At 43.6% G+C, this 140,384-nt stretch overlaps 12 protein-coding genes across 20 annotated transcripts; 8 read left to right on the forward strand and 4 right to left on the reverse strand.

The window, feature by feature from the left end:
- The first annotated feature begins 9,702 nt into the window (after positions 1-9,702).
- Positions 9,703-12,060, forward strand: amigo1 (adhesion molecule with Ig-like domain 1). Its single transcript, XM_062459932.1, has one exon. It carries the CDS (start codon positions 9,802-9,804, stop codon positions 11,326-11,328), a length of 1,527 nt encoding a protein of 508 aa, XP_062315916.1. The 5' UTR covers positions 9,703-9,801; the 3' UTR covers positions 11,329-12,060.
- Positions 12,061-16,598: 4,538 nt separating this feature from the next.
- Positions 16,599-21,864, reverse strand: atxn7l2b (ataxin 7-like 2b). 2 transcript variants are annotated; one of them, XM_062459934.1, is made up of 10 exons: positions 21,623-21,864; positions 21,017-21,085; positions 20,496-20,802; positions 20,023-20,255; positions 19,748-19,830; positions 19,045-19,253; positions 18,340-18,517; positions 18,082-18,203; positions 17,090-17,939; positions 16,599-16,886 (listed from the first exon to the last, which is right to left on the reverse strand). In XM_062459934.1, exons 1-10 carry the CDS (start codon positions 21,717-21,719, stop codon positions 16,845-16,847), a joined length of 2,190 nt encoding a protein of 729 aa, XP_062315918.1. In that variant the 5' UTR covers positions 21,720-21,864; the 3' UTR covers positions 16,599-16,844. The 2 variants fall into 2 exon arrangements, with proteins under 2 accessions (XP_062315918.1, XP_062315917.1); XM_062459933.1 differs by lacking the exon at positions 21,623-21,864 and adding an exon at positions 21,319-21,443.
- Positions 21,865-21,970: 106 nt separating this feature from the next.
- On the reverse strand, positions 21,971-25,162 carry sypl2b (synaptophysin-like 2b). The gene is made up of 6 exons (XM_062459935.1): positions 24,952-25,162; positions 24,732-24,806; positions 23,731-23,852; positions 23,417-23,618; positions 23,003-23,194; positions 21,971-22,866 (listed from the first exon to the last, which is right to left on the reverse strand). Exons 1-6 carry the CDS (start codon positions 24,967-24,969, stop codon positions 22,744-22,746), a joined length of 732 nt encoding a protein of 243 aa, XP_062315919.1. The 5' UTR covers positions 24,970-25,162; the 3' UTR covers positions 21,971-22,743.
- A 2,658-nt stretch (positions 25,163-27,820) lies between these two features.
- On the forward strand, positions 27,821-41,903 carry sort1b (sortilin 1b). Its single transcript, XM_062459960.1, has 20 exons — positions 27,821-28,455; positions 30,779-30,838; positions 31,159-31,232; positions 31,324-31,426; positions 31,726-31,887; positions 32,179-32,252; positions 33,887-33,936; positions 34,066-34,193; positions 34,476-34,620; positions 34,800-34,955; positions 35,926-36,032; positions 36,495-36,597; positions 36,832-37,003; positions 37,234-37,424; positions 37,885-38,074; positions 38,285-38,401; positions 38,736-38,844; positions 39,071-39,183; positions 39,418-39,547; positions 39,665-41,903. Exons 1-20 carry the CDS (start codon positions 28,189-28,191, stop codon positions 39,677-39,679), a joined length of 2,466 nt encoding a protein of 821 aa, XP_062315944.1. The 5' UTR covers positions 27,821-28,188; the 3' UTR covers positions 39,680-41,903.
- An 83-nt stretch (positions 41,904-41,986) lies between these two features.
- ngrn (neugrin, neurite outgrowth associated) lies at positions 41,987-44,468 on the reverse strand. The gene is made up of 3 exons (XM_062459981.1): positions 43,147-44,468; positions 42,940-43,050; positions 41,987-42,721 (listed from the first exon to the last, which is right to left on the reverse strand). Exons 1-3 carry the CDS (start codon positions 43,368-43,370, stop codon positions 42,121-42,123), a joined length of 936 nt encoding a protein of 311 aa, XP_062315965.1. The 5' UTR covers positions 43,371-44,468; the 3' UTR covers positions 41,987-42,120.
- nfyal (nuclear transcription factor Y, alpha, like) lies at positions 43,769-49,173 on the forward strand. 5 transcript variants are annotated; one of them, XM_062459975.1, is made up of 10 exons: positions 43,769-44,014; positions 44,721-44,833; positions 45,089-45,175; positions 45,681-45,827; positions 45,916-46,047; positions 46,327-46,429; positions 46,508-46,671; positions 47,130-47,303; positions 47,565-47,672; positions 47,914-49,173. In XM_062459975.1, the coding sequence occupies exons 2-10, from the start codon at positions 44,753-44,755 to the stop codon at positions 47,968-47,970; spliced, it is 1,053 nt and encodes a 350-aa protein (XP_062315959.1). In that variant the 5' UTR covers positions 43,769-44,014; positions 44,721-44,752; the 3' UTR covers positions 47,971-49,173. The 5 variants fall into 5 exon arrangements, with proteins under 5 accessions (XP_062315959.1, XP_062315961.1, XP_062315962.1 ...); XM_062459977.1 differs by having other exon boundaries at positions 45,089-45,172; XM_062459978.1 differs by having other exon boundaries at positions 43,776-44,014; positions 46,508-46,653.
- A 320-nt stretch (positions 49,174-49,493) lies between these two features.
- On the forward strand, positions 49,494-62,504 carry ahcyl1 (adenosylhomocysteinase-like 1). Of its 3 annotated transcripts, none has more exons than XM_062459966.1 (17): positions 49,494-49,941; positions 55,747-55,861; positions 56,312-56,455; positions 57,495-57,595; positions 57,756-57,858; positions 57,985-58,079; positions 58,212-58,318; positions 58,533-58,649; positions 58,769-58,832; positions 58,906-58,994; positions 59,108-59,178; positions 59,314-59,408; positions 59,551-59,649; positions 60,278-60,346; positions 60,574-60,652; positions 61,268-61,388; positions 61,570-62,504. In XM_062459966.1, the coding sequence occupies exons 1-17, from the start codon at positions 49,753-49,755 to the stop codon at positions 61,574-61,576; spliced, it is 1,665 nt and encodes a 554-aa protein (XP_062315950.1). In that variant the 5' UTR covers positions 49,494-49,752; the 3' UTR covers positions 61,577-62,504. The 3 variants fall into 3 exon arrangements, with proteins under 3 accessions (XP_062315950.1, XP_062315951.1, XP_062315952.1); XM_062459968.1 differs by lacking the exon at positions 49,494-49,941 and adding an exon at positions 52,805-52,939 and having other exon boundaries at positions 55,753-55,861; XM_062459967.1 differs by lacking the exon at positions 61,570-62,504 and having other exon boundaries at positions 61,268-61,392.
- Positions 62,505-62,785: 281 nt separating this feature from the next.
- Positions 62,786-65,293, forward strand: LOC134019266 (heat shock 70 kDa protein). The gene is made up of 2 exons (XM_062459964.1): positions 62,786-62,928; positions 63,124-65,293. Exon 2 carries the CDS (start codon positions 63,136-63,138, stop codon positions 65,071-65,073), a length of 1,938 nt encoding a protein of 645 aa, XP_062315948.1. The 5' UTR covers positions 62,786-62,928; positions 63,124-63,135; the 3' UTR covers positions 65,074-65,293.
- A 2,243-nt stretch (positions 65,294-67,536) lies between these two features.
- LOC134019265 (heat shock 70 kDa protein-like) lies at positions 67,537-70,181 on the forward strand. Its single transcript, XM_062459962.1, has 2 exons — positions 67,537-67,692; positions 67,836-70,181. The coding sequence occupies exon 2, from the start codon at positions 67,848-67,850 to the stop codon at positions 69,843-69,845; it is 1,998 nt and encodes a 665-aa protein (XP_062315946.1). The 5' UTR covers positions 67,537-67,692; positions 67,836-67,847; the 3' UTR covers positions 69,846-70,181.
- A 758-nt stretch (positions 70,182-70,939) lies between these two features.
- On the forward strand, positions 70,940-85,823 carry kcnc4 (potassium voltage-gated channel, Shaw-related subfamily, member 4). 2 transcript variants are annotated; one of them, XM_062459937.1, is made up of 5 exons: positions 70,940-72,209; positions 79,795-80,731; positions 81,391-81,588; positions 81,848-81,903; positions 84,091-85,823. In XM_062459937.1, the coding sequence occupies exons 1-4, from the start codon at positions 71,610-71,612 to the stop codon at positions 81,883-81,885; spliced, it is 1,773 nt and encodes a 590-aa protein (XP_062315921.1). In that variant the 5' UTR covers positions 70,940-71,609; the 3' UTR covers positions 81,886-81,903; positions 84,091-85,823. The 2 variants fall into 2 exon arrangements, with proteins under 2 accessions (XP_062315921.1, XP_062315920.1); XM_062459936.1 differs by lacking the exon at positions 81,848-81,903.
- An 11,927-nt stretch (positions 85,824-97,750) lies between these two features.
- slc6a17 (solute carrier family 6 member 17) lies at positions 97,751-111,759 on the reverse strand. Its single transcript, XM_062459938.1, has 12 exons — positions 111,439-111,759; positions 107,659-108,068; positions 105,244-105,401; positions 104,267-104,393; positions 103,279-103,460; positions 102,371-102,481; positions 100,017-100,258; positions 99,583-99,775; positions 99,184-99,376; positions 98,742-98,901; positions 98,385-98,547; positions 97,751-98,205 (listed from the first exon to the last, which is right to left on the reverse strand). Exons 2-12 carry the CDS (start codon positions 107,957-107,959, stop codon positions 97,837-97,839), a joined length of 2,199 nt encoding a protein of 732 aa, XP_062315922.1. The 5' UTR covers positions 107,960-108,068; positions 111,439-111,759; the 3' UTR covers positions 97,751-97,836.
- A 21,114-nt stretch (positions 111,760-132,873) lies between these two features.
- alx3 (ALX homeobox 3) lies at positions 132,874-138,311 on the forward strand. The gene is made up of 4 exons (XM_062459941.1): positions 132,874-133,237; positions 136,609-136,883; positions 137,212-137,337; positions 137,611-138,311. The coding sequence occupies exons 1-4, from the start codon at positions 132,883-132,885 to the stop codon at positions 137,977-137,979; spliced, it is 1,125 nt and encodes a 374-aa protein (XP_062315925.1). The 5' UTR covers positions 132,874-132,882; the 3' UTR covers positions 137,980-138,311.
- The last annotated feature ends 2,073 nt before the right edge of the window (positions 138,312-140,384 follow it).

The following is a 140,384-nucleotide window of genomic DNA, read 5'->3' on the forward strand; positions in this document are numbered from 1 at the left end:
GGCACTCCAGAGATGTCTGACGAGAAACCGCATGTGGCACAAGAGGGGGGGATGCGCCGTGGGAGTGTGGGAGGCAGACAGTGACACATCGGTAAAGGAGACAGACTCGGGGTCAAGGGTCAGGGGAGTGATATTTCCATCATTAGCTCTGTGACATTTCCATGGGCCTCAGGGAACCCAGAGGACAGACACCCAAAAGACAGAGAATACAGCTGCTCCTTGGCCCAACAATGAAATCTCTGATTTTTAAAGGTCACCGTACTATCAGCATACATTTTCAACATGCACTGACTGGAGGAAGCTCTGTTTGGTGTTCCCGTTTTGTTGTTTTTAATAACATCTCACTACGTTCAGTCGCGAGCTAACATTGCAACAATGTAAATAGAGGAAAAGGCCCGGCGCCTTCATCCTTTGCATGGGATCCTTCTGCTAGTCTGCTATCCTCCCTTTCATTAGCTCATGCTGGAACTGGGTCCTCGAACTGGGTCCTGGAGCAGGGTGATGATGTTAACCCTGAGCAGATGCTGCCTGGTTAATAATAAACACTGGTAGCAGAACAGAGAGTATCGAGCCATATGTCAACCCTCACAGAGGTGGGAGCCGGCCAGCCAAACACACAGACGCTTCTGTGTAATGAAAGAGAGTAGGCCTTGTAGGGAACGGAAGGGCTCTTTGGCAGGAGCCTAACTATGATCTGTTTCTGTGAAAAGTAGCTGCTCGTGGTTCAAGTATGCACCCCTGGACAAGGCCTGGGTCCCACTCGAACTCTCTGTCCCCGTCTCACTTCCTGGACACATCAAGCATGAGGACACACCTTGCATGAATATACACTTCTCTGACATTCACAGAACCTCAGGAAAAAAGCTATCTGACATGCAGCAACACCTCACAACAGTTTCAAACACTATTATCAGCATCTGCAGGGAGACCAGCTGAAGGATGAAAGTCCAATGACCAATAAGATGTTTGACTCACAATCCCATTATCCCCTGGCAAACTCACCCTGTTTGAGAGATCTACAGGCTCCAAACCACTTGCCCAAAAACCAATTACCATTTGAAAAATGAAATCAATGATATTGGAGAGCACTATCATATTAGTGGAAAGTCGAGGACAGGCCTAATCCTGTTCTGTGGGTTCTTTATCTCCAACAATCAAACCTCTCTGGCTCATTAGTAACAGAGGTTATTCCAGGGCATGCAAACACGCAAACACTACACTCAAAACCACACAGAGACAAAGAGAGAACAAAACATTCTCAAGCTTGTTTTGGTTTAGTCAAAGTGACGTTCTCTGAAAAAGTAATTATAAAAAGTCAATGTTTCCTAAAAACATTATCTGCTGGTCCTGACTGCGGTGGATATTATACTGTATATCTCATCCTTTACTCTTCCTGCAGTACACGCCGCACATGGGAAAAGCACAAACTAACAGAAATCTAAATCCTCGCAAAAGAGGTTAAACAAAGGACAAAACTAATGTAGAAAATCACAGGTTGTTTGTTGTGTGTGGGCGTGTGTTTGTATTTAATACAGTTTGTGCAAAGTATGTAGTATGTGCTAAGTATGACAATTGTAATGCGTGTGTGAGAGAGAGAGTGAGTGAGTGACAGTGTGTTTGTATGTGTTATGTGACACAAAGTGACAGAAGCGGGATGGAATCACAATGATGAAGGGGTTTTAGGTTTAAAGAAATCATAAGCCTCAACTTCTTAGAAATATCCGGACGCTACAGGGGGCAAGATTAATCGAGGCACCAGTCGGAATCGTGGAGCCCCTTAAATCCCCTTAAACCTCGCCACAAGGCTGGCCCTACACCAACAGATTATTACAGATTGACAGGCTTTGTTTAAAAAAAAAAATCTGTTTAATTTACAGCAGCAGCTTTCCCTCAATGACCCAGAAGGGCTGTCGGTTGCAGTCCACCACCACTGCTATGTCCTGGCTCACCTTAACAAGGACATACATTATACATCTGCCATATCTGATGACAGAGTGGTAATAATGATCGGCTTGTTGGAACGAGTCACTTGATCTGTAGAACACCTGGTGGGAGTCTTTACATGTTTCTTCAGTGAGAACCAGGATTTAGTGCACTAGGGATGCATAGAGGCATGTACCGGATGTCCCGCTCTGCGGTTCACTGTATCATTCATTATCGTGTCTGGTGTCTTGTACAATGGAATTGTTACATGAGGTAAAAATACTACCACTGTAGATAGAATAACAATACTGTGTTTGTGTGTGTGTGTGTGTGTCTCACTGGCTTATGCAACATCTTGTTTCTGGTCATATGGGCAGCGTAGATGTGGATGTCCCTTCTTCTCTCTCCCGACAGGTCTCAGTCTTTTTAAGAGGACCTCTGTGGCCCGCTGTAGTACACAGCATGTTAAAACACACACATTGCCAATTTAGCTAAACAATATATATAGAGAGAGAGTAAGAGAAAGTTTTACAATATTAGAACAACATTGATTGAAGATCAGAATTTTATATACTAGAAGAACAGAATTGTTTTGAACATTTGAATTTGTGAAACGACTATTCCTGTCTGCTTATTGTTAATGAAACAAGTCTTCCATCGCTGAACCACGTTCAATATACAAGACTATTTCCAGTTGTCCGTTGAGACCGAAGCCTGGCAGATATCAAGCCTCTTTTGAAGACACACAACACCCACTGTCTGACATGCTTGCTCCCATCTCACAGGGGAGCAAGGTGTTGCTAAAAGAGATACAACACCTCCCTTAACTTCCTGGCATCGTCAGCATCAAGGCTGAGTCGGGTGGCATTGCCCCTGTGAGAGTGCCCACTTGGCAAGCATTGGGTGGCATTGTGCCAATGACAGGGTGCACCAAAAGAACTGAATAATATATACTCGTTGGCCTGGCCTGGTCGATCTGCTTCCTCCCCCAGCACAGCCATGGCCATCAGTAGCAAAGCAAAACATGCAAAGCGGGCTTGGGGCTCTGGGTTCTGGGCTGCGGCTCTGTATCTGTCGCCCAGTATCAGCTTCCTCTGGCTGGGTATTGTAGCATGGCCTTCCCCTGAGTGCTACACTCCCAGACATCCACCCTAGGATGTACCATGGGGGTAAGGGAGAAGCAATGGGGGGGGCACTGTGAGGTAGGGGAGGATTGTAGTGATGGGGAGGGGTAGATTACAGAAAGAATGGGATTGCTAACTCCTGATAAATCCTCTCAAAGTCTGATTCATGTCTTAGTCACTCCAGCGGCCTGTGCGCCCAGTGAATGTGAGTTACGCAACAGGGAGATCTCAGATTAGGTTTTGGCTGCCACTGTGATAGCAGTTCATGTGAGAGGGAAGCTTTGGAGGGATGACTTCATCTTCTCGCATCTGACAACAGCCGTGTCTTAATCACCTTCAGATGGGAATTGAGAGTGTCAGTACTCAGAAGATGAGAAAGAACAGTACAGTCTACCGGTGTAGCTGAAAGTCAAATAACTCTCCAGTGAATGCCAAAGTAAACACACACACACAAACATGAACGTGTACACACACACACACCAAATTGATTTCCCTTTAGATGGCTGTCCTCAGCTCTGCGGAGCAGTAGCCTCCTCGCCGTAATAGGGTTAGGGTTGCTGGACACAGACAGTGTCCTCCCCTCTCCTCCCCTGTATAGTAGGAAGAAAGCCAATCCTTAAAAACAGATGTTGTGTGGCTTCACCTGGTTGAAAGTGATAAGTGGTACTGAGCACAGACCAAGAGACACACGTCATCACATTATCCTGTACTCCCTATGCGTTCATTAAAACACTCCACTCACATATAACACGGATGCAATAGCCAAACATGCCCTAGAGTGAAAGCCGTGGCATTTAGCTGAAGAGTCCATCTCATCCAGGACTACAGCAGGAGAGAGAGAGAGAGAGAGAGAGAGAGAGAGAGAGAGAGAGAGAGAGAGAGAGAGAGAGAGAGAGAGAGAGAGAGAGAGAGAGAGAGAGAGAGAGAGAGAGAGAGAGAGAGAGATAGATAGATAGATAGATAGAGAATGTGAATGGCCTCTTATCAGCAATAACAAGCATGACTCGGGCAGCTGAACCCATGCTCTCCTCGGCTCCTTCGCTCAAAACAGTGGAAACAATCTCAGTAGCCTGGAGGCCCTGTGCCAGCTTATGGCGGCTGTGTTTACAGTTAGAGTCTCCAAACTGGCACCAGCTTATACTTCCACAGTGCATGTCTGTGAAATACAATAATATACAGAGATGAATATACTTTTAAAAAGTGTACACACAGAATGTTAAGATTATTAGTACAAAATACTAGGCATTGGCCTTAAAATCAGGCCAATAATTTTATTTAGATTTGTAAAATCATTGCTATAGAAGTTTTGTTTCTGTAATTAAAGACCCCTTTCGAATAGCTTTTCAAAAGCATGCGTACAGTACTGTTCAGTATCAATTGGATTCATATTGGATTCATGCACACCCCTAATAAAATTGTCATGCTGAAGTTTAGATAGCATTTTCTGTTCTAAGGGCATCTGCTAGAATGGAAGTAGCAAGCCAGATAAAGTAATACCAGAGGGCGTTGTGTGAGTCACTGGTGATTTGGAGCTTGAGTTTTTCCCCGAGCATTCTCCACTGGAACTCATCCCACTGGCAGAGAGTCCGGTTTTATTTCCAGAGGCTAGGGATTACCATTGTTTCCCACATAGATAATTAGCATTACAGAATCCTCTGTGTCTCTTGGGAATAGTGAAGAGCTGCATGAATCAACTCCTCTCTTCCCGGCCCTGAGGCAGGGATTAACAGGTATTAGTGAGGTAGACTGGGAAATGCCCACACTGGTGTCCTTGGTGTATTATTACTTTCCTCTGCCACCCCCCCCCCCCCCCCCCCCCCCTTCTCTCTCTCAGGCTGACAAGTATTTTGTCGACGATGAAATGATTCACAGAGAAAGCTTTGAACAGAACCCTGGCAGATTCTGGTTTGAAGTTTAAACTGGCAAAGCACTGGCTCAGAGATAGGTTGGGTGTCATGTTACCACTAAAACACTGAATTGCCACCAAGACCGGTTGGATCATCATGTGTAAACAAGTCGTTCTCTGAGGGCACCTTTATGCAGATGGCTATCTTTTCCAGTTGATCAACAGTGGAGGTGGATACCTGTTGTGGCCCATAACCTTGGCTTTGACTAATGCTCCTGCCTGTTAGAACACACATGTATGAAGCCCTAAAAAGCCTGTTGCTAAGCAATGAAGGAAAGGACATGCTGGGATTCCGAACAACTGTTTGTCTAGCATTATCATCATCATCATCGTCACCATCTTTTTCCATCACAGTCCTATGTGTATAATCACCTATGCAGATATGACATAGACTCTAAAGAGATACCAAATATGAGTGTGAGAGTGGAGACTGTCTCCATGGCAACCAGGAGCATCTCAGGTAGGGGTATTCAACATTGAGCTTCGTCAAGTCTCTGGTCCGTTCTAATCAATGTCACATTGGTTTAGAATTCTTCTGATGTCCTGGAGAGAGAGGAAACAGAATAAATAAATGGGCAACTTGAGCCAGTGACTAAAATACTCACTTTTTGTTACTTCCCCTGGCCCAATTGCTCCATAAATAAACACTGCTAGTCTTATTTATTCAGCAGCAGTACACTATCCACGTTTTCATGTCATTCAGTCTGAAGTGCTTTATATCTTCTGTGATGGCCTGGATATGCTCAGCTCAACAACACACATAAAAGACATTAAGACATTAGGCAGACTGAAGTACTGGAACATATCTCAACTCCTGAACCCGGGCCAACTGTCCCAAAGTAGTCCTGTATCACTACTGCTCACGTGTATCTTCGTAACAGCAAGTGATCCAGGCCTTGTTTTATTACGCAGAACGAGGACGTCAGATGTGTTATGACAAGCAGAGAGTGAGTGTTGTGGCGCCGACGTCAGTGCGACAACATAGCTGGTCGGTGTCTTCCCTGTCCCCAGCTGTGTGTGTCGTAAAACAAACCGCTCCCGGGTGACCGGATAATGTGTTTATCATGCGTGTGAGGAGGCCAGGTGGCGAACAGAGAGTGTAAACATGGGATCATCTAGAGAGTGACCACGGAGCTCTGAGGTTTACGACCAGTGATGCAGAAACCCTCCTGTCATTTCCTACACTGTTATCTCGTGGTGAAACAGAATCAACTCGATATGTCCTGAGACTAGAGAAAGGACTTCCTGATTGCAATGTGTTGGCGGCAGGCTAAGAAGCTTGGTCATGGTCAAGGTCATGCAGGGTAAGATGAGACCGCACTCACACCCCGCAAACAACACCCTGCCATCACTAGCAAGCAGTATGATTCACTGGTGTGTATTTCTTTGGAACACATTCAGCTGTTTGTCTTGGATGAAACTATCTTGCTGCAAAATAAAAGACATTCTGTCACATTCATGAATATTTCAAACCCATGACGATGCATTATGGAACAGGAAAGTCCGTCGCCGAGCGTCCGTCGGTTTGTCACCGTCTGCCTTCACCATGGAGACCGCGGGTGTCTCGCCGTGGTAGGTGTTGTGCAGGGTCAGTGTTCTTCACGGCTGGGAGGCTGTCGGAGCAGGTACAAACAGAACGCTGAAAGGGAGGGCAAGCCACAGTGAACCCAGGGCCCCGCGGGCGGTTGCCAAGCAACACTATCTCCCTATCACAGCAGGAGGCAGGAGTGGAAGGGAACATTAATCACTTTGAGCTCGATCTCACTACAATGTCTACTTGGTCTCTGGTCAGACACAGTCACATTGGCTTACACTCACGGTCATCCCTATCACATACATTACATTTACATTTAGTCATTTAGCAGACGCTCTTATCCAGAGCGACTTACAATAAGTACAGGGACATTCTCCCTGAGGCAAGTAGGGTGAAGTGTCTTGCCCAAGGACACGTCATTTGGCACAGCCGGGAATCGAACCAACAACCTTCCGATTAATAGCCCGACTCCCTCACCGCTCAGCCACCTGACCCCGATCACGACGCCCCCATGTGTGCCCTTTTATTTCCTCTCTGGTGAGCCACCGTACGGCAGGCATAGTTGGTCCTGTTGGAAATGTACGCGTTCAACGTACTTTAGCGTAATAGATTACATTTACCAGTAATTCGACAATGCGTACAAAATGTAAGACCAATTCTGACCAATAACAGAATTTCTGAAATTCTGTACAGTCTCCTGTCAATGTCTAGCCGGGGTAAAAAGCTTGCCTTCCTGCAGCAGTGAATATCTCCTGCTTCAGAGCCCTGACAGGGTCAAGATTGATAGTGCAACTAATGGGTAAAATCTACTTGAGATTCAAAGAGCTAGAAGTCACTAAGTATCACCCACGCACATCTGCCCTGGCCTGCCTCAGCACTCTGCTCTTGTTCACCTGGGTTTGACCTGGCATGGGAGATCTATGGGGCACTTCTGGGGCCCCCTTGAAACTGCAGAACACACACACACACTCTGGTAGGCTGGGAGAACGTATGAACATCACTTCCTTTTGCAACACAAGATCCTCCCAGGTCATCAAATGGATTTAGACACTGTCCCCTCAAGGGCAAAGTCTCCATTACACAGACGCCAGTCTGTATTTATATTTTCATTAATTGAGCACGGTAAATGATTAGTCCTAAGGAGGTCGCTATGGTGGTTTATGGCCTGTCCAGTAGATACATGGGACTTAACCTTCAAAGGCTTGCCAAAAATGCCACACTATTTCCGTAGCACAGGGAATTTAGACATGTCCAAAAAGGCTCTTCAAATCTGCCCGTGGGCGGACACGCTTGAATACAATTACAAGGTTTCCCCTGCTCAGCGTGGCCATCCATAAACACACCCAATCAAACGTGTAAACAGAGTGGCATAGTAAGCAGGTTTGGCATGGACGGGAGCATGTGCAGTGCTGAGAGGAAATCATCGGTGGGTAAATTGTTCTGATTGGCCGAGCTTATGTGGAAGTAGCTGGTTGATGCTCCTGCTGCCTGCAGCCTAGCGGCAGAGGTGGGACCTGCCTCAACATAACAGACCCTGTCATCAGCGACAAGGTGCACTACTGTGAACACCCAAGCTACAAATCCCCTCAAAGAAAAAGAAGGCCAATTAACGGGGGGAGTTCCAAAACACACACACGGGAATACGGGAGTGATTCGAGAGTGCTCAGTGCTGTGTTGCCAGGCTCCAGTGCAACTGCTGACTATCTAAACAGGATCTATCCTGGTTGTAATTAATTGATCAACATTAATTAGAAAACACAGGAAGAAAGTGAACATCCAAGCTCCATAGCCAAACTATCTTAAATACTGTGTCAACAAATACTTTATTAATACAACTTGGGCCCTTTGTTATAGCCTGCCTTGTTTAAGGCTTTAATACAGGTAGGTCATAGAGCAGTATTAATCCCTTAATGAGGTCCCACATCATTAACTAGTAACGCCTCCTGAGTTTAGGTGAGATTCAAATGGTCATTGTGTGTCTTGATAAATGAGGTAGGCCTATAATTATGGATTTTCACGTTTTGAAATGTGTTCAAATATCAGATATCCTTATAGTGTATCTTATTATATTGATGCACACTATTATTATTAGAAACAGTCAGCGCAAATATGTCAAAGAAATCAAAGTGTTTCAAGACGAAACACGCACACCATTCAGAATGCAAAAATCTTTTTAGATGCATGCTCGTGTTTTTACGCGCACGGAGCATCTGTTCTATGGGAGGGGTAAATAGACAAGTATCATTACTATAGCCTCTTCCGCGCGGTTTAGAGCATTTGAACCGGTCGATGCTTGATCAGGATACGGCAGTGTCCTTTCAGTGAAAACAAGGTAACTTAAATCGTCCCATTGCAGCAATGTGGCACGAGCACTGTATCTTACCCGATAACCGACAACCGGGCTATTTCTCCTGTCTTGCTGCTGAGACTGCTCATGCGCTCCAGTAATTTACATAGCAGGGATGCTGATGTGACTCGTGCGGACTGAGGAGCCAGACCTGCTCACAATCGCACTGATTTGCTGCAGAAGACCTAATGTCAAGGCCGCGTGGACCTCTTTACAAAAACAAGCCCATCCTATCATTGATTCAGATTCCACATTCTAGAATTGTGCGTGACAACAATCCGATGGACTTGTGTTCTCTGATGTTTACGTAATCTTGTACTTGCGTAATTTAACTTGTTTTTGGTAACTGTTGTGTATCTGGATTATTTAGCGAGGATTTCTCTTGCGCTGTTTATCGACTCCATCCCTGCACCCGATGTCCTTGCATTAGACCGAGGATACTGGAAGTGACAGTTCAGTGTAAACATGTGTATGAAGCGACCACTGAAAAGGACCACATAGTCTCGTAAGGTATGTTATATAAAAGCAACATTCACGTGCATTTTGGAAAGAAAACACAACATATGATGGTTAAGCTCAAAACAACAGTGGTAAATATCCAATCTTATAGAATGGATAGGCTAATTGGAAAGATCTGTAAATAAATGGCATGTATTTTGTGTTTCACCAGTGTGTGTATGTATGTATGTATGTATGTATGTATGTATGTATGTATGTATGTATGTATGTATGTGTGAGTGTGTGTACAGTATATGTGTTTTGGAGAATGGATTCACAAGGCATGTAACCATGACGACATTCACTTCCATCCAATAGCCATGTTTATTTCCAACAATAGTCACCCACGTTTGCTTTTCTTTACAGCCTTCAATTAGCAATGCCTGGGATTCCTCCAGCTGCTGTTCCATGCTGTTTTGTGAGGACGGAACAATAGAGGACTAATCCTTGACTGCGACTCACTGCTATCATGTTGCCGCCTCCAAGCAGAGCAGGAGACTTCCTGCTGGACCACTCATACTGCATGAGCAACCAGGTGAAGTGGCCCCTCTACCTCTCCCTGGCTCTCCTCTGGTTGCCCGTGGCCACAGGGTCCACCCTCAACTGTCACAAGACCTGCATCTGCGCCAGCAACATTGTGAGCTGCTCTAAAATGAACCTGACCACCGTTCCTCGAGGGCTTCCTCTCTACATGGCCGTGCTGGACCTGAGCTATAACGACATTGCTCGCCTGCGGGCAGACTGGACCACAATCAAGCTGGTGAAGCTCCACAACCTCCTGCTCAGTCACAACGGCCTCCACTTCCTGTCCTCTGAGGCGTTCCTGTACGTCAAGCAGCTGCGCTACTTGGACCTCTCCTCCAACAACCTCCACCAGTTGGACGAGTTCATCTTTGAGCCTCTGGTGAAGTTGGAGGTGCTTCTCCTTTACAACAACCACATAGTCCAGATAGATCGTACAGCCCTCACAGGCCTGCTGAGCCTGCAGAAGCTCTACCTGAGCCAGAACCAGATCTCACGCTTCCCCCTGGAGCTAGTCAAGGACAAAAGCCGTCTGGAGAAACTCAGCCTTCTGGACGTGTCATCCAACAGGATCAAGGTCCTCCCCATTGAGGAGTTGCAAGTACTGCCTGCCTGGATCAAGAACGGACTCTACTTCCATAATAACCCCTTGTTGTGTAGCTGTGACCTATACAGCCTGCTGGCCCACTGGCACATCCGCAGGCTCAACTCAGTCCTGGACTTTAAGGACGACTACACCTGCATCCTGCCGGACTCTCAGAAAACCAGCGTGCGAGCGTTTGACCTCAATGGAGACTGGATGAACTGCAGCACCTTCAGCGAGACAGAGCAGGAGACCTATCTGGAACAGACCCTGCTTCTCAGCTGCGACACCAAGACCAGGTACATGTCCAAGACCTGGATGTTGCCCGGCAACGTGGTGGTGTCGCCCGGGGCCAATCTAAGCGCCAAGGTCCTCCCGGATGGCAGTCTCAAGATCAGCCCGATACGGCCCGATGACGGGGGGACGTACACATGCTTTGCGGTGAGCGAGGTCCTCAACGAGACCATCTACGTGCAGGTGAAGGTGTACAACTTCACGCTGAACGGGGGCGGCGAGAATCTAAACACGGCCTACACCACCTTGGTGGGTTGCCTGGCAAGTGTGGTGCTGGTTATCATCTACCTGTACCTGACGCCCTGCCGATGTTTCTGCTGCCCTGGCAAGGGCAAGAACCACCGGGAGGACAGCATCCACTCATCGATGCTCAGTGCCACACCTACCCACGACGACCCCGCCCACAAGGCTGACCTGAACAGGCACGTTGCTTTCATAGACCCAAAGGACCTGCAGGGCCAGAACGGCAACGTCAACCCCAACGGGGAGGATGAGGAAATGGATGAGGAGGCCGGTATGTTGGGGAAGGGTAGGAGAAAGAAGTCAGTGGCAGAGTCTATCAGCTCGGTGTTCTCAGACACCCCCATGGTGGTCTGAGATGGTACAGGCCTAATGAAGTGTGGGACACGTGAACACGCAACTTACCTGGTGCAATTTCAACCATATGCCGACAAAGCTAAACTGTGATTTTCTGGAAGTGGAGATGATGGACAGAAAGCCGTTTCCTTCTACAGACCATTACCCTGAGAAGTCAGAGGCTTAAAGGGGAATATTAACCCAGTTGCCTTGGTAATTAACAAGGACAATATACATACCTTTCCAGCATTTTAATCTGTAGCACATACGTATACATACTGTGAATGCCTGTCAGTAAGTGGGCTGTATTCCCATGATAAGTGTGATAAGTGATAAGCTTTACCTTTGGTATTACACTTACTCTACTCACCAAGAGACGTGTTGATTGGTGGAAAAACAGGAAGCACTTGATAATGAGTTTAGCAAAGAAAGTAGAAAATATAATCCAGTCATTAGCATGAGCCTTGTAGACTCATATTTAGATGTAAAACTACAGTGAATCTTTTGTAGTTCTCAGCACATACTATCGGTGTAGACCACTTCACTCCTGTCCAGACACATAGAGACATGATGACATCGCCAGGTTAGGAGTAGTTATAATCGGTGAGTCATGTAGAGCAGAAAGGCATGCCATGAACACACATCATTTTCAGACGCATACAGAGTGGGAAAGATGAAAATGTAGCACATATAGATATACGTGTGTGGCTTAACCCTCTTGTGCTGTCTTCGGGTCACATGACCCAAAGGTTCATAACGAACCATCGTTGTGTTTACCCAATTTTACCCAATACAAAAACAAATAAAAATAATTTTCTTTTAACCTTTGCAATGTGGGGGGTCTGAGACAGCCCAACGGTTAAAAGAAAATGCTTCACTTTGTTTTTGAATGCGGTAAAGTTGTCGCAATACGACGGTGGGTCACAATGACTGATGGGTCAGAATGACCCGAAGATAACACAAGGGTTAACCTCCTCTAGGATAGCTGGCGAGGTCAGATAGTTATTCATAAATGAGATAGCAATAGCACAATAAAAAGTGACCGATCATGTTTGTGATCATCCTGACTAATTCTCAGTTGTTTATTTAAAGCTGTCCTCACTTAAGGAGAGTTCACTTCTAAGTTCACCTCTTGTGTACCATTCATATTGCCTCTCACATAGATTTGCCTCACACATAGAGCTGTCTTTTGAATTAGAGAGAAACTGTCTTTTTCCCTATTGATATATTTTTGAGTTCAGTCGTTAAACGCTGGGGTTAGTGAGTAATAATAGCAAACCAATGTAATGCACAAAACAACCATATTGTTAATTGTGTGTATGCTCTTAGTTATCTAATGTAAACTGTAGGGTTATAGATGTTTAAACCTTAGACACAGGTACACTGTAGGTACAGTGAAAATAGAGACTGTTGGGAAATTGTAATGAAATTGTCCTCACCAGTCAAGCAAAGGTATAATAGACTGTTCATTGTGCTGTCTGTCTAAGTCTAAGGTGCCATGATCTGCAGGTTCAGACTACTCCTTTGTCATCTTATAGCCATAGCTTTTTTTTTATACATGTTTTGTAAAAATGTCAAGCCTTGTCAGTAGTGGAAAGGGTTCTTGAATAATTTTGTTAAAAATGTCTGTACACCTTAGTGATATGTTGTCGTTGCTATAATTCACAAAGTTGGAGGATCATAAGTATGTGTAGATGGATAGGGGTGTTGGTGGTTTGTAAGCATCCTACTTTGGGTGTGTATTCGGCATAGCTTCCATACCAGTGGTTATGTGTTTTTTCTTAATTTTATGGTCTACGTTGCCATTTTATATAGACTGGTAGTCCTCTTTACATACAATAGAGGTCTAGGAAATGTCATAATAACACCAGTCTCCTGTAGCCAGTACTTATAAATATACAGTAGGTAAGAGTTTGTGTGTGCCTGACTGAAGAAGCCCCATTATTTGAAGTTCCCTGATGTCAGCAGAAATGACCTGTGCACCGAAAAAGTGATAGGCCCCTGTCAGTGTTACACCCAATCAAAAGACAGCTAGCTCCTTCAATTTCCTCCATTGGTTATTGGGTCCATTATAAATTAAATTAATTATGCAAATGTATGGAGAGTCTCATGCTGTGGAGCCTAATTTAACCAGGTTTTGAGCAGACGTCCATATCTTGGCAAAAAATAAAAGGAGTGATTGCATTACAGTGAGGGGCTTTGTCATGACAACGACGAGGCTATGAATTTCTAAATGCTGGTGACATCTTTTGATGGGATAAGGCTTCCTTATGCCTGCCTATCTGCTTACACAGACAGGGATATTTACAGAAGGTTCTCCTGAGCCACACTGATACAAAGGCATTCCTCTTTTACCCATGTCCATTGGCATCCTTGATTCACTCTGATTTTGTAATGATCCATTTTTTTAATGTGTATTTTAGCCATCTGAAAGCCACCCTTTGTTGGATTGTAAAGCAGTCATTCAGTCAAGCCATGAACACGAGGCCCTCGTGTTTGTGCTCTTTAATTTTTGCATGAGGGAAAAGCCTTGAGCTTACAAACAACATTTGTTTTCATACTGAGTCATCTGATTTCAGTCTGTGCCCAGTCTGTGCCAAAAGATGGTTACAGTCAACCTGGGACCAAATAGTATTTCAAATACACTTTTTTCCGATAGGCCTACTTGAACTCGCTTATAAAATGGACCCTGAAGTGTAAGCTACACCACCAGTGCTCCAACACTAAGTACAAGACTGAAAAGAACTCCAAGGATTTATAATGTTATTTGACCCAAGTTGGGCTAATATAGTTCGTCATCAGATGCAATCATGCCATACAACTCTTAACTGTGGATTATCTGGTTTGGTTGTGAACAGGATGTCTGTTTTAGGGTGATGCTTGGAGGCTAAAGCACCATACAGTGACTATATATGCCTGTACATGTAGACATACAGCTTGTTCTGTGTGGGTGAGAGAGGGAAGTCACACTCACCAGAGAGGTGCTGTGTGTGAATCACTCCTTTTCCTCTCACAGAGGAAGGTCAGGTAGAGCTCCAGAAATACCAGGGACTGACATCTCAGCCATTTAATCTCTAAAGGAGAATGCAATAGTTTAATGGACATACAAAATACACATTCATAAGCTTAACATTTTTTGTCAAGAGTATTATCAGAATAGCCATCATCGTTTAATATATCCCCCAGTGGGTGAAAAGAAGAGGGCGTTCTAAACTGCACTCTCCCAAGGCAATATACTGTATGTCCCCCTGATAGCACAAAGCTGCTGCTAATAGCTAGTAAACCTTGACTGAGATTTTATAGGAGTAGGTTTCATGCTGCATGTTTATAGTTGGTTGATTCTAACGAGAGTGTCTGTTTATAGCCAACTCTGTTACAGCCCACAGTCCACCGAGTTATAGATGCTTCTGATAATAGGTGGTGTTTCTCACTAACCTGTCAAAGTACAATCTCAATTATTCTGAATGACTAAGTGCTGTGCAGCGTCCTAGCTTCCTATAGTTGGTAAGAAACCAAAATAGAGTATTCTGCCTTCCTATTCAGCTATAGCTCTCCAACCACCCGAGGTCTCTGAAGACGTAACTATTCGTTTAATATTGTTGAGTTGTGTGTATTGCTAGGTTTATACCAGTATACTTACAGTGCTCTTGTCTTTTCCAATGCTGTTGACCATTTAACATTTTGTCTTGAACCTTGCTTATGTCACTTGTTTCAATGTTGGTCCTCATTCTGTAATATAAGTGTGTATATTTTAAGTTTAGTGTGGAGTATTGGAAAATGATATACTTCATGCTCTGCTGCAGACTATCGAAGCATCTAGAAATGTGAGGGCAACAGTTCATGAAACAGTCACTCATATCCGGTTAAAAAATGTTGCTAATTGTGAAAGAAGAGTTGTTATTTTTGATAGAACGTTTTTTTTTTGCTCATGACTGTCATCAATATAATCAAAAGGCATCAGAACCGAAAGAGCACAGACTGGTATGGGAGATGATTGACAGATGACTCACATCTTTTCAGGTGTTGAATACACTGGCACCTCAGGAGGGGTTTGTGTGACGCGCTTCCTCACAGCGTTCAAAGCCGTAAAAAGAATCATTATGAGAGCTGTCAAATTGCTCAGAGACTTTCCTTAGGTCTATTCAGTGTGTCGAACTGGAAAAACGAAACAATACCAAATCAGTAGATTTGACATCTTTCATATTTTTCTGCAAAATGGTATTTGCACCCGTTTATTTTCAACCTCACTATGTTTAATCCATGTACACCGTACAAATATGGTATATTGAACTGAAACGGCACTACAGTGGCAACTGTAGATTACAGTTTTATACAGCTTCTGCTCAAAGCCTGCCCTATATGATAGTGCATCAACGATAAGTCTGCCATAGAATTAGAGGTCTTGCTATTAAAGTTGAATGGCTTTGCATGGAACGCTAAGGAAGTTCATCTTATCTGACTGCAGGATAGTGTAACACAAACAAGTATAGGTGACACTGTAGAGAGAACATATTATCATGAATACTTTCAATTAAATAAAATATAAGAAGTGTTTTACTTATAACTTGTGGGCTTACTTACTCTGCTGTGTCAACGTCACTTCAAACCTTTGTATCATTTAGAGCTGATTCAGTCCATAAAAGAGGTTTAAAGATCGAAGAATCCATCAGAATATATTTCTTATCTCAAAGGGACACATTGGACAGTAGCGTATTTCTAATCAACTAAATGTTTAGCAGACCTGTCTTCCTACTATCCAACTTAATGTATGATAGAATAGTACTAACCACAGACTGTAAGACAGCTATAGAATGATTATTCTTGCATCACTGTTGAGAGGGAGATTATGGTGTTAGATTACATTAGAAAAGCTTCTATGACAGATGTTCATCAAAGATAGCCTACCGAAAAACATAAATTCTCTCTCTGCCGTCATCTGTGACTGGTAATGACAGTTAGAAAAGTCAAATACATCAACGGAGATCATCAACAAAACTGGAAGTACTTTAATCCAATTACACAGATCAAGCTGATGTAGCAGTCTTTCAGCAGAGCTAATAGTTTGGTGCCATCTAGTGGTGTTATCATGTCATTGTGAAAGAGTATTGTGCAGAGGACACATGGATTTGAATTTGCGTTGGATTAGTTTATAATTGCAGAGATTAAATATAGATTTAGACACTCAGGTAATTTGTCTTTTGCTTCAGTCATGCTTATTTAATAAGATAATATAGAAAATATTTTTCTGGTGGTATTTAGTGTAAAAGGGATGACAAAAAGAACACTTTAAGCAGTCAATTTGTCTTTAATCAAATTTCCCACATTTCATTTTAGCAGCATTACAATTACGTTTTGAGGTATCTCTATGTTCAAAACAGGAAATCAACTGATCCATTCAGTGACATACAAAGCAACTCAACGCCTGTAACAAACATACTAGCTCCTAATGACTTGTAATCACAGAAACAAACACAAACACACAAATATCTGTGCTGGCAGTAACAGTACACTGCTGTGGGATGGCTCTGCAAGTGTTTTCATAAGGCAGTGTTCCTTAGTGTTGGTAGGGTTCCTTTTGGCTGTAGAGACACAGAAAGAACAGCTTTTGGAACAACATACGAGGCAGACAAAATTCAACGTGGTGTTTGGATTAAGGCTTTATGTAAAGAGTAACATCTTTTTACAGAGAATATTAACACACCCTTTTAGAACGACATACAAGTGTGTGTTTCAATTCTGCAACTTAGCATGTGGTCCATGCAGTCAAATAACTAACACTTACTCTTTGGGGATCAATCCTCTTCTCCATGCCCCTGGCGAGCACCCCTCCCATGCTCTCCCCCCGCCAGGAGAGCATGCTGGGTTGGGAGTGTGGGGTCAGACAGAGGGACTTCGGGGCCAGGGAGGATGGGGTGCTGAGACTAGGGGAACCACCTCCGCCGCCACTGCTGCTGCTTTTACGTTTCTTGGCTAGGCCCTTGTGGTCATAGCCCCCCACCCTCCTGTGCAGCCCTGGGGGTCGCCCCCTACCCCGGGGGGAGGGGAGCGGAGGACGGAGGGGAGGTGGCGGAGGTCGCTTCCCCGAGCCCGGTGAGGGCGAGTACCACTCTGAGGGTTGTGGCGAAGTGCATGGCTTCTTTCCTACTGTGAGAGCGCCATTGACTGGTCCCTGGAAGGAAGGAGAGGGGTAGAGTCTGGCGGGGTCTGGTTGTCTACCGCGCTCCTGGAGTGGGTGTTCCCTGATGTGCTTGGGGGTTTGGTCCTCGTCACATGGAGGCTTTGTCTTCTCCGCGTTGGCGGCGCGCATGAGTTCCCGCTCTCGGAGGCGGGCCTTGCTGGGTCTCCCCACCGGGTTGCGGGGTCGCCCCGGGCCGGGGGCGTGTCTAGGAGTGGAGGAGGAGGGGTTGTGCTGACCACTCTTGGTCTGGGACTGTCCTGGGGAGGTGGAGCCGGGGCTGGAGGAGCAGTTCTCCCTGCCTGAAGCTCTGTGTGGGTGAGAGGTGGGTGGAGACCTGAGTGAGGGGCGAGAGAGAGGGGCAGCTCTGCTCCCAGCTCTGACCGACAACCCTGTGGAGATGGGGGGGGTGATGGAAGCTTGATGCGACCGTAAACCAGTCATCTGAGGTATTTTCCTATACAGAAAAAATACATAATTGTTACCTTTAGTTTGTTTTGTTTACATTTGAGTCATATGAATTGAACTCCTATAGGCCATCTTAATTTCGCTTGTGCACCAATTACTTAGATGTGGACAATAAAATGGAGGAGACTCACTTCCACAAGTGGGCACTGAGGTGATGTTCCATCATGGCACTGAGTGCAAACCGTAGGTGGTGCAACCGCCGGTCAAAAGTGAAGACACTACAGCCCATTGTGTGGCTTCCAAAAGTGCATAGCTAAAGAAACAATTTTACGTTATATACACCACTTTATCGGCAAACACAAAAACAAACACACACACACTTAACTCCAATTGAGAAGCCACTATGAGAGCTCCAACCGTATTCTAACAAGGTGTGTAGTGGCACTCACCCCCATAGGTCTGGGGTGCCAGGGGGTGGCGGGCAGATCCTCCCCAGCATCCTCCTGGTCCTCTGAGTCGCTCCCCTCACTGGACGGCAGGCTCTGGTTGAAGGGGTAGGGGGGCTGTACCTCCACCCCTACTCCATTCTCCTCGTCCTCTTCACCACTCTCTGACGGGTCCCTGGATCTTGTGGTTCAGAAGAACAAACTGGTTATGGACATGTGACCTTGGCATGCCACACCAAGCTCGCTCTTGCTCTTCAAAGGGGTCACTTTTCTTTTCCTCTACCCAGAACCAATGCACCGAAGAAAACAGTAATGTACAGAGCTATTGCATACTGGAATGTGCTCCCCTCATATTTGACTCTTAACAAGAAATAAATGTGATTTCAAAAGGAAACTTAAGGCAGCAATAATCATAAAGGAAATTAGAGTAGATTAAGTTACTATTTTAGGTATTTTCGGACAGACAAATGTTTTTTTTTTTAATTCTTTTTTGTAATATTTTTTTTTTTAAACTTTTACTGTAAATGTTGTTTTCTAAGTCTGTGTTTTTGTTCACCAACATTGATCATGTTGTCATGTTTTATGATTTATATTGTAATGTTTTTTGCCTGGACCCCAGAAACAATAGTCTCCACTACGGTGTAGACTAATGGGGATCCTTAATAAACATAAACTTCACTCAAAGTTTCTAGAGTCGAAGATTCCCACCTGAGAATTGTGCAGTTGCTGAGGACGCGCCTGCTGTGTTGAGGCCCCACCGGGTCCTCTGTGTGTGGCAAGGGCTCTTTAGGAGAGTCCCTGCAGGCCACGGTTTGCTCCAGGTCTCGGCCCTTGGAGCCCGTCCTCTGCTCTGCCACCAGCTGGTCGAACGTCTTACTCCTGCCCAGAACCTTCCGTCGCTGGTGGATGGAGTGGATCTGAGAACGGAGATGGAAGAGGAGAGATGGATGGACAGTGTTTACACCCAACCCATATCCTCCTTTTGACTTCTTTACTTAGTTTTATTTACTATGGTCAAGGTATTCTAATTCACAGTGCAGGGCTCGAAATTAACGGACAGTTCAACACAGACTTAAAAGCAATATATATTAAAAAATTACCTTTCGAAGCTTTTTGTAGAAACTTTTTTCAAACCGTTCAAAGCATTTGAAGCATTTTTTTTTAATTATCTTAATTTGGAGATATTTAGAGATACTATTTTTTGAAAACTAGAAACTATAAAACTTTTTTTCACACAGTCAAAGGAGTGGAGAGTAGAGGAGAGGAAAAGCGAAGCCTAAAACAGAGTTGAGTAAAGCAAGGACAGTGAGGAAAAAAGTTAGTTGCGAGCCCTGACAGTGTCTTTTTTGGTAACTTGCCATTACTGGTCTACTGCACCACAGGCTAAAAGTTGTTGTTTGTAAGAACTTACATTGCACATGAGCTGCCTGGTACATAGCTTCTTCCTCTCTGGGTCCAGCACTCCACAGTGCTTATCCAGGTCACATTCTTTCTCTGGGTAACACAGTAGCCAGTCAGAAGCTTGACACAGACAAAGTGATCGACAAAATTCATAAAATACATGATGGAAGTCGTAACTGTGTGTAGCACACATTACATTCACTTCATTCTACAATTTAATTTTTCCAAACAATTTTCCAATGCAACCACAGTTCCAAAGAGAGGTTGAAAAAGAAGAACACTTACTGTAGACCTTCTTAAAGGTTCTGCTGTCCGTTCTGCGGCCCCCAAGGGTAAGGTGAGTGTCCTCCAGCTGCCCAGCCACGGCTCTCTGCAGCGGGAGCTTCTGTGGTGTGGAATAGGGCGTCTTGTCTGGGGTCTGGGGTCCTGACTCCAAGGGGGAAGCCCTGGGCCGAGGGGAGGGGGAGTCAGACGGCAAGGGAGGGCTGTCCTGAGACAGTTCCTCCACTGGAGGTAAACTAGGAGAGAAAGATAGAGATTAGACTGTGCAACTCTATATCTATGTTGCTTTCGTCCTCATTTCCCACCTCTCAGCCCCCAGATCCGGACATGCTTTACCACTTCTTTGGCAGCTACGCCACTGAAAAGCTACCCATTCTATGGCTTCAGCGGTTGGCATTTAAACTGTGTGAGTGAGCATGACCAGTTGACCATAATTGCACAAGCCAGGTGCAGAACAAAAACACTTTTCTCCTTACCTCACTTCCTCCTTCTGAGATCTGACGGGTCTGTGCTGGGTGACGGAGGGTGTTGAGGGGGGCTCAGCTCCCTGGTGCCTGCTGGCCAGCCTCTCACGGGGGGGCGGGGCGAGTGAAGGGGGGCGGCCAGGTCTAGGACGTTGCTGGTGAGCTGAGGGAAAGGGAGGGCTGCAAAGCTTGCTCATGGACCCGTGGCGTCTCTCGCAGTGCTTCTCAAAAGCTTGTGGCTTGATCACCTGACCACAGTGGCTGCACACCACCAAGTAGAAGTCATCACGTTCTGGGCAATGGCCATATATGGACATGTCTGCATGGGGGTAGAAGTCAAGAGTTGGTACACATCAGGTTAGCCATATTTCCGAATTTTTGTCTGTTCAGTTTACTGTATCCATCTGAAAATCATAAAGGGAATTTTGTAAAATGTACAACACTGAAGAAACAAGAGGTTCTAACGCAAGTAGGGTAGCCTACAGCTCCCCATCTGTGTGGCCACTGTAGGTGGAGCATCATGGGAAACTCACCCTCCTTCATGAGAGTCATGGTCTCTGCTCTTTTCTTCTCATACTTGTTGCATTCTTCTGGAATAGGCCCTGTAACATACGTTCAGTTATGAGTTCAACCATTTATATCAAGGCCTATTGTGGAGCTGAACTGTAAGACCGGAACTCATATTTTTGGGGGAAAATGATGTATAGTCTGTGTTGTTTTGCGGGGCTAACATATGCCAACACGCTAACAAAAAAGCCGGAACACCGCTTTTGCAAGTCGTAGTCCGAAGTAGCTACAACACCGTGATATAGCAACAGCTAGCCAACTAGCTAACCGTGTTTGTGAAGTACAGATTGCTTGCTAGCTGCTGCCACACGCCTGCACTTGTTACTTCCTCTTATCAATCGGCATTTGGGGATTGGAGAGTTTATGGACATGGAGTTGCTTTTCTTGTGTGCTAATACTAACGAGCTCGTTAATTATGAATAAGGACGTAACATTTCCAGCACTAGGACCATGGGGGTCTTTTGTTTGGGTTGGGATTTATGGAGACCGTGGTTTACTGCAAAAATGTTTTCACTGTATAATGCCACTGTAATTTGACCGAATCTGCTTGTGGCGGGGAGGACATGACTCACCTTCTGAAGGGATAATATTAGCTCTATCTATCCAAGAGCTCCAATTAAATCCAACAAAATCGTCGAGATTAGGATTTCGCCGATCCACAGCGGCCATTGCTGCCCTTTGCGCGTTCTCCAAACCGACACCATCAACGCGCGCGCATGGGGATCACGTCATTAAACTCGTACCCACATTGGATTAACTTGGACTGCTCGTGCACAAAATTAAAGGGCCCAACCAGAGCCAGACAGAAACATACCAATTGATTAACATTCATATCTCAAATAATACACACATTTTCCACTCACTGGGAAAAATACACTTTCTTTTGCAATGTTTGTACAGTGATGCAGAGCAAAAGGACGTAAACCAGCGATTCCCTTTAATGATTTACAGACTGGAATGTGACACCACATTACATATTTTCCTTTCAGACTTTTTGTACTATCGCAAAATGCGATTATTTTACCGGGACCTACAAAGTTTTCGACATATTGGCCAAAATCATGGTATATGAAGGCTGTCATTGGACACAAATATAATATGGCACAGTACTGCATAACAAGACGTTAATTACGATGAAACATGCCTTCCCCTCTTATAAAAAATATGGTAGGTGAGATGGACACACAATAAATATAACGTTAATTTAAGAATGTGCATTTCAAAAACTATGTAACAAGAGTAATATTGTACTAATTGCATACCATACTATGAATAAGAGAACTAGAGTTCGCTGGCTTATTACTAATGAAATGTGTCTTAATTTACATTTATAACACAGGAGTAAGGCATTCACTTCCAGGAACTGCCCATCAATTACTCAACAATTTTAAATTGAAATATAAACCACATTTTTTTATATAACAAACATTGAGTTTGAAAGAGTTAAACTGAATGCGTTTAGGAAAATCTGTCTTATTCTAATGAAAAATTAAGAGAAACATCCAAAGTTCAAGCAATAAATGAATTAAAGACTACTAGTTTTGACCTACGGATGGTGCCTACACCTCAATATCTGCACTTGTTCAGCACCCACAATTGACTCAACATACCATTTTGGACACTTTCTGTAAAATGTTACCTTCAAATTTAGCAAGTGTTATGTTTAAACACATTTGAAATACGTGTTATTTAGTTAGGACGGACGCATTCCTTCCTCCACTTCTGCAGGAGGAGTGGCTGATTTGTGGAAGGGAGTTTCTTTAAATATGAACCAGCAGTTACCTCCCCACAGTATGAGGTTGAGAAATCCAAAGGTCTGTAATGACAGAATATGTATATTAAAAAAACATTATGTAGGTTACATTAAAAGGAAGCGGTTCAACTTTTGCAAGTATTTTCATTAAACATTCCCAAACAGGACTGGGTGGTCTGCTAACTCTGCTGATGCCTACCACAGAGGAGTTGAGGCGGCCCATGTGAGGCACTGCGCCTGGTGTGCACTTGTTACTTATGTCCTTGCAGACAGGGATGAGGCTCACGAGAACCGAGGGGCTGGTGGCCCACTTGACGTCCGTCAGGCCTTTTCCCCAGGCGGATGAGGACACCAGCCACAGAAATGCAAAAGCTGCCGTCACCAGCAGATCCTGTTGGCAGCAGAGGATCAGCAACAGGCAAATGAAGTCAAGGACTTCAATGTCAGATTCATGAAAGTTGACTTAAGAAGTTAAGAAGGAATCTAATATTTACACTCTCTTGTCCCGTTTTTTTTTTTTTTTTTTTGAATATTTGTTTATTCATCTCCTAGTATGACACACACAAACCACGTCAGCAGTACAAACACCCCATATTCCTGAAAGAAAACTCACCACAATGGGGCCACGACTGCTCTCTCTGTACATATTTTGGTACCCCAGGAGAAGGACCAGGCTAGCAGTGGTGTAGAGGAAGGCCAAGACTCCAACACACACATAAAACTCAGCTGAGGACGAATGGTCCCCGGTCAAGAACAGCTCAGAGGGACCTGTGGCGTTCTTACAGCTGGGTACTTGGTATGAATGTGCCATCAGCCTGTGCACACAGAAGGAACACGTCAATAAGTTCACCTATAAAACATGATTGAAGTCAGGTGTGCTTTACCATTGCAAATTAAATCCATGTGTATTTACTTGTGTCTACATACCTGAAGGGGTAGCTAAAGATGGCTGACACTTCTTGGCTGATGGTGGTCCCTAGGCATTGAACATTAATGCTGGTGGAGCCAGAATACCCCCCAGTTGTAGCAAAGGAAAATATAGAGAATACCTGCAGCCAGAGCCAAAATAAGGACACGTGCAAATGTTACAATACAGCCAGGACAGACATTTGAATGCCTTGCATACAAGAGATCGTGTCTGCCTAATGCCATTTGTTCGTCAGCATGTTCCATGTAGGTGCTAATTTGTATTTCTGGGCAGCATGGTTATGTGACATTTCCTCCCTCCCCAACACGCACTAACAGAAAGAACACTGAAGCCAATGGATGCATGTGGCCATACATGCACACACAAACTTCCTTTCCCCCCCCCCCTATGCTGCACTGGGAAGTCATACCATGCACTCTACTTGAATTCATATTAAGAACACAGAATGATTGATAACTCCAAGACTGTAGTTCGAAAACAGTCTGTCAGACTGTACAGGTATAGGCCTTGTTAATTACCTAAATTAGCTTGTCTTATTTCACTCCAAAGCACTATTACATGACACATGAGTTTTTCCTCTAACACATCCATAGGCTATTCAGTTTCCTGACAAGACTTGTATGAACGAAGAATTCGGTTCCCTAACCTAACTCTACCGAATGATTAGAGTGAAGGGTAACTTATGTTTCCACTTAATTTAAGAGAAAAAAATAAGGATTTACAGTGAAGAAGGTTGATTGAGGGACAGAGCTCAAGTTTAAACGTCCCTTGTAATGTTGCATGTCAGAAAGTGATGATTTATCTACGCCTTTTCACTAAGCACGAAAAAGATGTAGCGTTAAAGATTCAGGCTGACTGTGTGATTGACCGCATGGGTGAGGTGATAACGCTAACTAACTCAACTGGTATCTCGCTTACATTTTCTACGAAGATGTGCATGACAGCTATATCGTAATTCTACCGCACGTTAAACCCATTCATAGAAAGATTACAGACTTACCCATTCTAGGACTCGAATAAACGCCAAAGGCTCTTTCAGTGGTGCCAAGTCAAGACTGAATCCTGACATCATTTTCTAGTTGCAAAAAGAAAGATGTGTACAGACTGGTTATTTTTGGTCAACTTTGTCACGAATTTCAGCAATTCCTGTTGTTTCTGGCATCTGAATGATCCTCTCAAATGTAATTTAGCCGACCCAACATCACTTTATTGCAGGCTACCTGAGCAATCCCGTCCATTGCGTTTCTATAAAGTTGGTAAGATGTCTTTGCAATTGTTTGCAACGGTAAATTGGAACAAGTCAGAGCCTTGTCAAAACTTTCTCCCCACTAGTAGCGTTTCATAGTACACGTGATCACTCGCGTTCTTAAAGTGAGAGCGAATGCCTAAAGGAAAGACCTAGCCACTAAACCCCACAGTGAATCATTAAAACAAACTGTTGTGCCAGTAAACGTATCGCCTTTCTTTTCATGCATTGGTACCCAATATGCTCAAATATTAGCTTATGTTATTTGCCCGCTATAAATTTGATTTAGATGAAAGTTAATTTATTCTACTATTTCAAAGTGCGTGTAAAGTACACTTATTTCAAGTGTAGGCTAGTAGGTTAAAATATATTTGTTTGGAAATGTTACTTTTTAGAGGCGACATATGGAGGCTGCACATCCGGTATTACAAACAGCATGTCTTGAGAGTATCAGGAGGTAGGCTTATTTTAATCAATAATTCCCGACGAAGATCTTTAGATAACCTACTCACATGGAGTCAATTAATTGACTTTAATCATTTCCCATGCCTTGCTAATAATGCAAATATTATAAACATTATTCACTGAAACCATATACTATCATTAGATCAGTTCGATCGTGTTTCAGAAAAAACATTTTACATTGTAGGCCTAATTAGGCTATAGGACAATGTTGAGTCAATTGTTGTTAGTGAAATACATTAATTTTTCTTGTAATGGAATTATAGGCCAATGTGTCCTTCACAAGAGGTCGCTATTCCTTCATATTGCAGTGAGTTTGATTAAATTGGCTCTCAAAAGGCTCTTTGCCATGCCTAGTAATTTGATCCCTTCAATATAACCTGTTCTTACAGTGTCCATGGTATATCTATCAATCTTATAAACTCATAGTTGTCAGATGTATTATGAATCTTTAAGGCCATGGACAAATTGATCCCTCCTGCTCTCTATCCTCTATCCTTCACTGGATGAAACCCACCAAGTGGTCAGACCCGGGAACAGGCAGGCATCTGTGGGAAGACAGCACAGTCTTCCCCATATCACAGAGCACATCTCGAAGGAATAACAGTGCCTTTGTTCACCACCTTTTGATAGTTGACTGGCCTGCTATGGGGGAGGGGCTGTCCCTGTGTTGTACAGTCCCTGTGGAGGAATGCTGCACTGCAGAGATCATTTCTCAACATACCAGTTGGCTCTCTAGTAGAGGAAATAGGCTTCTAGTTGGTAACTAGATTTAATGCTGCCGGGCATGGAGACAGGGGGAAAATTAATGAATACACAGACACATGCTGCTGAACTTTAAAGGGCACAGTTAGACAAATGTAGCAACGCTAATTTCCAAGTTGAAGGAATGCTGTATTCCAACACTGTTGTAGTTTATATCCACGTGCATTGTACCAATTACTTGGCGATTAAACTCAATTCTGAATGGTTGTTTAAAAGTTTATTAAAATAACGTACACACTTATATAAACTAAACGTAACATGGATATGGTGGGAATGTTCAGCGGTCAGCCATTTTTATTTATTCTAGTGTGAATGGTGTGGTGTTCTCCCATCATAGTTTTGACTGTGATGTGACAGAATGTGGCCGTTGTGGAAATGTTGGAGTATAAATCCAGCTGTAGATAAGACAGTAGCTTAAATGTTCTTGGGATGTAGGTGGTTGGCTGGCTGGTGGTAACCAATCAGTTTATCCCGTAAATAAACAGCACAGTATACATGAGATTCCAAGGCTGCCATTTTCCCCCTCCTCTACACCACACATGACCACCGATCATGGGTTAGCTCAAGTCCAATCACATGCACAAAAAAATCTAATCAGGAAGAGAATCTGACTCACCAAACCCACAAAGTAAAGACATCACATTTGAGACTGTGGTGAACAAATTATACTCTCATTCAACTCAATTTACAAACATGAGGATTGCTTGATTTAAAAAATCCTGCCCCGCAACCCAAGTAAACTGAAAAAAGGTTGGTTTGTTAGGTGATAAGGTAGTTTCCTTCATTGTGAAATCTTCATCAGTGGTATGCAGTTTGGAAAGTTAAATGTGAAGATTACGTTTGAAGAAAGAATGAATATATATATAACTTTATTTGCAGACTCAAGGTCCAGATAGAAAATTACACATAACATATTACAAAATTATTGAATGAATAAAAATAAAAAAGGCAAATAGGCCGACCCAGTTTACATCCGATTAGACTGTAATGTAAAGTGCACATGTAAACTAAAATGATTGATGCTAGACATGTAGCTTGTTCTAGAAGGGTTGCTTTTAGATTAACATGGATCTGATAATCCCTCAGCCCTGCCTACCAGAAAACACTGAAGTCCAGATGTTCAATCCTTTTATAAACCTCAGTACACTAAATGTATAATTGAAAATGATTAATATGCACTTTTGATTCCTTTCTGGAAAGTGTTAAACATGTGTTTGTTTATTCTTGTTAATTCCTCTGGTATTTTTTTACCTTCAAGGTTAGTAACTGAATTTACAGTCAGTTCAACTGTGCATATTTTAGACATTACATTTAGGGAAATGTGTGTTGGGTAAAATCATACAGTTTTGAGTAATGACTAATAGTTTTGTAAATGTAATACAGACCACAAGTATTCTTGACAATAATAATTATGTAGTGAACACATGAGTTTTAGTTGACCATAATCTTATAATTAGGTCATACTGTTATTTTGTGCCACCAACCAAGCTTGACAATGGTTTGACAGCTGAAAAGCAATAGTACTAGTATGCCCGCATGGATTTCAACCAATCAGATGATTTAATTCTAGCGTCAAACGCAGGAATAGCCAATCTCAGTAGTGAATGTGCAAAGGTGTAGCAGGCTATGTCCCACAAAGAATTTGACGCTTCTTTATCTATGCTATATTGAATCGTTATGCACTGGGAGTTGTACAGTGAGCAGTAGAAGCAAAAGTGTAATAACCAGTTGTTTGCACCTATGACTTTTTTTCATTGAGATATATACATTTTTTCGCATTGCAGCAGGAAAAGGACTGCCCGCTGATCTTCGGAGCGCACCGCCTCGAAACGTCTATGACCGCCGTGAATACAAAGCCCGCAACACTCGCTGTCAGGACTACTGTTTTGTTGATGTCATCCGTGGTCGCGCAGGAGCGAACGTCAATTCCTCTCCAACAGTAGAACGAACAAAAATTACAACAATCTGGATTTAGTGCACGGCGATGATGGGAATCTTTGTGCACTGTGTTTTACTTCTTCTGTTTAATGTGTCGTTTGGTTTAGACATTTCACGGAGAACCGCATACAATGGGCAAACAGTTTTTACAAAGAGTCCTAGTCTAGATAAAGGGTCATATATTGAAAAGAGATCGGTTCCTGCCTGGCTTGCCCCAGCAAAGCACATGAGAAGTAGAAGAAGCACAGACCAAGGAAACACCTGTAAAGCTCTTCAAGGATACGACACCAAGTTGTCTGAAAATACCCACAGCGTAAGTTTACCTCTCAGGTCCGGTTATTATGTGTAAATGTGCAACTGTTTTGACACAACATTATGTGAATGAAGATGAGAAAATGTACATTCAGTAAATATCTTATTCTACATTGTGACTACAGGACTATGTAGGCCATGGGATAGATGTGATTTTAGGACAGTCTTCCTTAAGCAGGAAACTTGACGGAAGACGACCGCAGCACGCGTTGATTGAGCCTTTTCTCCAACTTTCTGTTGACAGATAAACTGTACTCAAAGAGCGAGAGTACAAGAAGTAACGATACTCTTAATTTATCAAAACTGTCATAGTTCATCATAGGGATAATCTATTGATTGAAGGTACTTTCCTGAACAAATAGTATTTTGATCAGGCCTTCTAACACAGCCTTACAACATGTCATCTAATTCCCTATTCAAGGCCAGAGGAGCTGACTGTAAACACATACGTGTGTGTCTCAGTTACACCTCTCAAATTTTCCACTAATGGCTCTGACCTATGGGCATGATAAAGCTAGTTATGAAAAAACACAGCGTGATGTATGTGCTTGGCAGATGAAAACGAAAGATATTTAAACCACTTGGCTGTCTTGAGGGTTGTTTTCTGCAAATACCTTGTCAAATTTGAAAGTGCCTAAATTTGGCATGACCTCATGAATAGTTTAAAAAATGTTCAGCACATGATAAACCATGCCAGTTTTCCAAAAATATATCCCTGTTTCAAGTAAAATCTTGTCAGACAATAAATCCTCTCTTTCAATTCAACTTTATTTCGCCATGTATACAGATACTAGTAATTTGATTTGGTATTCTCCATGCAGGCTATAGCATCACAAATAGAACAACAAGACAAAACAGAAAAACAATACAAGGACAGATAGTACCAGTATGAGCAAACATAAGAATGGAGGTAGTGCAACAATAGTAATGTTAAATAAAGTGCCATAAAGTTAATGTGTAAGAGCTATTTAGGAGGGCTTTATGACCAGTTGTATTTACTTTTGGCTAGGCAATCTAGGTACATTTTCTGTCTGAAATACAAGGAAGAAAGCTATTTTGTAACATCTGCCAGGTAGCAGCCATCTTCATAGTAAGACTTAAATAGCACAAATGAAGCAAGAACCAACCACGACCACAAGAGTCAGTACAGAAATACATTGTTTGGGAAGCCAGCTTTTAATGATCAGAATTAAACCAAATACAGCACGTATCCTGTTCCAGAAATACAAAGACTTTACAAGACACCTTACAAAGCTTGTCTTCCAAAGCTATTCTCACATGATACACTTGCACAGCAGCCTTGCCCAGACCTTGAATCCTAGCAGGCAGGGTCGAGGTAATCTAAGGCTGAAAGCAGAATTCCAAGAGGCTCATGCTGGTGTGTTCTGTTTTAGTACTGTACTACTGTTTTGGTTCAGCCTTACCACTGGCAACTGGATGTTACACAATCTCTGAGGGTAGCTTGATGAGATTAGGGATTTAAGTGTTTTATTCAGTGGAACAGCAGCAGCCAGGCCAGTGAAATGAAAGCATTTTGATCGACATCTTGTCACATGTAGTTTTACTAGATGTCAGGGGTCTAGTGGATGTGGTGCTTCACTTCCATTCAGGGAGCACGAGAGGGATATTACATGGTGGAAGGAGACAGTAAATTAGTTTAATTTTGTACAATGCTAACTAACCCATTGAACTTTCCTCTCTCCAGCTTGGTCTTATGTTTGATACATGTTTGGCTCATTTGACCCCATTCAGATGTTTTGACTGTGAATGGCTACATACCACTATTTACATGAATTAATCAACAATTGGGTCTCTATTCAAAAAGAGCTACTTGATTAAAATGACATTTTTAGAAGCTTGTCTAGCCTAATCTAAGTTTCAGTATGAATCATTGACCCATGCAGGATATGAGTTATGTACTGCAAAAAGGAGGAAGAAGGAATACATGGTTTCACAAAAATGCAACCGCATTGAGGAACTACTCCCTCAAATACTCATCCAACTAGTTCCTTAACCCTCGTGCTGCCTTCGGGTCACATGACCCAAAGGTTCATAACGAACCATCGTTGTGTTTACCCAATTTTACCCAATACAAAAACAAATTAAAATAATTTTCTTTTAACCTTTGCAATGTGGGGGGTCTGAGACAGCCTAGCTGTTAAAAGAAAATGCTTCACTTTGTCTTTGTATGCGGTAAATTTGTCGCAATACGACGGTGGGTCACAATGACTGATGGGTCAGAATGACCCGAAGATAACACAAGGGTTAACCTGCCCCTGATACACCTGTACTACCTGTTAACCTCACATGCTATGTCTTTTCAGTACACCTTCAATGACCTGAGTGGCTCTGTGTCGCTGGCCTGGGTGGGAGATGGTACAGGGGTGAGTGCAAGCTCTTGTTACTGATTCTGGGTCTGCTGTCAACATCAGCAGGAATCGGTTTCCTGTCAGACAAGTGTCATACCACCCCTCCAATAATATTAATCAGCTGTGATATGATGACTGGACAAACCTGTCAAGATTACTCAGCAGCTGGTATTTGATGGTGATTCTTGTGAATCTCACATTCCACCTCCCTGTGAAGGGGCCTGTGTTTATCACCGTGGTTGAGACCAGAGAAAGCTTGCTGAAAGCTGGGTCTCACACACGTTGGTCAAAGATAAGAGCTCTATATCTTAAAAGGAATGTTTTGTTCCCCACAGGTCATCTTGGTTTTGACAACATTTCAGGTGCCATTCTTCTTGTTAAGATTTGGCCAGTCTAAACTTTATCGAAGGTAGGAGAAGAGGTATACTTTCAGTGTCAATACCCGCACTTAGAGATTAGAGGATGTTACTGACAGGCTGAACTCTTCTTCTGTCTATCAGTGGGAACTATGGGAAGTCGTTCCAGGATGTCACCAGCCTCATCAACAACACCTTCATCCGCACTGAGTTAGGAATTGCCATTGGTCCGGAGAACTCTGGGAAGGTAAGTCTTTTTGTATTTTTTTAAGTTGAGAAGGGATTGTTTCGTTACTTGGTCAGTTTGTATAGTATGTTTGGTTTAAATGTGAAATCTATTGGAACCCAAGCAGACCTACCATGCAGGATATCTAATAGGGGTGTAACTGTACACAGAAGTCACTGTTCGGTACGTACCATGGTGTTGGGGTCATGGTTCGATACCAAACCGTGACGTCCGTACCGTGAATTTGTGGTACAAATACATGTACCACTACACCCCTAATATCTAATCAGTATTTGGTCTGCACGTTCTCTGTCCCTCAGGTTATCCTAACAGGCCAGGTGTCTGGAGGCAAGGGCTCACGTATCTTTGTCTCCAAGGACTTTGGGAAGAGTTTCAGCCACCTTGACCTTCCCTTCACCCCCCTGATGCAGATCACCTACAACCCCCACGATTCCAATGTCCTTATGGCCATCAGCAGTGTTGTAAGTGTGTGTGTGTGTGTGTTTGTAGGGGTTACATAGTGGAAACCATTGAAGTGCAAGTAGAAATGTATTATATTACAACTATTGGCAAATCTAACTTAACAAATATATATATATATTCTCTTCCTGTCTTTATAAAGATTGTACATGACTCAAGTAATAGACTGTACTACAAATATTTTAGTCAAAGACTAGATAACGTTAAACGGAGGTGGATAGCTACACTATTCAGTATATGCAGAGTACCTGTGTAGTGTTGTTGGAATCCATTTTGTGCTTTTTGTGCTTCAGAATGAGCTGTGGCTATCAGAGGACTTTGGGGAGAACTGGAAAAAGCTCCATGGCATGGTGTGTCTGGTGAAATGGTAAGAAACTTCAATTCCCAAAGTGCACCTGCCAACACTATCTCTTAAACTCCATTCAGAAAGTTGGGAGTGTTTGGAGCCAAAGATCAAGCTCCATTTTTCCAGCCTTACATTCTAGTCTGGACTACAAAACACCTGAAATAGAGAGTAGAGGCCTGAGCCAAGGTGCAATACAATCCAGGAGCTGGCCCTTTATGTATTCGGGACACAGGCTTAATGTGTTATGTTTATTGTTACCTCCTCATAATGGGTTAGAGACACACGGATTCACCAAATCTCCATAACCAAGAGAGTGCCTATGCAGAGGAACAATGCACAGGAACACAGCCACACCTTCCTCATTTCCCTGAAACACACACACACACACACAGATAATACACACACACACACACACACACACAGATAATACACATAAAGCTTTGTCCTGAGAGTCCCAAACTTTAGATAAGGTGTGTATCAGGAAGAAGTAGCTAGCCAATAATGGTACACGTCCTACCCTAGTCTGTCTCATTAGTGGACCATGTTAGCTTATGGTCGTACCCGGTCTCAGGCTCCATAATGAGCATAGTTATTCTTGAGAGCTATGTGGAGGAAGGACTTCATCCCACTAAGTCCCTGACTAAAGGTGGATAGTTACCTGGGGTGGATTCAATGGAATGATGTTTGCCTGGCTCAACCTCCTGCAGGCAGGGAGGACCATTAGTTTCAGAATTTGAATGAGCTTCCATTAGTCTGAGCTCAATGTGGAAGGAATACCTCCCATCCCCCCTCTGTTGTGAGGTAGTGTACATCCTACAGTACTAAACGTGAGCTATAAAACTGCCTTGCAGCAGGCTGTGTTTTAACTAGCCAAGCAGTGGGGCCTTATCTGGAAGTTGTCTTGTTTTTTTTAGCTATGTTACTTGTAAATGTTTGTTCAACAAGGGCTACCAACTCTCCAGCACCAAGAGGGTGTTTAACAGGAGAGCTGTTCACAGTATCACGCTCTCTTTTTTTCCTCAACACACACAGACCTTCATCCCACGAGGCTTAACCTTGATATAAACAGTCCATGACAGAAAATAGGTCAAGCCTAACTAGAGCAGGAGAGTCTGTCAAGTCAAACACAACACTCGAAGCAAAATACATATTTAGGAAGGGCAGGGCCTTAGCGGCCAAATGCAGAGGGTGCGTTATAACCATTGACATGTGATTCCACACTATTTGCATGAGGGTGCCAATGCTAGTCACCAGGCTGCTTCTACTGTAGGTATACAGGAAGACATTGCAGTGTTTGTCCTGCTGCAGTTTCCATGCAACTGAGCAATGAAGCATCAATACATTCCTCCTTTATGGTGTCTTGGGCAAGTTAAGCTCGTACCAGAACAGTTGTCATGATGATGTTGATCTACCCTGGCATGTGGCCAGGGTAGATCAAGTGCTTTGTGTGGTCATAGCTGACAGCTCTGTTTATTACTAATATCATCCACACAAGCTCATATTGTCCAAGTTCTGTATATTCATTTCTGACTGTCAACTGATGAACAATGTCTAGTTGTAGAGTACTGTAACAATATTTACAATGTTTTATCTGTGTGCTGATATGCTGGGGAAAGCTTTTCTGACCTGTCTGTCACTTACATTTGATTTCACAGGGGGATGGACAACGCAATTTTCTTTACAACCAACTTGAATGGATCTTGCAGTAAGCGACATACATTCATGGACAGAGTACAGTAGAATGTTATAAATGAAACAAACATTATTTAATTAGTATTAAGAAGTAAAAAATCAAGATATGGTTTAAATGTATGTGTTTTTTTTCTTCTTCCAGATGACAGGGGGATGCTAGATTTGAGGAAGACATCAGACTATGGGAAAAACATCAAGACAGTTGCCAGTAAGATCTTCTCTTTTGGCCTTGGTGGACGTTTTCTCTTCGCCTCAGTAATGACCGGCAAGGTTGGTACAGCTGAAGTGGTGTCAACTATCTATCAGACCTGACAGATAGTGTTTCACTGTGGTTCTCTGGAAGGATTGGGTGTGTGAGGGGTATGGGTGTATTTGTTTTTAAACGTTCTGGTGTATTCATTGTGTTTGTGTGAGGGGTGTTCCCTAATCATTAGTATCTTGTTTGTACGTCTACAGTTTACTTTGTTTCTTTGTTTGTTTTCTGTGACCTGGTGACCTGGAAGCTTTGGTTGATGGTGGGTCTCTCTCTTTCTCTCTGTATCCCCCCCCCAGGAAACATTGAGGATGATCCATGTGTCAGTGGACCAGGGGGAAGTGTGGAATATGGCCCAGCTGCCCGCCGTTGGTCACGAGCAGTTCTACTCCATCCTGGCAGCGAATGATGACATGGTGTTCATGCATGTGGATGATCCAGGGGGTAAGTCGGTGTACCAACAAACCTAACTGTCTGGACCTTACAAGCCCCTATTATGTATTGGTTTCCCCATTGTGTTACACCTTTGCAATGCATTTCCTGTGTGCCTGTTTCTCTGCAGCTGTGTGTTGTATTGCAATTTCATTCCATGGAATGGTATTTTAAAGTAATGTCCATATCAGACACAGGAATTGGAACCATCTACGTGTCTGACGATCGTGGCACGGTTTACTCCAAGTCTCTGGAACGACATCTCTATACCACCACAGGGGGTGACACAGACTTTGTAAATGTCACCTCCCTTCGTGGGGTCTTCATCACCAGTGTCCTTGCTGAGGGTATGTAGACATATGTGGACACACATCATGCGTAAGCACTTCTTCACATACTTGATTTTTCTGGAGTTCTTCAACTTCCCCCCTCCCCGAGTCAAACACACATACCCCTTTTCCACCAAGGCACTCTTAGGGCCCAAACCAGTTCTTTGCATTTCAACAGTAAAGGAGCTGGCTCCCAACTAGGAAAACTTGTTCCAGAGCTGCATCAGCACTTAGCTGCTCTAGAACTGTACCACTTACGTGGGCTCAGGATGGAATTATTGTAACCAACTGAACTTGTGACCACCGCAGAGCTTCAGCGGAAAAACGAACATTGATTGTGCTTCTACTTTGGCTTAAGCAACAGCTTGGACGTCAAATCTAAACAGTGATCTGAACAGGAGACAAACTGTCTCTTTGCACTGCGGTCCTCGGCTGAAATACAAAATAAACTCGAGGGAGCTTTGACAACAAAGCATGTATTTAAACAAATCTAGTGCAAGATGGCTACTGTTATGGTTAGTTTTTGTTAGACAGAAAAGTTGAACAAATAACAAACCAAAGATGTTGCTTGCGCCTAACGTTGCTTGGAAAGCAGAGACTTATACAGACATACACAATGACAAGATGACATCATGGAAAAACAAAACAGTTCTTAGAAGGTTGAACCAACCAGAACCAGTACTAGGTTCACATTGGTGGAAAGGGAAACACACACCTCATCTGCTTGTATCTTCTCTCTCTCTCTCTCTCTCTCTCTCTCTCTCTCTCTCTCTCTCTCTCTCTCTCTCTCTCTCTCTCTCTCTCTTCTCTCTCACACTTACTTACACATGCTAATTTTATCTCTTTCAAACACCCACAAAAACTAGATGGGACCGTGTTAGTAACATTGGTTTCAGACTTGAGGCCTGTCGTGTGAATATTTCATCAGCTGTGCACCCTGAGACGAAGGGTGTGTACACATTTAGAGTGGTTCTGCTTGTTCTTCTAGATAACTCGGCTCAGACAGTAGTGTCCTTTGACCAGGGAGGGGAGTGGCTACCCGTACAGAAACCAGCCAACAGTATATGTGACTCCACAGCCAAAGACCCAGAGAAGGTAAATATTGAACCATGTGGAGGTGCGGGCCTTAGAGAAGTTTGGGTTATGAGGAGAGTCTTGCATAAGGATGCTAGAACAAACAGAGACTTGACGAAATAAAAGATCAATCGATGGCAACAATGTCATAGTGTCGTTAAAATGTATAAGTCAGACATAAAATTGGCACTCGTTATGATAATTATGAGATTATATCTAGGTCGATGTATTTCACATTTACATTGCGTGAGATTCATGTGGTCTGAAGTTGAAGTTTATTGCCATTTGCCAGTGTGGGGTGTGTAGTCAGGACTCATTTAGTATGCACATCGCCTGGGGAAATAAGCTGTTATGGAACCATTAGTGTGCAATCATGTGATGGCATTGTGTCCCACTTGTTCTGACGTGCAACCAACTAATAAACAAATGCAGATATTTTGCTTGTTAGGTCTCTAACGCCTCCTTCTGGGTTTGTCTCTGCAGTGCAGTCTCCACATCCATGCTGCTTACAGCACAGGAACGGGGCTGAACATCCCAATGCTTCCTCTGACGGAGCCCAATGCTGTGGGCCTCATCCTAGCTCACGGTACGGTTCCACTCTAATGTCAATGTAAGAGCTTAACTACATGGAATTGACCAGAACAGCTTTGGTATTTTGGTTCACGACGTGCAAGATATCCTTGTTGATAACTTATCCTAGACCAGGAATGCTTTCGGACCATCTCTGAAATGATACTGCCTTTCAACTTATGGGTTTATGGCCACGGCTATCTAACCGGCCCACTGTTGCTGTCTCTACCCTTTGTTGCCACGCCTACAGGAAGCGTAGGCGACGCCCTCTCTGTGCTGGTTCCAGACGTGTACGTGTCTGACGATGGGGGCTACTCCTGGCTGAAGGCCCTGAGGGGCCCCCACCATTACGCCATCTTGGACTCGGGGGGTCTGTTGGTGGCTGTGGAGCACAGCAACACTGAGCCTGTCCACCAGATCAAGTGAGTTGCACAAAATGAGAGAATGGAGGTCACCTGGGGTCTGTGTTTAATTGATACAGATGTTTGTTATGAAATGAAAAACGATGTGTGTATTTTGGGCTGGCACAGATCCTATAAAAAAGGTTTAGAACACCTAAAGAATCATGCCATTTTCATTGACATAAATAAAATAAAAACATACAGTAACCCTCTTTTTCTCAATTTTTTTTCGACGTCCTGTTTCTGGGTAGGTTTTCTACGGACGAGGGCCAGTGCTGGCGAGTGTATAACTTCACCGACGAGCCCATCCACTTCACAGGCCTGGCCTCGGAGCCTGGCGCACGCTCCATGAACGTCAGCGTCTGGGGCTACAGGGACACCATCATCAGCCAGTACTGGATCTCTTTCACCATCGACTTCAGGGAGCTGCTTACCAGGGACTGTGAGTGACACAGGAAGTTACAGCGCTTATATATGGGGGTCAGATGGCTGAGCGGTTAGGATATCGGGCTATTAATCTAAAGGTTGCCGGTTTGACTCCCGGACGTGCCAAATGACGTGTCCTTGGGCAAGGCACTTTACCCTACTTGCCTCGGGGAATGTCCCTGTACTTACTGTAAGTCACTCTGGATAAGACCGTCTGCTAAATGACTAAATGTAAATGACTAAAGGTATATCGTACCAAAACACAACCACAGGAAACTCACTAGTCATTAGAGATGGCTTTGAGGTTGTTTTGTTTGGCTAGTGTGATATACTGTTCCCTATGCACTGGTTTTGCAGGCACATTCTAGGGCGCATGCTTCATTACGCTTGGAAAGTTGTTTGACGAGAACTATAAGTTAATATAACGGTGGTATTTTATGTATTTATGTATGTATTATATATTCACTTCATTTCAGGCGGGGACAATGACTACGTACAGTGGCTGGCACACTCTGATGACATCAGCGACCCTAACGACGGATGCATGCTCGGTTACAAGGAGCGCTTCTTGCGTTTGAGGAAGGACTCTGTGTGCTGGAACGGACGAGACTACATGGTCAATAAGGAGCCCACCCCCTGCCCCTGCACTCTGGACGACTTCCTTTGGTGAGAACCAGAACCACCACCACCAACCTTCCATTGTCCATAGAACACCTGTTGACTCTTTACCATAGCACACGGCAACAGATTTACCCCTGATGAAAAAGTTCAGGGTAAAAATCCCCTACTGTTGACAGGATGTTACTGTCCCAGTTCCCTGGATAGAGCGTGTTCCTGAAGCTTTGTCTGATCGCGCTCCACTCTGCCCCCTTGCAGTGACTTTGGGTACTACCGCAAAGAGAACAGCTCCGTGTGTGTGGAGCAGCCGGACCTGAAGGGCCAGGTCCTGGAGTTCTGCCTGCAAGGCAGGGAGGAGCAGCTGCAGACCAGCGGGTAAGACAAACCACCAGCATACCTCTGGGGATGAGTACAGCTCAGTGGTTAGAGCATTTGACTGCACGTTAGAAGAGGTCATGGTTCGAAATTTCCGTGTGCCGCTTTGGATAAATGTTTCTGCCAAATGAACACGTTATCGTAGCATTATGATAATTTCATCATCATCCCTGACTCATTACTGTTCAGTATGCTTTCATTTTTTATTTTTTATTGCAAATAAAGTTAACGGGTTGCGTGTACAAAACACTGCTTAAGAGAGACTGTTCTATCTTCAATCTTAAAAACATTTTAATGGAACTATTCACGTGTCTCTCCCTTGTCCACTCCTTAGTTATAGGAAAATCCCAGGGGACAAGTGTCAGGGAGGAAATATGCCTGAGCGCAAGGAGATTGACCTGAGCCAGAGGTGTGTCAGCGACCTGCTCGGTCCACAACTCCTGGTGAGTCCTGCCATCACAGACACCACTGTTGTCAGTAAATCAACTTTGTACTGCATGTAGAACTTCTGCATGAGTCAAAGCAGGTAGAACATGATTGAATGGGCATACAGTACATGTCTGAGTGAGGGATAATGTTCTCATCGTATACGTACGCAACCCCTCCATTTTGGTTATTTCTATTGTATCTATCAATTCCTTCCCTCACTATGGCTCTCTGGATCTTCAGACAAAGGTCCATACCTCCAGCTCTGTGCCTATCGTGGTGACGGTCATTATCATCATGCTGCTCGGTACTGTAGCAGGGGTCTTCTTCGTCAAGAAGTATGTCTGTGGTGGACGGTAAGATCATATTTGTATATATATTTTTTATTAGTACATGGAGACCCAACTGTTGTAGACTGTCAAAATTGTTTTGTAGCTGTGTGCGTTTTAGAAAGGAGCACTTTCATTTCTTCTTGTACACAAACACACATACACACATTGGAGTACAGCCACATGGTACAATGATACACACACACACACACACACACAGCACTAACCAGGTTTCGTACATGGGTTGTCTGGCCCCTGCAGGTTCCTGGTTCACAGGTACTCAGTGCTGCAGCAACACGCCGAGGCTAACGGCATTGAGGGAGAGGACGAACCACTGGAAACCACCCACACTCCCAACGGCAAGATAGAATTCCATGACGACTCAGATGAGGTTTGTACACACACACACACCCTTATAGACACATGCTTAAAGACCTAATGGGCGTTTCAGTTGATGCTGTTATCTGTCTGAAAACAGCAGGTCAATAAGAACATTGTTTGTTTTCAGGACCTTCTAGAATAGCTGATAGAACCTGCGGCGTTATGGAAGAAACTGGTCTCCAGCCCACCCTGTGGCTGGCTGCTACCTTGTCTCTATCTTGCTACTTCCTGCTTCCTCTCTCCGCTGTGACCTCTGACCTTCAGGACCTGTTGGAGAGCCGTAGGTCACCCTGCTCTCATCAGTGAGGTGTCTAATGAATGTATAGAAGCTTTCTGAGTCTCAGTGTTGAGGACCACAGAACCAGGGGGGGGGGTGGGGGGGGGGAGGGGAGCCCCTGGATAATAGGAAGATCCTTTTTTCCTTACTCTGTTACTTACATTTTCAGTGAAAGATGCCATCCCACAGTTTGTTTATTTATTTTTTACAAATGCTCCTAAATATTTTTGTGAATGCCTTGATACCAAGACACCCCAAACAAGGCAAAGGCGTTACTACTACTGAATTAAAATTAGTTGTTTGGTTGACCAACCCAAAATCAGGGTAGCACATTAAACTGGGGAAAATAGTAACAGATCAAGAGCATTAACAAACAATAATTGCTTACGGGTCACCCCTCTCCCATCAAGTAGGAAGGTTTTTGCACCCGCTTTGTTATTTAGTTCTCTTTAACCTCTGCACTTGTACATAAACATCTGTGTTTGACTTCTGTAATCTGTAATTACAACTGCTGTAGGTTGTTGTGGCTTGACAAGTTGTATCAGCTGAGCCACTGAGTTCCAAACATGAAACTCTCGTTAAGTATTTGCCTACATTTAAAAATGCTGATGGAAAATCTCTATATGCATTTAGCGTGTGATAGCAATACCATGTTTGGAGGAAGTCTGTTGGAACAAGCTTTCAGAGCATAAATGATATCCTACCAAATCTGTTAATTCTTAATCAATCAGCTAAACCTAACCTAACTCGTACTCAACACACATTTCCCACTTTGGCATGTTTTGATGGAGTTAGGTCTGCACATCTTGAGAATTGGTTGGCAGTTGTAACTGCCTAAAGCACAAGATAATTTATATGTGGTCTCTTGAATTTTGTTATTCCTTAAATAAAGTAAAACTAAATAAGGATTCTGCAATAATAAACAAGTTCCAAAATGTGAAACTGAAAAACTATCAATCTAACTCTGTTATAAAACAGAGTCAAACAGGGGTAGGAGCAAATATGTAATTATGTAAATGTAGTATTTGGTTGATAGATTGAAGCCATTTTAAGAATGAGATTATTGGGTGTGGTTATGTGAGCTGTTTAACCGAATAATTTGAGTTATGCACTGTATGTGTTGTAGTGAATATGAGATGAGCATATACTACTGGGTCATATCTTGATAGTGGTGACAGGGTCCTGGATTTAGAATATCTCACAAAGCTACAGTAGGCCCAACTAGGGTGGGCTGTTTTAATTCAACAAAAAAGAAAAAATAATTCTGGGTAAATACATTTGTTAAACATACAGTTGGTTATACCTTTCACAGGATCTCCTGGGTGTTTATGCTCTTTTTAGTTTCTAAAGGTTTTTGTCTTTGTTTCGTGTCATTGCCCCATTGTAGGTTTTATGTATTTATAACAGCCAGGTTAGGAGTACATTATGTGTGCTAATGGTTATACAAGTGCCTAGAGTGGGAATGGGACATGTGCCTTCCCAATGAGTGGCGAGTTGTTGTGTTCAGTTGTCTGGTATCATCAGTGTAACCACGGTTACATCCGTCTGGTCAATTGTACCCCTTTGATGCACTTGCTACTAAAATATTTAATCTTCTCAATGAATTTAATATCTCTTTAGACTGCTTCATAGAAGCTCCCCACATGATTTACAAAACAAATCCTATTTTTCCAGTAAAAATAAGTTCAATCCATATAACAAGCTATATTTGTTTTCTTAACGCTATATTAAATACCTTCCTAAATAGTGTTTACTTAATGACAGAGCATCTGTACCTGAATACAATTATGAGCATTTGCTTACTATTAATTGGTTTAAAAGGCGTTACAGGGAGAACATAGCTGCTACACTTTAATTGGGGAGTCAATTATCAGTCTTATTTAATTTGCAGGTCAACACACCTGAGGGGTACTGAGGGGCTGGGCACATTTTTCTTACAATTTAAAATGTTGTAAAATGTTATTTGTTGTGATGGTTATGTAAATATCCAATTACATCTTTGTATCTGCTGTGTTTTTCTCTTCTGTATATTTGAGACTATTTGCTTTGAGTTGACCAATAAATTGACTTGTCCCTTTACTCCTTTCAATATCTTGGCTGATTACTTTATGGACCCCAAACAAGACTGTTTAAGTTTGTCAACATGAACAAATACAGAACTACAGACTTCGCTGCTTTCAACTCCTGTCAACTGTAATTGACACAGTGCTTTATTAGGTTCCATCAGTGTAAGTCTTTTGATATTTTCAAGGTTGTGATACATTGTTAACAAAAAAAAGAACAATGAAAATAAACATCATCAAGTGTCAGATTCTGTACAAGAAATTGCCATCACTGTCAAAGAATTCATTCCCATCCTGAGTCACTGGACAGGACTTTGGGGACATCATAAGTTCTTCCAATTGTTCCTCTGTAAAAACCACTCCATCCCAGACCTCCTCATCATCATCATCACCCTCGACAACATTGTCCACCATACCCTCCTTGTTTGCTCTAGGCAGCTCTGTAACAGAGGTGTGTTTACTGAAAACAGTAAGTGAACCTCTATTCTGGGTAGGCACCGAAGCAAGAGCAGTGCCACTTCCAGTAGCCGGGGACCTTGCACCATCGTCACAGGCCGTAAGACTGGAGCTAGCCAGGGTCACCAGAGCAACAGACGCAGCTCCAGCTGGCAGCATGGCAGGTGAGCCCGCAGGCAGCTGCAACCTGCCCTGGCCTGGTTTTATGCCCACAGATAGAGCCTGCTGGTGGACTTTCGCCAGCACACTGGCGTCTTGCTTAACCTTCCTCTCTGGAGGCGCAGTGAACTTGCTCTGGAGGATCCTGCGGATGACATCAGAGCTGACAGAGAATCCCTCTGCAAGGCGCTCCACAGTCCACTCCTCTGGCTCTGCCTGCTTCAGATACCTGGAGCAGCACGTATGTGACAGGTCAAATATCACATTTGTATTGATATGAATCATATCACTACTAATTAAGGATATTTATAAACTATGTAAGATATTAAACTGTATATCAAAAGACAGACCAGAGTTGCAATACATTTACTGTTATAAATTAGGAAAAATGGTGACATGAAGGGATTCCAGTAGTATTTCAGGCAAGTGTGCCCTGCTGTTCCTCACCTTATCTGCTCCATAGCATCCCAGGTCAGCTTCCTCTCTGGAGCACCTTTTGGGGTCATGTGTCTTTTGACTTTATGGTACTTTAAAGTCTTCTGCTTTCTCCTCTCTTGACTGAAACGAATATTTTCGGACAGTTATTCGTGCTATTTGGGTCAATATGAGACAATTAACGGTACTGATTAAATAGGCATAGTATCAGTCTCTCACGTGACTATGGCCTGGAGCCTGTCCTCCACATCTTCCATCTGTGAATCATCTTCAAACAGCTCATCCCTCTGTCTTGGTCTGTGGTTTGCAACACGGTCGACGTAGCTTTGCCCCTTCCAGACTTTAGCGTCTCTGCTTGCGTGACAAATGCTCACAGAAGTTACTCTGGACATGAACTGTGAGCTAAGCCGAGAGGCCAAAAAGGACACCAGCCTGAGGGACATGCTAAGGGGTCAGTTAGCGATACCTACATATAAACTCTTCTCATCTAAACTAACTTACTGCATACTATACGTTTTTGACACGTTAAGCATAGGTTGTGTTTAATATTCGTTTTTCAAAAGACGGCATGACTAACAATATAGATCAAGCAAATAGGTAAGACTGTTGAGCAAGAAATGTTAACACTTGTGCCAGTGAATGTCTCGTGTACGACATCCGTAAACATTATTGTTGCGAATGCTGATTTCCACAAGGGCGCCACCTGCTGGAGCGGAATGCTTTACGGGTCATTTGACAGCAGGGTTATTCCGTTGATGAGAAAATGTAGGCTATTCGACATAACGAAGGTGTTATGTCGAAACCGAAATTAACCGAAATTTAAATCATATTTCATCTTGCATCTTTACTATTCTTATAGTTTCTGGTGATCTTTCAGCCAGGTTTATGTTCCTTAACGATCCTGCAGTAAAGAGCTGGTAAACTGGTTCACCTAGTGGACATTGAAGGGAAATGCACGTGATGTATTCATGCACCTCCTCCACGTCGCAGTTGTTTCATTTGCGCCATTTTGTTCGCTGACTTTGGTGATTGGGTTTAGAAAGCTGTACTGGAGCCAATCAGAAGGGAACCGGACAGCGAAGAAACGGTAAGGGAGGCCCAATTGAAGGCATTGGTAGTTGTCAGCACGGATTGGTTTGCTATTGACCAACCAAATTACTAACCCATCAAAATGCAGGAATTAAATAGCAATTTGAGTTCAACAGCACGGTGTGAATAATAACAATACATACAGTCTAGACGTCCAACATTCTGAAAACATGGCTACCTACTGCTGTACGTAGCTACCTAAATAGTAGATTCGCTAGTGTTAGCATGCCAGTTTGACCAGACCAAATGCACTAGCGTAAGTTATCGCCAGTTAGCTAGCTTGATAGCCACGTCAACGTTGGATAACTATCAAAAGCCGTCATGTGTCTAACAATGGCTAGTACTAGAACAAAGGCTTGTACAAAATACACATGGGGAGAATAGTCTCTGGGTAATGCAGACATATGGTCTTAGCGATTAATAATTAGCCTGCTAGAAACTGGCAGCGCCGAATTATGGAACAAAGTTTGTGCAGTTTGTCTGCCATACTGAACGCACTGTTTCGCGACTCTGTCCAGTCGCGAGATACATCCCTAGTTTCCCCGACATCCATACAGACTGTTCTGTTCAACAAGAGTGCGTGGGGAATTAGACGTGCAGCGCTATGTTCAATATTGTGTATCGTATGTATATGTATTTTATGTAACAAATGTGGCACAAAGTTCCCATTTTCAATCTAAATCAACAGATTTCTTTCTCCACAGTTTGCCAGTAAGGATAGTAATATTACCCAACCATGGAGCAGTACACCACTGCCACAACCACAACAGGGGAGCAGATCATTGTGCAGACTTCCAATGGGCAAATCCAACAACAGGTGAGGGTCACGTGTAATATCCTGAAATAGATCCATAACACCAATGTCTTTACTAAACTACTAGCCTCGCAAGCCTGCTTGAGAAGTAGTGAATTTAGTTTCTAAAACCCTTTCAGTTACACAACCCTAATTTACATGCAGCAACCGAAACAAAACGAATGGTACCGTTGCACCCAACCATGACTAAGACTTCTGGGATATGTAGTCATACAGTGTCAACATGCAACTAGAGATATATGCCACCCCTGCTTACAGGCACAGGGTACTGTGACGGCTGTACAGCTGCAGACCGAGGCACCGGTCGTGACTGCCTCGGGCCAGCAGGTGCAGACACTCCAGGTAGTGGTGTGACCGCCGCCCTGTGTCACAGTGCTGCATGACTCCATTACCCATCTTCCACTGCTGTGAGCCCCTCCATGCATGCTATGGCTGCATGCCTCTCAGCCTAGCAGTGTCTAATACTAGAGGCTTTGTTTCCATCACTCATGGCAGCCAACAGCATCTCAGACTAGCAGCTGTTCTCCAGTCAGACAGGCCCCACGTACTGACGATCTAAAACATGGCTCCATACTCATCGTACATCCACCTGGCTGTTTTCTGGCGCTGAACTTTCCTGTTCTTCACGCCGCAGTGCAATCTATTTACTCAACTGTCATTGCAAAATAACACTGTGGTCTCATCCCAGTGGCATTTTGTGCAAACCAGCCTATCAGTTCAGAAGATACACCAACCTCCACAACATGCTGGCTGTAGCTTGACATGTGATATAATTGATAGGCTATGATATTAATCTTCCGATTATGTGAATTACTGCATTATTACCGACTCCCCTCCCCTCTCGCCCCAGGTCCAAGGCCAACCTCTAATGGTGCAGGTGAGCGGAGGGCAGCTAATCACATCGTCAGGGCAACCCATCATGGTACAGGCCATGTCAGGGGGGCAAGGCCAAACCATCATGCAGGTCCCTGTGTCTGGGGCACAAGGACTCCAACAGGTGAGTGAATTTAGTGATCCCTGAAAATGAATTTATGTCATGCATGTGCATGATTACAATGTGTGTGTGTGTGTGTGTGCGTGTGCAGATCCAGCTGCTGCAGCCAGGGCAGATCCAGCTGCAGGGGGGTCAGACGTTGCAGCTGCAGGGGCAGCAGGGTCAGCCCCAGCAGATCATCATTCAGCAGCCCCAGACAGCCATCACCGCTGGACAGAACCAGGTAGAACCAGAACCAGCAGACGCAAGGCTTCTGTTGTCACTACCCCTGTCTTCCCTCTTCATTAGCAACACCACTGTCCTTCCCACTTCATTAGAAACACCACTGTCGCATAAAACCAAAACATCAGCTTATGCTTATACCCCAGTGTTTACCCAAAAAAGGGGCAATCTGAGAATCTCTCGAAATGAATTTAGACTGATATGTGTATAAATGTATGTTTTGCGTAGACAGCATATGTAGGCTCAGTGTGCCTTCTGTCCTGTTTGTGTTTTCCTGTAGGGCCAGCAGATCAGTTTGCAGGGCCAGCAGCTTGCCCAGACTGCTGACGGACAGACCATTGTCTACCAGCCTGTAAACGCAGATGGTACCGTCCTGCAACAGGGTAAAACTATGACTATCAAAAAGCTTTGCATATATATTTACATATAGAGAAGATGAAGACTCCGGTCTCCGTCCACAGGAATGATTACCATCCCAGCCTCCAGCCTGGCAGGTGCCCAGATCGTACAGGCAGGGAACACCAACACCTCCAACAGCGGGCAGGGTACTGTGACCGTCACCCTGCCAGTCCAGGGTAACATGGTCAATGCAGGTGGAATGGTCATGGTAAGACCCTCTGCAGAGGTACCCAGCATCTTCTTATCTAGCCTCCGTCACGGTGTGGGGTGTGTGTAGTGTGTAGTGTTCTGGAGCACAAATGTGGGGAAATGAGGGCACCTTGTTTAAACGGGCAGCTTTGATTTGTAAGTGGAAGATATTTTGATTCAAATTCCTCAAAATTGCATGAGAGAATTGCGGATAAGATGATGAAATGTGGTAATTCTTTAAATTTTTACCTGTTATACAGTAATTACTAATTTATTTGTACTTTAATCAAATTATTTTGTGTTGTTTGGATAATGTTGCATTAACATTGCCTGAGACCTGCCTCTGCGTGTTGAAAACATTTCATGGATGAGGTTTGCCTTGTGTTTCTGTGCAAGCTTTTTGTAAGGTTGTGTGAAGGTTTCATCTATATCAGCAGTTCTAATTAATGTTTGCGTGTGTGTGTGTGTGCTTGTGTGTGTTTCTCTGCTTCTCAGATGGTTCCCGGCGGTGGCACAGTTCCAGCCATGCAGCGTATTCCTCTGCCCGGGGCTGAGATGCTGGAGGAGGAGCCTCTGTACGTCAACGCCAAGCAGTACCACCGCATCTTAAAGAGACGACAAGCCCGCGCCAAGCTGGAGGCTGAGGGAAAGATCCCCAAAGAGAGGAGGGTGAGGACATGGAGCCCCACTGGGGAAACCTCTCCAAACTAATGAACAAAGAGAAAACTTTTATAGTATTTTATTGGAATACTTTATTATTTCTGAAAGGAAATTAGTTTGTCACGCAGGCAATGGTGATGTAACATTGGTGTGCTTGAGAATTGTATATTATTTCAGGTTTTAATTGTTAAGAAAAAAGAGCTTGCTCAGACAAGTTTGACCAACTTTATCTAACATGGTCTAACTGATCTCTCCCTTTGACTCACTCAGAAATATCTTCATGAGTCTCGTCATCGCCACGCTATGGCGAGGAAACGGGGAGACGGAGGTCGTTTCTTCTCTCCCAAGGAGAAAGAGGAGATGGCGCTGGCCCTGCAGGTAAGAAAAAGTTGCCTGGCTGCAACCTCGCCACTGTGTTCCACCTCTCCTTCAAACAACCACATTCAATACTATTACTCTACCATACTTTAAAACAAAGACCTGTCAGATAAAACTAGTAGTTAAGCTACAGTAGCTAGCATTGCAACTTTAAGTCTGATACAGGCATTATGAGGATGATGCAGTAAAGAACATATTTTGTTGATACTGATCACGTCCCTCTGCTATTGTCCCCCCCAAGCAGGCCCAGGCCCAGGCAGCAGACGAGACCGTGGCCCAGATGATCCGGGTTTCGTAGCACCAACACCACCCATCCCTGAACACCACCCTACCTGAGATCCATCCATCCCTGAACACCACCCTACCTGAGATCCATCCATCCCTGAACACCACCCTACCTGAGATCCATCCATCTCTGAACACCACCCTACCCGAGATCCATCCATGACTGAACACCACCTTACTCGAGATCCATCCATCACTGTACACCACCCTACCTGAGATCCATCTGACACCCAACCCAGCAACACTCTCTCTTTACCCTTGGATCTACCTACCTACCCCTGTCCTCATCCCAAACCCCCCTGGCTATGGTTATCCTGTTATCACCGTGGTTTGTAGCCTCTGAGCCTCTAAACGCCCAGGTCTTCCAAAGCTGGGTTTGGTGGCTGTTGAGTCTATGGATTCTGCTCTGATCCCCTTGATTAAGAAGGGTGCTCAGCTGCCCCTGCCCAACACCAAGATGCTAACTGCTAATCGGGATGTATTCGTGTTATAATTTGAGGATTAGTACTGTGAATTAGTACGTTCATGTGAATTATGAACGTGTGCATTACTGGAACTGTGACCGTACCCATTTACACCCTGGAAACTAACTTTGAAGAGAGATCTTGAAAGCCATAGGTCCAGTTAGTCAGTTCAGTCAATTTGTTTGCTGAAGAAATCTGATTGTGTCTCTTCAGATGCAAACCCAGACTTTGTTTCTGAAATGCAGGGATTGTTCATTAATTACATTATACATTGATGAAATCATCATTGGGTTACTTTTGCTCTTTTATTTTTTTTCGAATGTTCATCTGCCGATTTTATTTTTTACCATAGAAGAAAAAAACTAAACACAAACCCCCATGAAGGGAAATAGGACATTGGTATCCAAACAAACTTCTTGGATATTTTGGAAATTTGTGTGCACTCAATTATCATTGCCCAATTTTCTGTATTGGGGAATGTATTTTATATTAACTTTTTTCAAAAGATAAATAGATGTTTGTGTGACAGTGAAGTGTGATAGATAACACATACCCATTGTAAAGTCATCAGACCCACGTGACATTAGTTCTTTGGAAGCGGGTCGTTTTTTGTTTTAAAACGAAAGGTTTTTACCCGCGCGATGCTGTCCTTTAAGGATAAGCTAATAGATAAAAAAAAATTGTGGTTGACCAGTTGGTTTGACAATGAAATCTCCATGCAATGTTATGTTCATAAAATCATTAGAAAAAGACCTGGGTTTGTTGTCATTTATGTTCACGCTGTTGTCTGCATACTTTGTCTTAAATTATTAGCATACAACCTTAAGGGGCTTGCACACTGCACCAATGTACACCAACATGTTGATGTGACGTTTGTCTGTAGGCTATAGGCTACAGTGTTTTCAAAGTGGACCAAACGTTGTGCTGGTGTGTGTATAGCAGCGCTGTGCACTTTTATTGTACCTCAAATGGTCTCTTTTCCCTATACAACTGATAGGTATAGCTGATTGGACGAGTACAGTAGTCCGCCCACTTGTTAGGGTGACAGCTCCTTAGAAACGCCCCATGTTTATGCTGCTGTCAGTGGATACAAGCCGACCTGGACAAGAATAAGTGTAACCACTCCTTTTAACAAAGTAACGACGATAATAATCCCACTCTGTTACTTATTATTCAACCGATATTTGTTGTTGTATTTATCACAGCATAGGCTGTTATCCGATATAAATTTCCAAGCAGCACGAAGCTTAGACAGGAAAGAGGTATCCCCACTATAGCACGTCGGACATCATCAGAATTTTCCTGTGAGGTCGGAAGAACCCCTGAATGAAATGACAGACTCGGTTGTTGACGGGATGCTGGACGTTAAACAAGCTACAAAATATGTCAAAGAAAGCGAGAACGTTGCAGAAAAGTATTCTGCTATGACTGTGAGCAAAAATAGCGACATGAACATGAACGTGGGCGAATTGCCCTCTGCCGCATTCACTGCGGTCCCCACTCTCAAATCTGTCAAGAAGGTACGTAATAATCATCATCAATATTCACTGTAACCGTGTGATGGGATGTGTGAGAAAACCGCAATGGGTGCAGCTTATAGCAGTAATATCCAGTTAATTACATAAAAAATGAGTGTTTGTTAATTGTTGTCATTTGTTTCGTTATAAAGGTAGGCTTATGCCCCCTGCAAATTCCTTGAAAGCGCATTCTTCAAAACACTAGTGTCCCAATTGAATTGGGATTTGCTGATTACTTATTCCATTAGGTTAGTTCAACTGGCGACCACTCTGTAAGTGCGGAGGTAAATATAGTGTCAAGGGTGTTTGCACAGTGTTACCTTGAAAGCAAAAGAGCCACCAGATCCACTAATGTAACCTTTGTTAGCTTTTTCTTTTCTTCATTAATAACTCAAATGAAAGAAATAGTCATTGTGGCATTCTGACTCAGATCACCAAAACAAGCAACTATATCACACGAAACACGTTTCAGTATGGGGTGATGCAGGCTTAATTGTCATGACCCAGCTTCTGAATGTACTATATCTATTTTTTTTCCGAGAGCACTGCAAAGTCCAGTAGGAATCCTAAGATGGGTACACGGCATACAGAGAGCAGATTCAAGGTTTGTGCCGTGGCTTATTAAAGCCAGAACATTGCCTCTGCCCCCTGTCTGGCAGGACATTATGTTTTCTCTGGAGAGAGCCTAAGGGAGTTTGATTTTAAACACATTGGAAATTGGAAGAATGTGACTCGCTCTTGTGAAAACAAAGCTCTTTGTTATGAATCAATTTGAGAACACTTTATCCCTTGTCCAAGTACCTGTTGAGTGTTCTGTTTCTTTGTGAGATGAGCTTTGGGTTAAATTACCCATTAAGATCATTTCTGTGAGATAGTAACATACTATCACATGGCAAGTTTAGGTATAAGGGTTGATTAAACAACACCCTTTTATCTTTGAAAATGATCATAAGTTTCAACAAAGCAGTATCCTATTACCAAATCACTGAATAAATTCATGGACAGTAAAAAACTAGTTTATTTTACTGTGTCGTTATAGAGAGTGCTATAATGCAGTAATGAGAAATTGAAGATCATTCTGCCACTGAAGCCCTACTCTGACACTTGTGTGTATGGATTTATGTGCATGTGTTGGTAGCCATGGTATTAGTGGTGTCACTCCAAGTGGTCAATGCTCAGCCCAATGTCATACATGCACATTCAATAGCTCCATTAGTCAATCTATTCTATCTTTTATCCAACTGTTATGCAATAGGTCATCCCTCTGGAAGTTCATTGCTGGCTTTAATTGTATACTGTACATAATGTATATGCATACTTTTTTATTTTGGTTCTGGAAACTTCAAGAATTAGACATGCGCACATGGTGTTCTAATGTATGATTCTTGGATAACACACTTAAGTCAAGGTCAAATCCAGGTGCCAGCAAGATTCCATCAAGCCATACCGTGAAATGTAGGATACTTGCACGAGAACACAATGAAATTTGAAACCTAGTATACATATTTAGGAAGTGTTTACTGTGAAATCAATGTGCACATGGTTCTATTTTGAAAACAACAGTAAATGTGTCATGCTCATGGCGTGTGACCATTGGTGTATGAGTCATGTTTAAAGTGTCTATAAGCTGAGAAATATGACATGTCCATACCGACTGGTCCTGGGCATTTTCCCTGCTTCTTTCAAGACACACGCTGGATTTCACCCAGGCTGTTCTTAAGCCAACCTTTCTTATCGCTGCCATACTCTGTGACCTTGAGCTTGCTTTCATATTCTTCGATGTCCTCAAGGTATTCTCCTCACAAACGTTCAACAAGAGCACAACAGGATCCTACTGCTGTAGGGCTGCTTTGCGAGTGTGGACATAGCAGCTCTATCCAGTGTGTCAGTTAATAACATTCAATCCCATCTGTGTTGTAGAAGAAGGGTCCCATCATTATGAAGGTCAGACAGTTTGTAGGTAGGATTATCACCCTGTTTCTCACAACACTTGTAAGCTGTCACGTTGCTGTGGAACTAGACAGCTGATGCCGGCACTGGGCTGGTGTTCTAACCTCACAAACTTGACTTCACTAATTCTCAATTCCAGTTATGCTGATGCAGAAGTTTTGCCATGGTGGTGACAGATCAATGACTTGTGGCTCACAGTTTTTCGAACTGTTATTTATGTATGATTAGAGCCGGGGGGGAAAAGCATTAGCCTCTTGTTAAGGCTCTTCGTTAGCCCTGTGTGTCTGTGGATTAATGGTGTAGTCAGATGGTGGCCATGGTATTAGTGGTGTCACTCCAAGTGGTTAATGCTCAGCCCAATGTCCCATTCACCATCACCGGACCAAAGTCTATGGGCCTGAGCATTCATCTGAGACAGGAAGAGACACAAGGAGACACAAGGAGAAACAATGTTTTGCAAACATTGTTAAATTCCCCCTCAATCCTGTTTTTATTAGTAGGCCTGGCAAGGAACCAGCAGAAGGACAATTCAATCTTATGTGACCATTGGTAGATTAAGAAGAAAAGGTGTACAGTAGGTGTGTGTGCGTACCCTGTGCTTGCTTGTGTGTGTGTGTGTGATTGTGCACATGCTTGTCCGTGTGGGGTTGTGTGAACGTGATCCTCTGAGAGTACAGTTTGTGTTTGTGTGTTTATGTGTTCACAGTCTGTTCTTCCCTGATCTATAACACCATCTCTAATATCGGAGCTGCTTGTCAAGGGCATAGACAGACATAGGGAGAGAAGAGGGCTGGTCTGGTTGGACACCCCACGCTAAAAGGATGGTAATCTGTCAGGCCCTCCTTTAGTCTCAGCACCAACCCCAATCCTAACCCTGCCCCTATCTGGCAGTGTACAGTGATAATAACATCGAGGCCACCTAGCACCATCCCTCAGAAGACACAGCAAGCTGAGAGAGAGAGGCAGGAACATAGACCAGACGATGGCAGCTATGGCACACCACAGGCAGGGTCACGGCCACGGGCACGGTCACGGTCACGGAAGAGAACGGGTAAGTCATGGATTTAGGCTGAAGCTTCTCTCCAAACAGTTTTTGGATGTAATATTTCAGACATGAATGTCAGGGAAGAATGAATGTCTTCTGAAAGTGAAATACTGTTGCTGCTAGTAGGCACTCTGCAGCTTTGACTAATATCTGTTCACCTTTACTTAGTTTAATTATATTTGGATTTCCTTGTGTAAAGCATTTTAACAGTGGTGGTTGGCAGCAGATCAAATATAAGCGAGACCAACAGAATCCTTTTAATTGAGTGACTAAGACTTTTAATAAGACAAACTGCTGGACAAGTAGACACCTGCAAAACACTGTAAATATTTCTGTGATTTAGCCTTTAGTGTCTTTAATTTCTTTGGAATATAACTACTAAAGTAGCCTTTTTATGTTGTGAACAAAGATATAAATCACATTTTTTATCGTTTTTATTTCTATAACTGTTTTTTATTTTTTTAATGTCAGAGGGTTTCATAGATAAGTGTTTTTTCTATTTTTGCTTGTCTGTCTTTTGAGGTCAGTACAACATTAAAATGCTTCACAACTCCCCTTGAACCCCAGTCGATTCCTCACAAGTGTGTGCTGGCTCAAAGCAAACACCACATGCTTTTCCACAGAAACGTGAGGCAGTGCAAACAGTCAGCTGTGTAAACAGCTAGAAGCAGTGCCATATTCTCCATGGGGTCTCATGACCTTCTTGTCTTTCATTTTGTTGTATTGTTTAAATGATACCTGACCAAGCGTCAACACAGACTTCGGTCTATGTTTTGGGTTAACATAGACCTACAGTACATAGATGTTTCTGGGGAATAATGTTATGACAATCACACCAACCCAGCTAAACTGAATGGAAAGGTCAATGCATTTCACACAAAGAGAAACATTGTTGCGGACACCCTTTTAAAAGCTGAGTACAGTATTTATTGCTATTTGAATGTGTGAGGACCCATGGCTAACTATCCATACAACTTTGATGTTACCTAACTGTTACTCAACCAGTGTATGCAACCACATTTTTCATGGAATTACCAGTATTGTGTGTTGTGTCAACATACACATCAGCTTTTGGTCTAAACACTCATTTATGCATATGAAACAATCCATGCAGCTGACCCTGCAGGGACAATGAACATGAATAGAATCATTGACACAGAGAGTTCTCAAATCATGGATAACAGAGGGGCAACTCTGGAAGCCATAACCTGATCTAGAGGTGCTTTGTTGAACTTTGGGAGTGGCATTGAAGGCATAATCTTTTGAAGTAAAACAATCCAGGAAACAAAAGTGTGAAGAAACATCCACCAATCCATACAATCTTGAAGATTTTGGATGGTACAGCAATAATTGCCAGAAAGGACTGTTACTGTAAGTTACTGTAAGATAATATTTACTGCTCACATTGTCATTTGTAAATTGTAATTCTTTGTAAATGTCTAATAGTGACACAGAATGCATAATTTTGCAGAAATCCACCAGTTCCGATGATGATGATGTATAATTGATTTCATCCACGTCAGTCATTGCTGGATCTGAAGGCTTGTTGCTAAATTAGTCCCCAGCTCTGTGTAGTAGTCAGCAATCACATCACATTAGTGGAGGAACAGCAGTACCTTGAGGGTGAGCCTGCTGGGCCTTAGAAGCAGACCGGATCTCTTCTGTTTACCAATCTCAGCGACAGTCCAGGGTCTCTCCCTCCATGCTTCACCAGCCTGATGGCTTTCTGTGCCTGTCAGCAGATGACCTGCCCCATGCCAGCCCATGCCTACAGGGGTATAGCACCGCATTCGGCCTCCCCACACCCTCCAGTACCCAGTTTGGCTCGCCTCGACGATGTCCAGTTTGCTCTCCCTAATCTGTCTAATGTTGAAGACATGATTGGGGGGCCCCCACATGTTCAGACAGATCTTATCACTGCGTGTCCATGAGCCTGTCAGTGGATTTGTCAGGTGCTAAATCTAGACTGTGGCTCAGAACTGCTACTTTTACACACACCATTGTTTCGCATGGGGCTATTTTTGAGATAAGGTTTTGTTATATGAATAAATGTTGTTTATAGTTAAGTAATTACAGGATGTCTTGTTTGGATTGAGTCTTGAGGCAGGATATATATTTTACACCAGAAAAAATACATTGACATATTAGGCCTACTGTGCACTTATCCTTTTAAACCATACTTTGACATGGTAACGAGCCATGCAAGAGCGGAACCCTGTGTATTTGAACAAAGCATAAGTCATAGAGCAGGATAGAGTGGTTCAAATGTATTTTAGTCCTACCTCAACACGCACTCACTTTCAAACAATCTCAATGATTCATTTGCCCTGTGTGAAGTGGCGAGCTATGGTGAAACCAGCCCAAGGATATCAGCTCCGGCGTTTGATAAAGACCACAGCTTGGTGGTTTGGTGATCACAGCTAGTCATAACGGGCACACTGCTTGAATAGTTTAAGTAAACATGATTTTACCAGCAGAACCTTGGCAAGCAGTGGATAAGTCTACAAAGTCACTGCTCTTATGTCTGTCAGTGTTGTCCACAGTACAGTTACAGTATGTTGTCATTTGTCACAAAACTTTTACCCTACTTTTTGTGAATTGTCCTAGTATCCTCCACAGTATTATCAAATAAACCAAGTCTAAGCCATGCCTAAGACTGATTTTTTTTGTCACCTTTTCCAGGATAGCCATAAAACAAACAACCATTATCAAATGTAACATTAGAGGTTGTATGATGTAACTAATGCGTTGTTTTGCCAAACAGATCCATTCATGAAATGTTGTTTCTTGTCTTCACCATTTGTCCCCTGCAGATCCAGTTTGCTAATGCAGAAGACAAGCAGGAGTTCAGCAGATACCCCACTAAGGCAGGCCGGCGCTCCCTCTCTCGGTCCATCTCTCAGTCTTCAACAGATAGCTACAGCTCAGGTACTACGCACACATATACAGTATATTTACTATTCTAACTAGCGTGTAAACATTACCCCTAACAACCTGAACCCTATGTGTAACCCCCTCATCCCCCAGTCCCCTCACACACACACATACTTTAGTCTCTTTATGTCTTACTACTTGGGAGTCAAGTGGCTGAGCGGTTAGGCTAGTTAGGGCTAGTAATCATAAGGTTGCCGGTTCGATTCCTGGCGTTGCAAAATGACGTTGTGTCCTTGGGCAAGGTACTTCACCCTACTTGCCTCGGGGGAATGTCCCTGTACTTACTGTAAGTCGCTCTGGATAAGAGCGTCTGCTAAATGACTAAATGTAAATGTACTATTCTTGAGGGTGTTTGATTCTTACAAGTACCACACACACACATATTCTCTTTTTTTGCCACATCATGAGCATGACCCTTTTCTCTCTCTCTCCCTCCATGCCAAGCTGCCTCGTACTCCGACAGCTCAGATGACGATACTTCCCCCAGGGACAAGGACCAGGCCAACACCCAGGGCCGCAGCGACTTCTGCGTCAAGAACATCAAACAGGCTGAGTTTGGACGACGGGAGATTGAGATCGCAGAACAAGGTGTGAAATCACTGTGTTTGTGAAGTGTTTTTTTGTCACACATGCACAGAAAGACTACACTTGTGGTATCCGCAGTACCTGGCAAGTGATTTGACTGGACTGCAGTTTGTCTTCTCAAAACCCTGAACGGGGAAGGGTCTTTCAAAGTGAATAATACAGAGGGTTCTATTCTCACAGGACTGAGCCAGGGTGCACTGAAAGTTCTCTGAGTTCCTGCAACACGACTCCTGTTCTCTCCAGAGTCCAGGGAATCCTATCATATGGCGTCCATTTTGCTGCCTCTGCATTGTCTGAATGAACGATTGATACTGAGGCCCTGATGACTTACATTAGCTCATCACCTGGGGTTGTGTCATCACTGTTGTCCAGGGAAACAAGACAAGGGCACACTTTGTCACAGGGCCTGGTGGATGGGGGAGAGGAGAGGAAGAGGAGATGGGTGGAGAGGAAAAGGAGAGGGCCTGGCACTAGTGGGGACATGATACAGTCTGATATGGCCTGGTATACCCTCTTTTCTCTCCTCTCTCTCTCTCTCTCTCTCTCTCTCTCTCTCTCTCTCTCTCTCTCTCTCTCTCTCTCTCTCTCTCTCTCTCTCTCTCTCTCTCTCACGCTCACGCTCGTTTGCTCGCTCGCTCACTCTCTCTGGCTCACTCACAAGCACACACACACACGCACACATACACACTCTGTCCCCCTGCTCTACAGAGGATTGCTGGGGGTGTGGTGAGTAAGTGTTCAGTAAGTGGTCTACATATATGCTATGTATAGTTGCTTCATGGGGATCAACAGCCGCTGCTGACAGCTCTGTTCCACCAGCCTCCGGTCATTTACTGCACCATTCATGTAGTTACCCTGAATCACACTCTATCGTTACATAATATATCCTAAACCCTTAGTATTCCTGGGCTTTTCCCTCACATGTTACCTCTACCACACACTAGCCTTGATTGTATGCTGTCTTTTTCAGTTGACTTCTGTTTCGATTCTTTCTCTTAATTACACTCCACCTCTCTCATCCCTCCCTCCTGCCTGTCCACAGACATGTCTGCCCTGATCTCCCTGAGGAAGCGAGCCCAGGGAGAGAAGCCTCTGGCTGGGGCCAAGGTTGTGGGCTGCACCCACATCACTGCTCAGACAGCGGTAGGTCCTTTTTCTTCCATGTATGTTAGCACTCAATTCACCCTTTTGCATTGTGACAGTTTTATACTCATTTATTAAAATGTCCACATCTTGTGCATGTGACAATGTGTGTGCGTGTGTGTCTTCTATTTGTGTGCGTGTGTGTTCTCGTTGCAATCAGGTTCTGATTGAGACTCTGGTAGCCCTGGGTGCACAGTGCCGCTGGACTGCCTGCAACATCTACTCCACTCAGAACGAGGTGGCAGCTGCCCTAGCAGAGACTGGTGAGACCCCCCCCCCCCCCCCCCCCCGCCCCCAAACCTGTCTCTTCCTCTTTCTTTCAGACTTTCTGTCTCTGTCACTCAATCTTTCTGTCCCTCCCCCATCTCATTCCTTCTCTACCTCCTTAGGGGTACCTGTGTTTGCGTGGAAGGGCGAGTCGGAGGATGACTTCTGGTGGTGCATCGACCGCTGCGTCAGCAACGATGGCTGGCAGGCCAACATGGTATCAGCATCAGTGGCCCCCATCACAATACAGTGATATTCTGAACGGATATCTACGTTTGTGTGACGATGGCAGGCCATCAGATTCTGACTCCTGTTGCGATGTTCTGTTTATGATATCGTGGGTGTGTAGATTCTGGATGACGGGGGGGACCTGACCCACTGGGTTTATAAGAAGCACCCCAGCGTGTTCAAGAAGGCCCGGGGCATTGTGGAGGAGAGCGTCACCGGAGTCCACAGGTTAAATGCAAACACTAAAACAAATTGAAATTATAAATAATATCATAATTTGATATTCACTTGATATTCATTACGTTAATGTTTATTGATGTAACATACTGTGTATTTTGTCATATGTAGGCCAAACTGTTTTTGTATTATTTGATAAAATGGCAGATGATTATATGATTCTTTTTATTGGTTATTCTGCTCCTTACACACGGTGTGTACCCAGGTTGTACCAGTTGTCCAAGGCTGGCAAACTGTGTGTCCCTGCCATGAATGTGAACGACTCTGTCACCAAGCAGAAGTTTGACAACCTCTACTGCTGCCGAGAGTCCATTCTGGATGGGTAAATATACGAAAATCCTAACTTCACATATTTCTATGTATATAAATTGTTTTTAAATATTTTAATAACCTTTCTACTGCTCTGATGTGACAACAATCCCATCCATAATGTTCCTGTAGTTTGAAGAGGACCACCGACGTGATGTTTGGAGGAAAACAAGTGGTGGTGTGTGGTTATGGAGAGGTGAGTCTGGCAGACACACGCTGTCCTGTGGGGTGGTCTCTGTTTGGTCTGACACCAGGATGTCTCTCTCTAGGTGGGGAAGGGTTGCTGCACTGCGCTGAAAGCCTTGGGAGCCATTGTGTGCATCACAGAGATCGACCCCATCTGTGCCCTGCAGGGCTGGTGAGGGTCTAAAACAACATGCTGCTAATATCTAGTATACTGTGTCCCAATACATGTGAATATTCGTTTGAAAGTTAGTTACTGAATAAGCCCTGCCGTTTGTGTCCACACAGCATGGACGGATTCAGAGTGGTCAAGCTGAATGAGGTCATTCGTCAGATGGACGTAGTGATAACTTGCACAGGTCAATAGAAAATCTGTTCATCTATGTTAACTTTACTTGCTAATAACTAAACATATTTGCTTTAGATTTATTTTTATATTCCAGTTGTATATGAGTGTACAGGAGTAGAAAAGTGGGATGTTTCTCTGTCCACAGGTAATAAGAATGTGGTGACCAGAGAGCAGCTGGACCGCATGAAGAACGGATGCATTGTGTGCAACATGGGACATTCCAATACTGAGATTGATGTGGTGAGTTTTACAGTTACTGTCCCAAATGAAGGCTGTGTGCCTGTTTGTATGTGCATGTGTGTGTGTGTGTGCGGGCATGTGTGTGTGTGTACGAGTGTGTATTGTGCTGTTGCACCAACTCATGCAGCCCCTGTGTCTCCAGGCCAGTCTGCGAAGCCCCGAGCTCACCTGGGAGAGGGTGCGTTCTCAGGTGGACCACGTCATCTGGCCCGACGGCAAGCGAGTAGTCCTCCTGGCTGAGGTAACAAACCACCCCTGCCTCACCTGGCTCGAACCACACATTTCACACACTTTGGAGTCTTTCTAGTAACGCAAGTTCAGTCAAGACACTCACGTGATTGATTTCACCATTTATTCTTACGCATGACAAATGGTTTTACATTGGCGGAATGGATGTACATGGGGAAGCGCTGCCCGCCTTCACTGCATAGCAAGACATGAGGCAGGGAGCAACGAGTTAAATCCCCCACGGGGAGCACAGACAGACAACACGGGGGTGAAGGGGACGGTGGTGGGTGGCAGCAACGCAGACGGCAGGTTCGACAATGCGTGTGCGTGCATGGAGCGGCTTTATAGCGCCGCCTATCGAGCTACGCCTATGGCCTGAGGGCACGGCGATGGGTGGTATGACGCGCGCTGCCCGAGTGCCTGAACCTGCTTCGCTCATATGCCTTTTCTCCCCCCCTGAAGCTTTTCAGTCTCTCCCACCAGCAGGACATGTGTGGTGTTTCGCAGTGATCCCTATCCTGGACTGTTGTTTCTTGTTTCTTTGTGTTTTTATTTCAGAGTTCGTAGTGTCGGCTTTCTCAGCACGGTACTTCACACAGTGTGTATGCTTTGACTCATTTGTCCTCTGTGTGGGTTCTCAGGGTCGGCTGTTGAACCTGAGCTGCTCCACGGTGCCCACTTTTGTCTTGTCCATCACCGCCACCACTCAGGTAAACTATGCTTGTTGAGGTGATATTCGTGGAAATGAGAAAGCAAGAAAAGAGGAAATGTAATATTAATATTATGGGATACTTCTAGGTCAAAGTCTGTTCTTATTATTCATGCTTCTGACTCTAGACGTTTGCTAAAAAATAGGCTTTAGGTAGGTTTGTGATAGTTGTGGTTTATCTCTGGGAGAATTCTCTGAATGACTGATCACAGGTATGTGTGTGTCCAGGCTCTGGCCCTAATCGAGCTCTTCAATGCTCTAGAGGGCCGCTACAAACAAGATGTCTATCTCTTGCCTAAGAAGATGGGTAAGAGTCTGCATTCAGCTGCAAACACCCCACGTGTTATTTAATTGGAGACAGAGATGGCAAAGTACACACTTCCTTCACTCAAGTAGACCTTTCAACCTTTCGAGAAAAAAAATCTTAAACTTTTTTCCACACACGAGACGACACAAAAATCTTAGTTTTTGTGAAACTTTTTTTTGTTGAAACTTTTTCCTGAAATTTTGTTTTCAATCTTTTCACACAGTGAAAGAAGAGGAGAGAGATCATGTAGAAATACAGATTAAAACTGGCTTGAACATTTAAGAAGTAGAAAGTACAGATATTTGTGTAAAAAAAGTTGTGAAAGTAAAAAATTGAAATACCAGAAAACTGTACTTAAGTACAGAGACATAAATAAAAGCGACTATTTCACATGTAGATTTGACAGAAAACATGGAACATAGTAGGCCTACGTTTGCACAAGCAGCACAACGTGAACATTTCGTCTATCTCTGCCTCACTGTGGCTTAATATCGCCACCTAGTGCTTTAAATATACAGCTGCATTTTCCAAGCTTGGATTTTCAATACAAGTTTAAATTTAGATTTTTTTCTGAATTGTAATTCCATTGTAGCTCACAAACTTCATTTCTTCCAGATGAGTATGTGGCCAGCTTGCATCTGCCCAACTTTGATGCCCACCTGACAGAGCTGTCTGACGAGCAGGCTAAGTATATGGGCCTGAACAAGAACGGCCCTTTCAAACCAAACTACTACAGGTAGAGTGTTCCATAATAACCCTCTGTACACCATATATTAGTCATGTCATATTTATTCTCCATAATTCACCACATGTTAACCATAACCATGAAAGTAAAATTACACATATGAATTGGTTTGGACAGCTTATGTTTGTTAATACACTGTATTAATCAGACTGAATCCTCTCTGTGTTAACAGGTATTAATGGGAGTGCCCAATGTTGTGCCTGGTGCTATGACCCTCAACACAAAGGCTAAAAGATTGATACAAAATATTATTTAATTTTGTAAATTGCTATAAAAGGGAATAATGATTTTACTGAATTATTTTACTCCTGAATGTAATAACTTATAATTATTTTTCAGGCATTGACATACCTTCACAAAAAAAAATACATGTACTGTCTGTGTTAGAAACAATTATTTTTACATTAAGAAACTATTATAAGTGTATAATAATCCTTACAGTGTCTGTGTGAAAATGCCTGCTTGCAAGTTCACATCTCTAAATGTAATTATTCCGTTAGTTTGTAGTATGTTGCTATAGTCAGTTCCTTTGAAATTCATACTTGATGCCAAAAAAATTACAAAATAACGATGGTACCATTTAAAAAACAAGCCTGTTTGTGTTCTGTGTTAAGTGTCAGACGACTGACCTTTTAAACTGAAGTAGCCTACATTCCATGAGCTAGAGCCAGGAGTGACCAGGCATCACGCGCTTTTTTGTGTCTGATATTGTAGTCGAAGTGTTCTACAAATCACCTACTGCATTGATGATTCCCATGGGCTGGTATCTGCATACTTGCCTTTTAATGTTATGGTATGAATGTGCCTTCTGAGCTGCTTACTTTAGCCTATCAGTGAAACCCATTATATTGGTTAGGTTGGTATTTGTTAGTAATAATTAGATTGTTACACTGGGTATGTGCAGTAACCTACATCTTCGAACGATTCTTTCATAGTTCAAACGTAAGTTAAATAAGTTTAAGTTACACTTCATTACTTTCACATTCTATTTTGTCGCAAGATGATTTTGACATCGTGTGATTACAAATAATATATGTCTGTAAATGAATATCAGCAATAAACGCCATATAACAAAAGTAAATAAACCTCGATCTATGTCCAAATGTCCCGTTTTCGCATCTTCTTGTGTGTAAGAGTAAACAGCGTTGATTGGTCACAGGCTTTTTCTTTGCAGACGTTCTCGTACGTTCCTGAACATGTTGCACTATTATTGTCAATCCAGAATGTTCCCTCAGTCCGCACAGTGTTTACATGACGGTGGAATCAGCTTCGAGTCGCTTCCCGTTCTAGAATATTCAGTCGCTTTCGCGAAGTTCCAAGGCAGCCTCAGTTACTAAAATGAACAGTTACGTCAACAAGAGCGTGACGTAAAGGGAGCGTTCTAGAAACTAGCTTTCACTATATAAGCAACCAGTTCAGACGGTCGAGGCATTACTTTTTGAAAGACTCAAGACGCCGCAGGAGCGAAACCTAAACACACGGAAAACTTATCAGCAAGGCTCTTTGAGCTCCCTCCGACGAGAATAAAATTGTGAGTACAAATAATCTTAATGTAACGGTTTTTAGAGAGAACAGAACTGATGGTATGTGACGTTTTTACTTAACGAATAATTCCACAATAAGCTTTTATTTTCTTAGAATTGTTTATTTTATTGCTATTCACTCATTTATTATAGCCATGTAAACTATTGGTACGCTTTCTTTTCTTTTACCAATAACTCTACAGAAACAATCCAAGATGTCTTCAGCAAAAGGAGTATCTATTGGCATTGATCTCGGTACAACCTACTCCTGTGTGGGAGTGTTTCAGCATGGGAAGGTTGAGATTATTGCCAATGACCAAGGAAACAGAACCACCCCTAGCTATGTGGCCTTCACTGATAATGAAAGGCTAATTGGAGATGCCGCGAAAAACCAGGTGGCCATGAATCCCACCAACACCGTCTTCGATGCCAAACGGCTGATTGGCCGAAAGTTTGACGATCCCATTGTACAGTCTGACATGAAGCTTTGGCCCTTCAATGTCATCAGTGACGGTGGGAAGCCCAAGGTCCAGGTGGAGTACAAAGGGGAGACAAAGGCCTTCTACCCTGAGGAAATCTCATCCATGGTTCTAGTGAAGATGAAGGAGATAGCAGAGGCCTACCTTGGTCAGAAGGTGTCCAATGCAGTCATCACAGTTCCAGCTTACTTTAATGACTCACAGAGGCAGGCCACCAAAGATGCTGGGGTCATCTCTGGCCTGAACGTCCTGAGGATTATCAATGAGCCCACAGCAGCTGCTATCGCATACGGCCTGGACAAGGGCAAAAGAGGGGAGCGCAATGTATTGATCTTTGATCTGGGTGGGGGTACCTTTGATGTGTCCATTCTGACCATTGAGGACGGCATCTTTGAGGTGAAGGCCACAGCTGGGGACACTCACCTGGGCGGGGAGGACTTTGACAACCGCATGGTCAACCACTTTATGGAGGAGTTCAAGAGGAAACACAAGAAGGACATCAGCCAGAATAAGAGGGCGGTGCGAAGGCTGCGCACGGCCTGTGAGAGGGCAAAGAGAACCCTGTCCTCCAGCACCCAGGCCAGCATCGAAATCGATTCTCTTTTTGAAGGTATCGACTTCTACACTTCCATCACCAGGGCACGCTTTGAGGAGATGAATGCAGAGCTTTTCAGGGGAACCCTAGAACCAGTTGAGAAATCCCTGAGGGACGCCAAGATGGACAAGACTCAGATTCACGACATCGTCCTGGTCGGTGGCTCCACTCGAATCCCCAAGATCCAGAAGCTCCTGCAGGACTTCTTTAACGACAGGGAGCTCAACAAGAGCATCAACCCAGATGAGGCAGTGGCGTACGGGGCTGCTGTCCAGGCTGCCATCCTCATGGGAGACACCTCAGAGAACGTCCAGGACTTGCTTCTGCTGGACGTGGCACCTCTGTCCCTGGGGATTGAGACAGCAGGAGGAGTTATGTCAACCCTCATCAAACGTAACACCACCATCCCCACCAAGCAGACCCAGACCTTCTCCACTTACTCCGACAACCAGCCTGGAGTGCTTATTCAGGTGTATGAGGGGGAGAGGGCAATGACCAAGGATAACAACCTGCTTGGCAAGTTTGAGCTGACAGGAATTCCTCCTGCCCCAAGAGGGGTACCTCAGGTGGAGGTAACCTTTGACATTGATGCCAATGGCATTCTGAATGTGTCCGCTGTTGACAAAAGCACTGGCAAAGAAAACAAGATCACCATCACCAACGACAAGGGCCGTCTGAGCAAGGAGGAGATTGAGAGGATGGTGCAGGACGCTGAAAAGTACAAAGATGAGGATGATAGTCAGAGGGAGAAGATAGCTGCCAAGAACTTGTTGGAGTCTTACGCGTTTAACATGAAAAGCAGTGTGGAGGATGATAATATGAAAGGGAAGATAAGTGAAGATGATATAAAGAAGGTTGTTGAGAAGTGCAACCAGGCAATCTCCTGGTTGGAGAACAACCAACTGGCAGAGAAGGAAGAGTATGAACACCAGCAAAAGGAGCTAGAGAAAGTGTGTAACCCAATTGTGTCCAAGCTGTACCAGGGAGGGGCCCCAATGGGAGGGGCCCCAATGGGAGGCTGTGGTAGCGAGGCACGGTCCAGTTCCTCTCAGGGGCCTACTATTGAGGAGGTGGACTAAACACTGGATGGCCTCCTTCAGAGCATGCACTTTGGCATCTTTGCTGTAACCGGCCATGTTTTCACTGCAAGTGTACCTTAATGTTATTCAAAGCTTCCAAAAACAATGTGATATTTCAAACACACTAATTTTGTATAGGAAGACAGCACCTTTAGTTATGTTCAGGAGGTGTTCTCTTGCTTAGAAAATAGGGATTTTTGACCTTACATTTGAAACCCTGTTTGATAGTTTACAGATATATTAGTTTGGCTTGTCCATCTATTACTGTATATATACTGTATGTTATTATCTTGTTCATCTCTTGATTTATCATAATAAAACTTTTCCAAGATTTCAAAGTAATCTGCTTCTGGGACTGACTATCTTGTACAGTAGGTTGGCTACTGAATATCAATAATTGGGTGTGCTTGCGTCAGCAAGGCGCACACTATGTTATCTCACATATATATTTATTATTATTATAATTTATTTTCCCACCCTAAAACTCTGTAAATGTGTGCACTACATAGACGTCACTGTCAAAATCTATAACAAACACCATGTTCTAACATAAGGATGCTCATAAGTGTGCGTGGTACCAGAACACCCTAGGCCGAAGGTCAATTATCGATTTTGTAATTATCAGAATCAGAAAGGGGTTTAATCGCCATGAAAGTTTGCACAGACAAGGAATTTACTTTAGCAGGAAGGTGCATACATTCAACATATAGGGAACATAAATCTTGAATAGTGGTGTACAAGTCTAACTATACTAGTGGTACAAGGTATATCTGATACTAAGGGGCTGTAAGAATTTAGGTTAAAATAAAAATATAAAAGATTAAGTAGCTATGATACACAATATAAAAATACAAAAGTACAAATAGGGTAACTTAGTGCAAGTATGACAAGGGTGCAAAAAATGGCAAGGGTTCAAATATGGCAATGGTTTAAAGTCTGTTTAAAGTCTGTGTGAGCCTTTGGCCTTGTTGAAGATACCAGTGGCAGATGGAAAAAACTGTTCTTGTGGCGTGAGGTTTTGGTCCTGATGGACCGCAGCCTTCTGCTGGAGGGGAGTAATTGATGAAGAAAGTGTTTTGTCCGTCTCTTCATTAACAGAGTGACTAAATTCAGTTGAGTTCTGGATTTTAATAAGTATTATCAATCTGCAGATTGGGAGAAAAAAACAGACCTCTGACAATAAATGACAACACAACACCAGGCTTAGGTCTCAATCATGTCTCTCACCACTCTGAAGGCCGGAGGACCAACTTTTATAGGGCACAAGAATGTAAACATAGATAGTGACAGTCAGGCAGTTATTACGTTACAACAGTCTCAGAGAAAAAGATTCACAGCTCATAACCCATGACAACTCTCAGACTAGAGAGATCATAGTTGGAGCTGTCCTTGTAATAATGTAAGCACACAGGAAATCCCAATTTCTTCCATAGTTGGAACGGCCAGCCAGATAATTCTAATAATGTCTGGCCTACTTCCACACCATTTACCTTTTCAGTTAAGCTTTAAACAAAATGATAGAAAATTGCTAATCTCTGAAATAGCATGAAATCCTAAATAAAAAGTAAAGGGTGTGGAAGTATGCCAGACATTATTAGAATAATCTGGTGTCAATTTGAGATTTTTTAACACACACTTGAAAAAGTTATTAAATTTTGCGAGGATTTGATGCTATTTCAGAGATTAGCAATGTTCTATCATTTTGTTTAAAACTTAATTGAAAAGGTAAAGGGTTTGGAAGTAGTTCAGACATTATTGGAATAATCTGGTGTATATTTGAGATTTTTCAGTACAATTTTGAAAAGGTTTTTAAATTTTGCAGGATTTCATGCTATTTCAGAGATTAGCGATTTTATACATATATTTGTACATAACTTTGGGGGTTTACATCCATAGAAATATAATGAAACATACATTTTCTAAATTGTACGTTTAGTTTTCACCCGGACCCTAACGCGAGGCTGCAAAGTAACGTCTTCCGAATGTGAGACGAATGTCACCTCGGTCTAGTTTAGTATGTAATGCACCAAAATTACACTAGATAACATCATAGTCCTACGTTATGTTTAAGACATCATAGCAGTAATCATGTCAGAAATTGCCTTTATCTATTGGACAATATAACTGATAGGACAATATATAACTAATATGACAACATTAATAACATTAATAAACCTACATCAAATGTCCCGTTTTCGCAAATGTTCTTGTTTGTAAGAGTAAACAGCGTTGTTTATTGGTCACAGGCTTTTTCTTTGCAGACGTTCGCGTACGTTCCTGAACATGTCGCACTATTATTGTCTATCCAGCATGTTCCCTCAGTCCGCCCAGTGTTTACATGACGGTGGAGTCAGCTTCGAGACGCTTCCAGTTCTAGAATATTCAGTCGCTTTCGCGAAGTTCCAAGGCAGCCTCAGTTACTAACATGAACAGTTACGTCAACAAGAGCGTGACGTAAAGGGCGCGTTCTAGAAACTAGCATTCACTATATAAGCAACCAGTTCAGACGGTCGAGGCATTACTTTTTGAAAGACTCAAGACGCCTCAGGAGCAACACCTAAACACACGGGAAACTTCTCAGCAAGGCTCTATTGAGCTCCCTCCGACGAGAACAAAATTGTGAGTACAAATAATCTTCATGTAACGGTTTTTAAATGAGCTTTTATTTGCTTAGAATTGTTTATTTTATTGCTATTTACTTATTTATTATAGCCATGTAAACTATTGCTATGCTTTCTTTTCTTTTACCAATAACTCTACAGAAACAATCCAAGATGTCTTCAGCAAAAGGAGTATCTATTGGCATTGATCTCGGTACAACCTACTCCTGTGTGGGAGTGTTTCAGCATGGGAAGGTTGAGATTATTGCCAATGACCAGGGCAACAGAACCACCCCTAGCTATGTGGCCTTCACTGACAATGAAAGGCTAATTGGAGATGCCGCGAAAAACCAGGTGGCCATGAATCCCACCAACACCGTCTTCGATGCCAAACGGCTGATTGGCCGAAAGTTTGACGATCCCATTGTACAGTCTGACATGAAGCTTTGGCCCTTCAATGTCATCAGTGACGGTGGGAAGCCCAAGGTCCAGGTGGAGTACAAAGGGGAGACAAAGGCCTTCTACCCTGAGGAAATCTCATCCATGGTTCTAGTGAAGATGAAGGAGATAGCAGAGGCCTACCTTGGTCAGAAGGTGTCCAATGCAGTCATCACAGTTCCAGCTTACTTTAATGACTCACAGAGGCAGGCCACCAAAGATGCTGGGGTCATCTCTGGCCTGAACGTCCTGAGGATTATCAATGAGCCCACAGCAGCTGCTATCGCATACGGCCTGGACAAGGGCAAAAGAGGGGAGCGCAATGTATTGATCTTTGATCTGGGTGGGGGTACCTTTGATGTGTCCATTCTGACCATTGAGGACGGCATCTTTGAGGTGAAGGCCACAGCTGGGGACACTCACCTGGGCGGGGAGGACTTTGACAACCGCATGGTCAACCACTTTATGGAGGAGTTCAAGAGGAAACACAAGAAGGACATCAGCCAGAATAAGAGGGCGGTGCGAAGGCTGCGCACGGCCTGTGAGAGGGCAAAGAGAACCCTGTCCTCCAGCACCCAGGCCAGCATCGAAATCGATTCTCTTTTTGAAGGTATCGACTTCTACACTTCCATCACCAGGGCACGCTTTGAGGAGATGAATGCAGAGCTTTTCAGGGGAACCCTAGAACCAGTTGAGAAATCCCTGAGGGACGCCAAGATGGACAAGACTCAGATTCACGACATCGTCCTGGTCGGTGGCTCCACTCGAATCCCCAAGATCCAGAAGCTCCTGCAGGACTTCTTTAACGACAGGGAGCTCAACAAGAGCATCAACCCAGATGAGGCAGTGGCGTACGGGGCTGCTGTCCAGGCTGCCATCCTCATGGGAGACACCTCAGAGAACGTCCAGGACTTGCTTCTGCTGGACGTGGCACCTCTGTCCCTGGGGATTGAGACAGCAGGAGGAGTTATGTCAACCCTCATCAAACGTAACACCACCATCCCCACCAAGCAGACCCAGACCTTCTCCACTTACTCCGACAACCAGCCTGGAGTGCTTATTCAGGTGTATGAGGGGGAGAGGGCAATGACCAAGGATAACAACCTGCTTGGCAAGTTTGAGCTGACAGGAATTCCTCCTGCCCCAAGAGGGGTACCTCAGGTGGAGGTAACCTTTGACATTGATGCCAATGGCATTCTGAATGTGTCCGCTGTTGACAAAAGCACTGGCAAAGAAAACAAGATCACCATCACCAACGACAAGGGCCGTCTGAGCAAGGAGGAGATTGAGAGGATGGTGCAGGACGCTGAAAAGTACAAAGATGAGGATGATAGTCAGAGGGAGAAGATAGCTGCCAAGAACTTGTTGGAGTCTTACGCGTTTAACATGAAAAGCAGTGTGGAGGATGATAATATGAAAGGGAAGATAAGTGAAGATGATATAAAGAAGGTTGTTGAGAAGTGCAACCAGGCAATCTCCTGGTTGGAGAACAACCAACTGGCAGAGAAGGAAGAGTATGAACACCAGCAAAAGGAGCTAGAGAAAGTGTGTAACCCAATTGTGTCCAAGCTGTACCAGGGAGGGGCCCCAATGGGAGGGGCCCCAATGGGAGGGGCCCCAATGGGAGGGGCCCCAATGGGAGGGGCCCCAATGGGAGGGGCCCCAATGGGAGGCTGTGGTAGCGAGGCACGGTCCAGTTCCTCTCAGGGGCCTACTATTGAGGAGGTGGACTAAACACTGGATGGCCTCCTTCAGAGCATGCACTTTGGCATCTTTGTTGTAACCGGACATGTTTTCACTGCAAGTGTACCTTAATGTTATTCAAAGCTTCCAAAAACAATGTGATATTTCAAACACACTAATTTTGTATAGGAAGACAGCACCTTTAGTTATGTTCAGGAGGTGTTCTCTTGCTTAGAAAATAGGGATTTTTGACCTTACATTTGAAACCCTGTTTGATAGTTTACAGATGTATTAGTTTGGCTCGTCCATCTATTACTGTATATACTGTGCATTATTGTCTTGTTCATCTCTTGATTTATCATAATAAAACTTTTCCAAGATTTCAAAGTAATCTGCTTCTGGGACTGACTATCTTGTACAGTAGGTTGGCTACCGAATATCAAGGATTTAGTATGTCATGTACAAAAATTACACTAGATGGCATCATACACAGAGAAATGTTCAAGGCATGATAGTGGTTAACGTGTCAGAAATTGCCCTGAGTATCTTTCGGACGATATATAACTAATACGACAACATTAAAACAGCCAAATGCCTACATCAAAGCTGTGGTTAAAAATAAACGAACAAATCAGTTAGATGGGATCTGATTAAATGTGTGTCCTGTTTAATTTATGTAGCCTACTCTTGATTCACCTTGCACTAAACTAATTTGAAATAGTTTTGACATTTATGCAGTATCTTCCTCTTGGTTGTAACGTGATGGTCCTATAGCCTCCTAAGCTTACATCCTACTATGAGGTTTCTTGAACCACGCAAAGCAACAGACCATGATCAAATGTCATCTAAACTAGTGTGATGAAAACAAGCAACATAGTTCTGATATATGTCAATAATATCACAGTGGGAATGTTGCCCAAATAATACGGATAGATACGATCTGCCTATGTTACTGATGAATAATTTAGATTTTAGTAGACTACATACTTATATAAACAATGTAACAGTGGAAATAAACAGTGGGGCAATATGGTGCTCAGTGATCTAATTGCATCCAAATCAGTACATGAAGAGTTAATTTGTCGAGGAGGTTGCACGCGCCATTCTACGGTGTTGTGTCGTCTAAATTGGTGAGGGAGGAAGGATCCTTACGGAGAAGCAAAACAACCTTATTCTTTCAGCCCCGCTGTTGATCAAATGTATGGAATTATTCAATGCATGCGTACGCGTATATAATTGTTTGGATCACATAACTTGTTGATCTTGAAAAAATAAGAAGGAAAAAAAAGAACTTGTTGCATTTGGTTGAGCTGGATTTTTGTCAGTGTCAATTTTGGAAAACTTTAAACTAGAAAGGGTGAGAAATATGCGATTTACTAAAAACTGAATCAACAATATAATGGAATTTACCCACAAGCCTTCATTTTAAAAGACACATTTGTTGACTGTAGGGTGTCAGACACCCGAGAGAAAGTACAACAGGAAGAATCCAGAAGGCTTTTTTGTGGGGGGGGGGGGGGGGGGAGAAACATTTGTAGTACACACGAGTCAACTCATCTATGAAGCTTATGATCTGTGCCAAATGTGCGCCACAGGACACTGGAACTGTCATTAGAGGAGTTCTAATTTAACAGGTGGTTTTATCTAGCGTGCGCACTTTGGACTTGTTGGGCACATCTACGGACCAGTGAGTAAATGAGCGACATCCTACCTAGATATGTCATGACCTCTCCGCACATTTAATTTGTCCAGAAAAAAATAAATCACCAGAATAAAACCAAAGGGCTATACTGGGCGGTCTCTCTATCTAAATCTATGATTAGCTCGGTGTGTGTTTCGTCTTATCGTGGGCGCAAGTCAGGCAACAAACCTCCATCCAAAACATGTCTGAAGGAAGAGATGGCGAGAGGGGAAGACTCAGACAAAATAATCATCAATGTTGGTGGTATACGGCACGAAACCTACAAGAGCACCCTTAGGACCTTGCCGGGCACCCGTCTCGCATGGTTGGCCGATCCAGACACGCAGGTCACCCCAGAAACGGACACTGAGGAGTTGTTTTTTGATAGGCACCCTGGTATTTTCGCGTATGTTCTAAACTATTACAGGACTGGTAAACTTCACTGTCCTGCCGATGTATGCGGACCCCTGTTCGAGGAAGAGTTGGCTTTTTGGGGAATAGATGAGACTGATGTGGAGCCATGTTGCTGGATGACATACCGGCAGCACAGGGACGCCGAGGAAGCATTAGACATATTCGAACCCCCTGATCCAGACGACACTGACGATGACAGAGAAATACCCAGACGGTTCGGCATCGAAGACTGCCAAGACAGGTCAAGAGGATGCTGTGAAGTTTGGCAACCAAAGATATGGGCCCTATTTGAGGACCCTTACTCCTCTAAGGCTGCAAGAGTAAGTTGCTTCTAGAAATCATACTTTGTTTTCATTGCATGTCTTTTGCATGACGTTTCATGCATTTCGACAATAGCTTTTCCCTCTTAATGCAATAACTTAATCAGTTTTTCATGTTAGCCTTGACATTCGCGCCATTCCCTCTCCAACAGGTGTCTACTCGATTCATAGACTCCACTGTTACCATGCATTCGACGATTTCATTTGAAATCTAGATCGAAAAATCACGAACAGTATGTAATCCAAGATACACTTTAATCTAAATCTGTATTGAATAAAGTCTGCATATGACCTCGATGTCCAATATTACATCCAATTTGAAACACATGCAGCCAGTAATGGAGCCAGCTGTTATATGGTTGTGTCCACATTATTAAATCGTTTGTATAGGCTACAAAGTCTTAAAATGTAAATGGAGTGTGGGTGAGATATCTGACACTCAAAACGTTTATCAACAACATGAAATACTGTAAATCCAAGTGGTTTTCCATGGGAAAGGTGTAAACACGTAATAGAAATCTGACATCTGGGCCTACTACATTCCCAGTCCATACATAAAATACGGAATAATTTGTTACATAGCTACTAAGGTCAGTGTGAGGCCTCTCTCTAATTATTGTCACTTAGTCAAGGAAGGCCTCACGCCCACTTCCCTCTCTGTCCATACATTCCCAGTGCGTCACTATAGATAGGGGTTTGAATGTATGTCTACCTTAGACTATGGTTCTGGTTATTATTGTTTACAACTGGTTATCAAACTGTCTTCAATTGGGTGGACACGTCTGCTAACAAATTATGTCAGTGAGTAGTTATAAAGTGTTACCCATGCTAATGTCTTTTCATCTCTATTGCAGTCATCAGGGTATAAGATGTATATAATTCCCATGTGGTTTGTGTTGTCTGGGGATACTACTGTTTACTGTCTCAGGGGGTGAGTAGACAGCCGCTTAAGACCTTTACAATCAGAGCTCATCTTGGGGCAACAAATAGATCAGGTCCGAGCTGACTGAGGTGAATGCTGATATCACGTTTGAGCAGCTTAGTTCAATGTAAAGCTGGATGTAGCATTGTGTTAATGTGCATACCTGTCAGACTTTAGATTAAGTCTGAATATGAACATGATTGAGTTAAGAATATGTTTAAACTAACTGTGCAACTCTCATTGTTTTTACTGTAACAAGGATTTATCTATACCACATGAAATGTCAGAGAAAGCCTTTAATTGTCTTTGAAAGCTACATCTACGTTGAAACGTTGATCATTTTAGCTCTTGTGATTCAGAATTTCACAGTTTTGTGAGTGCTGTCCCTACATTTAGTCATTTAGCAAACACTCTTATCCAGAGCAACTTTCAGTAAGTACAGGGATATTACCCCGAGGCAAGTAGGGTGAAGTGCCTTGCCCAAGGACACAACGTCATTTTGCACAGCCGGGAATCGAACTGGCAACTTTCAGATTACTAGCCCGATTCCGTAACCGCTGAGCCACCTGACTCCCTACATCACTTGTGCACACTGAACAGAAACAAACATGACAGCATTCAAAGGCATAGTTGCCATAGTCGCAATGCCACCTGAAGGTGACAAACCCAGTGCCTGTCAGTTAATCAGTTTTTTTTTCACTTTGCCAGCTGATCGTTTAGTCAGATTAATTTAAATGGATGCTTTTGGAAGCGGTGTGACAGAGAGGGAAGTGGGCGTGAGGCCTTCCTTGACTAAGTGACAATAATTAGAGAGAGGCCTCACACTGACCTTAGTAGCTATGTAACAAATTATTCCGTATTTTTATAAAACATACTTCTTTTCCCCCAAGCCAGATGTTCATTATCCTCACATCCAGTCACATTCTATGTATGTATGCTCCCTGTGTTCATACTAAAACGATAAACGTAACATTTTAGAGGGATTCACATTAGCTTCATGGCTTTTTTTATTTTCAGAGCGCTTCTCAGCCCATTCCAGGTAATATGGTTCTAAAAGGCCATTGGGAGGTTCTCCGCCATCACAGCAGCCATAAATTCCATCTCCGTCCTTAAGAGCCGGGCCCGGGTGGTGTGCAAGATGCATCCATAGAATCTTTACTATCTGACTGTGACGGCCAGCTGAAAGCCTGAGAGTAGGATATGGATGGTGAACTGATTCATGATTCGATTAATTCAGAGACCCTTATTCTGATTTAAGCATGAGGGATCTAAACCTTATACAGTATCTGGACCCTGATAAGACCTCAGGCTCCATCGTGAAGGTTGTATGACTGTTCTAGATTTAGCATTTGCTTAGATCAACACGAGGGACAGCGGACCAAAGATTCAAAAGACTTGAGTCATGAGGTAGAAGCAGTGTCATGAAGGTATCATACCATTGATCTTTAGTATGTCAACCCTCAGTTAATTGGCTGTGAAAACATTCTGGCTGCTGGGTGATTGTCCCCTGCCGAGACACAGGGAGGTGTTTGCTCTGAGGTGACATGGAATTAATGTACTGCTGGTAAAAGATAGACAATTTGAGGGCTGGCATTTTAGAATGCTAACAGTGACAAAAGACAGAAGGCAGTTTAAAAATATTCCAAATAGCTGAATTGTTGGCTAAAGATTCAGTGACAAGTTGTGATTTAGATATGAGTTTCTCTATGATTTAGTAGTTGATCATGTAATGTGATTTCATGTTTTCCATGGTTTATTATTAGACTAATTCTGGCCTGGTGTCAGCTAACCCCTTGATGTGGTAGATCAATATTCTTTATGTGCTTTAAATAATTGCTGGGGTCTGCCTGGAGTCCCCCTGTGATACATGTACCTCCTCTGGCACACACACACTGTTCCATCTTTGTTGTAAAGACAAGTTACTGTGATTTTCATCCCTTCATCAAAAGACATATGTCCCCTTTACATTAGGTTAAAACACTCTTCTAGATCCCTGACTTCTTGCTTAAACTGTGAGATTATGTTTGTTGTTTTATTCTGCTGTAGTCTGAGCTGTTTGCAGAGAAAAAATTGCCCCCCTAGCTGTGAATCCACTTTGTCGCTCATCAGAATGGGGATGATGGAAGTCTATACAATTACGCCCTTGACCGACAAGGCTGAAATTACCCTATATGGAAACACCTCACAGGCATGAAAGGCTTTCAGAAAGTCATGGCAGGCATGTCAATCATGTCTTTTTCTGCCTCGGATTTAAAAATGCATTTTTTTTTACTTTTTAGGACACAGAGCATACTGTGTCCAAGGCAACCAGCCAACTTCTCACAGTCACAATATAAATCCAGACCAAACTGACCACGTGCCTCCCTATCTATCATCCATGCTGCTGTCTTCTAGGCTGGACGTTATTGACCAGCCATATTTTCCATGATATTTGGACTCTTTCTGGAAGTTTATCTGTTCCAAAGTGTCAAACATCTAAGTCTGAAAGGGGGACCTCTTCCTCTAGATCAACTGGTGAATGTATATGGAACAAAACGATGAGCCAACCCACTAACAAGGTTTTCAAAGAACAAGGTTTCCAAAGAAGCGTCTTAACCCTGACAGAGGCACAGTCTCCTGTGATTTTCCTTTGTGAATGAACTGAACGTCCCTGAAAATGTTTCATCAGCCCTGAAATGTAGCTAATTGATCAAGGTCTATTCAGATACGACAATGCAATGTTGTTCTGTATCTGGACCTGTAATATAATCCTTGTGTTGTCTGTGTAAAGGCATTGTTTAGGGAGCTGAAGTAACATGCTAACAGTAGCAGCTGGGACCTTGGCACCTGGCTCCCCTTCAGGCTTCTGACTAGGGGGCACAGTGCCATAGACTGTCCGAGGGGTAGTCCACACAGATGGATTATGTAAATATTGTAACTGCTTTTTTAAAATCCTGGCATTATTTGTTGACAAAATATGGTTATGAGCAGAGTGTAGAGCATGCATCTGGTATACTGAACTAAAAAGCACAAAACAAGGCCCAGTGTATGTTTGGTCAATATGTGGTATTACTGTTTGTAACTGTTGTGTTCGGCAGAGCATTATGGCAATCCACACTGGAATAAGACTAGCAATCGTTCAAACATTGTGACAGTGTTTGAATTGGCTGATACTAATATTAAAAGCAGTATCATGGTAGCCCTTGGTGTCAAGCTATAAACACACAGACACACATTCAAATGTTGTCAGGTTGGCTGGCAAACGCAAACAATCGCCCATGAGTCCAGACACGGTGGCTCTCCACGGTTCCACATGCTAAGACGATGGGAGAAATCACACACACGCATGCACAGGTGGAGTGCAGGGCTGGTCCTTTTATGAGCAGAAGGATATGTTCCCTTCTCTTCTCCAGGCCTCCATTAGCTCCCCTCACAGAGTCCAGTTGGAACAGATTCTGTGCAGATGTCCAGATCTGTTTAGCTCTGGGATAAACCGTTGGCATTTTAATAAACCATGGGGCTCGTTGGCTTCTTCGACAGAGAAGCTGAGCTTGAGGGATCACCTTTTTATTAGGGGCCACTTGTCAGCTGTGTTATAGAAATGTATTCAGTAGTTGCTAAGCTACCGTATGTTATTACAGTGTGTAACAAGAATAAACTATATTTGGAAATAAAAGGCAATTCGTTAAATATTCAAATGAGAGCTGTTGCACAACAACAAGTTCTATTCCATTTAGAACGGATTGTGATGGATGAATGATGTTTCGCATTGACAAATGTAGTGAATCTAAATTTGATGATTTAGAAATTATAATTCAAGTCACAGGAGTTATTGAAAGGCACTTTTGATCCTCCGATTTATTCATCCTTACCACTGAATGTGTTCATCCATGACAGTGCCACCCAACACTTATTGAAATCAATGTGCTAGTCGTCATTACCATAACCAAATGTTAAATTCATACATTTTCAGCTCCATGCTTTTACACCTTAAACAATTTCACGCAACAGTGACTAGCGCAATTACAGTGATGAGATGATTATGAATCTGCTCTGCAATAGTCCCACCTCTGATGGTGATCTCAGGGGTATACCCTAAACACAGGCCATCCCAACCAGACACAGGCCTTCAGAAACATTGTTTGCTTCATGGCTCATTGACCTTTAGCATAGAGATTATGCCAGCACCCAAAGGATGCAGTTCCTGTTCCATGTTTAGGTTACAATCAACCGACTGCAAACACATACAGGGCAAGCACCATCCAAGGTTTATCGACCCCCTGCTAAAATGCTACTAACTTGTACTTTTTTTCGTTTGAATCCTAATCGAGAACGTTGGATAGCGGCTGTTGAGTCACTGCCTTCTTATTCATGCTGAATTGCAGTGCATTGTGTGGTGAGGGTCCACAGGTCTTCGTGAGGAACATATGCTACTTTTTTTCGTTTGAATCCTAATCGAGAACGTTGGATAGCGGCTGTTGAGTCACTGCCTTCTTATTCATGCTGAATTGCAGTGCATTGTGTGGTGAGGGTCCACAGGTCTTCGTGAGGAACATATGCAACAGGTCAACAAGCCGCGGGTGAATCTGGAGGTATCAAAGGCAGTAGGAACACGGCGGGGTATTTTGACAGGGTATGCAACACATGTCAGACTGGTATGTAACATTGGTGTGAGCTGTCTGGCAGGTTGTCCTTGCCAGGCACATGCAGCTACTCACATTATAAAAGCCCTGGATGCTTCTGTTCTCCAGGGAAGTGTGGAGAGGTCTGGGAGAGAATAAATGAGAGGACATGATAGGTACAACTGCATACACAAGATGTGTGTGTGTTTGTTAGTAGACGTGAAGGTGTGTGTCTGAGAAGGAAAGGTAAGGAGATAATGATAGTTGCTTTTCCATTTTTTTTGCTCAACTCATGATTGTATCTCTCCTCTTGTTGCAATTAATGTACAATACCTTTTACAAGGTTGCTGTCCTTCACTAAACTCATGTTGAACTAACAATACACTTGCTTCTAACGCATGGGTTCCAGTTATCCTAGAAACATCCATTACCCAGTGGTTTCATATGCGATACCAAGTACCTCAAACCCAAAACTATACAGTGTACTTTAGCATACAGTACATATTTAACACATTTCTTTCTCTTTAGATAAAAAGAACATTTAACAGAAGTAATCCCTAGGACACATGGAAGCCCCCCCACCCCCTAACACACACACACATACAAATGCAATTTATTCTAGAAGGATTACTGTGTTACACCAGACAAATGCAATTTATTCTAGAAGGATTACTGTGTTACACCAGACAAATGCAATTTATTCTAGAAGGATTACTGTGTTACACCAGCAAAGTACCATGCGCTTTATTAATGTGGTGTACAGTATACTAACAAACCTAACAAAAAAGGGGATCTTGTTGGTTCCAAAATGAGAAGATGCATTACACCAGGATTTTCTACTATGTATTTGGTTGAACACTTCTGGATACTGCTGGTGCATTTGTTTTAGCCCTGAAAAGGGGATGAACTGCTGCTAAGTGCATGCTTGTGCACATATTTAACCAGCTGGGAGATGAGCAGGGGTAGATATGTAATGTAATACTGTACGTCCGGAACATAGCAAACACTAATGATAGATCATCCCCTACAATGCTAACACACACAGACATGGCTATTGCAGGGCAGGGAAATCAGTCAAAGAAAGGGACAATGTTTTCAAAATGTTTAGAGTTATACACCTGCCTCAAATCAATTTATACTACTATTGTAAACATGCACATCTTTTGATGTTAGGACTTCAAAACAACAAGGGATATGAGTGTATTATCAGGTGAGATATTGTGGGAGGAAGCCACATCCTTGCTAACTTCCAACAAAATGGCAGATGAACGTAAACATGCTGTATGTCTCCCAGATCTTTGGTAAGCCTGTGGGGCTTCTCTCTTTTTGCTTCAAGCTACATTTCCTGGTGAGCTACACGGGCATGCTGTGGTTGTCATGGCTCCTTCCTCCCTCACAGCCCCACACTCCCCCTCCCCCACCTCCAGACTCATACGCCTTATGGCTGGTGGCTGAAGCCTCCTATTAGCACAAGCTCATTTAGCGCAGGTTCGTTAGTTAGCCAAACACAATACTGTTCCAGAGCCAAAACTGTTTATTTGGCTTGCAAAGTGGTTGTTTATAGAGTGTGATATGTTCCCTTGGTGTACTGGTGAAATCCATCCACCTACATTAACCATTGGCATTGCTTATTAGGATGAACATTTACCACTATACAAGCGGATTGGCATTCAAGAAAAGGAATTAATTTTTCTCTTGCCCTTTTCTATGTGTATGAGTCCATGAGCGTTGTTGGAGCTGTGATATGAACAAGTCCCTGGTGTCTCTGGATCTCAGAGGCCATGATTGTGGATGCTAACAAAATCAGTTCTGTTTGGATAGGGGAGTTTGTTGTCAGAAAGCTTTTGTCTAGACTTTTATACAGTAAAACTGTATTGTGAAGTAAAAACAACAGCCACACGGTTGCTGAAAGTTCAACCAGATCAACCAGTCCTAAACATGTTTTCACTACACTTGAAGCCTCAGTGTATTGTTGACCAAAGCACGCCACAGGGTTGACAGAGGAAGTAGTTTCAGTTTTTCTGCTTTACTGGTCGTGACTGGTGTTTTTTTTCTCCTTCAGGGTGTCGCCTTTGCCTCTCTCTTCTTCATCCTGGTCTCCATTACCACCTTTTGTCTGGAGACCCACGAAGCCTTTAACGACCTGATCAACCACACAGATCTGGTGACAGTGGCCAACGTCACCACCACAGTGGTCACCTGGGAGGTTGTGACTAAGCCCGTCCTCAACCTGGTAGAGGGTGTGTGCGTGGTTTGGTTCACCTTTGAGTTCCTGGTGCGCATCATCTGTTGCCCAAACAAGGTTCTCTTCATCAAGAACATGCTCAACGTCATCGACTTTGTGGCCATCCTGCCCTTCTATCTGGAGTTGGGCCTGAGCGGCCTGTCGTCCAAAGCCGCTTCCGACGTCCTGGGCTTCCTCCGGGTGGTGCGCTTTGTCCGGATCCTGAGGATCTTCAAGCTGACGCGTCACTTTGTGGGTCTCCGTGTGCTCGGCCACACCCTGAGAGCCAGCATCAACGAGTTCTGCCTCCTCATCATCTTCCTGGCCCTGGGCGTGCTCATCTTCGCCACCATGATCTACTACGCCGAGCGCATCGGCGCCGAACCCGACGACCCGCGCGGTTCCAAACACACCCACTTCAAGAACATTCCCATCAGCTTCTGGTGGGCGGTAGTCACCATGACGACACTGGGCTACGGGGACATGTACCCCCAGACGTGGCTGGGCATGATGGTGGGGGCGTTGTGCGCCTTGGCGGGGGTGCTGACCATCGCCATGCCCGTGCCCGTCATTGTCAACAACTTTGGGATGTACTACTCGCTGGCCATGGCCAAGCAGAAGCTCCCCAAGAAGAAGAAGAAGCACAACCCGAACCCCGACGTTCCAACAGACTCTGTCTCCTTTGGGATATCCGGTACCAACTCTCCCAGGGACAGCACCCAAAGTGACACGTGTCCTCTGGCAGCTGAGGAGAGCAGTGGCAGAAACCGCTCAGGTCAGCACCATACCCATTCATTAGGGGTGGGAATCTTTTGGTACCTCACGATTCAAATCGATTCCTGGGGTCACGATTCGATAAAAAATTGATTCAAGATTTTTAATTAAAAATAAATAAATCTGTATATGCTTACATTTGATTCCAGTTTGCTGTTTAGTGTTACTTAAACGTATAAAACGTATTTTTAAAAAGTGTTACTTAAACTTATAAAACTTTAATCAATCTGAATCGCTAGAAGACTGAACCGCGTGAGTGAATGTGAATCGATTTTTTCCCCCACCCCTACCATTCATTCTCCACATCAGATTGGCATGGTGTCCATTACAGTTGTTTGTCTCTGAAACAGCGTAAAGTGAAGTGAATATAGAATGGAACTCTGTATTTTTTTCATGTTGTTTTTCTCTCGTCAAAATTGTAAACTCAACTTGCTGTTATTATGTGTCCCAAAGTCTTCTTAATGTTTCTTTGACAGACAGGGCCTAATTAGGCACCATCACGTAAACACAGACTGATCCAATTATTTTCAGGGATCTCGGGTCAAATTGAATCTCAGCACAGTAAAACTGTGTTTTTGTTGGATGCAGCACCCTTTCCCCTGAAGGGATGTTGAGTAAAAGCTTTGGCATTTACTGGCTTGTGTTGTGCTCTCCTGTCAGACTCCAAGCAGAATGGGGACGCCAACGTAGCCCTGTCGGAGGAGGAGCGCTGCAGCCTGACCCAGCCCCTGTCTCCTAGCGACAAGTGGACCCTTCGGCATTCCCGCGCGCGTGACAACAAGGCAAAGAAAGAAGCCACCTGCTTCCTGCTCACATCTGGTGACTTCTCCTGCCCTGGAGAACCCAAAATCCGCACAGGTAGGTCATCCACATCTAATCCAAACTGTGGACACCATATCCTTCCATAGACCACACACACAAACTTTTTGTCAATAGGTTAGAGAGGAACTCATCATGAACCAACATGAAACCTTTTTATCAACTCCAGTTCAACCCCCAACTTGACCGTGGAGGTGTATTATTTAGTCATGACTCGCCAGCCGGTTAAAAGGAAAATCAACTAAAGAGCTTTACAGTACTAATTGCATCATCTATCTGTCTGCTCCCTGAAATATAGCCTTGGATAAAGGTGTGAATAAGACTGTCATGGCGTGACAACAAGAATGGTGACAGGTACGCAATAGCAACAGACAGTGTTAAAGTATTCTAATAGCTAATATTTAGATCATAGATACATGCATTGGCAACTAAGTTGTAACAATGCAGTCACAGGTGCCATGGGGGGAGGGGGGGGGGGGGGTATTGTATTATTAGATCATGTTAAGTATTTTTTTACTACAGGAAACAGGGGAGCATGTGGCCAAGGCAGAGACTCTTGTTTGCACACCTCCTAATTCAGCTCATTACCAGCTGCTATCAGTCTGCAATCACTCTCTGCTTGAATGGCCTGCTGAATCTCAGATCTTAGCGCCCAAATTCCCCAAGGGCCCACACAGTAAGAAGAAGCTCTATATTTGGGTGTAATGGATTCATTTCTCACATCTCGAGCAAACATTCCACCCTTTGACATCCTGACTGATTCTTATCAGCAGATGGCCTGAGCATTTTACCCATGATTTCATCTGAAGATGAGACTCCTGCCAAAACTCATTAGAACACTAATATCAAGGAAAGACAACAGTCAGTCTCTTAGCTCAACCCTAATGAGAGTAATGTTTATCAATCAGGTTTGTTGTGTTTTTTGTCCTTTAACACCATGAAAGGAAACTAGCTTTCATCATGTCAACTAAAACCTTTCCAGACTTTGACGGAAACAGTTTTGGTAATGATGGAACCTATGGAACATGCCATTGTTGGAGTCAAAATCAAGTTGAGTCAAAATCCCAGTTCCTCGATCAGACCTGTCAGAACGTTGATAAGGGAATGGGACATGTTCTGATGGGTGATAATGGCTAGAGGGGGAAGCAGTGTAATACCCCTTGCCTGCCCAAAGACAGATCCATCCTACATAGATCAATAGAAGTCTTGACAGATCTAATCGTACCAGTGACTCCAGCCCTGGGAAAATGAACTGTGATTGCACTATGGAATGCTTCTGCCACGAGAATCTATCTTGGATAAACAAATGGACCCCCAAGCCATTCTGGGTGGCACTAAGTACATATAGTACATTCAATCTGTTTCACAAATCAACATGTGACAGAAATGCCCTCAAATGTGGCAAAAGTAATGAACTGATAGTTTGTTTTGTTTATGACACGGACAAATGGTAGGGTGTGCTGATGGAACTGCCAGCCCTCATTTAGGGTCAGTAGACAACAACAAAGGGAATCTGAGAAAAGCCAGAAGCCCACATAAACAATCGTTGCTCTACCTTCCCTTAACTCGGACATAGGAAGAGAGACAGAAAGAGAGAAGGAGGTAATTCGATACCGAACCCTGTGTCTGGTAAGTGTGTGGATAATGATATCCCAGTTTATTATCGAAGAATATCGCACAAACTCTCACATATTACTGCACGTTAGCCTCAGGGAGGGGCTAAAGATACGCACCGATGCGTGACAATATCAAATCAATTAATTAGATCAAAATTCACTGCAACAAAAATAGTCATGTGTACAATAGGAAAGTGGTAATTACAGACATTTTTGATTGAAACCTGGAACTGGATTAAAGCCTACTGGTTGTGGCTCTGAGGTCAATCTCATAGTGGAGGTGACCCACTATATCCCTGGATTACACAGGATGTGGTGTTGAGTAATGTATCACAAGGGCAACAGGGCAGAGAAGGGGCAGATATCTGAAAACCACTTTTGATTCATATCAGGACAGGCAGCGTGCTGCACCACACAAATGAGTTGAAACGCAGAAGTAAACAGTGCGTCTGTCACAGCCCAGTCACACCCAAGTTCCTCCAGCACAGACAGCCCCTTATCTAACCCACAGTGGCTTCACAGTGTGACATGTGCCTGCTCACTTCTCCAAATTGGGAGCGTAACCATGTAGTAAGCCAGTCAACCGCCTTTGAAAGCCAACAGCAACTAACAGCAGCATTAAACACAGAGGCAGGGTTTTGTGCAAAGGGGAAGCCTCTACTCCCAAATGACTCTTCAACTTGATTGCCACTAATAGGCTTCAATTAGTAGCATGGTCATAGCGCACATCTTCCGCCTAGCTTTCTAAGCTGACATGCTATGATATTCAGGGGGCTTGGCGTAAGGGAGTTTTAAAATGTACAGTCTTGGCAGGGTGTGGATCAGTTTACTAAATGTACCCAGTATACTAAATGTTGTAGATCTGGAAGTCTTGATATGATATTCTTATATTTGTCGAATTTCCAAATTGTCTTTTTTTATACAGAGAGCTGCAAAGATGTCCTCGCCGCGACAGGAAACTATGCCCAACCTGAAGTGACCACACTGACCTGAAGCTGATTGGCTGTTGAAAGGTTGACCTGTGTGCACATAGGTTGAATGGGTGGGACAGAGCAATGCTGAGGACGTCCTCTCTCACCAAAATGAAGATGGGATTCATGTTCACTTCTGTTACTCACTGTTACACTTACATACCAACAAACTTATCTGATACTTTAAGAGGTGTAGTTCTATAAACTCATATGTCTATCAAAGCATTTCTGCATGTATGGCATGATCTCTCACTCTATGATGTACTCTGAACCAGAACAGAATAGGACTTATAGACCTTCAGAGTAACTAAATATCTGAAGTGACGGATTTGTCATTGATTTTTTAGTTACTTTATTATGAGTTGCAATTATGAACCAATAGTTCCAACAGCATTTTTCAAGATATTGCTATCCAACATTTGGGATGAATGAGGTTTTACATTGTGCACAGTTCTTTGGAGTCTGTAAAACCAGATCATTGTTAATTAAGATGTCCTCTTTTCATCCATAAATTGTGGTTAATAAGAATGAAGATACAGCGGAAAAGTGTGAATATCACGTTGTACAGTCAAAGTTACTGTAAATCAAGCTCTGAAAACTTGAAATCATTGTCCCAAGTTGACTCCATGAAGTCAGGTCAAGTACAGCTTTGTTTGAACTAAAACATAACAGTACAAAGCATTTTGGTCTCTGGCTCGTGTTGTGCCTGCATTTCCTAAGGCAGCCTAGAGAGAAAGCATGCAGACAGGAGTCAAGAGTGGACATAGCGGGCTGTGACTAGCAGGGCTCCAACTTTCCCTGGTAAACAAAATGTCCCCCAAGTCTTATACAAAAAAAGAGGAAAAAAAGACTAGAGATCTTACTGTGTCATCATTGCATTAGCTATAAACCATCCACTCATCATTGCTCGTTGACAAGGGACCAAACGTAGGCTCTATGAGATTGTACAGTAGGTTTGTCATCACCATTGTTAGTTCATACGTTGTAATGCATCGTAAAGACACATTCTATAACGTGACAGCAGTTCCAGTTGTGCCTAATGTCGAGTCATAGAGCTTGTGTGCAGTAATGTAGACGTAGATTTGTGCCAGAACTCTCAGTGGTTTGAGATCTTTGTGTAACCCCAGCATAAGTTGCTTGGGGGAGAAAATACATAAAATAAAATATTATGGTTTCTATCACAGGTGACTTACTATATTCCTCATGGTCTACCATAGTTGCCTTATGTTTAAATAAGCAGATGGTTCAGTTTTTTTTAATTATAATTTTCAATCCCCATTTTTATGCTGACACAAATGTCTATATCTTTTATGTAAACGTAAAAGCACATTTGTATGTAGCACAATATACTGAAGCATTCCTAAACCTCTAATTCTATACAAACTGCTCAGCTAACATCAATGAATTAAAATGAATGAAGAAAATAAAATGTTTAGATTCTTGTTCCATCTGTCTATATTATACAGCCTTCTTTCCTACTTTACTGTTGATTTTATTTATAGTGGGGAGAAAACAATAGATGAATCCCATGTTGTCATCATAGATTGAATATGAAACAGTGGTGGTTGTAAAATAAAACTCAGTTAAAGCTGTCAGATGCCATGTGTCTGCACACAGTTGATATCTTGAACCATGTCGGTATGTGTTCATCTGCCAGAATACAAATAAAATCAACCTCATGTTTCAACTTGTGGAATAATTGCCAGGGTACCCTTCTACCTATTTTATCTCACTGTTGAATGTTTCATTGAAGATAGCCGTCATATAATATAACATTTTGTATTCATTTACCACCAAACAGTATACCACATGGTAAGGGTCTCTCTAAAGCAGTGGTTCTCAAACCTGTCCTCAAGGACCACCTGTCCTGCATGTTTTAGATGTTTCCCTGCTCCAACACACCTGATTCAAATGAATGGTCGTTACCAGGCTTCTACAGATAGATAACGACCCATTTATTTGAATCAGGTGTGTTGGAGCAGGGAAACATCTAAAACATGCAGGACAGGTGGTCCTTGAGGACAGGTTTGAGAACCACTGCTCTAAAGCCACCATAAGAAGGTCCTTCCCATTCCTCCGGTTCTCTAGCGCTTGGATGATTACATAGTTAAGGTGTTGATGGAGCACACCAGCATCTCCATGGAGATTTTGGACAATCAGCTAGGCTAATTATTGTTCAGCTTCTCCGATTCTCTTCTGTCTCTTCATCTCTGGCACAAACACACAGGTGCACAAACACACAGGTCCCAGACACGCACCCACACAAAACACACACACACACAAATTGTAGTTGAGGGTGTGAACATCATTATAGCTGATGCCTTTACAGAGCAGTGTTTGATGTGGAGAAATGGAGTGTGCAGTGTTCTGTGAGTTGGGCCTGACAGAGAGCAGCAGATGACATCAGTGAGTCACAGACATCAAGCCGGTATGAATATTAAATCAGGCTCCAGACGGCTGCAGACAGTCTGGAGCCTTTCAGTAAGTCACCGGTGGATTCAGATGTGGATGCATTCAAAGGCAGCAGTGCGACAGAAAAATCAAGACGACTGTGTGTCTTTTGTGTCACTCACAAAAAATGTACTTGCGCGCAATCTCTGCAAATATGATAGCTGAAACAGTTTAGCTATCGGTAATAACCTACTTTGGTGGCTGGCTGGATGTCAACGTCTTTCATTCTGAGTAATGTTGCGTTTAACTGAATTCACTCCTTTAGCCCTTATTGTGATGATAATTGACTCCTTGTAAGTAGCAATGAGTCTGTAATGTGTGATTGCATATGAATGTCCTATTGCATGAGAATGTTGTATTACACCACAGGGCCATTCACATTTGAATGGAGCTGGGATTTGCAGCTCACAAAAGTCTCAATTGTTTGAACACGTTAACCACCACCCTGAAGTTATTAAAATCTTTGTCCAAGGAGAAGTTATTTAAATTACATTTTACTGATTCCACAATTACAATCATCACACTATGTAATAAGTTGATGACTGTCTGACTGACTGACCGACTGACCGAACTGTGACTTGTGAAAGTCAACTGGGCAGTTTGAGCAGACGGACATCTGTCTGACCCAGAGGTGGAAGTGACGGGAATGGTGTCTACAGATTTGGCCTGTCCTACCTGAAAACTCCCCTTTCCTTGTTTCTCTTCATTTGTTATTTTTACCCTCCTACAAGCGTTGCTATGGCGATGCGGAACGCAGTTTCCATGGAGAAAGCGGCTCATCCTCCCTAGCCCCCAGCCAGGTCACGGGGGAGCCAATCGTCAGTAACCTGTGAAAGGCAGCCATCTTGACTACTCTTGGGGGTAATATGGGACTGTTACATGCTTGACCTCAACACTACTATTGAGGGCATCTGAGAGGTACAACGTTTCTGTATCCTACTGTACATTCAGTCAACTAGGAAATAGTGTAGGTTTTAAATACTGGAAAATCTATTGTTCTCAATCACTGGGCATTCTCAGGATGTAGGCTCTGCGGTATAGCATCACAAGGTAAGCATGCTGTGACTGTTGTTTGATAGGGATTTTTAATGGTTGTGATGATGGTAAGAAGATAAGACTATGCGTCACTGATGGATTATAACAACAACAGGTCTAAAAACACTTGAGAGCCTGGAGAGAGAGAGCGACAGGAAGTGGTTTTGAAACCCCAGTGGCACACATTGCTTTCTGTCCAAATAGCTTGTCAGATGCACTGTGGATGATAATTCATTTTACTGTTGAGCTTGTCAAGCCATGTTGATTTGAATGAAGAACACCAGTGGGTATTCAAATTCACACATCACACATTGTTTTAGCTCCATGTGTCTCATGTACATCTGGAAAATGAGGTGAGACGATACTAATCTGTGCATGGAGCTTTTGGGTGTGTGAAGGTAAATGGAATACTCTACACATGTCAAACATAGGATTCTTCATCTGATGCAAACCAATGTTCAAAGCTGCCAAAAAACACCCTCTTTCCTTTTAATGCAAATTCCTGGGTCTGTTGTCATCATCAAAAGACTGACAATTACTCGTTTCAAATCCGGGATTTCCCCCACAGCACATGAATGACTACATGAATAATCATGGCATCCTAAGCCAGTGAACAGCATGTCTTCACCACATCAGAATCATCAGGTTCAATTGGTTCAGCCCGGCCAATCAGTATTCCGATGCTGTCCCCATCACGCCAACCCTATTTCAACCGATTCCGCGCCTCTTAAGCACAAAACGAACAGAGCGAAGACAGAGGCGCAACATCGTTGCCATGGTGACCCGGTTCCAGGGCGTTGTTTTTTTCCCCTCTTCCCTTTCTTTTCTCTCCCCATTCCGAGCATCATCCCTCTGTCAGTGGAGAGAGCCAATCCCCGGTAGTCTCCCTGAAGCTTGAGTGAAGATGTGACAACAGCCCTGCTGTCATACACAGGCACCAGTTTGTGACATACAGAGCTGTATGTCATTCTCCTGACATATCCCAGCTCACCGCTGGACCTAATGGTATATTGTATTGTTGCAAAGACTCAAGCTATGCTGGTGGTAGTACTCACTGAGAGTTAAAGACAACATTTGGCCTTTTTCAACTAGAAAATAAGTGATTGTTGGAACATTGTATTTAGTCATAGAATTATTTTTGGAAATATCCACACAAATCCTAGTCTGTACAGTCAGTCAAATTTGCTGTCTTTTGAATAAAAGCAGAGAAGAAAAAGAAGCCTTATCCTGTCAGTCTTATAACAACACCGTTGTTTGTAAAGAGCAGTGAAGAAGAATGATGCCTCTATCAACACACCTAAGGGGTTCTCCTGCCATCGAAACATGATTGTGTCCAACAGGAGAGCAGAGTCTCTGAGGAGTCACTAATGGACACCACTTATTTTTTCAGTTTCACTGTATACAAGGAAATAAGAGTGATAGCGAAGGAAAGAGAGAGAGAGAGAAGGAGTGAGTGAGGGAGGGAGAGAGAGAGAGAGAGAGAGAGAGAGAGAGAGGGGGGGGGGGGGAGGGAGGGAGGGAGGGAGAGAGGGAGGGAGCGAGAGGGACAATCAGATAGAAGGAAGAAGGGAAGAAGGGTCAGGAAAAGAACACTTAGTGTCTTCTGACTGCAGGTTTCCATCAGTTAGAGCCCAGGATGTCAACAATATACCACAACCCCCCACATCTCCTCACCTCATCCTCTACCTTTCTCACCACTGCCACCACCACTCCCATCCCTGGTCCAGCAATCCTTCCCCATCCATCTCCCCACACACAATCTATAACACCACATGTGCTACCGGAGGGAGAGCCAGGTGTATGCTAATGTGACAGAACGGGCTTTGATGCCTGAGTGGCAGTGGCTTCGTCTTTATGCAACACCATTAAACCAAACAAGAAGCCGGGATCGCTCATTTAAATATGAGTCAGCTAAGCAGTAGGCTGGTTGTTGAAGTAACCAATCATTATCCTGTCATTTAGCCAAAAGTAAGTGGTATTGCATTTATGTTACGCCCAAAAGCAGTTCAAATGATTCCACCATCTTATACTTTCAGATGCTTATTTTTTTTTTTGCTTTCGCTTAAAATATTGTTGTATGAAGGCCAGGATCACAATACAATGTTGTCATACCAGCTTTTGAGCGTTCACCAAACTAAAACATTATACACCTTTGTAGCTTTGTTTCCGTCCTGTGAAAGTTAGGTCGACATGGCATGGGTTGATCATTGTGGCAAAAAGTTGATTTAACCCTAGAATATCATGAAATGTTCTTAACCAATCACACTGTAGGGTGATAACTACCCATACAATGTTATAAAGCTATATTTTATTTTTAAGCAAATGGACAGATGAATAAAAGCATTATGGAAACTTGAATAAATTCACTTTGACATTTGAATTGGAAATACATATACAATATAAACTGTAGGTGATGTACATCCTGTTTCCGACCAATAATAACCATAGTACAATAGGCCTGGCATAAACAACCACATTTCACAATGTATGCTTCATGTTTGGCTACCTGCAATGTTTGGGGCTATCTCGTTGTTATGATCAGTGACCTATGCAATGTAAAACTCTCTCTTGGAAATCGCTTTGGATAAAAGCGTCTGCTGAATGCATAAATGTAAATGTATAAACACCACCATACAGCGACGTGGATCCATTCAACATAAACAGAGATATTTCACGCATACATTAAAATAAGCCTTCTTTAATACAACATTTAAATGTTTATGATATTTTACATGTTGATTTCATCCAAGTCCTAGAGCAAGCGAAAATGGCCCACTGTTCCTCTTCCCAGAGGAGACTCAATCAGGTGTAGAATACAGCCTTCGTAATGAGCCCAGACACAGCGGACGAGCGGTCGAACGAGCGACCGACGAGCCATGCAAACAGTGACAGCTGGAGACACAACACATGTAAACAATACACAGTCAGACCGTTTGGACAAGACTTAGAAAGTATGACAGACCTGTGAGGGAATGTGTGGACGGGTACACGCGGGTTTGTGTGTAGTGTGGGTCTGCGGTGTGGTGAACAATGTTATAACTGTTTGAGGAATTACAATTCAAAGGGAATGATGAGAAAGATGAAGTGAAATTGTATCCATCGTGACTTTATTGTTATGAAGTGCAGTAAAATGTGTGGGCATAGCAGAAATGACTACTGATGTGTGTCCTAACCAAGTGTGAACCAAAATAGTGTTGTTTTGTGTGAAAGTTACAGATTGATGCCCATTATGTTGTACACTGTATACAGCCTATGGAGGACAGTATCATTTAGCTTTTTAAAGCAGCATATCCAGTACCTCTTAAAAGTCAAGAAAGCCCATCTCCATTAGTATATACACATTTGCCTTTTACAGTAACTCAATCTATCAGGCACACACACACACACACACACACACATGCATGCTAGCACACACAGCCATTCAGATCCATAACTTCTAAAGGAACTCTTCAATAAAACAAGTAGATTCAATTGGAATATTAATCAACATTAAACTTGAAAAGGAACGTTTTCCTCATACGGCTTATTGCTTCTTTTATTCAGATGGACCACTATTATGAAGTGCTACGCTTTTACAGTAATACCGCCTTCTTGAGATGGCTTATATATTTTTACTGTAGCCCATTACAAAAAACCTTCCTGATCTCCAATCAACAAGGTAGAGAGCCTGTCCTGGGTTTGTGAAATGTCTAATCAGTGTCCACTTCCTCTCCCAAAAAGCTGACAATAGATCAGCCCTCTGACAACCACTTGGACAACCACTTGTAATCCTTCTGTTTGATATATCGTGCATCACACACATTAAGAGGCTGATGCATTAATGATGAAATCTCCCCCTTTTTTTATGTGGTTCATTAAATAATAAATGCATTTCCTTTGGCTGTATGTGTGAGGATGAGTGTATCTATGACAAGTGTATGACAAAGAAAAGTAATGAGTACAATGTAATGCCCTTGTAACCTTGGAATTCTTGGAAACATGAAATGTTCCTACGCTTGAAAATAATTTGAAGAATGAATTAAAGAGACAAGTCTGGCCTGAAAACATGATGAAATACCTCAATCTGCAAATGTTGCTTAAAAAAAACCCTGTACATTTATTTATTTATTTTAAATATTGATATTTTGTGGTCCCTCTAGATACCTCTGAATTTATGAGTATCCCGAAGTGTGAGCCGGCATGGTAGAGCACCAGCTGGGCACAGGCGGTAGAGCCATGTGAGAATATGACTGATGGAATCCCACCCCCACATTCATCCCAGTCCTTCCTGCCAGGAAAGCAATGTTCACAGTGTTTGTTGCTGAGGGCATCTTCCTAAATCAGGTAAAAGGCCAGTGGGAAAATGGGCTGTGACTTCCCTCTATTTGCCTTTACGTGTGTGTATTTGTGTGTGCGTGTATGTGTGTCTAACCTGAAAACTATTTGGTTAGGGCATGCACATCTACACACAGTCCTCTAATGAACTGTAAAGATGTGAATCCCATTAGCGTGAGTGGTTGTGTGTTTGTACTGTGGCTGAGTGTGTGTCTGGATGTGTGAACTAAACGTCTGTGTGTGTGCTTTTATTTGTGAATTCCCATCCATTTGTGAGTCCCAGGAAATGGGGACAGAGGTGCAGTTGTGTGGAGGAAGTCATCACTGTTTACAGGATACCAAGAGAGAGAGAGAGATGCTCTTTGCACAAAGGAAAGAGTGGTTAGGAATGGATGTGTGACGCAGCTTGTCAGGGGAGGAGTGTCTACATTCACGTACAGAACTTGCGTGCCAAGTCCACAGTTTTAATTTCAGTTCCTGCTGTGGGGGAACACAACAAATGTTTCAGTTCTTTTTTCTTGGGAGTCAGTAGTTGCGCAAGGACAGTGTTGTTGAAGTTCCTGCTGTGGGGGAACACAACAAATGTTTCAGTTCTTTTTTCTTGGGAGTCAGTAGTTGCGCAAGGACAGTGTTGTTGAACAAATACCCCAAAATAGACAACTCGTGGTTTGCTTAAAGGCACTAGTTTTACATTAAGTATCGATTTTGGCACTTCACAATTTGTGTTCTGGTATTGTATCTTTATATCAGGACCATGTTCCAAGTAATTTTACTGTGACTCTAGTGTAAACGATCCTCCACTTAAGGAACGACAGCCTGAGATGGGCCACAACAGCTTAAAAGACTGCTGCTAACCTGTCAACAGTCCACAACAATCCTGCCTTGTGATGGATGTCTGACCGTGAGCAGCACTGACTTCTACAGGGTAATTTGTGTCAGTGGTGAGATATGGACCAGGCTAATGCCTGGTTCCATGCCACGCTCTCAAAGCTAAATTGCTCCATGTAATAATAATGGCCACCAAAAACTAAGTAACTAAATTGTAGCATCCATTTCCAGAGAGGTTTCCACAATGGGACATGTTTAAAGCAATTTTCATTAAATCTCAGAGTGGGGGTTTAAAAGCCTTTGAAAGCCACAGAGAAAGAGAGAGAAAGGCTAGAGTGAGGACCCTGCAACTTTGACACTAGCATAGACATAACAGAGAGACTTGCTTTCATCAGATGCTAATCGTTCTAAATCTGATCGTAACACATTAGAAACATAATACACAAAACAAACATTTTACATTTCATAGTGTAATTTATTTTTCAAATTATGTCACTAACTTGTTTTTGCTATAGCAAAACTATAGTTGCCATGTTCAGTGTGTGACCAAAACAATGTTCAATTGAGATAGTGTCTTTCCAATCCTGTGTCTGTGTCAAGCTAATATATTGTGCACTCCCGCCCTTTAACAGTCATACAATGAGCAGAGAGCCTAAATACTAAAAGAAAGATTATCTTTATACTGAATATACTCCCTTTCACACATTTACAGTGCAAACACACACACACACAATCTGCTCCTCTGAGGCCAGAAAGACCAGAGAGACCAGAGGGACCAGAATTTGAACTGGATGGATCAATGCAGTTGCTTCCAGTCTGCTGTAATGAATGGTTCTGGCCTAGCGCCAGGAAAGGCTAATCTCTGCTGGCTAGTAGACTAGATGTCTCTCATAGCTGGCCAACAGTGTGCAGTCCTCTTCCTGGTTTTCTGCAGAGAGGAGGCATGCAGGCCGGCTTCAGACCAGAGGGTCTCTGCCTGAGGATGGATGAGAGAGCATTTGGGATCTGGTAAACAACCAAGGCTGTGGTATTGGGACACTGTTAGTCTTCTTTGCCTGTTCTACAGTCCAATGTGATTTCATTGGTGGACATTCAAACTGGAGCATGACAAGCTAATACTACAGATTTGCATTGATGTTCTGTCCATTACATGTACTCCCATCACATGATAATGCTAATTCTGTGTGGATTAAATGCGATTGCGCTATCCTCAAATATACATATACATACCGGTAAAAGATTTCAACAGACTTCCCCAACTGAGTTTCATAAGTCTCTCATGTGTTTCATAAAAGTGGATACTTTTATTTTATTTTGTCACGTTTATTGTCTGTACTGAGACAAAAAGAGATTGTTTCTGCTCAAGTATGGTTACACATTGTGTTAAGATTATGTTCAAGTTGTCATTTCTGTGAAGGAACACTGGTCCTTAGAGCAGCTAAGAATACACAGAGAGGAGATTGCTTACAGAAGTGGTCCCAATTCAGTATTACAATAGGATATTGTCTACTTAAGATTAAGTAAGCAGCACACAAACACTAAGCGTGGAGGAGAAACACAAACACACACATTTATACACTTTCACCTACATGTACGCACAAACACATACGGTACGCACACTCGCACAAACACACAACGTACAGTCACTCCTTATTTAGATTGATAACACCGACTCCACATTGATGGCTTTACATCACAGATCTACAGACACTCTACGTACATTACTTACAAAAATCTGCAATATTTCAAAATATACAGTCAGTATTTACAGCTCAAGTATTCACCCGGTCACTTTTATACTATATAGATATTGTGAATTTGAAAGAATATACATCGATATGTACAGATTAAATACACAGGTTGAAGTACTATAAACATAGTTATTGATTGATCACAGAAAGCCTCTTTTGTCACAATGAAACAAATCTACAACCACTGTCATTTGAAGTAATTTCAAAGTGTCTAAACGGGATTCATCCAATATACTCGTAACAATGTAAAGACACGATGCAACTGCAAAGGCCCTGGAGTTGCAGTTACCTTAGTAACTCCTTTATGATTTCTCATTGTAAGACTCATCAGACATGGCATTTTTCAAAGTGGGAGTTTGGTCCATTGTTTGGACACTTAGACCATAGTCCACCTGTACCTTCCCGTGTTTCTCAGTCTAACATTTATGAACAGAGCTAACAAACAAACATCCGTCTTCCTGTATGCCAGGCATAGAGAGGGCAATTGGCAGTGAAGGGTAACCTTAGTGTGTGTGTGCGTTTGTGATGGTGTCCCTAAGACTGATATAGCTTGTGCTGTTTTTGTGCAGGATGTCTCTTAACAATGACACCAGGTCAAACGATGTGACCTACTGAGTGGCGATTTATAAACTCTTTCATAGCCATTCTGCATTAATAAGCCATAGGGCTGGCAGAAGACTGTGGTCCATCTGTTTAAGTGCATGGTAATCTATAACAATAGAGTTGGTATGGTAGTGCTCAGCTTCCTGAGTGGGGGGTTGTTTCCACTGGGAATTCATCCCATTGTGACCCTCTCACCCTCTCACCCCATGCGTTTCTGCTTCTGGTATTCAAAAGTAAACATTTTAGATGCAACCACCCTGTGTTCCACCAGCCAATGAGCATTTCAAATGTTCAAACATACAGCCATATCCATTGTGCTTCTAATGATTCACCTGTCTTTGTCAAGCACCGCGTGCTTGACTGATAAACAAGAGCTGCTTTTTTATCACTGTTTGTGCCTTTATTAGAGTTACATTTTTGTGCTGTGTTTGTTTAATCTTCTCTTCTTATGTACCTATCTCTCTGTCTTCTCTATTGCTACAAGCATATGACCCATGTCAGTGCTGTGAATAGTGTTATCTGCTCTGTGCTTCATAGACAACTCCAGGTTCTTTGCTCGTCATAAAGTGCTCAAGTGAATCGGACGCGACGACATTACAAACTCTATAGAACACTACAAAACATCTCAGTAATGAAGACAAAAAACGTAAGGCTAACAGACATGGAGGTGCTGTTTAGGCACCAGCCATATGAGTGTGTTTCACACGTTGATGTGCTCTGTGTCACTGCTGACAGACTCGGGGAGGGGCAGGACAGTTTTACACTGTCAGATGCTCCACCTGTAGCCAGCAGCGACACCCTGTGGTCAAAGTCTGCTATTGCAGTCACAACACCAGTGTAGGTATTGTGTTTTTTTCCCCATTTTAAAATTCCAAAAGACAGATTAAACATTTTACAAATCTTCACCAAAAAAATTAAAAGGCATTTTTATCACCTGAAAATTCACATAAATTGACATACTCGAGTGCCCATGAAATATGATGTTAGTATCTATTAAAATTTTAAGAGAACGTCCCATAATTTATTGTAAACTTCCTATCCATCTTAGTATTTTGGAAGTACAGTATTCACTACGATCTAAACATGCATCTCTTGGCAGTACACCTGTTCAGAAGCCACGAGTCACCAAGGGTCGCTGTTGCGTTGCCAAAACATTGCCAGGGGCTCACAGCTGCGACTAAAGAAACTGTGTGTGTGTGAGTGTGTGTGTGTGTGTGTGTGTGTGTGAGTTTGTGTGTGTGTGCATGCAGGTTGGGTTGACAACAAGCGACAAAGCGCCTCCTCCCCGTCTCCTCCTCCCCGTCTCCTCCTCCCCGTCTCCTCCTCCCCGTCTCCTCCTCCCCGTCTCCTCCTCCCCGTCTCCTCGGTGGCATTAGGGAGAACACTGGTCTCCATGGTGTGGTGCTGCAGCCAGTGACACACTGCTTCACCAGGGTCACACATCTCTGTTTTTACCACAGCAGGGTTCACGGTGGCTCGTTCAGGAGAGGAGGAACTCGCAGCCTCCAGGAGTGGACTCGTGATCAAACGCTAGCCAGCGCTGCCGTTTCTTTAAACCCTTTAGATGCACACTAGCTCTTACTCTGACCTTGATTAAAATGTGTGTGTGTGTGTGTGTGTGTATTTGGGGGGACGGGGGGGTTGGGTAAAGATCCTGCGGGTCATCTCTCAGAGATGTTCTACAGACACAGGAGGGCTGTGCTTATCATGGTCAAAATCAAAACGACAATGTTGACCTTTGAACCTTAACACCTCAGTTCTAGTGCCACATGAACATATACTATACAATATACTACACTGCCAATGCCATGGAGATAGGAGATTTATGAACGTTGCTAGGCGCTACTACACTTCGACTACAGCTGAAATTTGTGATTTTAAATATTTAGATAGTAAACACTGTATTATTGTGTGTGTGCACACTGTTATTGATTCTGTAATGATTTTATATACTGGAGGTGCTAACTTCCCTTCGATAGTTACATTTAGTCATTTAGTTACAGTAGAAGATTCCTAGTGAGGATCAAGTCTTTCCACTCAGTGGGATAGTGAAGTAAGATTGACTGAAAGGAAAAACTGATCCTGCAGATGGAACCCTGTTCACCCTACAGTATGTGTTTACCTGCTGGTCTTCACATCGTTCAAATTTACAGAATGAAGAAAAGGCCCAAGAGCTCCTTGAGGTAAGAACACTAACATTTGTCCAAATAACCAACTCTTGAAACTCCCAAGTTCAGCATAAGCTATTGCAGTGTTGGGGACACTTTCAACAGAGCAAGAGATTACACTGAAGTCAGAGTAGGCCCACAGACACAAAAACTATGAGCAAACAAGGGTCCTGCTGTACTGTACCCATGACAGATAACCAAATAACCTTACTCTCAGAACCGTCTACAGTCTGAACACCCTCAGGCTCACCTGCTTGCAGAGAGGACCTCCCCACATCCCTTTGTCTGCAGTATATGACAAAGGAAGTCTGTATTCACAACTATAAGGACTCCATTTCCCATCATCCTCTTTGTCGGCAGCCCTGGTGAGCAAGGGAAGAGTGAGGGAATGGAGAACTAGGAAGATGGTAGAGGGACGTGGGTGTGGACGCTGCAGTGACAGTGGAACTCTCTGCCTTTCTCTCTCTCTTTAATTCTCTCTCTTTCTGCGTAGGGTTCGGGGGGTGGGGGGTGGGGGGGGGGTTTATCTGAAAGTTCGATTGGGGACAAATCATAGTTCAGACTCCGGGGAGGTGATATTCTGGTACCCGCTCTTGGGCCCGATGCCTGTGCCATAGTTGGTGTTGGTCATCTCGTGGGTGCCGCCCGGCCCCAGGTAGGCACGGTGGGCGGGCATGGGGGAGGGCGCCTCGCTGGGGTTCTTGTTGAGGATGAAGCGAGACTCGTCCTGCTCCTCCAGGTTGGAGATGTCCTTCATCATGCCTTTACGGTAGGAGACGGACAGCTTGTTGGAGCCGTCCGACATGAGGTTGAAGCGCCTGGCGATGAAAACGATTGGCAGAGGCAGCATGGCTGAGATGATGAGAGCGTAGGCCATGCCCAGGGCCCAGGGAGGGTAGCTCATGAAACGCTCCGAGCCCTAGGAGGAGAAGCAGACTAGTGTGATTACCGTGAAGACTTCCAGGGAGTGACGTGAGTTTAACTCCATGAATCCTAACACACACACAGACACTCTCACACACACACAGAACCTCACACACATCCCTTACTCTACAGTTAATGTATCATGACATGGGATTTGGTTGCTGAGTCACTGACCAGTTCCTCCACCCAGGCGTTGTAGCCCGCGGGACTGATAGCCATCTCGATGACAGTGGCAACGATGAGCACAGAGAGGCAGGCGGGGGACACATACTTCCACATGTAGAAGTAGAAACTGTAAGGCCTGAAGCCCAGCATGTCCTCCAGGTCCTGCATGAACCTGGGAGAGGACGGAGAGACAGAGAGAGAGAGGCATGGGGAGAATTATGAGCGGGAAAGAAAGAAAGAAAACGGAGGAGTGGGGAGAAACTTTTTCTGGGCGAACATGACAAAGACTGAATCCAAAAAGATAGGTTGACCACGACTCTACCCAGAGTCAAGCAAGCAAGGGTAAAGGTTTGTGTGGGCACTGACCTCTTGGTGCCGTAGATCCAGGCCACAGAGATGTTCTCTAGGATGACCACCACAGTGAGCGGCAGGCCGGCCGAGTAGTCATCAAACATGGTGACAAAGTAGTTCCCTGAGCGCTGGACGAAGAGCAGACCCAGGAAGAAGGCCACGATGCAGCAGCCCACTGAGGAGAACAGGAGAACAGCACGGTTCTTTCACGCTGCATGAGGAACCTAGCGACCCTGCGTGGGAGTCCTTACATAAGAGGTAGGTGTTTCTTTCTCAAAACTCAAGACGGCTGAAACAAAACGAATTCGCCTGACATCCAAACCACTTTCTACGCAGTACACCTGTACTCATGGTCATACAGGTTAGCAGCCTTCCAACCCTAATCCCTTTCTCCATAAATACCACTTAGAAATAGTTTCACACTATACTAGACGGTGTCTACCCCGGTTTTCCTCACCAGTGAGGATCTCCTTGCGGATCTTGAATGCGTCGAGGATGGGTGTGGTGATACCGGTCATGGTGCCTATCATGCTGCCCAGGCCCAGGTTGATGAGCATGAAGAAGAACATGACGGACCAGAAGGGAGAGGCTGGAAAGTGGGTCATGGCCTCCGTGAAGGCAATGAAGGCCAGGCCTGTACCCTGCACCGACTGCAGACACAGAGGGAGGGGGAAAGATGGAGAAATACCAACTGAAAGTGACTTACGCTACAACTAATCACCACACTGCTGATTTCCATCCTGAAAGCACAGCATAGTAAACCACAACCTTAGCATCGTCCACCGGGTCAGAAACACCTTTTAGAGGCGACGGCACGGGTCTGAAGATCAGATGGACGGTCGTTCCGCCGGCTCACCTTGTTGAGCTCGTCCTCCAGCAGACAGGGGTCCAGCCCCAGCTGGCTGAAGGTATCCTCCTTCACGGTCTTGATGATGCCGTACATCTCCGTGTAGTCGGACGACGACAGCTGAGAGAAGTTGACGTGGGGAGGGATGAGCTCTCGACTCAACACGCCCGTGTTCAGGTAGCCCAGAATCTTCTCTGCGTTGCTGGACACAGTCAGGGAGTGAGGGGTGGGGTATAGTATTAGGGTTAGTGTTGGAGCAGTAGCCTGGAGGAAGCACTCATGTACTTACGCATACTTCATCTCTCCAGAATTAATTCAGATGAACATTTGTGACCAAAGTCTAATGGTCAAATGTCATCTAGTGTTACGACACAAGTGCAAGTATTCACACTACACAAAAAGCCCTACAAGCAACACTGGAGCAGTACAGAAGATGTACTCACTCCACGACACACTTCTCGTTCATGATGTTAGCCTTGAAGCCCAGCACGGCGAACACCACCAGCGTGGCCAGGATGGAGGTGACGAAGTTTATGACGGAGACCAGCGCTGCGTCGAAATGGCAGTTGTTATCTCGCTTGTTGTAGCTGGAGAAGGCGATGACCCCTCCGAAGCCCAGGCCCAGGGCGAAGAACACCTGTGTGGCCGCCTCCCTCCACACCTGCGGCTCCAACATCTTCTCCAGCTGGGGACACGAGGGGGAGGTCAGGGGAGGTTAGGGGAGGTTAGGGGAGGTCAGGGGAGGTCAGGGGAGGTTAGGGGAGGTTAGGGGAGGTCAGGGGAGGTTAGGGGAGGTCAGGGGAGGTTAGGGGAGGTCAGGGGAGGTCAGGGGAGGTTAGAGGAGGTCAGGGGAGGTCAGGGGAGGTCAGGGGAGGTCAGGGGAGGTTAGGGGAGGTTAGGGGAGGTCAGGGGAGGTCAGGGGAGGTTAGGGGAGGTTAGGGGAGGTCAGGGGAGGTTAGGGGAGGTTAGGGGAGGTCAGGGGAGGTCAGGGGAGGTTAGAGGAGGTCAGGGGAGGTTAGGGGAGGTCAGGGGAGGTTAGGGGAGGTTAGGGGAGGTCAGGGGAGGTTAGGGGAGGTCAGGGGAGGTCAGGGGAGGTTAGAGGAGGTCAGGGGAGGTCAGGGGAGGTCAGGGGAGGTTAGGGGAGGTTAGGGGAGGTTAGGGGAGGTCAGGGGAGGTCAGGGGAGGTCAGGGGAGGTTAGGGGAGGTCAGGGGAGGTTAGGGGAGGTTAGGGGAGGTCAGGGGAGGTCAGGGGAGGTTAGAGGAGGTCAGGGGAGGTTAGGGGAGGTCAGGGGAGGTTAGGGGAGGTTAGGGGAGGTTAGGGGAGGTTAGGGGAGGTTAGAGGAGGTCAGGGGAGGTTAGGGGAGGTTAGAGGAGGTCAGGGGAGGTCAGGGGAGGTCAGGGGAGGTCAGGGGAGGTTAGGGGAGGTCAGGGGAGGTCAGGGGAGGTTAGAGGAGGTCAGGGGAGGTCAGGGGAGGTCAGGGGAGGTCAGGGGAGGTTAGGGGAGGTTAGGGGAGGTCAGGGGAGGTCAGGGGAGGTTAGGGGAGGTTAGGGGAGGTCAGGGGAGGTTAGGGGAGGTTAGGGGAGGTCAGGGGAGGTCAGGGGAGGTTAGGGGAGGTCAGGGGAGGTTAGGGGAGGTCAGGGGAGGTTAGGGGAGGTCAGGGGAGGTTAGAGGAGGTCAGGGGAGGTCAGGGGAGGTCAGGGGAGGTTAGGGGAGGTTAGGGGAGGTTAGGGGATGTCAGGGGAGGTCAGGGGAGGTTAGGGGAGGTTAGGGGAGGTCAGGGGAGGTTAGGGGAGGTTAGGGGAGGTCAGGGGAGGTCAGGGGAGGTTAGAGGAGGTCAGGGGAGGTTAGGGGAGGTCAGGGGAGGTTAGGGGAGGTTAGGGGAGGTTAGGGGAGGTTAGGGGAGGTTAGAGGAGGTCAGGGGAGGTTAGGGGAGGTTAGAGGAGGTCAGGGGAGGTCAGGGGAGGTCAGGGGAGGTCAGGGGAGGTTAGGGGAGGTTAGGGGAGGTTAGGGGAGGTCAGGGGAGGTCAGAGGAGGTCAGGGGAGGTTAGGGGAGGTCAGGGGAGGTTAGGGGAGGTTAGGGGAGGTTAGGGGAGTTCTAACAGTGTTTCAGTGGTTATAGCCAAGGAACAGTCTGTATTATTTCAGGCATAGTCTAACAATAACATAATCTCAATTAAAGTTCTGTATTAAATCATTCTGATGATAAGGCGGGCAACAGTTGTGCTAAAATATTGACAATACTTTTTACTTATGCTATGTAGGTGGAGTATATGCCATATTTTTCCTTGCTATATGCTATTACTTACAAACAAATGTGAAATATATTTTTTATATCAGTAAATGTGTTTTGCCATGTCATTTCTGCTACATGGGAAAAGCTATCAGTACCTTCAGTGTACCATGAGATGGAGACAACAGCCAAGTTTTCAGTGTAATATGGGAGAAGCGTTAACCATTTTAGATCTGCAGAAAGGTCTCAAACTAGGCCCAAGCACAGTAACTCAGAATCCCCATATATGGACAAACACGGTTGTGCGTCATACAAAATGTTCACTATGCATTAGGTATCCAAACATCCATGGATAGGGATCAAACGACAGCAGAATTCTCAACATACTGCTCGGACTCTCCTTCCAATTTGAGACGCATCCCAGGGTCGCACAGGCACACTGCCGTATGAGGACATATGTGTGTACAGAGACAGATGCCGGGCTGACTGCTTGGCAGGAAGTCCGAGCCCCCTGTGTTTGAGATTCAGAGATAGCTGCGGTGTTCTTGGCGGCTCGCCCCTCTCACCTTGGGGGTGAACATGTGAGCGATGCCGTCCACGGCTCCTTTGAGGAGCAGGCCGCGGACCAGGAAACAGGCCAGCACCACGTACGGAAAGAGGGAACTGAAGTACATGACCTGGGAGGGGGAGGGGGGGAGGGAGAGAGAGAGATACACGTCACACACCGCCCTACCTGTAGGATTGCGTGGTAGAGGGTCCACACCAACCATAATCCATCACAGAGACTGAGACTGACAGGCCTGAACACAACACACACAAAATGAGGCATGGGTGCGTCTAACATGCTCGACCCACACTCACACTGGAATAGAATGAATTGTGATGCATTTCTACTTCATTTCAAGCATCTGAAAATTGTTCCCAACTGAGGTTCTGAGAGTTCAGATTAAGAATTCATCCTACGGCATTTTGTGGATTTCTTTGGCATTGCTGTTGTGTGTTTTAAAATGTGTCAGTTCTTGGCATCCTCTTTGTTTTTTTGAATTTCCTATTCAAAAATGTGGGTTGGATGTTTTGTTGTGCTACATGACTCATTCTCTGGAAGAAGATCAGAGGACACAGTTATGGACACAGTCAACGCCTCTTCTCATCTTCATTGTGCGTGCTGTTAAACCATACCATATCCCTTTTTCAAGCTTTTCCCTTTATAGCACAAATAATTACCAAAACCGAACAGAAAAACAGTCACAGGTTTTAGCACCACAGCCTTAGACCCAGGACCCCCTGGAATGAAGTTCCACAACAGTCAATTTAAGTCTAAATATAATGATTTGAAACAATAACAGCATATTTATTTCTCTCTGCCTGTGTACGATCATGATGTGCTGGCTTGCTCTGGATGTGTTTTCAAAGTCGGTCATTAAAATAAATGACTACTCTCAGTCCCTGCGGCTCACCCCGGGAGACCCCTCACCTTGCCGGATGACTGGATGCCCTTGATGACGGCCAGACAGACGATGATCCAGGCGCCCAGCAGAGACAGGACCATCCTCCAGTTGAGGCCGCCGGTGTCATCGATGGAGCTGGTGATGTTGAGGGTCTGCCGGTACCAGAAGTATGTGGTGGCAGAACTCTTCTCACACTCTGGCTCCACAACTACAGAAGGGGAGAAGAAGAACCAGATACAGATAGGAACACATGAATAGATTCCTAAAATTCTTTCTTTTTTTGCATTTAAAAGCCCACATATTAATGGGGTTAATGGTTGGCATTCTTGGCTGATGCTTTAGTGAATGTGCAAAGTAAGGGCTTGTTTTCAAAATAAAACCCATTAGAGCCTGCTACATTGGTTTCAATGTGAACCCAGCACAGGGGAAGCTAATGTCAATGTGCATTGAACCCAGCATGGAAAAGCTAATGCTAACATGCAGCGACCCCAGCATAGGGAAGCTAACGTTCACATGATGTACAGTGAAACTGGCTTCGGGAAGCTACAATGCTAACAGCAGGTGAGCTTAGTTACCTCCCTCTGTCTAAAGCTGTGTGAGCCTCTGTCAGTCTCCGGAGGCTACCAGCTGTTGGGATTTCTGGGAACTGACTGCGTCGGCGGGGTCTGGCCTCCTGACAGCCTGCTCACTCTCATCGGGCATCACGCCATGCCAGCTCTGCAGTCAGCAGAAAGCCCAGCTGCTTGCAACAAGACCGTGAAGGACTGTTTGACTTGACTGAGAAGGCGCTGCGAAGCACGAGGAGAGACGAACTGTGCAGCCTAATGAGATGCAGCTTAGTGTTACATTCAGATGCATCTGTTTCCGTTGCATCTTGCTGTGTTGGACTGCAGGGTTTTGTATTGTGGTCTGTGCTCAACTGGCTTGAGCTAACGTGTTGTTTTCTATGCTTTCCTGGACTTTAATGGAGTTTTGACTGTGCTGCACTGTAATTTACATGGGTTCGGCACTCACTGGCTTGGGTTCCATTCCTCCTGATTGGACATTCAGCCCAGGGCAGTGGGTACTGGAAAGACTGGAAGAAGTAGAAGATGCTCCAGCCGATGATGACGTTGTAGTAGAGACCCACAAAGCCACACACCTGCAGGCGGAACGAAAACCAGGACTCATTCTCAGAAACACACCTTATTCGACAACACACAAACACCGCTGAGCGACACAGGTAGAACGTCCCGCAGTCCTGAACGCTCCCTTTGTAATCTGGGGCTTTGCTCAGACTCACAGAGTGGGCCAAAGTCGCGGTGCGTATGAATAATTGAGGTGTGTTCTCTCGGCAGCCTGTGTTGAGGACCTATGCGGGTGTATTTATAGCTGCCGAGGCTTGCGCTTCACTGCCCCAGGCTCTGAGAACCTGCTTTTATCAGGCTCTGACTGACCGGGGGGACGGACGGACAGGAGACTTCCTGGCGTTGCTGCTGCTCTCTGAGCTGCCTGTGGACACCAGGCTGGGGGGTGTGTGTGTGTCTTCGACCACAGTTGGCTGGTGGGATGTGACAGATGATGAGGACAAGGAGCAAGGAGGAAGCGGTGACTGGTGCTGGCATCCGCCTACCTTCTGCTATTACCTAACCTGAACCCTTCTGCTATTAACCCCGAACCCTGACCCTCACACACTGGGTACACTGATACCTATACACTGGGCATACGGATCCCTAAAAAAATAGGCTTACTGGGCCTGGGGACCTGAGAGATAGCCGGTACTGGCTTTAGAATGTTGTGCCTGGTGTGGCTGCTAATTTCAACACTGCATGGCTCCGCTAGTGGTCAGACAGGAAAAGCATTTTGCTGACTTGGAATGTTACTGCCCTTCAGGCTACCAACGTCAGACGGAATGTGTGCAGTCGTCGTGGCAACGGCACAACCGAAGCCAGCCACAGAGGGCTGCTCAGGTCTGCGTGTGAAGGGCTTGGCGTCTGCTCACTGGGACTCACCATGAGACTGGACACGCCGATGCCCCCTAGCTGTGGGTAGACGTAGTTCCACACCCCGATGCTTCCACGTCTAATTCTCTGGCCGACGGCCAGCTCCAGGAAGAAGAGAGGGATGCCGATGATGATAAGGAGGATGAAGTACGGTACCAGGTAGGCACCTGGAACACAGGGAGGGGGGGGCAGGGAAGACAGGGAGAATTACATCCCAAGAGTTAGAGGGAAATCCAAATCTTATCATAACAGTCAGTGGATTGATTCATAGATTTATTTGAGAGTTTTTCTATTCTATTCCTGTTCTATTCTATTCCTGTTATATTTTATTCCTGTTATATTCTATTCTGTTCTTTTGACTAACTCAACATTTTGGGGACCATTCACACTGTCCTTTAGTGGTCTATTTTTGTAGTTTAATTCCTGCTCTCTGTGCCTCACTCTAATCCACTTTTGTCCAAATTGCTCACCCCAAGTACCCCCCACCCCCCTTTAGCACCCAGCAGAAGAGAGAGTGTCAGCCACTATCTCACTCAAAATTGGGATGTCAAGACCTTGTGACGCCTCGACCAGAAGAAGCACCATGGTGACAAAAGACTTTCTGGGAAGGGGGAACTGGATCATACTGGTTTACCTGAAAGCAGCCCTTACCTGCTTTCAGAGAGCAATTCCCCTTAATAGTACACTGGGGAGGACTGAGGGCTGGGATCAACTCTTCAAAGAAACCCCAGCAGCTTTACAGCTATATGCAGTTGTACAAGCAATACACTTCAGACACAAAATACTCCAATATTGCAGCACAAAGGAACACCATTATTTGGATTGAGGGGTTTATAATATGGGACTGAGTGCTCTAATACTATGTAGGCTTTGTTCAATGTCAAATCTGTAGGCCTTTGATTAAAAGGAAATTGCATGTCTCTTGCTGAATACACAATGGGGGGGGGGGGGGGGGGGGGTGAGACAGACAGAAAGACAGTCGGCTGGCTTATCATTAGAAAAGAGATTGAAACTACTGTATTGACTGTCATTGTGTCAGGTTTCAGTGAAGAAACACACACACACACACACACAGACAAATGTTCTATTGATCTATTGGATTATACTGTATGTTATCAGACATACAATTAGTATTCACACAACACCTACAACAACAAGCTGTCTGAAAATTCTGAGCATTTCATGTCCTTTCTCTGAGCGACAGCCACTCATGTTTAAGGTGTGGAGAGAGAGACAGAGATAAATAAAGCAAGAGAGAGATATGAAAGAGAAAGAAATAGAGACAGAGAGAGACAGACAGAGATAGAGAGAGAGAGAGAGAGAGAGAGAGAGAGAGAGAGAGAGAGAGAGAGAGAGAGAGAGAGAGAGAGAGAGAGAGAGAGAGAGAGAGAGAGAGTGGAGGAAGGAGGGGAGGCACCAAAGCCAGACACATGAAACTAAGATGGGTTTTTTCAGTCCCTGATGCATATCCTGTGGAGCCAGAACCATATCACACTACATATCCCAGTGAGGCTTTTTATGCCCGGGCAAAGCACTTATTCAGTGTGGGGCTTGTCATGGCAGAGTAATTGGATGACAGAAATATATGCAATGAAAGAAAAACACGAGGATCACATTATTAAATGTGTTGTATTTCCAACTAAACAAGATATCTAGGTTGTGTAGGGCAGAATGATGGATAGGGTGACACGGTTTATTAAGTGGCCACGAAAAGATGCAGACATTTGCTCAGAGCAAGACAACTCCTTCTCTCACATCCAAGAAAAATACAGTTATCCTCCAAGAAGCTGAACTAAACTGTAATGTTCTTCCCATCTCCATGAAATAAACAACAAACTGCTTTCAAATCATTAAGAATGTGTCAGCAGCACTGTGCAGCACGCATATACTTGGAGTATTTTCATTGTGTTGATCTTTGGATAAAGAGCGATGGTAAATGATGGGGAATAACAGGCATCTGCATGGAGAGACATTGTTCTGTCAGACCAGTCTGGTGTGAAATCCCAGGTAGTTCTATAGCACGTGTAAGAACAGCACAAGCTGTCTCGTGGTTAGACCCTGAAACTGTTTAACAGAGACATGCAAAAACACACATTTCATTGCCTCTCCAGACACACACACAACACAGCACTCTTAGACAGGACATTGCCTCCAGTTGAAATGAATAAAATGGGAGCATAAATCGTGCTCTGTGATGTGTCTCGGCGAGGCAGCAATCAATGATGGCATAGTAAATAGCACGGCAATCAAATCAGCAAATGTAATTACCATTCTCAACCAAGCCCAACACATTCCACTCCTGGCCCCCAGATCAGCATGAGCTGTGGCCTGTTAGCTAGATAACTATGAATGTATGATACTGTTCTTGTCTTTCTACACCCTTCGTTTCAGATGAGTCTGAATTTAAAAAGACATGTCACCCACCTCCACCGTTCTTCTGACACAGGTAGGGGAACCGCCACACGTTTCCCAGGCCCACAGAGAAGCCCACCTGGGCCAGGATGTACTCCAGCTTGTTGTTCCAGGCCGGCCTCCCCTCTTCGCCGTCCGGGTCTGGGGAGGGCAGCAGGCCCTTGCCGGGAGCGATGGCCCCTGGGCTCAGACCCATGCTCATCTGACTGCTCTTGTAATCCATAGGCTGCTCCAGAGCCAGCAGGTCCGCCACGGACTCGGTGACAGGCTCATTGCTGTGTTCGCGCTGGGTCACCTTGCTGTTCTTAGGCATGGTGTCGGGTCTGCTGGTGGTGGGGTCTTCTAATGCTTGGGGCCAGAGGGGGAGAACGAGGCCCAAGGTGTTAAGGGTGACAGACACAGGAGAGAGCTGGTTGGATTAGCTGTGAATAGAGAGGTTTACAGACGGTTAGCGATCTAGCCTTGCCATAACCACACTTATACGCTGTCTGAGAAGAACCAGTGCAATGGGAGGATTTAAATGAACCAGTCTAGGTTCTCATGCTGGATTTTTGAGATGTTGATGTTATACTTCGAACCCACAATCCCCAATGCAGGGATTATGCCTTATCACAGTTAACCACCCAGCAAACTAATATAGAACTGAATATGTCCCAGCCTATTATAAAAAAGGGATGCACTGCTTGAGTTCATGAGTAGAGCAGTCTAAGCTTTGTGGACACTCATTTACTTACAACTCACAAGATGAGTCCTGAGAGAGGCAGAGGCAGCCAGTCAGTGACAGATAATGAGTTTCAAAGTTGCCCCATCACACCCCTCAAAAGGTCAAAACTGCCAGTCACTGGCCAGACAAAGCCTTCAGTGTGCTGACAATCTTAATCAGGCTTCTGCAACAAATGCATTTAGAGGAAATTATTCAGTAGATTAAGTGTTTGATACATGAATAACAAGGCAGACGATTTATCAGATGTTTATTTATAAACATGGGCAAGCCTGAATGTATTGTGGTTTGCACTGTGGAGAATGTAACATCAACTAAATCCAAGAATTGTGCTTATTCAGTGAAAGTTTATGAGTATGAAAGACAACTATTTAAGGCACAATACACACTGAAATCCATTCAAGTCAGATCACGTGAGCAGCTGCTGCTAATCACAAGAATCACAAGTGCCGTTTATCTGTCTTGTGACTGTTCTTATGAGAACAATAAACAAGTTGGCTAAGGAAATTATGGATACGAAAGGTGACATTTTATACTTACAAATACTTGAGGTGTAAATTCAGCAGTAGAAAGAGCTCAGTTAGTTTACGTATCTGCATTAAGATGAACTAGCAATGTTTCAAATGCAATGTGGGCCGATCAAAGTCAGACAGGAATGTTTTGATATTAATTGTCTGAATTAACCCTTGCCTTACAGTTATCAGCAGATGTGTCTGGAGAAAGTCTAAATCCCCCATATTCGCATGTTGAGAGTAACTTTGTGGAGGCTAGTGGTGAAATCCTGTAATCCTCTGGACTGGTCACTAGCCTTCTTCAGACTCTACTTGTTTTAGCTCACAGCTAAAAGGAAAAGAGACTGTAGTAAGCCTGCACTAGTACCACAAGTGACTTAGTCTCTCATTTCTGAGGGAACATTTCCTTAACATAGAACATCCATTGATAGTTTTTTGTGTGTGAGCATTTTATGAATTTATCACAAGCAAACACAACATGAAACGTTGTGAAACAAAAGGAGTTAAAAAGATAAATGTGATGATACATATATGGTTGATTAAATGTGAGACAGCAGCAGGAGAAAAGATAACCAGGAGTCAAGATGTTTTTTAATGGCAGGTCATCTTCAAAGTAAAAAAAAACACAATTCTAGTGTGCTGTTTTGGTGACTGGTGAAAGACCAGACACGTCACTGACAGCTGGAGGGCAGAGACAGTCAAAGCAGGCTTGTTTGATCTCAAAAACATCACAAAGCTGTGAGGGTCAGAAGACTCATAGCTGAGACCACATGTGCAGTCAGTTCTTAAGAAGGTGGCCAGCCAGCCAGTCAACCAGCTAGCCAGCCGGACCACCCTCAGGACTGGACTAATAGCTGCACGCACATTGCATTCCTCAACCACAGGCATCCCTGCAGTCACGACATGCAGCAGCTCTACTGACATACCTCCCTTCCCAGCTCCCACAGCCTCTCACAAGACAATACTAGAGGACTCATGGGATTTCTGCTTCCTTACAGAAGCCTGCACGAAAACTGAGCAGTGAGGTCAAGGATTGTGGTTGTCAACAGAGTACTTCAGCTGTAAAAATGTGGAGAACACTTTATTCTTGGCCTTGTTTTAAACTTATGCAAGTCAAGTTTGTAGGCAGCTAAGTGTCCTAATTATTATTGAGCAGTGACGGTGGGGGGTATGTCTACAGAAATAGCCCGAGTGATTTTTTCCTGAGCACCAGGAAGTGTGAGCTGGAGGAACTGAGGAGAACAGCTCACCACAACATCCCCGGGAACCAAGACAACCTGTCACTCTGGGGGGACGTTCTTATCAACTGCTTCTAAGTGGTGAATGATGATATCAATTAACTGTTTTATTTCCCAGTAACACAGTTACTCATCACATCCTATTCTGAACAGATAAACAGTGATATATAGATGTACATTTGTCACAAGTGCGAATACTGATTTAGTGGGTCTTGGAAAAAGACACTAAACTGTCAAAGGGGTCAAATATGAATCTGTGCCAATATCTATTGTTCCAATCTTTCCACAGGGGAGTTGGTCTAGTTGAAGCAAGCATACAGGTTATTACACATTCTGAGGAGGATATTCACTCTTATCTAGTGAGGTTGCTAGGCAATGGCTCTCACTGCAAAATGGAAATGCCATCTCTGCAGCATCAGTAGGGCCCTCTCTCAGTCTCTCATACTGGTTGACTGACATGATAGCCATTAAAGGACTGCTGCAACTGACAGTGACAAGACCTTTAATGAAAATAGACTGGTAGCCACATCAAAGAGTAGTGTCTTTGTGTCTGCTTGTCTTTCTGGTCCAAGCAGAAAATGTGGTTTGCCAGTTTAAATTCACATGCAGTTTTCAGGCTGTTCAGAATATTTACATAAGATAAAGTTTAAGTTAGGACAAATGGTTGAAAGAAATGACTGGGATTCATAATTTAGGGGTTTACAGGCAGCTTCTATATTTGGTTTATGAATTTGCGTCCCCATTTGACATGGTAAATCCATTCAAGGCCCGACTGACAATCTACACCAGGGCTAATGTAGTGTCCGAAATGTGGAGGAGAGAAAATTGTGTACGTTTTAGGACGGTCCTAAGACTTAATCCTCTGTAATACAACGTAACCTTTCTTAAACCTATCACAGAACGACCAAGGTCAAATAAGTGATAACAAATACGGCGCACGCGTGGATATTTATATTGAGCTGTAGCCTATTTCATCGTTGCACTTATAACATTTCACTGAGGGATGTCTAAGCCTGTCGAAATCAATGAATTTGAAGTCCGACGCACTGATGTTCTGATTTGTAATGAGTCTAACTAGCTCCAAATGGTAAAGGAACGTTTTCGATATACGTAGAATAACCGCTAGGCAGTGGAGATGAATTAAACTAGCATTTCACATTTGACAAATGTGTCGTATCTCACTCAGTTACAAATTATAATAATTGTTAGGCCACTGTGAATAACTGCATGCAAGGCAAATCCTCATAAATGCCCGGTAAATTCACATTAATGCACGTGAAAATTGAAAATCTTACGAATGCACATTTACATGTATTCTTACCTTATTCGAGATGCAAGATGCCCTAGAACAAATTTCTTTATAACTGGAATAATCCCGTGTGTGTAACTATAATCAGTTTTAGCTCAAGCGCAATCTTCGAATACAGCATCTCTGCGCGCACAGAGATGCAAAATCACCGCTCCACGGAATTGACATGCGGTGAGGCGCGTAAAGTCTGACGCAGCCAGCCACTCAAAACAGCACAACTGCAGGCATAGGCAACATTAACAACTAAAAACGTCAACCTTAACAGATATGACAACTGAAGGTTTTATGTAACGTATTTAAAGAAGTCCACAAATGTGTAGATTTTTTGCATTCACTCAAATTATAGGCTAATCATTTAGGGTTCCACGTTGCGGGTCGTTGCAGGACAATTGAATTATCCATATGATGTGAAAATAACTAACTATAGTAAAGTCACGAAGCCTGACGCAGGTTGAGTCACCAGCTCTTGCTTACGTCAGTAGTGGATACTTCACCGTCTTGTACAGCATCTGCTGCAGTTTCCTTCGGGTAATAACAACATCTCGACCACCGGAGTATAGGCTACAGTGCAATTAATTAAGTCCACATCAAGTTGTTTTGCCATAGAGATGAAATGGCCTGAAGCACATTCTACATATAGCGAATTAGCTGCTGTTATCATACAGATTATGTTTTATTCTTTGTGATTTGATGCGGGTGTCTCGCAGGTTTGTACTTAGTTTTAGAACTGTAACTGTAATATTACATCTGTATTAATAACAGTGAGAAACTGCTTGCAAAATGCCACATCAATCTTTCAACCTCATATAAATCTTTAACATGATTGTGATAATAGGACACATTTTAAGGGGAATATAGCCTGTAGGATTAGCTATTTTATTACAGCTAAAACATACAAGCTCTTCTGAAAATCTGTTGAGCAAATACTGTACATTATCTACCCAAACAATTTCAGAGACCAATTTTACAAGAGACTTTGTGGTTTTAAAAGAGTTTGTGGCAGTCATTTTTCTTGGTGACAGCAGAGATTTACTGTGTCCTTGGTTCTATTTATTTCTGCTCTGTTGAGTATTTTTATGGAGTTTTGAATAATGTTGTCCTTCTCAAGGATATATTTCAGTGTGGATGACTTTTTTCTTGCATCAGCCATTAGTAGAGCCATATAAAAAATACATAACATCCTACAGAATGTATTTCAGAATCAGTATCAGAATTTGTTTTATTTGCCATGTAAGTTCACACAAACAGGAATTTACTGTGGCAGGAAGGTGTATACAATAAAAATATTCGGATCTTAAATAAAAAGTAGAATGTACAAAAGTATTTAGGAGCCATTCATTTATATACCGTACTTAACAGTCAGAGTAAGCCATGACAATCGTGCTTGAAATGATTTGACAATGGTTTTCTACTAGCTCATGATCTCCTCGGAAGATAGTCTCTCCACGGTAGATACTGCGCAAGTAAGATAAGCCCCTTCTAGAGCTAGTGGAGACAGTCCCACTGGAACACAAGTAGACACTCCTCCTAGTATCACAAAGCTGTCCACACAACTCAGTTTGGAACCCATTCATTAAGAAGTTTATGTGGTGTAGAGTGGGAAATCATGCTTCATGGAGAAACGATGTAGAGATAAACACAGGAACATGTGGACCCTGTTTACATGTTGGGGGATCCCTATTTGGTTAGAAAGACACTGTGTTGAAAGGTATGGTTTGTGACAGGGATTCATCTCATCGAGCCTCAGGACTGTTGGTCTGCTTAGCTTCCCACCCACACAGAACACATCCACCCACACAGAGCACATCCACCCACACAGAGCACATCCACCCACACAGAACACATCCACCCACACAGAGCACATCCACCCACACAGAACACATCCACCCACACAGAACACATCCACCCACACAGAACACATCCACCCACACAGAACACATCCACCCACACAGAACACATCCACCCACACAGAGCACATCCACCCACACAGAACACATCCACCCACACAGAACACATCCACCCAAACAGAACACATCCACCCACACAGAGCACATCCACCAGCATGGAGGAGCATCCTTGGTCTGCTTGGTGTGCATGTGCCCCTGTGCATCACGAGGCTTGGTGTGAACACACGCATGCACATCAATAGGCACACCTGCACACAGACTCTCTGTTTCTCTCTCACATACACAAATCGACACACACACACACACTATTTCGTATCATCACAAAAGAACGGACATGTGAACACTTACGCACACACACACACACACACACACACACACACACACACACACACACACACAAGGTATATAAACACAATACATTAGCGTGCACAGTCACAAACACCACACTGCCTGCTTCCATTCCCTCATGTGACTCACTTTTCCAAGGGCTGACTGCTGGGATCAGTTGCTATGGCAACCCCAGATCACATGATAGTTACTCACTGTGAGCTTTTCCCTTTTTTTCCTACATTTTTAGCACCTCCTGGCTTTCTCTTGTATCACTGCTGTGAATGGAGTAGTGAGATGTACTGTAGGCTATATCTTGCCATTTCACAGGATATGACAGAGTAAAATGCATGTGCTGTTCTGGAGCTGTGTTGCTGTATGCAGCTATGATGCATGGTGGTGTTTTGTGTGTGGTTCTGTTTGTAAATGTGTGTTTGTAAGTGTGTGTGTGTGTGTGTGTGTGTGTGTGTGTGTGTGTGTGTGTGTGTGTGTGTGTGAGGGTGGTGACATTTTTTGTTCCTCTCCAGCCGTTACATTAAGTAACAGGAGACAAACTGTCCTGTGATTCATGACAGTACAACAAATCTGCTTCAGTATTACTCATCCAGTACTGGCAGACAGAGTGGTGAGTGATCTGCCTGTTTCTGAAATGACACAATGGATTATTTGCTAATGAGCTATATGAAAATATATATAGGATGAGCACCCCAGAAAACCTGCCAAGAAACATCAAACCTATTTAAAAATGAACTGTACTATAACCAGATTGGATATATTAGCAGAGATTGTCATACACTCTCCCTCTGTTAAACTGTCCCATTGTCTAGATATGGACAAAGGGCCAGACTGGAGAAGAATCACCAAAGGACTGCTACAGCCTGTCACCCTGATCTATCTTGACCTTGAGGAAGATGATGCAATGCCTGTCGGCCAGTTGGTCCATTGGAGGCAGGGTTTTATATTTCATGTGCAGTTAAAAGAGGGTTGAGAGTCATAACGAGGTAATGGGGCGTTAGACTGGAGAGTACATTTACCACGAGACACTCATTAAGATGCCCTGATTTACTGTGAGGTTGAAGGTGTTTAGGACCTACCGGATGAGAGGAATGTGATGATTCAAACCCTAAGCAGAGTCTCATACTAGAGGCCTGACTTACTCTTATCATCTGGCTTACAGGCATTGATTTGATCCTTGAAATGAATATCATATGATATTTACATATCAGGTGAACAATGATGCATCGTTACACCGTGTTAAAAGGGGTTTGATGCTGTTATTTGAAATGATTAAGTACTGTGGAGGGTGCTGATGCGTATTTGAGCTTATCTTATTACAAGAGCCGGCCAGAGGAACACTGCCTTATCTCTGGCCCCAGAGGCTGTGGTTGCCAGGGTACAAATCCAAAAATGATGGTAAACACCAGGTGAGTCAAACCATGTTAATGAGAGGGGTATATTTACACAGCTGTGGCACGAGCCCACTGAGAATGTTCTTCCCCGTTCTCCCCTACCTACCACCAATGGTGCGGTCTTAATTCCGTCAGTCTTGACACTTACACCCCTCGGGCGCTGACGCAGAAGCTGGGGGAAGATGAGAGGGTGGAGGGACGGAGTGGAAAGGAGAGGAGCGTCTACACCCATAGACTAGGCTACCTCCTCCAGCACTTCTGAGAGTAGACAGGCAGAGATGTGGGGTGAAACACAAACACACAGGTGCCTTGAAGACTCCCACACTCCCAGAAAGATATATATCCCTCTTCTATACTCAGACAGGTGCACAAAGATGCCCGTACTCAAAACAAGTCGGATATGACATGTCAGGATTCTCATTCCATGTTCCATTCCTCTGGGTTGCCTCACAACAGACAAAGACAGTTTCCTAGTGTTGTCCTCTGCTCTGCTTACTAATCATCTGACCCAGCTGCTTTCTTGAGAAAGGCCTGATTAGCTCGGTGATAAAGGTTCCTACCTCCAATGGAGAAACCGACACAGATAAAGAAACAGACACAGGTGGGACAAGCACAGCCAGATAGCCGCGGGCGCTATTGACAACGGTGATGAATGTGGGTTGGTGAAATCGATAACAGCGTTTTAGTAACTCGCCCACAGTTTCGGCATGCTGCCATGGTTATGTCTGTGTTTGTACAGGCATCAGGCTGAGACAAGAAATAAGGGGTTGGTTTTGACCCTGGATGTAGACAGGAGAGCAGGGCCAGCATGGTCAATGGATATGGTTGGACATGGATGTATTGAGGCTTTGGTAGGATTTAAGTAAGGGTCAGTTCAAAGTGCGTACAGTATTGTAGTCGTGAGTGCACAAAGCCTATATCAATAGTAAGAGCCCCATGGCAGGCCTGTGAAGTATGTGGATCATTTATCAGAGATAACAGAGACCTCACAGAAACTGTGTGTATTTGTGAGAGAGATAGAGACAGATTAAATATGCTAAGCTTCACAAGACCCTTTGAGAGGTAACAGTTCGTCCCTGACACCAGAACCAAAAATAGAACATGTATTATAGTCTCAGTCATTTCATCACTCAGGATTGTGGGATTTATCAGCCATTTTGTCTGCGGTCGTGATGCAAAAACCCTGACATATGGATTATAGTCTCCTCCAGTACTCACTCCTCATCCTTCAGCCCTGACTTTTTACTGGCTCCCTTAAATCTTTGTTACATAGCATGAGCATTTTCCCCCTGAGACAAATACATCATGCTGATCAATGGATCAATCAAATAGATGCATGAGGCATGAAAATGTGACTATAATATCTTGCCTTCTTAGTCACTAATGCATGTTTAAAATTGCAACGTGCGCCCCTAATGCCAAGTTCCTAGATGACTGACAAACCGTAACAACCGAACTGTGTTGCTGGCAGTGTGTGGGTGTGTGAGGGGGTAGGTGCAGGAGATCAGAACAGCCTTGCAGAGCATTACAACACTTTGATCCCTCTGGTCAGCTTGGAACAAAGCTATGCAAATTGCTCTGAATGGTACATTCACTTTGCAATTAGTTTAGTAGGAAGTTGTACATTGTTTTTTACCTCCAGTGTTCTCTCATGCTGGTGTAATCGTATACTGTAATCCCAACGGAAACTAGAAAAGGATTGCCTTTGTCATGCCCTTGGGGAGATGCAATGACTTGTGAAATTACACAAATATTGTGTTTTCCGGTGGCAGTCACATCACCATCACATCACCAGCTGTTGCCTCAGAACACGTCTTCCATCGCCTTCCTCTGTGACGTTTAGAAACACTGTCTGGAGGTCACATTCTACATTTTAGACCTGAAATGCTTCTGATGTAGTTCACATAAGACATAGCAAGCAGCATGAAATGACCCAAATTCAAAGGCTGGGTCTCTCCAATGGACCAGAATCCCACCAGTGGACCAGATGGCTGTTGAAGGGACCTACTGTGGCTGAGGCCAATATACAGTACTGTAGCTCAATGACCGCTTACATAACTCTGCGTGGGATAGTGAGCTGGCACATTCACATTGTAACAACATGACTTACAGACAAGAAATGGGCCTGGTCAAAGGAAGACAGGTTACTGACTGTATGTAGCTTCGCACACATTTTATATCTTGATAGCTACCAGAGGATCAAGCACCCTTTGATCACAATCTCTATATTTTGTTTTAATTTCAGATTAATAAATACAAATTGAGTGCTTAGAATTTTAAATATATATATAGACACATATATATATATATGGTCCTGCATCAGTATATGTGTATAACAATCATTATTTTCACTCTCAATTGCAATTACATTAACTTGTAGTAGTTTAAATTCAAATGAGGTTGTGTCCTTGCAGAGAAAACAATTAGTAATGGGCTATTGGTTGCTTTAGAAAATGAGAAGTTGACTCCAATCCTTTCGCCTACGTGGATGCTCTCTGATCCATGGAGGCTCCTGAGCGCACCCTGTGTGAGGAGTGCACATGAATGAGCTCATCAGAGCTCGACTAAGAGCCCATCGATCAATAATGTGCATTCAATTCAATTAAAATGTTTTAGCTATGTCAATAATTTTGAAATTTTCAGACGACTGTCAGTAGCCAGGATTTTGCTAGATCAATGCCAAATGGAACACTGTCTGAACACTTTCATTGGTCAAAACTGCAATCCACTCCCATGCCCATGGTATTGTGTGTGTGTTTGTGTGTGTGTGTGTTTGTGTGTGTGTTTGTGTGTGTAATGATGCTTGTGAGCTCTGCCATACCTGTCTGCTATGTGCTGTTTCTGTCTCAATATCCTGGTTAACCAGCCTTGCCCTGAGCAGATGTCTGTGATAGGAGCTGAAGAAAGAAGGGGACCTCTTATGTTCATTCAGTGCCTGTTTCAACGGTACCGTAAATAACAGGGCATGCAGGTCACGTTCCTGTATTCAACTGAAGATGAATACAGTATTCACGTATCTCTCTCTGCTTTTTCATATTGTACAATTTAAAAGCAAACTATAAGCAACTAAGCCTCTTTTTGAGAAATGCATTGTGTTTGCATGCTTGAATGCACATGTGTACTTATAAGTGCACACTCCAAAACTAGGGTGCAGGGTAGTGACTCATACCCTCTTATTCCTTGTTCCTGTAGGCAAGACAGAGTTTGAGTTAAAATACAACAAATCTATTTATTAGACGATTCATAGATTCATGAGTTCATTAATTTGTTTGTTTATTTATGGGAGGAGAAGAAAAGCATTGCAATTTTACCTCAAGCTTAAATAAATACAATGTTTTTCAGGGAAAGATTACTTACAGGACTGTGATATGGCAGTGCCCTCTACTGGCAAAGGACACATCTGCACAAAATGACTGTTGCTAAATGTAATCAGTAGGAAATGGAGGAGATGGGTGTCAAGCTTATTCCCACACAATGACCTGCTTCCTAAGCCTACATTCATCAAGAGGAGTCAGGTGGCTGAGCGGTGAGGGAGTCGGGCTAGTAATCTGAAGGGTTCCAGTTCGATTCCCGGCCGTGTCAAATGGCGTTGTGTCCTTGGGCAAGGCACTTCACCCTACTTGCCTCGGGGAGAATGTCCCTGTACTTACTGTAAGTCGCTCTGTATAACAGCGTCTGCTAAATGACTAAATGTAAATGTAAGAGGCATTTTAACCTTACAGTTTTCAATTTGTACGTGTGTGAATACCCATAAGCATCACATTTCTCAGCTCTGTTGATCTGTTTATCAGTTTATAACTCAGGTAATCAAAGCTCTGAGAGGTAACTGAACAAGCTTTTGAGTGGTATGATAAAATATGAGGTGTGATAGGATGATGCATGTATGTGTTTGTATTCACAGCATGTGAGAGTTAGGGGGATAGTTTTCTATGCGATGTTTCCAAGTCAATTTCCCGTTTAGAAACAATAAAGATGATATCTTCTCATCTAATATGTTACAGAATACGTAGGCTAAAGCAAGTTTGCTTTACTTCACACAGAGGAGGAATAACGATGATGAATTTTAATAAGCTACACAGACTATACTGTCGATCCAGTCTGCCAGCCGATGGTGAGAATGATTACCATATCTCTAATCCTCCCTCCTCTCCCCGGGCCGCTCATCCTGCTGCCAGGCGGTGTCTCGGGCAGACGTACGTGTCAGAGGCGGGACTTGAGCCATGAGCCATCTGGGCTGCAGCGGGAGCTACAGTCACACTCTCACAAACACACACATACACACGTATAAGCGCACAAGCACACAAACATACACAAACATACGTACACACGAGCTGACACACACAAGTAGAGACGTACACACAAGCTGACACACACAAGCAGAGACGTACACACAAGCTGACGCACACAAGCAGAGACGTAAACATGCTCAGCACTCCCGAGAGACGAGGCCTATAGCTGAGCAGATGAGGTTCCCTCCAACTCCTGAAAGTCATCTGCACTGTTCTACATACCAGCGATGGGGGGGGGGAAAGGTGATGTTTCCGACATTAACACAGACTTGATTGACACATCCATCTTAAAACATGTCAACTCGCTGTACACTTGTTAAGAAGTGTGTATCTAAATTGTTAAGGGGTGCTACTACCCCTCCCTTCCTTCCCTCCTCAAGGCCAGAAGCCATGGTGATAAATCCTAGAGAAGTTCAGACGGTTCCCAAGGCAGACCTGGCAACCAGCCAGACCCACCAGCAGACAGCTCAGTCTCCCTCCAGCTTTCTCTCTCTTCCTCTCCTCCTCTCTCTCCTCCTCTCTCTTCTCTCTCTCTCCTCCTCTCTCTTCTCTCTCTTCCTCTCCTCCTCTCTCTTCTCTCTCCTCCTCTCTCTTCTCTCTCTTCCTCTCCTCCTCTCTCTCCTCCTCTCTCTCCTCCTCTCTCTTCTCTCTCTCTCAGCTGGTGACAAATGACCCAGACGCTTCCTCTGGCAAAGTCATTGATTATCACGGCTCTCCTCCACTCTCCCCGTCTTCACACCCAATTGATCAGGGTTAAGGAGTTGATAAGGGCATGATGTCTCTGTTCCAGTGATAATATCAGCAAGTTAGGAGCTTATATCGGCTGTAGCAATTGTGATCTGTTACTGCGGAACTGAATACCACGTTTTCATTCCTCACTAGCAAGAGTAGGAAATGATCACCTGACCTTAAGATTTGCAATCATATTCTAAACTTCACTTTCGTAAAAAGTCAAGTGATAGAGTTGCAATATTTAGTAAGCGCAAAAAAAGTAACCTGTGGCAGCCTAGACATAAAAGTGCTCTTCGAGAGTTCAAGAGAAAGAAGCATCTTTTTCATGTTAAAATCTCCCGTTGCAGACATTAAAACAGGCAACGGCCTGCCACTGCAATCATAAACAACTAGAGCTCCACATTACAGAGGAAAGTGACATGGTCGTAAAGTGCCGTGGTTCCTGGGCTTTGACATACAGTTCTGGGGTTCATAAACTCACTGACTGGCCCTTTACTCCTAGCACCATGGCCATTAGAAGGAATGATTCCCATCGTATATTTCGGACCACTGCTCTCTTCTCAGCTATTGAAGTGGCCCCTAATAGAGAGTCCAGGGTCTCGCGCCTGACAGTGGAGAAAATAGATGATTATTATGAGAAGCTGCAGGTAATGGGCCGTATTTCACAATTGCCGTGCTGTGGCTTGAAATAAAACCTGTTTTTTATCCAACAAGGGTTCATGTATGGGAATCATTTGACAAGCCGTACATCTAACTGCAGAGAGCTGCTACGTGCATGGTTTGCTAAGGATGTAGGATTAAACTATAGCTGACTGCACACTGATGTAAGACCAAAAAGAAAGAACATGTTAACTTCTTTTTTAAATACAGGAAAATGAACCTGATTTCTTAAATGGCAGGGAACTTAAAATGAGATGAAATCAGTGTCATAATGTTATGCTCATTGACATGTCATATTTTATGTGCAGGTTTACTGATCACCACTAGATGGTGTCACAACTTTCTACACAAAAGACATAAATTAGTAGGTGATTTATTGACCAAGCTTTTAACTGTTAAAGGGGATTAGAACATAATAAAGACTTGGACTGATTAATGCCTAGTATAAATTAATTTGATCCTTGATCATCCTTGGGAAATCCATCTTGCAAATCCAGCAATCTTTTCAAAACAGAGAATGCTTAACTGTAGTGATTTCTGATTCATAAAGTTTCCATTATTTGTCATTTTCACTGTCTTTGCACCTTCAATGTGTGAAAGGCTCCTCTGGAGACAGGAGAGACATGTCTATAAGCAGTACAGAGATACTGGCTGATCTCTGAATTAATTCTCTCTGCAACTCCAGTTTCAGCCGGAAACTGCTGTTTGTTTTGTCGGGGGGTGCTTCAGCACTAGAAGGCCTCACTCCTAACCTAACTGTAAGCTAACTGTTACACACAAGTCTCAACTGACCATAAGTGGATCTGCAGACTTGTGGAAAGACTCTGGAAAAGTTTCAGTTAAGTAACTGGAGGTTACACCCTGAACACCCACAGTGTGTTGTGTCGTCGTTCAGTGTATATGAAGTACATTACATTTACATGTAGTCATTTATTTTAGCAGAAGCTCTCATTCAGAGCGACATACAGTAAGTACAGGGACATTCCCTCGAGGCAAGTAGAGTGAAGTGCCTTGCCCAAGGACACAACGTCATTTCATCAATGACAGGAATCAAACCGGCAACCTTCTGATTAATAGCCCGATTCCCTAACCGCTCAGCCATCTGACTCCCTAAGTAACAGAGATAAACTCTGTCCACGAGCATTGAGGACAGTCTCTTGATAACCTCTGTTGTAAAACCCATACAGCAGCACTAGCTACTATATTAACTTGGGTAGGATGCACAAGGCTAACTGCTCACTGAGTTGTGCTGGAGGTCAAAGGGGGAGAGGGCTGCCCTGGTGAGGCATACATGCCCTTGCTAATATAACAATAAACACTTGTCTCCTCTCTGTACCCCCCCCCCCCCCCACAGCCCTCTACAGGGGTCGCCCTCACAAACCTTCACTTTCATTCCCAAATCCTCATAACACACCACGCAAACAGGTATCCATCCATGGCATACACACACGCATACGTGTAAATACTTGCACGCACACACCACTTTGGTATCGCCACTCCAAGTAAGGGAGCACAACCAAGACGATATCCTGTTTACACATGGATGCTAAAAAGAAGTTTTAATAAGACTTTATTTACTCTTTGCCCACCATATGTGATGTCCCCGAGTGTTTGAAATATAAGATCAGTCACAAGGGGGGGGGGCACAAGCTCCCAGGACACATAATACCCTGCATGCTCCGGGGCCAGCTAGAAGAAAAAAGAGCACAATTGGATTAGATACCAAAATAGGGTCTGTGTTTGTTTTAATCAGTCTGGTGACACAGGGAGCTTTTGAAAGCACAGGGGGAGAAGAGTCTGAAAGGGAGAGAGGGGCTGCTGGGGTGAGTGGCCCCCCAGGCCAGGCCACAGAGGCCAGGACCAGGCTGCTAGAGACAGGGCCTGAGGGGTGGTGGTCTGGGGGGCGACTGACTGGCTGGCTGGTGGGTTGGTTGACCGACTGGGCACCGAGAGTTCAGTGTCAGTCCTGTAAGCAGGAGTACAGTGGTTAATCATTCTCAGAGAGAGAGAGAGAGAGAGAGAGAGAGAGAGAGAGAGAGAGAGAGAGAGAGAGAGAGAGAGAGAGAGAGAGAGAGAGAGAGAGAGAGAGAGAGAGAGAGAGAGAGAGAGAGAGAGAGAGAGAGAGAGAGAGAGAGAGAGAGAGAGATAAAGATAGTATAGGACGAGGGATCGGATGTGTAAAATCCCTATATCACTTCTACTATGACGTTTTGCACACTACAAATAGTTCAGTGAAAACAGTTCAAACCACAAAAACATACAGTAACCATGACTGATCTGTGAAAGTTGAAAGTGGTCAGCAACACTGTTTGTTTTGAATAGCATTAGGTCTAATCATTTCCTTGAGAGAAGATTCTAATAAAGAAGAAAACAGATACAACACTTGAAATCCTACTCCGAGAATGTCAACTGTCTTGTCTAGGCCTGCATATCTTCTTACCAAACGTTTATCTTGTCTGAGACTTAGAATGGATGAAAAGTGAGGACAGGCAGGGATCCTAAGCTGTTTACTGAAGTGGGTAAGGTACTCTCATTCACTGCCAGAAACCATACAGATGGCTCTGACAACAAAGTATTTTCGCACAGTGCACACAACTCCAGTTTCCACGCGTTTCGATCGCTCGTTGCACGGCAGAGCTTCTCCGCCATATCCATCCCATAATAACCCGTACTTTCCAACATGCAGGGGAAATGTGAGAGTAGCCATCACTCTGTTTGACTGCTGAGGTTCAGAGCTCCTCCACATTAGCTGTTTGGACAAAACCTCTGAGAGAGGCCCGCGTGGATCACTCTGGTCAGTCACGTCGGTCACAGTCGCAGTATCACTTTCAGTTGTGTGTGTGTGTTACTGAAGTTTTACACCAGACATACACTCCTGGAGCTCCTTCAGCCCCTACGTTGGCTGGGCTAACTGTAACAGAATCCCACAGTCGGAAGTACAGATCCAGCTGCAGCGAAGTACTCATAAATTAGATTTTCTGGGCCCTGGCGAGTATATCGTCTCCGATGTATCGTGCTCAGAGATGTGTGCAGACCCACGGAAACTCACTGCAGCTTCAGGACCTTTGTCACGTTGTTTAATTCACGCACCACATCTTGAACTGTAGGCCTACTACCGACTTCTACATGAGACTTGTCTGTATGTTTCAGCAGATCAATGGCGGGATCCTTTGTTTTACACATAAAGAAGGAATTATTCTACTGAATACTCATGTGTTTGTTGTTCAAGCTCAGAGGTCCGGATGATGAGTCTGCTGAAAGGTTTTCCAAATCGTGACAAAATCATCCAAGTCGGTTTCGGAATTAACAGCTGCTTTCCATTCCTCGATGTGCAGGGTAATTCTAAACAGTTTATTTTCTGTCCAACCACTTAAAACACCCCAAGGTCCTTATTTTTCTCACAACATGTTCCTTTTTATTTATAAAGTCACTTTGTCTGATTCGCTTTGCTTCTCCAGCAGATTCTAATGACAGTCCCTTTAGAACGTGCCAAAGCAGACATTCTCAACCAAAATCCATAGCTCAGAGTAGTATAAAAGATGTGTGGAAGGAGTGGGGGTCACACCTCTAACCTCTCTCTAAGATGGCTGGATAACCAAAAGATACACCATGCCACGTCCAGATGCTTGGTTCGGTCTATGGCCAGAGGATACATGGCAGATTGTACTGTAAGTGCAATAATCCTTTGATGGCAGACAATGTTTTAGTTTCTAAGTTGGTGTGTTTATTCCTACCAGCTAATGGCTAGCATTGAGAAACAACACACTGGCCTACAGTGTCTGTGTGTGTGTGTGTGTATGAGTGTGTCATAAAGAGAGAGAGACAGACAGACAGAGAAAATGGGGAGTCTGGTATTTAATAGAGAAAGAGTTTTGACATTAGGCTCAGACAAAACATTGGCCATAATTTGGGGGAGCAGGAGGGATGGGAGTGAATGGGCTTCCATTATCAGGCCCGTGTCTGGGTGGGTGGCTGTTTTAGGGGTCATGCTCTGTGCCCGGACCCTCAGGCAGGCACCAGAAGCAGGATGGACTAGAGCATCCGTGTGGGCGACCCCCACTGTCCCTGTAGCACTGGGCTTACACAGCTGCATCTGATTGGCTGAAAACAAAGGGCTGCATTGCATTGAACCCTGGGGTTGGCATGTAGAACATTCAGAACCCATACCCAGGCTAGCATACCAACGCTTACCATCCCTCTGCCCCCTTCACAATGGCTCTTTGCCTGTTTCCCTCCAGCAAACAAAGCTAAGTGCTTACACCAGTCAAAAACCGTTGAAGATTCAAGAAAAAATGCTTAGTCTTTCCTCTTTAAAATTCTGAGGCCTTCTCTAAATAGGTCAGATAAGATCAGATAGTCACCAAGCAGGCAAGGTGTTTACCAGCACCAGTAGAAGGCCTAAAAATCTGAATGTACAGTAGGCTATCTCTATTTATTAGCTAGAGCAGAGAGAAGTTTAAGAAAGAATAATAAAATGATGTCCTCTGGGCTTCTCCGTTCTATTCTACTGTTCTCCAGAGCTCAGTTGCAGTTCCTCACAAATAGGAACATGAGACTCCCTCCCTCCCGACCAGCAGGACTCCCACAGGGCAACACTTTTAATAAGCCACTTACTTTTATCACATTTTCCTTTGGTAATTTTAATCGGGACGTTAGGAAAATCTCCCAAATGAAAGCAGACTGTACAGAATAGTCCACAGATAGGTTCACGGTGGGTATAATTCCCTCCATTGAATGGCTAATTTTCAAAAGCCGTATGCCACTTTTTCCTTAAACAGGATTTGAGAATATGCGCGTCTTTGGTAAGGTTCCAACTCACACTTGTTGCGCCTATAGCCTAGCCTACTGTATCTCTATGGTGCTTAATTGAAATTGTATTGTTAAATACATCTCTTTATTACCATATTTTCATAAATATAAGGGTATAATTTAAATGCATACCAAATTAGCGTACTACAGATACCGATCCGCTCAATGCCTAATCGTTTACAAAGTAGGCTACCATTTTACAGTTGATTGCTAATCTGATATAGGCCTACGTCGGACAACCCCGGGAAACATCGTAGGCCAACACACAACGAGAAACTAGGTCTTGCCCCCAAAATGAACTAAAACCCTTGACACATTTTATCGGTGGAAAATTCTCAATAGCCTTATATCTTGACGGTGAGACATTTAGATTTTTTAGAAGACAATAGCCTACCTATGGATGAGTGATTTGTCAGACAATCCACATAGATAGGCTACAGCCTAGCATTGCTTTAATTTGTTTGTCATAAATAAACCTTTAATGGCTATTTTAATTCTAAATGTGGTTTTCCATAGGAAAAATATCCCCCGGGATCTGGTTGGATTGATGTAGCTTCTCTTTTTTTATCATTAATTTTCCAATTTTAGACTACGAGTTTTATCTTGGTCGCAGTCTAGCGGCAGAGAACTGGCATGAGATGGATTGTGCTGTCACTGTTCTGCTTGATCATCCGTTCTTCAGTTAGGCTACAATCTGAGTTGACTCTTTCTGTAGGCTACGCTCCACACGACTCAGTGAAATTGCAGAATTAGTATTATAACAATGATGTACCACTGTTATGTTTAGCAACTCTAAGTGGCACTGGAACTGAAAACCGTTAAAGGCTGAATCATAATTAATTTTTTAAATGTAGCTCACAGGCTTAGGTTATGTTTTGATACAATAAAATAATAAACAACTGCCGTGCAGTCCAAAATTCGTAGTTTCCCCATAGAATACTTTTTTTTAGTTTCGTCTTGTTTTAATTGCATGAGTTTAGGCTTTATATAGGCTAAATTTAAATTTAAAAGTGTGGTATTTGCTGAATTGAAGTAGGATAAACATTTAGCGATTTTCTTTTTAGTAAACTATGCTAAATAGTTTATGCCTAATTCAATACACCTCTGATATGATTGATTATCCATTAAATAGGAATATTGTTGCAGGACCATCTATATATCTATATATCTTTTAAATTTCGCTAGACTGTAAAATTCTGGTTTCTATTGCCAGATTATGTCCAAATTAATATAAAATATATAAATACAAACATTAAAAATTTCAAGCAAGCCTGAACTTTGTTTTGGTAGACATGAGTTGGGAGTGTAGCCTAACTAAAGTCTAAACACCGTATTTCCAAATGGACTACTGCTTCCCTTATGAATACCCTGTATATTTTGATGTATCCTGCCACTCATCATAATTCAAACATAACAATCATGGATGAATATAGACACTTAAAGTCAAAGGGGCCTAATCTAGCATTACCTTGACCTGCACATGTAATGACATAGGCTCTCCTTTGTCAGGACCTTGTATCTAGGGGAAGAGGTTAACCGTGACACTCCATGGCTACGTGGCTGGAGGTTGAAGGACCTGAGAGGACGATCCTGTCCTCTAGCCTTGCCTAATGAAAATCCCATGGCTGTGCATCCATGTTTCATGTCCATTGTTCGTCCACCTCTAATTCAATCACGGCCCCGGGGGTCACAGAGATGCTTTGCCAGCGGTTCCACATCCACTATAAACACATTTAGGGATTATTTATTTTTAGCACTGGCACACGTCCACTGCGTTCAGAGCCTAGCTGATATCCAGATGGTTCTGTTAAGGTGCCTGTTTCTGGATTCCTGGAGATTGGGAGTCAGTAGTATGGGTTCTCTGGCCTGTGCTTCATTAAGGGCCACAAAGACATTTATCATGATAGACTGAGCTTTCATAACCCTGTGTTCCTGTGGACGCAAAGCACTCCACAAGCTCTGCTACTGTTCAATGATTTTTAAATATGAGCTTTTTTTTACAACTTTCTTTTTCTCCCTTGCTGCCCTTTTAATCGGTGAAACTGCAGATATAACACGGGACAAATGACAGTAAGATTCACAGAGGTTTTAAATTTGGCACACATCATCGGCTGTGGTCTTCAATGCGAAGTCAACCGAACTCAGTAGATAATGTGGTCTACTGTTCAAGAGTATTTTGAACACAAGCACTGCTTTATGCAGCTCCATCCCCGCCTGGGCAACAAGTGCCGTGTCACTGCCGACACTACTCCAATAGAACCAGATATGACAAATCCTCAGATCTAGACCTCTGCTTCTCAGTCAAATTCACTGGATGTCGATGTGGTGGCAATCAGACGCGAGCATGAGGTCGCGAAGAGGACAGTGAGTGACCCCACTTCCCCATTCCTCTCCCCTGCCCCTAGCGCCCCATCACAAGCCTGTTCTCTCCAAGACATGGCTTTCCCAGAGTGCACCACTCTCCAGTGGTTGGGGTGACCATGGGGGTCAAGGCCTGTCAGTCAGAGCCTCAGCTGGCCTGTGAGTCCGTGGATGGGGGGGTCTATGTGAGGGATCCCTCTGAAGCGGGGCCCCACAGGCCACTCATATGGGATCATCTCTGTGCATTCATGGTGTATAATTGAATTAGGCCTTTCCTCCTTCTCTAACGAAAACCTCAGGTTGAGTCACCCAGCCTAAACGTGAGAGGAAGGGCTTCAGGCACTCATACCCAGACAAAGACAGCAGACAGCATGTGTTGACAATGTGCACACTCAGTCCAAACAGAGTAGTGGCCGGCCGGTACTGGGTGTCTGGAGCTGCGTTCATCTGACGAGTAGCACGTCAGTTCTCCATCCACAAGCTGTTGGAGGAATCAGGATCACCCAAGTCGTCCATGGAAGAGGTCAGTTTTCAATCTTTCTAACCCCCCCTCCCCCCCACAACCATTCATTAAACTCACTTGCCAGCCATCTTGTCTGGCAAGCTGTGACTGAACCCTGCAGGTGCGGCTTTGAAACTCGCTAACACGCAAGGTGTATTACACTATAAGCTGCAGTGTTCCTTACAATATATATGTAGTTTACGTGAGTGTGCGTGCGTTTGGTGAAGGAATGAAGGATGGTGGTGGTGAGGGGGATGGGGTGGGGGGTAAGGTGTAACAGGGTGTGACGGAGACCTTCCCTGTAACTCGCAGAACCCAGGATGTAGGATGGGGTGGGGTTAGGATGGTGGAGGAGGGGGTGACCTAGCCTGAGGCCACAGGGATGGGAGGGTCTCAAAGGGGTCAGCCTCACCCTGATCCAGGGTTTGTCTGTGCCCTGGGCCGGGAGGAGGGGGGGAGTCCCAGCAGGCTGAACTGATTTCCTGTGCAGGGTCATGCCAAGGACAGGTTCAGACGACCAGCGCTTAGGACCCTGGGTGATCAGAGGGGGGGGAAAGAGACTGGAAGCGTGCTGCCATTTGGTAAAACAGGAACTATAGTTCTTGTTTGCTCAAACGGGTCTTTACCACTGGGCAAAGATTAATCTGGATGTTTCTTTGGTGAGGTAGGATGCAAGCCTATTTCACATACTACAGTTTAGATAGTAGGATATTATCAAGGGTTTTACTGTTTTACTTGGTTTGAGGTCAAATAATCACCTTTTGCCATAGAAATAAGGAGATGGTTCTCTAGTTCTAATATGTAAATAGAGACTTACTGTACTGTATTCCTCTGCAAATAAGAACCCACAACCCCTTTCATCTCTCTCTCTTTCTCTCTCCCTCTCACTCTCCCTCTCTCTCCCTCTCTCTTTCTCTCTCTCCACAAGTGTTTCATGAAACCGGCAGTACCTGGAGCGACTCAGAGATCATACACCAGACATTTCTTCTGTGCCCACATTGCTGGAATGCATTTACACAGCTGTCTGTTTTTGAGAGCTCTCTTGTCGCCCGAGGCTGCGGTGGACATGCTTGTCATGAGATTGGAGCAACACAATTCTCTCTTAAAGCTTGCTCTCATCTCCTTCAAGTTTTCCCAGTGAGGCTATTGAGCTTGAAATGGAAGCGGTCCAAAGTGTCCACTTAGACTGCAACATGGTGAATAGGGAGGATAGAAGGTGGGAGTCTGAGTAATTGGACAGCACACACTCTCACCAGCCCCTGTGTGCTCTTGACCCAAACTACATTTACATTTACATTTAGTCATTTAGCAGACGCTCTTATCCAGAGCGACTTACAGTAAGTACAGGGACATTCCCCCGAGGCAAGTAGGGTGAAGTGCCTTGCCCAAGGACACAACATCATTTTGCACGGCTGGGAATAGAACTGGCAACCTTCTGATTACTAGCCCGATTCCCTAACCGCTCAGCCACCTGACTCCCGCCAAACTACTAATCTAAGTCATGTTGCACATTAATTAGGTTACGTGTAAGGACACAAATCATGGAGAGCCTGAAGAAGCCAGGCTTCCCTACTTGTTAAACAATCATGTCTTTGTGATTTGGCAGCAACCTATAGGTAGTTTTCGCAACCTGTATGGCTTGTAATAACTTTTATTGGATCACGATAGCAAATGCAATGATGTTTGCAATCCTTTAATGTACTGTTCAGTACAGTATATCTTGTTAAGATTAACAACTGCAATCGTGTTAGAACTTAAAGCTGTTTAGTCTGTAGTAGGTTTTTTTTAACCATCTAACAGATAAACTGAAGCATGGGATCATCGTTAGGGTCATTTTCCTCACATGGAAATTTAAAATGCATTTCCAAAGTGCATGATTTCACAACTTCCAGAGAAAACACAGCAAATTCATAATTCCAGTCATTGGCCATTGCATTTTTTAAGGGCTTTATTTACTGTTAACTATTTGACAGTGAGTGATTTACTAACTGCACACACAGTTCTGCTGTGGTGGACCATTTTCTCGCACTGCACAGTGTGGGTCCAGTGTAGAAGTGATATACACTTCACCCTACTGCTGACAGCTTTCTGAGCTGAAAACGAAATGTAATGGAGCTTGTGTCGATGTTTCCCCTCCCATAGCAATCAGAGCCCATGTTTACACACTTGTCCATCAGTCGGGCTCTGCCGCGGCCTTCATAGGTATCCACAGAGATTATAAAACGTCTTCAAAACCAACCTCGCCATTTAAGTGCACCGTGTTTAGAGATGGCTTGCAAAGATTGGAGATCAATGACAATATCAACAGTCTTTGGATCGTTTATATTTAACTTGCATTTTACAAGGACTGTCCAACTTTGTGCTGGCTTACATTTAGAGCAAGAAAGTTATTTCCTTATGTGCTGTTGATATGTGTGCAATGATAATTATTGATAATAATAACTTAGTAGAAAATTCCAACCATAACCAATTAACATTGATTACCAACAACTGCTAGTTGACATTTTTATTTTACTTGGGGGATTTCTTACAGTGACAGTTTTTCTTTTTTTCTGTGAGAATAGTTAGAATATTCTTCAGGCTACTAATTATTGTGAAAAATACATACATAAAACGAATAAAAACGCTTTTTTAATGGTTAAATCTCCTTGGTAGTGTTTTCTAGTGTTCAAGTCTTATACTTTAATGGTCTAAGGCTACTGAAAACAAAAACTAAAATTATTGTGGGTTTATAATAGGCCTACATATCATTACAGTTACATGGAAAAACTCGTCTAAGCCTGGGCTCCTTTTCACATCACAATTGTTGTTCTTGTAGTTATGATTTAGCTTGAGGGACTAGTACAATAATAATGCATTGATCATTTTCTATCACTTAGCAAATTGATCAAATTGAAATGATTACTGATTTCAAACATATATATTTTTTTTGACAAATTAGGCCTACGATCTTTGGACTTTGAATTAAGAACCTGAAATGGGTAAATAGTTGTGTCGATAACCCAGATAAAGGACGATTTGATTGAATTGTGTAGACACTTTTGTGTATGTTATAATAAAAGGAAGGCCTATATAATCTGTAAAAAAAAATACATTAAAAAAGACAAACGAAAAAAAAAGAACAAAACATTTGGTATTTAATCAAATCCAGTGTAGCAAAAATAAATAACCTCTCCACGTTTTGACACGACTATTTCCAAACGAAAGCAAACAAACGAATTTAGTAAATAAACTTTTAATATATGTACCCTCTTATACGCTAATTGTCAGCCTACCTTTCTCCAAGCCAGGATGTATTTAAAATAATTTGAACAATTACTGGAGATCGCATTATCGTACACAGCAAAACGTTATCAAAACATTACGTTGCTATTGAGACCTTTTGGCCGTTTGCGGATTGGATATGGATTTAGTATTCTGCTGTACAAATTGTGTTTGGTGGACAGGAAAGTGGGTGGTAGACACGTCTTTCAGGCTTGCGCTAGGCCTGTACAAGTAGTTATTAATGCATATATTCAAAAGTGATTTTCATTTGATGAATATTATTAAGGTTATGAAAGTCGTTTCAGACAGAAATAAAACCACTGCAATGCCTTAGAAATTATGTTTAGTGGACTTGAAAGTGGGTGGGCATTTTTTCAGGCTTGCGCTATAGGCCCATAAAAGTAACTATTAATGCACAGGTTAAAAAGTATTTTTCATTTTGTGTGGGTTATTAAGGTTATATGACCGTCGTTGCAGACATAAAGTAGAACATATTACGGATATGACTATTATGAATTGTTGGTTGAGTTAGATGTTGTCAATTGGTAAATATTGTAAGCTATTGGTAAAATGTAAGATAGTATAGACTATATCAAGAAATTGCGTTTAGTGATTTCTGAGCCCACATTGGTCGGTATGGCTATTTTCTCAATCCTAAAATGTAAAATGGAAGGGGACCTTCTCCCATGTAACACAATTTCTGAAAGACACCCATACCGTTGACAGCATATTTAGGAGCAAATGGGTCTTTGAGAGTTCAGAAGAAATAACCCTAGTTAGTTAACAGTATTGGTAAGAATCAGTGACCATAAAACAACTTCAATAGTGCATCACTCTTTAAAACTTGTGTCCAACGTTTTTGTCGCCATGCGTAAACGCTTGCTGTGCGTAAAATATTTACAGTTCTAACTGTAATAAAAACAATGCTCCCTCCCATTACCAAATGAATCAGTTTTAATAACTAAATGATCGAGGAATTATGGTCAATTCGAAGGACAGGAATCACACGTGATTAAATTCTTCGCAGATTATATCAGACTGCTGTCCTCGTAGCCCCCACCCAACCCCACACCCACTGTTTCACGGGTCTTTGTTTCTGATCTTCTAAATCCCACCCACTTGAAAAGAAGAGAAGAAAAAATCACTCTCTCGCGCTCACACAGGCGCTTTCACAAGGACCCAAGTCGTTAAAGTGAATGCTGGACCATAGGATGGAGACGGAAAGTTGTTTGTCTTTCTCTTCACCGGCAAACAGGACAACGCCGGCAAACTCACCGGGTTTAGAGCACGCTTCGGGCTCATTTCTTCCCTGTGATGCACTACAGAAAACATCGCAACATCTTCAGCACCGTCTCAGTCTGCGGGGTGATTTCTACAACTCCTCCATGGGAAGGTTTAATGACACTCCCGCGGACTTTACGCACGGCACAGGCTCAACGAACCCTCGCTCCTCACCCTCCAAACACACTAAGTACTTGGATGATATTAACCAGGACCAAAAAGGTTTATCGATATCCGGAAAGGGCTCGTTTTATGACAATAATTCAGAAGGTAAGTTGACATTTTATTTAATTACTTAACCCAATTGTGGCCATGCATGGCACAAACACACAGTGGCATTACGGATAATAACACGGATGTTAAATACCGTATATGCCTACATATTTTTTCACAATTGCTGTAGTCTAATTTTTTTTAAATACATTTCCTGGGAAATAACGCGTTCTACAGTTAGGCCAAATGGTTCAATCATATTATGCTTACACAACGTGATCATGAAGGCCTGAATAAACCATATAATTGACAAATGTAAAAGACAGTGCGTTTTTCCTGCAACCTCGAACTTTGGCACAGGCCAAGGCCGTTCACAAGACCATCTCACCTAAATTTTAGGTAACTTCTAGAAATTTAATTCTTCACCAATCAATATTCTACATTTCACAATTATTAAGTCAGATATAAGGTAACCTTTACAAAAGAGAAGCATTATTACATGAAAGTCCTATTCATTGTCGAATAAGACTAGCCTAACTATTGCACAGTTGGCGGCGGACACACTCCCAACATAATAAACATGTCAGCAAGTATTCTTTGCACTTGACACTCGTTTTCACAATTAGTTCTGATGTTAAGTGAAGCGGGTTAAAGGTCAGTTTGGCAGCCGTCTACAACCATGATTAGTGGGCTACCGGCCTTTTCGCATTCAACCCCAGCTTCTACTAGACTATATGTCTAACCAAATATGCAGTAAAAAAAAGACATTGATATCACTTTGAATTTCGAAAATTTTGCATCGCATCTGATCGACGGCAGTGATTCGAAATTGAGACCTCTGGCATTACTGGTCACGATGGTGACCTCAAATGAGAATTTCTCCCATATTTGGATGGGCTATTGATGCATTTTCTTTCCCAACATTATCAAAGCTAAAGGTTATTGAGCAGAAACTATCAAATGTGGTAAATATTTTGCTTACAGAAAAAGGAAATAGATTAAACAGGACCGAAAACAAGTTGAAAAGTAAGCAATAATGACGCAGATCACAGGATAACGCAAATGTTGTATTTCTATATACCATCATATTAAACCAATACAGAATTAGGAAATCCATTTATATTTATTGATGTTTGTAGGTATTAAATCAATGTGCTAAGGAAGGGAATTGGATCTGACAATAACTTTCTAATATAGCAGTTTAATTAATGTTATTGCCAGCTATAACACAATCATGCAACAGCAGAGTCCTTAATTCTTTCTATTCCACTATCTACAATCCAGTAAATGTCATGCTCGGTTTCACAGAAGTCTTTGTGCACCTTATTAACAAAACACAATAGCACTTCCTGTGGCTTTGAATAAATAATTTTACACCACTTGCACATTTCCATTTCTGTACTTTTCATTAATCTACTCTACAAATGAGCACGGGCGCGCGCGCGCACACACACACACACACACACACACACACACACACACACACACACACACATACATTCTTAAAACTACAATTTGTCTCAAGATTATACTATTTTAGAACAAAATAATCGAGCCGGTAATGTGGTTGTATGTGAATAAAAATGTGTGGCCTCTGGTTGGAGCTGTGTTCCTTTTCTGGGTCAGATTTGGGAAGAGATAAAGTGTGTCCACGCATGGCACTTCATTGCTGGTGACCATTTTGGGGCACAGACTCACACACACCTTCAAAGGCAGACATGTCTTCCTGTTTTGTCTATTGCAGAAAGGGGAGGATTAGTATGGGACTGGTGAAGAGGACTGTTTCAAGGCGATGCTAAAGCAATGCAAGATAGTAAAGGAATGTAATGTTAAAGGACAGAGGGGACACCCTGGTTCTTGTAAATTCACCGTCATGCACCCTGAGGGATGTGGGAATTGTCATTTTCATTTGTAGTTTCCATGTTAATTTTTTTTACCAGTTATTATGTGTAAAACTCTGTTGATTGTTTTTATTATATATTTTTTTAATTATCAATATTTAAATTGTACATATTTTCTAGATGTAGTGACATGGGATCCTATAGATCCTATGGTGCAGTACGTTATGTCCAGAAGTGGAATGCCAGGGGGAAAACATCTCAAGTTTCCCCTATGATGTCACCGTATTGGAATAGCATTGTTCATCTCATACACACGAACACATGTTCATCTTGACTTTATCTTGAATGTGTATTTTAATATCTCCAATTACAGTGGGAGAGAGGATGTGGGATTTTGACAGGTTAAAAGCTACTTCTCTCTTTCTCCCTCACGCCTGTAGAGTCTGTGGAGAATCTTAAGAGAAAAATACTCTCTTCGACATGAATCATGATGGTGTGAGGTTGGATGTAATGGACATGGAGAGGAATGTTAGGTTGTGGTGAAAAGCTTGCTCTGTTTTGTCCTAATTAAATTAAGCGAAAGCTAAAGCACTGTTCTCATCAAATGTCCCCTGTGACACGAGACTGAAGACAAAGAATTCCCATCAGAGACTCATGGAGAAACAATAAATCTGTACAACATCCAACAGTTGTAGAGAACCAGGCACAGTTTTTAGAGTTAGTATATGAAAGGCTTTGAAATATGAATAGATATTCTGAAGATGTGCAATATATGTTAGAATACAACCATAGCCATTTAAACTGTAAGCTTCCATACAGCTTACCAGTGCTCTTGGACTTGATGAGGGCTTCTGCCATTTTAGATATTAGAATATATTGTGATCACACAAGCAGAATTATCACAGGGCTCAACAGGTTTAACTTATTTGTTCAGAATTTTGACTACAGCATAAGATATTAAATTTCTTTAATTTCTACTAGTGAGAGAGATAAAAAAAAGTGGTAAACATTAAGTTAAAGAAATTAATTAGATGTCCTCAAAATTACTCCAAACATGACATTTGTATGAACCCAACAAACAAAACACATGCAAGTCTTTTCTTTACTGAACTTGTCAAAACAGTGGGAAACAGTGTTTTCAGAGAGCAGGAATGTTGTGTCTGGTCAGATCAATAACCAAACCATAACAGGATAACAGGATAACTATATCTAAACTAGGTTAACTGTTAAATGTCCAACCACTGATTTTTGAGCACCTCGGGTTTGGGAGTTAGGAGATCCTGGAGACAACATGGGAAAGATCTTTAGTTTGTAACCCAACTTCCGCTGCCTGGTCTTAGTCATATCTCCTGAGTAAAGCTACATTCACATAGCTGTATCCTGTTTATCATCTAGATTTCTGTGGTGTGCTGGGTTTGTATGAACAGTTCTGTTGTAAAATTACAGCTTCCCACTAGATATGCTTCACGTGTATATTTCCCTTAATTGCATACATTTAAAATATGCATTCATAAAATATAACTAACTGTTTTACTATGAAATGCCTTCATCTCCCCCTGATCCATGTCTGTCTTGGGTTTCCCTCAGCTACAGAAAAATCAGCCTCCAAACCGATGGCCTATTCTGTGATTGGCTCCGACTGCTGCATCAAGCTGAAGGAGCAAGCCAATGGTCTACCAGGGGACTCCATTGCTGACTCCATCGACCTATCAGGCAAGAACAAGAAGCGTCGTAACCGCACCACCTTCAGTACCTTTCAGCTGGAGGAGTTGGAGAAGGTGTTCCAGAAGACCCACTACCCTGATGTTTACGCCCGGGAGCAGCTGGCCCTTAGGACAGAGCTGACAGAGGCCAGAGTACAGGTAACACAAACCAACTACAGACTATGGATAAAACATTAAAACAATATTAACTTAATTAATATTGTCTATTAATACTAGTCTATATGCCAATAAATAACATGCCTTGCTGCATACCACATGTCAGTTCAAGGATTCTCTCTTCAGTCAAATGCATTCATTGCTCTTCTCACAAGCCTCCTTGTGAGAGAACTGAATTTTTTTTATTGATCATGCTGAAAAAAAAGGAGTAAAACAGGGGTGCCGGAATATATTTAACAACATTAATGTGTGAAATGAACGAACATGAGACCTGATTACAGATGCCATGTCCTGGTTCTCCATTCCGCAGGTGTGGTTCCAGAATCGCAGAGCCAAGTGGAGGAAACGCGAGCGCTACGGGAAGATCCAGGAGGTGCGCAATCACTTTGCAGCTTCATACGATCTCTCTCTCCTCCCTCGCCATGACACGTACCAGGTACACACTCACATATAGGTTGCTGGTGGCAACTGTCGCTATGAATGCTGCCATAATTTGACGTCATCACGATGTCTCACACGCTCTTTCATTAACCAGCTGTCTCGACCTAAATCTGTGTCTGTTTAATTTAATTAACCAATCACACAAACATTTAATTACATCAGTTGAAACCCTTTTTGGTAGGAAATGTTTTAAGGCATGTCTGCAGAAAGGATTTGCAAGGTCCTTCCAAGGGAAATGTAATGAGCGTGACCTTTGACCCTCCCCCAGATGCAGAGCAACTTGTGGCCGGGGGCGGGGGCAGGAAGTGGTGGAGGGGCCGGCGGGGGTTGCGTCCTGGGAGCCGCTGATGCCATGCCGTCCTCTTGCATGAGCCCCTACATGAACTCCCACCCCCACAGCAACCTCCCTGGCTTCATGGGCATGCCTACGTCTCCCAGCCACCCTCACCCTCACCACCACCACCACCCACCTCACCACCCAGGAATAAACAGCCTCTACTCCCTGCATAGCTTCCCAGGAGGCCTGGGGGCGCACTCCTTTGAGCCTGGGCCAGAGACAGAGTACAAGCCTTCAGGTCTGGTAGCCCTTAGAATGAAAGCCAAGGATCCCGGCAGTCTTCTCTCCTGGCCCACATGACCACCACAGTGCCAGCTCCATTACATGCACTGACTGAGCCACATAAGCATCTTCACTTTTATAAACCATCCTAAACCATATACAGTCGTACAATCGCAGTATCCCTCTAAGATACCGGTCCCCCTTCATGCAACACTGCAGTGTTGTCATGTCAAGGCAGTTCCTTCAGTAGGAAAAAGGGCTGAAGTATGATAGACTGATGTGAGGCCCTGCAAAAGCCTCGCTAATCGTCACCGTGAAAGCAAAGAGACCAAAGAACAACAAAATATGTTATTTAAATGTGTAAAAATGTGTAAATGTGTAATCAATATATGCGTTATGTTATACTTAAATAGTAGTTCTAGTGTGTGACCAATAATAAAGGATTTCAACTGTCATTGACTCTGATCTTACAATAGTAAAACTTGAATGTCTAGTGAATGTCCTCCCTCCCTGAAACTTCCAGCTTGGCTGTAGCTCAGTGCTACAAAAGATAGTTGAGTAAACTAATGGTCATATTTTTTCAGTATTTTGTGTCATTTTAAGGCCAAGCGATTTACAGGCGGGAGTGCGTAAGCAGGCAAACCCATCTGGCGATACCCAGTGTTGCAATGTTGGGCCTTTTTCTGGAGGGACCGTGCATGGGCTGCCTCGTTTCACTTTAGGAGACCTTCAACTGACACCCAATGCATCATGGGAGAGTGGCAGCCAACGTTAATGAAAAACTAACGGGGTGACTGCAACCCTCTATTGATGATGTATGTGGGCCGCTCTTTCGACCAATTTGCGTCGAGAAGGTTCTCCCACTCACATCTGGCAAACCAAATGAATGATGATGAGCTGCAGTCCCTCTGAAGTCACTAGTGATTAGTTAGGCCCAGCCCTGGTAATTTAGTTTTTATCTTTAGCCAAGACAGGCCTTGATGGGTGGTAATTAATTATCCGCTACCTGCCATTTTCCTTGTGGAATTACACACTACACTACACAATTGATTGATTGTTCTGTGTTTGCTCTGAGAATAATTTAACAAGTTTATCTCAGTTTGTCTACTGACGTGATTTTTTGGTCCACTGCAAACTAGGACAAATATTACTGATCTGATGTAGAGGCCTATATTCATGTAGAATGAAGCATCACCGTGTCTTTGAAACACTGCGTGTCTACTCCATGTCAGCTGCTCTTACGTGACGCTCACAACCTGGGTAACATTTGATAAAAAGTCTTCAGTGGATCAAGCATAGCTTTTACTCATTTTTAGAAGAACACAGATCTTTCAGAGATGCATTCATTCCCCCAGTGTATAGGCTGCTGTGGGAGAATACTTTGGTACTCTCTTCTCGGCAGTGAGTTCAGTGCGACAGGCATGCTGGAACAGATTAGCCGCCAGTCTCCTACTCTGTGCCGGAGCTTTGGGCAAGCCAACATGTGGTTCCAATAAAGTAGCGCACAAAACCATCAGAAACACTTTCTACACGCCACAGCCTCAAATTCCAGCAGGCTGCAGGGGGAGGCAGTGGCGTCTCGCATTGCAGCTACGCAGGCCCGTTGATTCAATCCCAGATTAAGTGGAGGAGATAAGAGAACCCAATGCAAAGGATAAGTAACTGATGAGAAATGCATGGGCTGTAGAGTGATACTAGTGCTAAGGGCTCAAATATAACATTTAAACAGAGGAAACAGTTTAAAATAGATTTGACTTGAAAACAGTCAAAAGATCTAAAGTTGAAGTCAAATTTACCATTGTTCTGGCAATTGCACAGTAGCTATACTTGTAATTATAAGTAGATCATTCACATTTAAAGATAAAATTGCTGAATTAAATAGCTGTATGTCACTGACATGGAGGATGTTGCAAAGTGCTCCTCAGTGGGCCAGGAGCTTAAATCTATGGACTCTATAAATCAGTGCTTGTCAGCCTGCAATGCTGCTTGTCGTTAGGGAACGAGTCCCAGTCATCTAAATCAGGTCGAGTGGCACATGGCTAGGTGTGTAATTTCTCCTTTATCTCCATCTTCTCTCCCCCTGTCAGGGTCACTATGTGACATGTCACTGAAGCTTGTACATCAACCTCATTAAAGCAACAAAAAGTATGATGTGTCATTAAAACTGGTTAAAGCTGTCTGACAACTAGGCCTATAGTTTGAAATGCACTGAGCGCTTTGATCCACACTTAAGATTTACCTTTACCTTAAGCAACATAAATTAAGACTTCCATGTAGCTATTTTCAATGTTTAAAAAGCCTATGCATTTGGTCATCAAAAGTTTTACCTCTAAAAAACACATAATATGCAACATACAGTTTATCCTCTGGTAACTCTACACAGTTATCAAGAAAGGTAATGGAATTAAGAGTTGGGTGACTGTCTAGTTTACGGTAAATCGTGTTTCATTGAAGGAGAACAAATACTTGGTCATTAGGTTTGG

This window comes from Osmerus eperlanus, chromosome 4, assembly GCF_963692335.1.
Source record: "Osmerus eperlanus chromosome 4, fOsmEpe2.1, whole genome shotgun sequence".
Taxonomy (NCBI): domain Eukaryota; kingdom Metazoa; phylum Chordata; class Actinopteri; order Osmeriformes; family Osmeridae; genus Osmerus; species Osmerus eperlanus.

What these genes read in the sequence shown, in the direction of transcription:
- amigo1 (XM_062459932.1), top strand. Translation starts at nt 9,802, where the DNA reads ATGTTGCCGCCTCCAAGCAGAGCAGGAGACTTCCTGCTGGACCACTCA.
- atxn7l2b (XM_062459933.1), bottom strand. Translation starts at nt 21,421, where the DNA reads ATGTCCATAAACTCTCCAATCCCCAAATGCCGATTGATAAGAGGAAGT. An exon ending in TCTCAGAAGGAGGAAGTGAG is followed by an intron (nt 20,256 to 20,495) that starts GTAAGGAGAAAA and finishes TTTCTCTCCTAG; the next exon opens with TTTACCTCCAGTGGAGGAAC. An exon ending in CCAGGCAGCTCATGTGCAAT is followed by an intron (nt 19,254 to 19,747) that starts GTAAGTTCTTAC and finishes CTCCGTTCTCAG; the next exon opens with ATCCACTCCATCCACCAGCG.
- sypl2b (XM_062459935.1), bottom strand. An exon ending in GCAGTCGTGGCCCCATTGTG is followed by an intron (nt 23,195 to 23,416) that starts GTGAGTTTTCTT and finishes TGCTGCCAACAG; the next exon opens with GATCTGCTGGTGACGGCAGC. An exon ending in GCCGCCTCAACTCCTCTGTG is followed by an intron (nt 22,867 to 23,002) that starts GTAGGCATCAGC and finishes CTGTCATTACAG; the next exon opens with ACCTTTGGATTTCTCAACCT.
- sort1b (XM_062459960.1), top strand. Translation starts at nt 28,189, where the DNA reads ATGATGGGAATCTTTGTGCACTGTGTTTTACTTCTTCTGTTTAATGTG. An exon ending in GCATGTGGATGATCCAGGGG is followed by an intron (nt 34,621 to 34,799) that starts GTAAGTCGGTGT and finishes TGTCCATATCAG; the next exon opens with ACACAGGAATTGGAACCATC. An exon ending in GGAGCTGCTTACCAGGGACT is followed by an intron (nt 37,425 to 37,884) that starts GTGAGTGACACA and finishes ACTTCATTTCAG; the next exon opens with GCGGGGACAATGACTACGTA.
- ngrn (XM_062459981.1), bottom strand. Translation starts at nt 43,370, where the DNA reads ATGTCCCTCAGGCTGGTGTCCTTTTTGGCCTCTCGGCTTAGCTCACAG. An exon ending in AGGCTCCAGGCCATAGTCAC is followed by an intron (nt 43,051 to 43,146) that starts GTGAGAGACTGA and finishes TATTCGTTTCAG; the next exon opens with TCAAGAGAGGAGAAAGCAGA. An exon ending in GATGCTATGGAGCAGATAAG is followed by an intron (nt 42,722 to 42,939) that starts GTGAGGAACAGC and finishes GTGCTGCTCCAG; the next exon opens with GTATCTGAAGCAGGCAGAGC.
- nfyal (XM_062459975.1), top strand. Translation starts at nt 44,753, where the DNA reads ATGGAGCAGTACACCACTGCCACAACCACAACAGGGGAGCAGATCATT. An exon ending in AGGTGCAGACACTCCAGGTA is followed by an intron (nt 45,176 to 45,680) that starts GTGGTGTGACCG and finishes CTCTCGCCCCAG; the next exon opens with GTCCAAGGCCAACCTCTAAT. An exon ending in AGATCCCCAAAGAGAGGAGG is followed by an intron (nt 47,304 to 47,564) that starts GTGAGGACATGG and finishes TGACTCACTCAG; the next exon opens with AAATATCTTCATGAGTCTCG.
- ahcyl1 (XM_062459966.1), top strand. Translation starts at nt 49,753, where the DNA reads ATGACAGACTCGGTTGTTGACGGGATGCTGGACGTTAAACAAGCTACA. An exon ending in TGGTGTGTGGTTATGGAGAG is followed by an intron (nt 58,833 to 58,905) that starts GTGAGTCTGGCA and finishes GTCTCTCTCTAG; the next exon opens with GTGGGGAAGGGTTGCTGCAC. An exon ending in ATCTGTGCCCTGCAGGGCTG is followed by an intron (nt 58,995 to 59,107) that starts GTGAGGGTCTAA and finishes GTGTCCACACAG; the next exon opens with CATGGACGGATTCAGAGTGG.
- LOC134019266 (XM_062459964.1), top strand. Translation starts at nt 63,136, where the DNA reads ATGTCTTCAGCAAAAGGAGTATCTATTGGCATTGATCTCGGTACAACC.
- LOC134019265 (XM_062459962.1), top strand. Translation starts at nt 67,848, where the DNA reads ATGTCTTCAGCAAAAGGAGTATCTATTGGCATTGATCTCGGTACAACC.
- kcnc4 (XM_062459936.1), top strand. Translation starts at nt 71,610, where the DNA reads ATGATTAGCTCGGTGTGTGTTTCGTCTTATCGTGGGCGCAAGTCAGGC. An exon ending in ACTCCTCTAAGGCTGCAAGA is followed by an intron (nt 72,210 to 79,794) that starts GTAAGTTGCTTC and finishes TTTCTCCTTCAG; the next exon opens with GGTGTCGCCTTTGCCTCTCT. An exon ending in CAGTGGCAGAAACCGCTCAG is followed by an intron (nt 80,732 to 81,390) that starts GTCAGCACCATA and finishes CTCTCCTGTCAG; the next exon opens with ACTCCAAGCAGAATGGGGAC.
- slc6a17 (XM_062459938.1), bottom strand. Translation starts at nt 107,959, where the DNA reads ATGCCTAAGAACAGCAAGGTGACCCAGCGCGAACACAGCAATGAGCCT. An exon ending in TCGGCGTGTCCAGTCTCATG is followed by an intron (nt 104,394 to 105,243) that starts GTGAGTCCCAGT and finishes TTCCGCCTGCAG; the next exon opens with GTGTGTGGCTTTGTGGGTCT. An exon ending in GAGGAATGGAACCCAAGCCA is followed by an intron (nt 103,461 to 104,266) that starts GTGAGTGCCGAA and finishes CCCCTTCTGTAG; the next exon opens with TTGTGGAGCCAGAGTGTGAG.
- alx3 (XM_062459941.1), top strand. Translation starts at nt 132,883, where the DNA reads ATGCTGGACCATAGGATGGAGACGGAAAGTTGTTTGTCTTTCTCTTCA. An exon ending in TTATGACAATAATTCAGAAG is followed by an intron (nt 133,238 to 136,608) that starts GTAAGTTGACAT and finishes GGTTTCCCTCAG; the next exon opens with CTACAGAAAAATCAGCCTCC. An exon ending in CTCGCCATGACACGTACCAG is followed by an intron (nt 137,338 to 137,610) that starts GTACACACTCAC and finishes ACCCTCCCCCAG; the next exon opens with ATGCAGAGCAACTTGTGGCC.